Source organism: Chenopodium album, chromosome 27 (genome assembly GCF_948465745.1).
Source record: "Chenopodium album chromosome 27, dcCheAlbu1.1, whole genome shotgun sequence".
NCBI lineage: Eukaryota > Viridiplantae > Streptophyta > Magnoliopsida > Caryophyllales > Amaranthaceae > Chenopodium > Chenopodium album.
In genome coordinates this window covers 13,485,691-13,629,869 of record NC_137860.1, presented here as the reverse complement: position 1 = coordinate 13,629,869, position 144,179 = coordinate 13,485,691, and the positions used below count along the sequence as shown (strand labels likewise).

General features: G+C 38.6%; 2 protein-coding genes and 5 non-coding genes across 7 annotated transcripts; 4 read left to right on the top strand and 3 right to left on the bottom strand.

Moving 5' to 3' along the window:
* Positions 1-33,339: 33,339 nt before the first annotated feature.
* On the top strand, positions 33,340-33,445 carry LOC145621838 (small nucleolar RNA R71). The gene has a single exon (XR_014108632.1). It is a non-coding gene; the product is annotated as a small nucleolar RNA R71 (small nucleolar RNA).
* A 10,490-nt stretch (positions 33,446-43,935) lies between these two features.
* LOC145621835 (small nucleolar RNA R71) lies at positions 43,936-44,041 on the bottom strand. Its single transcript, XR_014108629.1, has one exon. It is a non-coding gene; the product is annotated as a small nucleolar RNA R71 (small nucleolar RNA).
* Positions 44,042-71,819: 27,778 nt separating this feature from the next.
* LOC145619703 (uncharacterized) lies at positions 71,820-97,350 on the top strand. The gene is made up of 10 exons (XM_081674407.1): positions 71,820-71,971; positions 78,066-78,168; positions 78,388-78,735; positions 78,835-79,092; positions 94,766-95,025; positions 95,192-95,387; positions 95,469-95,623; positions 95,777-96,029; positions 96,232-96,326; positions 96,783-97,350. The coding sequence occupies exons 1-10, from the start codon at positions 71,820-71,822 to the stop codon at positions 97,348-97,350; spliced, it is 2,388 nt and encodes a 795-aa protein (XP_081530533.1).
* LOC145621696 (small nucleolar RNA R71) lies at positions 74,895-75,000 on the top strand. Its single transcript, XR_014108507.1, has one exon. It is a non-coding gene; the product is annotated as a small nucleolar RNA R71 (small nucleolar RNA).
* Positions 97,351-106,653: 9,303 nt separating the features above from the next.
* On the bottom strand, positions 106,654-108,183 carry LOC145619702 (uncharacterized). Its single transcript, XM_081674405.1, has 5 exons — positions 108,070-108,183; positions 107,800-107,893; positions 107,572-107,693; positions 106,954-107,475; positions 106,654-106,836 (listed from the first exon to the last, which is right to left on the bottom strand). The coding sequence occupies exons 1-5, from the start codon at positions 108,181-108,183 to the stop codon at positions 106,654-106,656; spliced, it is 1,035 nt and encodes a 344-aa protein (XP_081530531.1).
* A 4,269-nt stretch (positions 108,184-112,452) lies between these two features.
* On the bottom strand, positions 112,453-112,557 carry LOC145621695 (small nucleolar RNA R71). The gene has a single exon (XR_014108506.1). It is a non-coding gene; the product is annotated as a small nucleolar RNA R71 (small nucleolar RNA).
* Positions 112,558-131,610: 19,053 nt separating this feature from the next.
* Positions 131,611-131,716, top strand: LOC145621673 (small nucleolar RNA R71). The gene has a single exon (XR_014108490.1). It is a non-coding gene; the product is annotated as a small nucleolar RNA R71 (small nucleolar RNA).
* The last annotated feature ends 12,463 nt before the right edge of the window (positions 131,717-144,179 follow it).

Genomic DNA, 144,179 nt, shown 5'->3' with positions numbered 1-144,179 from the left:
ATGCAGTTACAAATACATATATCTTACATGATTAAAGCCTTTATAAGTTCATTAGAAAGAGCATGTAGAAAATGGGAACGCTTCGTCCCATTTTGCCCGAATTTGCTTGATTTCGGTTCTACTAGACCTTTAAACCTTATAACTTGCTTTGTCTTAGTGATTTCTATGCTTAGTCAGTTTCTAATACACATATATTTGACATGATTCAAGCCTTTGTAAGTTCATTAGAAAGAGCATGTAGAAAGTGGGAACGCTTTTTACCATTTGGGCCGAATTTAGTTGATATTAGTTCTACAAGACCTTAAAAACTTATAAGATCCTTTGTTTTTATGATTTCTTATGTTAGGAAGTTATAAATACATGTATTTGACATGAATCAAGCCTTTTCACGTTCATTAGAAAGAGCATGTAAAAAATGGGTGCTTCTTCCTATTTTGCTCGAATTTGCTTGATTTCGGTTCTACCAGTCCTTAAAACCTTATAACTTGCTTTGTTTTTGTTATTTCTATGATTAGGAATTATAAATACATATATTTAACATTACTCAAGTTTTATTTAGTTCATTAGAAAGAGCATGTAGAAATGGGAATGCTTCCTACTATTTTGCCCGAATTGGCTTGATTTTGGTTCTACAAGACCTTAAAACCTTATAACTTGCTTTGTTATTATGAATTTTTTGTTAGGCAGTTATAAAAACATACAAATCTGACATGAATCAAGCCTTTTCAAGTTCATCAGAAAGAGCATATTGAAAATGGGTACGCCTTTTCCCATTTTGCCCGAATTCGCTTGATTTTGGTTCTACAACACCTTAAAACCTTATAACTTGCTTTGTTTTGGTGATTTATATATGCTTAGAAAATTATCAATACATATAGTTGATATGATTCAAGAATTTATAAGTTCATTAAAAAGAGCATGTAGAAAATGGAAAGGCTTCTTACTATTTTGCCCGAATTTTGCTTGATTTTGGTTCTACAAGACCTTAAAACCTTATAACTTGCTTTGTTTTTCTGATTTATTTTGTTACGAAGTTATAAATACATATATTTGACATGTATCAAGCCTTTTCAAGTTTTTAAAAAGAGCATGTAGAAAAAGGGAATGCTTCTTACTATTTTGCCCGAATTTGCTTGATTTTGGTTCTACAAGACCTTAAAACCTCATAACTTGCTTTGTTTTGTGATTTATTTTCTTATGGAGTTATAAATACATATATTTGACATGATCCAAGAATTTATAAGTTCATTAGAAAGAGCATGTTGAAAATGGGAACGTTTCTTCCCATGTTGCCCGAATTTGCTAGATTTTGTTTCTACAAGACCTTAAAACCTTATAACTTGCTTTTGCTTTGTTATTTATTTGCATAGGCAGTTATTAATATTTATATTTGATATGATTCAAGAATTTATAATTTCATTAGCAAGAGCATGTAGAAAATGGGAATGCTTCTTACGATTTTGCCCGAATTTGCTTGATTTTGGTTCTACAAGACCTTAAAACCTTATTAATTGCTTTGTTTTTTATGATTTCTCTTGTGAGGCAGTTATGAATACATATATTTGACATGACTCAAGCGTTTTCAAGTTCATTAGAAAGAGCATGTAGAAAATGGAAATGCTTCTTCCCATTTTGGCCGAATTTGCTTTATTTTGGCTCTACAAGACCTTAAAACCTTTTAACATGCTTTATTTTTGTGATTTATTTTCTTAGAAAGTTATAAATACATATATTTTACATAAATCAAGCCTTTTCAAGTTCATTAGAAAGAGCATGAAGAAAATGGGAACGCTTCATCTCATTTTGCCCGAATTTGCTTGATTTCAGTTCTACCAGACCTTAAAACCTTATAACTTGATTTTTTTTTGTGATTCTATGCTTAGGAAGTTACTAATAAATATATTTGACATGACTCAAGCATTTATAAGTTCATTAGAAAGAGCATGTAGAAAATGGGAACGCGTCTTACCATTTTGCCCAAAAATGCTTGATTTTGGTTCTACAAGACCTTAAAACCTTATAACATCCTTTTTTTTGGTGATTTATTTTGTTATGAAGTGATAAATACATATATTTGACGTGACTCAAGCCTTTTCATGTTGATTAGAAAGAGCATGTTGAAAATTGGAATGCTTCTTCCCATTTTGCTCGAATTTGCTTGACTTCGGTTCTACAAGACCTTAAAACCTTATAACTTGCTTTTTTTTTTTGTGATTTCTATGCTTAGGCAGTTATAAATACATATATTTGACATTATTCAAGCATTTATAAGTTCATTAGAAAGAGCATGTAGAAAATGGGAATGCTTCTTACTATTTTGCCCGAATATGCTTGATTTTGGTTCTACATGACCCTAAAACCTTATAACATCCTTTACTTGTGATTTTTTTTGTTAGGACGTTATAAATACCTTTATTTGACATGAGTCTAGCCTTTTTAAGTTCATTAGAAAGAGCATGTAGAAAATGGGAAAGCTTCTTCTTATTTTGCCTGAATTTGCTAGATTTCGGTTCTACCAAACCTTAAAACCTTATTACTTGCTTTTGTTTTGTTATTTATTTGCTTAGGCAGTTTTAAATATGTATATTTGACATGATTCAAGAATTTATAATTTCATTAGAAAGAGCATGTAGAAAATGGGAATGCTTTTTACTATTTTGCCCGAATTTGCTTGATATTGGTTCTACAAGACCTTAAAACCTTACTAAATTCTTTGTTTTTGTGATTTACTTTCTTAGGCAGTTATAAATACATATATTTTACATGAATCAATCCTTTTCAAGTTCATTAGAAAGAGCATGTAGAAAATGGGAACGCTTCTTCTCATTTTGCCTGAATTTGCTTGATTTCGGTTCTACCAGACCTTAAAACCTGATAAATTGCTTTCTCTTTGTTATTTATTTGCTTAGGCATTTACAAATACATATATTTGACATGATTCAAGCCTTTATAAGTTCATTAGAAGGAGCATGTAGAAAATGGGAACGCTTCTTCCCATTTAGGCCGAATATGCTTGATTTTGGTTCTACGAGACCTTAAAACCTTATAACATGCTTTTTTTTTGTGATTTATTTTCTTAGGAATTTATAAATACATATATTAGACATGAATCAAGCCTTTTCAAGTTCATTAGAAAGTGCATGTAGAAAATGGGAACGCTTCTTCTCATATGATGTTAATTGGTAACAATAATTTTCATTTTGATGACCTTAAATAGTTAAATGACCTAAAAGAATGTCATTCTTCTAAGTGCTTTACTTACTTTGTCTATGCTTTTTGTATCATTTATTTTTTAGTTAAATTGCTATATAATGAGGGAGGATCGAGCATGGATGTATAAACGGTTAGAAGGAAAATTCCTTAGTCCAACCTTTGCTGAAAAGATCAATGAATTTATTACATTTGCTACCACACAAGACAATGTCGTGATAGATGGTGTGATGAAATTTCCATGTGCACAGTGTCGAAATATTCCTTATCAAGATCTTGATACCATTTAGGAGCATCTCTATATGCATGGTTTTTTGCCTAAATACTATTTCCAATGGGTTTTTTCAAGGTGAACTGCACTTCCAAAGAGAATCCCAAAGTAGAAGCTCCATATCCACAGAGGATGCATTGAACCCATATAGAAACATGGTATTAGATTCCTTTAGACTAGAAGGTGGTTTAGAAAATATTGAAGAAGAGTCACATGCTAGATACAAGAAATTCTTTGACATGTTGAAGGCAGCGGAAGAGCCATAGTATGATGGCTGCAAGTTGTCTGTATTTTCTGCTGCTGCAAGGATGACAGACATCAAGTGCGAGTATAATATTCAACATAAAGCTATAGATGGTGTTGCTTCCTTAATGAAAGACATGTGCCCAGATGAAAACAAGATGACAGATTGTTTTTACAAGACTAAGAAATTGCTTGAAGGGCTAGAACTTCCGCACCAAAAGATTCATGTATGTCCAAATGGATGTATGTTATTTTGGAAGGAACACAAAGATCTCAAAGAATGTCTATATTGCAAAGGAAGTCGTTATAAGACACTTAGAGAAAGTGGCAACAATTCTCCTCATAGTGCTCTTATTTACTTTCCTGTAGGCCCGAGATTACAAAGATTGTATGCAACAAGATCTACTGCAGAGCAGATGAGGTGGCATAAAGATAATCCTCGAGTTCATGGCCTTATGTCTCATCCAAGTGATGCAGAGTCGTGGAAACACCTAGATGAAGAGTACCCTTCTTTTGCTGCGGAGCCTAGAAATGTCCGACTAGGTCTTTGTACCGATGAATTTTCACCATTTGGAAAGACCAGAAGGCAATATTCTTGTTGGCCCGTCATTTTAACTCCTTATAATCTTCCACCTGATTGTGCATGAAGAAACCTTTTATGTTTCTAAGTTTGATAATTCCAGGTCCGAAGAATCTTAAAGGGAATCTCGATGTGTACTTGCAACCTCTTATTGAAGAGTTAAAGCAATTATGGGAGGTTGGGTTACCGACTTACGACATCTCGCAAAAACAAAATTTTCAATTGAAGGCTGCATTGCTTTGGACTATTAGTGATTTTCCGGCATATGGCATGCTTTCAGGATGGACCACGTCGGGTAGATTAGCTTGCCCATATTGTATGGAAAACACTAAGGCTTTCACTCTGAAAAATGGTGGAAAACAAAGTTGGTTTGATTGTCACCGTTAGTTTTTACCCCATGATCATAATTTTCTAAAAAATAAGAGTGCTTTTTTTAAAGACAGAGTTGAGAATGATTCCCCACCACCACGAATGAGTGGTGAGGACATTTGGAATCGAGTATCTTTATTTCCAAAAACTGTTGAGCAAATAATAGGTGATGATAACGAGGCAGAATGATATGGAAAGTTCCACCATTGGACAAAGCAAAGCGTGTTTTGGGAGCATCCATATTGGAGCAAGCTTTTGATACGCCACAATCTTGATGTCATGCACATTGAAAAAAATGTATTTGATAATGTGTTTCACATTATAATGGATGTTAAGGGTAAAACTAAAGACAATGTGAAAGCAAGAAGAGACTTGGGGGAGTATTGTAAACGACGGAAATTGGAGGCGCAAGATGTTGTTAATAGTAAAGGGGAAAAACGAACATTAAAACCGAATGCTACTTTTGTGTAGCCTAAAGAGAAAAGGAAACTTATTTGTGAATGGGTTAAGAAATTAAAGTTTCCTGATGGACATGCTTCTAATTTAGGTAGTTGCATTGATTTAAAGGAGTGTAAGCTATTCGGTATGAAAAGTCATGATTGTCATGTTTTTATGCAACGATTGCTACCAGCGGTATTTAAAGACTTGTTACCATCAAAATGTGTGGAATGTTATTACTGAGTTAAGCCAATTTTTTAGAGATCTTTGCTCCACCACCTTAAAAATTACTGACATGGTGCGATTGGAAGTAAATATTCCTGAAATTAGTTGCAAAATAAAGAGAATATTTCCGCCTGGTTTTTTTAATAGTGTGGAGCATCTTCCTATTCATTCGCCATATGAGGCAAAAATTGGTGGGCCGATTCAATATAGGTGGATCTACCCTTTTGAGAGGTAATTATATAAAATTCATATTTTATTTCTTTTTTTAAAAATTAATTTGAAGATACTTGGCATTTTTTATTATAGGTTTTTATACCATTTGAAGAGGAGAGTGGGTAATAAAGCGTGAGTGGAAGCCTCAATTTGTAATGCCTACCTACTTGAGGAGGTAACAAATTTTTGCTCCCTTTATTTTGTAGATGAAGTTGACTCTAAGGTGAAGGATTTAGGATTGGGTGCACATGCTGAAAGTGAATTGAACAATAATTCTGACTTACCTGAGATGTTCTCTTCAACTTTTGGACATAGTTCGTCAGAAGGTCAACTTTGTTACCTTGTTGAAAAAGATTACAAAGTTGCTCACCGATATGTGCTAAGTAATTGTGAAACTCTACAGCAATATGAAAGGTAAATTTCTATAAAAGTAGCATAACATGTTGCTCGTAGCATATTTATATGTTTACATACTAATATAATTAACAGTTTGTTTGAAGAACAAATGATCAGTGAACATAGATGCCAAAGTTCAGATGAAGTTTGGATCAAATATGAAGACATATATCCTGATTGGTTCAAAGATTATGTAAGTCACTTAACTAATATAAAATACTAATTAAATATATGATTAACTAGTGTTTTTAGCATGTTATTATATGACCGTAATGACATTTTGAACCTTTGATTAATATAGGTATTGGAACAGGGCATCAAAAATGACATTGTTCGCTCGTTAGCATTTGGACCACTAACAAGAGTTCGAAAATTTAATCACTATCACATCAATGGCTATCATTTTCATACTCTTTCTCATGGAAAAAACAAGTCAACTATGAATTATGGTATATGTGTGAACAGTGTCCAAGGAAGTGATTACTATGGAATTCCACAAGAAATAATAGAGTTAACTTATGTTGGAGCAAGAAAGCGTTATACAACATTGTTGTTTAAGTGTGAGTGGTTTGATGTTGGACCTGACATTAGGATACGTGATAAGTATAATCTTGTTGAGGTGAACCATTCAAAGCGATATCCAAAGTATGATCCGTTCGTACTGGCATATCAAGCCGAACAAGTATATTATGCTCCTTGTCCTAGTAGTAGTAGTAGTAGTAGTAGTAGGAATGAAAGAAATCAGTGGTGGTTTGTTTTAAACATTAAGGTAAGAGGAGTTATTGATGCGCCTGTTGAGCCTAATGCATTCCAAGTTGCTTCAATTAAAAATCCTCCTTTGTTATCTGAATTTGAAGTAGGTGAGGAAGAAGCCCAAGAGCTTTCTTGTAATGAATATGAGGAAGTGGAAGAGGGAGAGGATGAGGAGGAGGAGGAGGAGGGATTAGAGGAAGATGATGATGAAGAGGAAGATGAAGAAAATAGTTCATTTTAGACTAGACATTTTACTTTTTACTTTGGATTATCTTAAGGATTTTTTGTCCAAAACTGCCTTATAAATTTTTTTTTGTCCACAACTACCTTTAAAATGAGTTTTTATTGTTGACCACTACCTAAATTTTTTTTTTCAGGCGTTGACCTTAATTTTCAGGTCACTTAAAGACATGTGCAGGGCACATGTTTCATTTATTTATGGTTTCGTTAATATTTCCACCATTTTTTTTCTCTCTCTTCCACAAACTTGATACTCCATCCCTCTCAAATCTCAATACTCCATTCTCCCTAAAAACCCACACTTCCTCAATTAATTTTGTTTGAATTTATTTATTTTTTGTCAATCACATGAAAACATCAGTGCTCCATACCCCAATTGTTGTAACTCATATTCAACGAAAATGAGCTTTATCATTCTTCAATTTGGTGGGTTTCCTTGATTTTGTCTTCCTTCAATTTGGTGGGTTTGCTTTTATTTTCTCTCTCTTAAATAATTTTTATTTATTTTCTTTTGTAGAGCATAAATGTCAATAGGAAGTAAGATGTTGTTAGTTAATGGTTTACGAACCTTAAACAAGCTAAGTTCCGCTTCTATGGCATCATCATTTTGTATATTTTTATTTGGTTGATGATGGTTGAAATTTGAAAAAAATTATGAACAAATAATGTATTAGATCTTTTGAGCTGTAAATAATGTGGTCTTTTGGTTGTAAGTTGTTACTAATAAATGGAGCTTGTTACTAACGAATTACCTTTTGTTTTTAATTTTTTATTTAATTGAAATAACTTACTGTACAAAACGATTATCATGAATATGCAAACCTGCATATCATTGAACATTTCTGTTTTTTAATCTGTTTTAACAAAATTTCTTAAACAAACCAAACCCAAATTAAAGTTGTAAAGACGATTACAAAAGAGCATACCAATATAGTTTGAAAGTAATACAACAAAAAACATGAACCACTGAATATAATTTCAATTACATCAGCAAGGCACTTGCAAAAAAAAAAAATGCAGCAATTACGACATCATGGTATTGTTATGCAGCTTGCTTGGGATGCTCGGCTCGAATGATTATGTTGTTGGCTGCTTTGTTCACTGGTTTCTCCATTGTTGTTCCCCTTTCTCTTTCTGTTTTTCCTCTTCTCTTGATTAATAGTTTCTGGATCAGTTGATTCCGGTCTCCCGCCTTTGGGTATAGGAGGATTTACCTTGGTAGGATTCTTGCATTTCTTGATGTTGTGGCCAACACCACAACAATTTGAGCATTTATTCTTCTTCTTTTCTCTTGCCACTTTCCCTTCCCCTGGTTGTTTTTTTCTTTTCTTTTGACTAGGCCTCCCTGGCATAATCCTAATAGCAGGAGGAAGTGGCTCCTCTTGTCCAGCTTTCTCCCATTGACTTTGATCTGGCATTGGGTGGAAAGCAGGTGCATATGTAGCCTTGTATGCCTCAACATGATATGCCTCATGGATATAATCTTCATAGGGCAACCTTTTTTTGTCTAAGCAAGCCAGAACATGTGTACATGGAATTCCCATCAACTCCCACCTATAACAACCACATTTCCTACTCACCAAGTCGACAACAAATGTATCCCCATCGCAGTCCACTTCAAACTCCCACAAATCAGCTTGAGTAACAATGCAATTTTTAACATATTCCCTTTGTTTTTCTACCATCTTTACTACGGAAGGCATTATGAGTCTCTCAAAGTTTTTTAAACCTTCCCTTTTCTGACAACATCTCTTCATGACCCATCTTCTTATCCACTCCATCATTGTCAAAACAGGTTTGGCTCTAGCTTCCCTAATAACACCGTTGAAACTTTCACAACAGTTGTTGAGGAGCATACCGGATTTGCTTTTGCTTGAAAAAGCATGTCTAGACCAACTGGAAGCAGGAATTGAACTTAGGTAATTGAATGCATCTGCACTCATCATCTTAATACATTCCATAGCCTGATTGAACTTCCACTAGTAATAATAAAAAAAAAAATCAGCAACTTGTATAAAAGATGTAGGAATATGCACATATTTAATGATACTAAAGTGCGATACATTTTTTCCTTTTTTTAAAAAAAAGATTGTTATACCTTTGTTGAAGCCCTTGCCGCCTTCCAAAATTCTTGTCTGTAAGCCTCACCGGGAAATTGCTTCCTGAAATTATCCCAAATGTGCCTACAACATAACCTAGTTTCTGCATTTGGGACGACAGATTTAAAAGCGTCTAAAAAAAGGAAAAAAAAAGTCAGATCACTTTGTTCATTCACATCACTAAATGAATGAAAATAGATAACATATATTTACCTTTTGCCTGTCACTCATGAATGTGACAGCTTCATCTCTTTCATGCATGAAAGTCATTGCATTAGCAACAGATCCAAGATCTATGACCAACAAGTCCAAGAACCATGTCCATGTCTCAGAATTCTCAACCTCTACAATGGCCCAAGCAACAGGAAATATATTGTTGTTGTCATCTTTGCCAACCGCAGTCAACAATATGCCCGGGTATGCACCCTTTAAATGACATCCATCAACACCCAAAATTGGCCGACAACCCGCCATAAAACCTTCTTTGCAAGGTTTTAAGAAAATATACATTCTTTGGCACAATGGAGGTGGTCTCTCTATAGAATCAACTTTCACAAAAGCACTACTACCGTGGTTGTACTTCCTCACCGTTGCTACATAGTCCCACACCTTCTTGTATTGCTCGGCTGCATCCCCATAGATCATGTACAAAGCTCTTTGTCTAGCATTGTAGGCCTTGTAATACTTAACCTCAACTCCAAGATCCCTTCTACACTTCAGCATGAAAGCAGATAACTTCCAGGTTGGATTGTCCCTCCAATCATCCAAATACTTCTCAGCCAAATACTCCGATGTCACCTTACTATTGTAACTCTGAAATCCACATACATGATTAAGGTTCATGGTTTTAATTTGAACCTCTTTTACACCACTTAGTTACTTACAATTAATTCTAAACCTACACTTTCTCTTTGAATTACAAGTGCACAAAACAAATCTGCCTTTCTTCCGGTCACATTCACACCTTTTTTTTGCAATATGCACTCAACCTCTTAACTCCATTATGAAGAAGATAAAAGTCATAACCCTCTTGAATAGCATGATATTGTAATGCTTTCATAAAAATCTTAGCCGAAGGAAATTTCATGCCAAGGGAGAGTTGGATCTTACCTTTGAAATCAACTAAGGGGTTAAACACCCTATATCCATCGTCTTCATCATCAGAGTTGTTTGGACTGTGAAGTTCTTCTTCTGACTCATCTAACACCTCATCACTATCTACAATGATGTCATTATCAGTTTCACTACCCCCATCGACATCGCTGTTCTCCCCTAAAAGCACCAAAGCTCCGTCCAAATTATCAGATCCAATGACACCCAAGCACCTAGTCACTCTCTCATTGATGTCTAAGTCAACATTTTCAGAAAAAAGGTCATCAGCACTCTTATCCTCATAGTCCTCATCACTGAGCTCTACATCATTATCAGTGCTACACTGTCCTCAGATGAACCAATGTCATTCAAATGAGTTTCACACAAGTTTTCAGTTGACTTTTTAGGGGAAGGTTTAGTAGCTGAAGGTGTTTTAGATTCAAATCTAGTTTCTTGGAAGGAGTATTTTTTATGAGCAGAAGTGATTTTTATGGGAGGTTGTGGTGACTGAAATTGAGCATCTTCGGCACTTAACCCTATAGTTGGATGTGGGTGAAGTGGTGGGCCCATATTTTTGTTTCCTAAGTCAGCATGCATATTAGATGTAGAAGAACCTAACACTCTTGTTTCACTCCCCTTTCTTTTAAAATGAGTATTTTCATGGACCACATAAATATTGAAAAACCCATCATCTTCTTGGGAACCTAGAAAATCAGCTAAGTCTTTATCATCCCTCATTTCTTTCCTACCAGCATACAAAGTATAACCACACTTCATGTACCAAATTCTACCAGGTTCACTATACCCCAATTCTTTAACCCATCCAACAATCTCAAAGTAACATACTTCATCTTTATTCAAATGCAAACTTAACCCCCCTCCTTCGTAAGTGGTCTTCCATCTCTTAGTTTGGAAGTGACCCCCATGATACAACCTAACATTAATTGCCATAAATCTGAAAATAAAGTAATACTTCAATCATCAACCAAACAACATGCAAAAAAAAATCAGTACAATACAACTTAAACCCATTGCCACAATTCAAACAATAAATTAAATTAAGCATACAAAAATAAAACAAAGTAGAATTTCCTACTTAATCATTCAATTTCAAACCAAAAAACTTTAATTGGTTCCAATTGCGTGAGCAAACATCTCACTTTGTAAATTAAATTACCTCAAAGTTTTTTTTTTTAAAAACGAGGCAAAACTAGGGATCTTTTGACTACCCATAAAATTTTCGAAAATTAACAAAATTCACAAAATTAAGTTCGAATTGTTACCTGAATTTCGTAAAGACGATGGACGAAGTGTTCGACAGTGGTGGAGGCTCTCACAACATACCACAACCACGGTGGAGGAGACGGAATTATAACGAGGGTTTGACGAGGACGAATCGAAGATACGTGAAATTGTTTTTTGCACTACTCTAATTTCGAATCCATCGTCAATGGCCCATTAGGGTAATTTCAACATAATCTAAATTTTAGGGTAGGAGTATGATACAACAGAGAAGAAAGTGAAAGTGATTATATGGGTTGAATACAAAGAGAGAGAAAATGGATGAAAATTGAGCAAAATCATTAAAAAATAAAACATGTGCCCTGCACATGTGTTTGGGTGATCTGAAAATTAAGGTCAACGCCTGAAAAAAATTAAGGTAGAGGTCAACAATGAAAATTCATTTTAAAGGTAGTTATGGACAAAAAAAATTTTATAAGGTAGTTTTGCACAAAAAGTTGTCAAATAAAGGTAGTTTTGGACAAAAAATCCTTATCTTAATTTTCAAATATTTTTAATGCCTTTAACTTCTTTTTATTGTAATTTTGATAATTAAATTTTATATTATATGAAATTTATATCATATAGTTAATATTACTTCTTTAGTATATTTAACTCTTATAGTGCCTATATTACCTTGTCTTTTCTCATTTTCTAGTGTGCAGATACACAAAAATGGTTCTAACTAGAGGTGACTTTAATGGGAGGGGTCCAATCATTAGGCGTCAACCTAATGTTTCATCACAAATTTCTAGTCAACAAACACCGTCACATGGTGAAATGAATTATAATTCTCATATGGAAGAACTATATAGGGATCAAGAGGAGATGGAAATTGATGATGCAGATGGTGTTGGCTATAACTAAAATGAAGAGGAAGTAGAGTTTCCTGATGACACGGGTAATCTAGATGCTTCTCAAGTATTGCACAAAACTGAGGGACTATGGTCAGTAACCTTAGTCAATACAATTGAATTGGTATATACATACATATATATATATATATATATATATATATATATATATATATATATATATATATATATATGTATGTATATATATATATGTATGTATATATATATATGTATGTATATATATATATGTATATATATATATATATGTATAGATACATATATATATATACATATATGTATCTATACATATATACATATATATATATACATATATACATATATATATATATATATATATATATATATATATATACATATATATATATATACATATATGTATATATATTTATTTATTTATTTATTGTTTCTAATTTCAGTGTTTATGAAACAGGTTTTGATTTGGGTAAAAATACCCTAGGCCAGTTGGCCCAATCAGAGTCCGCCACGTGTCATTGAAAGGGGCGCCACCTTGGACCTATCAGGGAACGACACGTGGCAGACAAATAAAAGAACCTGGGATTGGCGGCTTTCAGGCCCAAATCCTAAGGTCTGCAAAAGATGCGTGAATATTCCCTAGGGAACGAAACCCTAGGGAGTGCACATCTTTCGAGAAGCCTATAAATAGGAGATGACCTCCTCATTTATGGGGACCTCCTTTTTGACACTCTTTACGAGGAATATTCAGTGATTACTAATCATTGTCAGAACTGTCACTCTCAAGAGAACAATACACCCGAGCTCGGAATCTGAGCAGATAACCCCTTACATTCCGCACCTTATTCTTCGGACTTAGATTAACTTAAGCTTCGGAGGCGGACCACTGACCATTCGGTGCTCCGTTGTTTTGCAGGTACAGGTATCCAAGCGAGCATCCAGTCTTAGTGTTGTAACTTTCCCAAGGGACTCAAAAAACCCCGAAACATTTGGCGCCGTCTGTGGGGAGAGTACCTCTAAGATGGCTTCTTTGGAAACTGTACCAATTTCTGTAACTAATTAGCCTCCAGATACCAATCGGCCACTGGAGACTAATCAACAACCAGAGACCAATCGATCCCTGGACGACGTCTTGGTCCAGACGGACCATGATTCAGGTGACGACGGTAACGTCGAAACCTATACTGCTAAAGATGGGTCTCTCATCTCCAGGCGCGTCCGCAGCAAGGAAAAGCGGGAGCGCCCTCACTCTCAGAATGCTCCGAGCAAACCAGCTGGACATTCAAAGAAGGCGTCTGATTCTACCCCAGCGGAAGGGTCAGACCCAGTAACTAGAGATGACCTCATGAAGCTTGTGAGCACTCTCCGTGGTGAGATTAAACAACTCACCAACAAGAAGTCGGCTACTCCTGCCAAGGAACAGTCGGCCAAGAAGTCAGCCCAAATGGGCAAGAACAAATCGGTCAGGGACCGACAGCCGACTCCTCATCCCAAGGAAACGGCTCGGCCTCAGTTTGATCTCTCCAGACTCCGTTTCCTAGAAACGGTTGCAAGGAAAGCAATTCGGCATGTCCAGCCGGATGGTAACAAGAAAACATTCTCTGATGCTCGACATTACATCGAGCAGAGGAGGAATGAGCTTTCAGAGTCGGCCTCAACGTCGACTTACCATGACAGCTTCCAGCATACCTCGTTGAGGTATTCACAATCTGCGCATGAGACTCCAATAAGCAGCCCCCGGGTTCAAGCTGGACCTCATGTCATCCAGCAGGCTCAGTACATGGCCCAGCCGTTGTACCAAACGCCCGCTCAACCTTGCATCCAGCCTGTCTTCCTTGGAGGACAGGCGGCATGCGGCTATCAACCTATGGACTGGCAGCTTAGGCTGCAGCACCTTGGAGATCAACCCTCTGCTTTCTCTAAGGAAATAACCGACGCCGAACAGCCGGCCAAGGTTAAAAATGTGTTGGTAGGAGCCTATGATGGGACCACCAACCCAGAAGATCACTTGCTAGCATACACCCACCTCATGTATTTACAAGGGCTAGATGATGCCGCATGGTGTCGCTGCTTTCCAGCCACGCTGAAGGGCATAGCCCAACAGTGGTTCGGCAACTTGCCGGCTGGTTGCATTAACAGCTTCAAGACGCTTGCGTTCTTGTTTGCCTCCAACTTCTCTATGAACATCCCTGCCAAGAAGACAAGCCTTGATCTTGGCAATGTACAGCAGGGAGATAGAGAAGGCTTGTGTTCCTACGTCAGACGGTTCAATTAGGTACGAATCCAGATCCATGGGCTATCTGACGAGGTTGCCTTTACAGACTTTTTCAAAGGTCTAAAGGACGGTTCTACATTTAAGTACGAACTTGTCCGAAAGCAAATCTTCACTCTGCAGGGAGCGCTACGAGAGGCGAAAGCCTATATACAGGCGACCGAGCTCTGCTCCTCCAACAGACAGTCGGACTCTAAGAGGTCCGACCGACAGAAGGAGAGTCGGCCTGCTCAGCCCGCTCCCAAGCCAGAAGAGAGCAAAAAGAAAAAGCAAGTCTGGGCCGTTGATAACTCTGATCAGCCGGCCCAGAAGAAGAAGAAAGAGTGGAAACCGTACGTCCCAAGGTACGAATTCCACAAGGACTGCTGCTCCATCTTGATGGAAATAAAAGATCGGTTGACTCTTGAGAGGCCGACTCCAATGAGAGGTTCCATTGAAAATCGGAACAAAAATAAACATTGCCATTTCCATGAAGATGTCGGTCATGACACCAACGACTGTTTCAGTCTCAAACGGGAGCTGGACCGTCTGGCCGACAAAGGACAGCTAAAGTCCTATGTGAAGTCCAAAGTGACTTCAAAGGCGAATCAGGGGCAGTCCAAAAAGAAGGCTCCCCAGCCGACTGTTAGTACCGACACCGATGAAGATCCGGTATATACCATAGCAGGCGGATTCGCCGGGGGTGGCCCGACTATTCGGGGCACCAAGGATCATCTGAAAAAGATGATCCATTCTGTTGAAGAGGGAGAGGCGGCAAGCACATCTGCCTTCCCCGAGGTCATCATCACCGAAAAGGACAGAGGCAAAGTCCGTCGGCCGCATGATGACCTTGTTGTCATTGAGTGCAAAGTGGCCAACCAATTGGTTGGTCGAATCTTGATCGACACAGGCAGTTCCTCTAACCTCATCAGCCTCAAATGCTTGTCCAATCTCAAGTACAAGCCAGACATCATGATGGAGGTCTATCCCACCCTTGTAGGGTTTGGGGGAGGACTCGTGCACCCAGTCGGACGGATAGATTTGCCCATCCGGCTGGGGCAAAAGGGAAACGGCCGGCATATGACCATCCGTTTCCTCGTGGTTGAAGAGCTTACTGCCTATAACCTCATCTTTGGTCGACCCACTCTTAACGAGTGCAAGGCTGTCATCATTCCTGCCCTCATGCTCGTTAAGTATGAGAGGGATGATGGCACAGTCGGCTCCCTTAATGGAGATTAGAAGACAGCTCGGGAGTGCTACCTCTTGGATGTCAAACCCGCGGCCGCAGCATTCGTCCGGGGCAAACAAACAGTCGACCTTGATGATGACAAGGAAGACCAAGCGGCCCCACCAGCTGAGAAAAAGAGAAAAATTGATCAACTGGTGGTGGTCAAAAAAGAGAAAAAATAGCAATCACTGACCGGGGAACGGTCGGATGATCTACGTCCCCAGCCGACTGGTGAACACATTGATATCCCTCTGGACGACACTCGGCTAGAACGGACTGTTAAGGTGGGGACGGTTTCATTTGAAAAGCTAGGTGACAGTCTGCACTAGCTTCTGAAAGAATTCAAAGACATCTTTGCCTTTGAAGTGGAAGAGATGCTTGGCATAAGCCCGGATCTCGTTGTCCACAAACTCGTCATTGATCCTAAAAGGAAGCCCATTCGGCAAAAGAAAAGAAATCACGGTGAAGAAAGAAGTCAGGCGGCAGCAGCTGAAGTTAAGAAGCTGCTGGACGCCAAGTTCATTCGGCCATGTAACTTTCCTGACTGGGTAGCTAACGTTGTGTTAGTAAAAAAGCCGAACGGAACTTGGCGGATGTGTGTTGATTACACCGACCTGAACAAGGCATGTCCGAAGGACAGTTATCCATTGCCAAAGATCGACAGCCTGGTTGATTCGACAGCCGGCCATGCCTTGATGAGTTTTATGGACGCCTATTCAGGTTTCCATCAGATTCCCCTGTGGAAAAAAGATCAAGAAAAGACGGCATTCGTCACTGATCAGGGGTTGTTATGTTATACTGTGATGCCGTTTGGTTTGAAGAATGCGCCTACAACTTTCCAAAGAATGATTAACACAGTCTTCATTAATCAGATTGGAAGGAATGTAGAAGCATACATTGATGACATGATAGTGAAATCCAAACTATAGGCGGATCACCTTGCTGATCTCCGAGAAACATTCGCCACACTCAGGCGGCATAAGGTCATGCTAAATCCCAAAAAGTGTGTCTTTGGTGTTGAGTCTGGGAAGTTTCTCGGATTCCTGATTGATCAAAGGGGAATAAGAGCCAATCCTGAGAAAATACAGGCGGTCATCGACATGCAGTCGCCCCGAACTGTGAAAGAGGTTCAAAAGCTTACAGGTTGTCTGGCGGCCCTAGGGAGATTCCTCAGTCGGTCAGGCGATAAGTGTCTCTACTTTTTCCAGGCAATTAGGAAGAAGACTAATTTTGAATGGGGAGATGATGCAGAGGCGGCCTTTCAAAAGTTAAAAACTCATTTGCACTCTTTGCCGAGGCTTGTTAGCCCGTTGCCCAAAGAGACGCTCTTCATGTATCTGGCCGTCTCCGATCATGCCCTCAGCGTTGTCCTCTTAGCTGAAAGAGACGACACTCAGCTCCCGGTCTATTTCATCAGCCATGTTCTCAGGAACGCTGAGCTTCAGTATCCCATGGTTGAAAAGTTTGGTCTCGCCCTCTACATGGCCATCAAGAAATTGAAACCTTACTTCTTGGCACATGTGGTAGTGGTCTACACTGACCAGCCGATTAAACGACCTCTGACAACCTTGGAGTCTTCTGGACGAATGCTCAAATGGGCGATTGAAATGCAAGGATTGGAAATCACTTACGAACCCAGGAAAGCAATAAAGGGGCAAGCATTCGCCGATTTTATTGTGGAAATGACAAGGCCGATTGTTCCGGATGATACTAGTCAGGTTTGGAAAGTGTATGTAGACGGGAGCTCTACTACGAATGGCTGTGGTGCAGGGATTATCTGTCAGTCTCCTGAGGGGGACAAATTTGAATATGCACTACGGTTCAAGTTCCAAGTCTCCAATAACGAGGCCGAATATGAAGCCCTGCTTGCTGGCATTCGGTACTGTAAGGCAGCAGGGGCAAAGAAAATTGACGCCTGCTCAGACTCACAATTGGTCGTACTCCAAGTCAATGGAACGTACGAGGCCACTCATCCGGCCATGGTAAAATACCTGCAGGCGGTCAAGGCTGAAGTTGGGACACTTGAAGAATTTTCACTAAGTCAAGTGCCCAGGTCTTCCAACAACCAGACGGATGTTTTGTCCAAGCTGGCATCATCCGCCTCCTGTGAAACACCTCGGTCAGTCTTCTGGGAGGTCATGGAAAAAAGGAGTATCTCTGAGGAAGACCCCATTAGAATTCTTGACCGAAGCTTAACCTGGATGGACAGCATCCGGGCTTACCTTACAGACGACACGCTCCCTGACTCACCGCAGGAGGCGGCTGTTTTGAAAAAACGAGCGGCTAACTTCGAGTTGCGACAAGGGGAACTCTTCAGGGCTGGGTTTCGGAAACCTCTGTTGAAGTGTGTTACCCCCGAGAAGGGTAAGGAAGTCCTCGAAGAGTTGCATGCGGGATTCTGCGCCTCCCATATAGGGGGCAGATCCCTTGCTGCCAAAGCCAGGCGGCTTTATTTCTGGCCTACACTGGAGTCGGATGCAATGGAATTGGTGAGAAAATGTGACAAATGTCAAAAATTTGGCAAGCTCATTCATCGTCCGGCTACAGACCTGACGGCCATCCACAGACCAATACCCTTCGCCAAATGGGGCATGGACATTTTGGGGCCATATACAGCCGCACCAGGCGGCAAGCGCTACATATTGGTGGCTGTGGATTACTTTACTAAATGGGTAGAGGCGGAGGCAGTAAAAAACATTAAGACAAAAGATGTTATTTCCTTCATCTGGAGAAACATAATCACTCGTTTCGGGGTGCCCATGTCTATGGTTTTTGACAATGGCCCTCAATTTGAAACGCCTCAACTCAAGACTTGGCTGGGAGACCAAGGGATCTCTAGCTTCTTTGCATCAGTCGGCCGGCCTCAAGCAAACGGCCAGGTCGAGGCCTTTAACAAGTTAATCTCAAACGGGATTAAAAAGAAAATTGAACGGGCTGGTAGCCTTTGGGCGGATGAATTACCACACGTCCTCTGGTCCATCAAGACGACTGCTAAAGGGGCAACTGGAGAAACCCCATTCCTCATGGTGTATGGTGCAGAAGCTGTCTTGCCCATTGAACACTATGAGCCGACTCTTCGAATCATGTTGTATGATGAGGAGGCGAATTAGGAGGCCATGCGTCTAGCATTGGACTCACTACCAGAGCGCAGGGGCAATGCTGCCCTGCGCCATGAGATATACCGTCTGAGAATGACTCGGGCTTACAACAAAAGAGTACACAAGCGTCCTCTCAAAGTAGGGGACTTTGTGCTACGAAAAATGGAAGCAGTCGGTAGGGCGAATGAGCAGGGTAAGCTTACCCCAAATTGGGAAGGCCCCTACCGAATCTATGAGGAAATAAGAGACGGCACCTACCGCCTGGAAGAACCAGACGGCAGGCAGCTGCCTAGAACTTGGAATGTAGACAACTTAAAAAAGTACTACTTCTAAGTACGAATGTAAATACTTCAATTTTGCTATCTCAAAGTTTTGTTAATGAGAATATGCTTCCATGTTCCAATTTGTTCTATTATCTTAAAATTCTAGTACCGTCTGTACCAACTACAGACGACTCCTATGAAGGGTGTCTGTCCCAACAGCAGACGCCTCAAACCCTTTAAAGGAGTCGACTGTTCTAAACAGTCGTTCCTACGAAATTTTATTAAGTTTATACCGACACTTAATCAACTATGAGGCCCAAAGCCAGATAAAAACAAAAAGAGACCGAATGGTCACAGTCTGCTCCAACATGAGTATGACCGTCTGCTCCAACATGAGTCAGATAACCGGCGACGCCCATTCGGGTGAATTCGTTGAGGTGAAGCATCTCCCATTTGGGTGGCACATTGCTCTACGAAAATACAAACGGCCCAACCGAATGCTAAGGCAGCACTCGCAGTCGTTTGTTTCAATCGAAAGTGAAATCTAAAAGGACGAGTTTTCCATCTGTTCTAGCACAGTTCGGAAATGGTCACTGTTTCATAAGTAGAGGCTAACCGAGGCATAAAGCCGGATGCGTCTGTTTTAGCCTAGGGGCAAAACAGGCGGAATAACTTTATAAAAAGTATGTTAAGTTACTTATCATTTATGGGGCCTGATCCTTACCTATGGGGCAAGATAGGCGGATGAGTTACTTTTACGAAAATTAGTTAAGTCCTAGACTTAACACTTTAATCTCAATGAGGCCAATGGCCGGATGCGCCTGTTTTTGCCTTAGGGACAGAACAGGCGGAGATTTTTCCTTAGCAAAACAGCTAAGTTAGAAATTCGAGTTTGTTCGAGTCGATGGCCGAATGAACACTTACCTTCGCCAAAATCTGGATGGACGTCTGCCGCGTGGTTTGGGGCAATCACCATAGTGATTGATTGACTTAGAAACCATGAATACTCTTCTAAGTATCAATAATTTCCAAGTCAATAAATCCCATAAAGCATCCGTCCAGGGGCAAGAACATTCGCATGGTATACAGGTTATAATACTTAGCCAAAAACATGCAAAAATTTCAAAACAATTCAAAGGGAAGAATGAAAAAACTTCAGCCAAATGGCCGAATGATTCAAATTAAAAATGACCCCTCGGTCGGTAAAGATACACAGATACTCGGCACGCAGGCCGGAAAAACAAGTACATGGCCATTGGGCCGCAGAAACAACAAATAAAAGCTTAAGTGATCAGGGGAGAGCCTCTTCATTGGCAGCCGGCCTGTTGCCCTTCGGCTGCTCTTCATCATTTTTCTCCTGCTCCTCCGCCTGATCTTCCTCTTCTTCCCCAGAGGACGACTCCTCAGAAGAGTCGGACCCAGAGCCTTCGGCAGCCTCGGCCTCAGCCTCAGCATCAGCCTTGGAAGCCTCTTCCATCTCCTCAAGGAGGCGATCGTCGAGAGCTTTGCTGAGCTCGTCAAACTTGGACTTCCAAATTTGGTAGTCCGAGTCTGGCTGAACAGCCGCCCAAGTGTCCCGCATGATGGCCTCATTATCCCTGATCATTTGTTTGACCAGTTCAGCTCTCTCTTGTTCGGCCCGGGACTCGAACTTGGTCCTCAGCTGTTGCTCCTGGTTGGTGAGCTTATGCTGCAGGCGGCTCACCCTATTCTGGGCCCTCTCGACCTCATCCTTGGCATCTTGAAGGGGCTCGAGCTCTGCCTTAAGGGACTTGATCTCCTTCTTGAGGTTGGAGATTTGAAGGCGGGCCGAGTCCAGATCCTTCTTCACCTGCAGATTGGCCTCCGACTGCGAATACATCATATCAAGCGTCAGAAATTCATTCTGAGCAATATCAAATTGAGCCCTATCCAAGGCGGACTCGACCTGAGCCTTAGCAGCTTTTACCTCTTTAGTCTTTTCCTTAAGGGGTCTGCTGAGCCCTTGGATGGGCATGATGGGAAGGAGAACGGTAGGTCGTTGGGCTACCACCCCACCCAATCAAACAAAATTTGTAACTTAACTAACCCCTATTTAGTGTAGTGGTAAGTCAAGGTCGAACCCAAGGGAATGGATATCAAATGCACGATGCCTAAATCAATCTATTTCGGAGTCAAGAAGGGGTTGAGGTAGAACTTGGGCTAAACTAGGTAATGCAAAACTTATATGAAATCAATCTAGGACACTAGAGCAATGGATCCACATGCACTCATAATGGAAACGGTAATTTGGGAGGTTAAACCAACTAAGTCAAGCGATATGAAGGAAAATCATCATGTATCCAAAAGAGCATACTAAGATGGTTCACCTAGAGGTCTAACTAGCGTCAACTACGCTAAACACTACCTAGGGGACGTCACAAAGCACCTCAATCGTGAAATTGCAAGTTTACTAATCAATGGTCCGTATCATAGCAAGCTTACAATGCAATCTAGTGTGAATAACTAGGGTGATCAAGCCTAAATCAAACACACACATGCACATAATCAATCAACCAATTTAATCACATCATCAACTCAATCAATGTTCCCCCAAATTAACCTCAATTCATCATCAATACATGCTTCAGCACTACCCTAGCAAATAAACTACTCAGAATCCATAAAGAACAACAAAATCAAAGCTAAACTAATCATCATTCCCAAATTCATCAATTGAAATCAAATTGAAACAAACAAAATCAATCAACTATCAATTAATCAAATCAAACAACAATACTAATGAAATCAAACTTTGAATTGCATTAAAGAGTAAAGAACCCTTACAAACTTGATAGAAATCAAATCAAATGAAGCAATCTTCAATCACCAATCATCAAACCCACACTTTCTCTCTCTAAAAATGCTAAGAACTAATGTTTTCTCTCTCTAAAATCTAATCTAATCTCATTCTCTCCTCTTGAAGATCCAAACTTCTCTCTATAAATGGAATGAATTAACTAACAATCCCAAGAGGAAGTTGGGAAAGACGTCCAAAAATAGACCCACGTTGGTGCGGGCGCTCGAAGGAGTGTACCCAGGAATGTGCGCCCGCACACACCTGATGTGCGGCCGCACACGACAGATGTGCGGCCGCACACTCCTCAAGTGCGCCCGCACATAGCTGCAGCTTCCTCCTTTCTTCTTTGCCCTTGCTCACGAGGTGCACGCACCCTAGATGATGATGATGGAGGACAAGGTAGGCAGCAACTTCCTTTAATTTTCTTGAAGAAAATGAGCCATGAGGAAGGCATAAACAAGACTTTGAAGCATGCTCCTTGAACCTCTCATTGACTTGAAACTTCTTGCACAAGCTTTAGGCATGAAAATCAATGGAAAACTATAGAAAGGAAGCCCGGGAATCCTTGGACAATCAATCACAACCTACAATCAAAGGATAAAAAGCAAGTAAAAGGGAAAAATAGCAAGTAAACAAGAAAAAGCACGAAATAGAGAAACTAACTACAAAAAGCACGAAATGAAAAAAACAAGAATAAAACTAAGGGAAACTAAAGAAAAGAAAGATAAAAAGAAATAAAAATCATCCAAAAAGGAACCAAATGAGTGCCAAAAATGTCACTCATCAAATTCCCCCAAGCTAAACTTTTGCTCGTCCTCGAGCAAAACAAAGCAAGAAAAAGAGAGGATGAAAATTTTATTGAAAACGAAAAAGAAAGACTTAAGATAAGAATGTACACTAAGACTCATTGTCGTAGGAATCACGGTGGTTTTTAGCTACAACAAGCCCTTTAAACCCCAAAGTCGCCTATGAGGACGAGTGAGGTCTCGTAAGGGTATCCTAAGAGTTTGACCCATAACTCTCCACCAAACATCAATGAGGCAAACCATAGAAGAAAAAAAAAGAAAAACAAACCTTTACGAAATGAATCAACATAAAGACTATAAAGCAAATGAATGACAATCTTTCTCAAGTAGTTAAGGTATGCACGTTTCAAGATATCCAAGGTTGATTGAAACATAGGGTATGCTAGGCATAGGAACTAGTTATCACAATTCACTTTCATCCCAAACAATCTTACCGCGTTCTTCCCACTAGTCTCAAATCTCCCTTTAGTGAGTGTCCCAATGATTCCTCGAAGGAACCGGAAAAGATATATTTTAAGGCTACTCGACATCTTGACTATGCATCCCTTTTCCTTAGGCAATTACCCATGATGCCCTCCCTCGAATAGTGACTCAACTATCTAGGTCAAAAGGTCTTTCCCCAAGGTTGTAACGTAAGGCATAAAGGGTGAAGGTAGGCTAAAATTTAAAAATTTGGTGGTTTTCCTAATAGTGAAGCAAAGATTGCGCATATCTTTACACCAAGACTAAGTTGTCACCAAACAAAAACAACACCCCCAAGCTTACTCGAGGCTATACTCACAAAAATATATGCAAAAAGCGTGAGAACGCTTCCCCCCAAGCGTAAATGGAGCATTGTCCTCAATGCGCAAAAAGGGAGAAAACTCACAACAAAAGATTTTTGAATTTTTCATTTTTCACTGTTTTTTCTTGTTTTTTTTAAATAGATAGTGCGTTGTCCTCGCCTCTTGTAACTTTGGACGGCTTTTTCAACCTTTGCACTTATTATATGACCATGCCCTGTATAATGTAGGACGGCTTTTACGCATACTCATTTGCCATTATTCACCAAGAATTCAAAACACATATATGCTTTCATAAGAACCAAACATATCAACTTCTCCACCACAAACTCCATCAAGTATGATCAATTGCGTCACCAAAAACCAAGAAAAGAAAGAAAAATGAAACAAAAGGCCAAAGAACTAAAGATGTGGCTTGAAAAGAAGGTATAAGGCTTAAATGGTTGCAAGAAGGCAAATGTAAACCCAAAAATAGAGAAAATAACAAAGTATAACAAAAATGAAGATACCACCCCGAAAAATGTGCCTTTGTCCTTCCTAGATAGTTCGGTCTCGCGTTTGAGAATCATACATCAAGCTTTATTAGATTAGGTATGCATAGTCAAGGATCCACGCCGCTCAATCAAAGAATGTTGAAGGCCAGAAAAACAAGTAACCTCACAAGGATGTGGAGAAAAAAAAAAAAAAACTCACTAATGGTGTCAAATCAACTATGGGAAGCAACTACCAACGTGCCACAAACAAGTAGAATCCGGCTTCATGATCCCTCTAGTTCAAACCAACTACCCTAGCATACACTATCCTAGAGTCAACCAAACATAGTCTCAAACCGGGCATACCTTTACAACCTAGGAAGAAAATCATGCAAAAGACAAAGTCCAATGTACAAGGTCCAATTCAAAAGAAAAGTGAAAATTAAAGCCTCAAAATTATATCACAAAGAAAAAGAAAGGAAATAAAAGAAAGAGAAAATAAAAGAAAATAAAAGCGAAGCAATGGAACATAGAAAAGGAAAATAGGAGAGATAACATGAAAGCACTAGAATGCAAGTTAAACACATAAGAATCCCAATCGACAGACAAGTGATCGAATGACATCATTGTCATCGATCCCAAACACATTACGTGTTAACAAGCATTCATCCTCGAACCATTCAACATCCCCTAAACTAGACCTATTATATGCAACCAAGAAAAATAAAGAAAAAAATAAGAAAGGTCTCACCGGCTCCAAGCTTAGCAAAAATAAACGTAGTAAGTAGAAGCCACCTCGTTGCATTCCATAAACAAAAGCTTTGACCAAAGACCAAGTGAGAAAAAGAGAATAAAAGAATCTATATACAAAGAAAATTGTTAGTAACTTCCAAATGAAAACCGCCAAAAATTCGGCAGCATAACGACAGGAAATGAAAAATATATATCAGAGACAGTGAAACATCAGGAAACATCAACAGCAACAAGAATCATCAGAGTAATAGCAGAGCAGATAGATAAAGAACAGAGCGAGTCAACATCAAAGAAACAGCGGATAAAATATCACAGAGACATCAGAGCAGACAGAGGACATAGAGGCTAAGAAGGAAAAATGCGAAATAAACCACTAACAAGGAGGAGAACCATGCAAACCGTAACCAACCTAAACCAACTCCCCCAAGCTAGAAATGAGCCACCCCTCCCCCAAGGTAAACCCAACCATAGGGCAAACACAAAGCACAATCAGAAAGCATGCATACGGAGGGGGGTAGCCAAAATGGCTCACTCGGCATTAAAGTAGGGGGTAGAACTAGTACTCCCCCCACCTGACGAAACAACTTCCTTCCCTTTAGCCTTACCCAACCTCCTAAGGGCATCAGCAGCAAAATAGTCAGACCAGTCATCCAAGACAGGGGGCCCTGAACGACCCCATCTCCCCTCAGTCTCAGGGGAAGGGAAAGAAGCAGGGTTTGCTGGATCATAAGTCCAGTCACATCCTCCCGGCCTCCTGAAATCGTAATCCCCTTTAGAGGTCCCACGAATGGCACTATGCGCCATATGCGGGCCCTCCCAGTAGGGATAGCAAAGACGGGGCCCCACCGCCTTGTCAAAAGGCTCCCACTGTGGGACAGGGCCCTCTTGGACCGGGAGATATGGATAATTCACATAAGGCTCAATATCCCCTCTAGAAACATGAAAGTCATACACCCTCCTAGCATGATAATCATAACCACCCACAAAACAAGTATTCCCCATAGAAGAAGAAGACAATGCAATAGAAAGGGCATCAATCTTGGCATGCAAGCTAGATAAATCATGCAAGGGAGGGGATGAAGGAGGAAAAAGAGTAGGAGAAGAAGTTTGAGGGATACCTCCCTTAGATGAAGAGGCCTTAGACATTGGAAGAGCATTACCCGAAGAAGGCATGGAAACCCGACGAAAAGAAACCGGAATATCTCTCTTGGGCGGCTTCCAAGGATAGGGCGAACTCTTGTCTCTCACCATCGACCCTTTGTAGGAAATGAGGCACCAATCGGTTGTCCGAGACACCTTCCAAATAAACAAATCGTCCATGATAGTGCGCTCAATGAACTTTTGATTGATTAAGGCAAACGTGCCCAACAAACAAGACGGAGACTTCTCTCTAGGATCCTTAATCTCCACAAGATCTCCAATCATGGAAGCATATCTTTTGTTAAGCGATAGCACGATGAGGGTGATCATACCCCCAATTTGAATGCTTCCCGAGAGAAAGAAACCGTCACGAATATCGATGAAGCGGTCGAGCAAATGCCTAGCAAAATCAATTACATCAAAGTCCTCCAACATATCATCCCTTTATCGATGAGCCAACCATAGCCAACTTAATTGCTCTTGAGATATAGCTCCAAGAGATTCCTTGGAGAAAAATGCATAAGTAAGTATGCGGCTAAAATAGCGCATCGCTCCATGGACTATAGAGGCCGATTTGGAAGTTTGAGCACAATAAGTATCCTCAATAGAAATATCATCCCACCAATCATTCTCATCATACCTATGGTTGCGATGGAGAGCTTCATAGGCCGGATAAATCAAAGGCTTGCCATCAATAGGCTCCGGAAAGTTAAACATCTTGTTTAGGAATGAAAGGGGAATAGAATAGTCTTCATTGAATACTTGGAAGGTAAGTGTTGGACATTCATTATCGTCACCATCCTCTTGCACTTCGTGCGAAGATAGGAATTCATAGGTGAGCCTTGCATAGGTGGGAGCTTTAAGGTCAAAGAATAGCTCAAGACCCAAATTTCGAGCTAACATCCGCACATCGTCGTCTATCCCAAGAAGAGTAGTGGTGTCTCGATCATAGAATCTTGTAGAATACAATTTCCGTGAAGAAAGACTCTCAAATCTATCCCAATGCTCTTGAACCGTGAACTTGATGCCATAAGTTTCTTTGATGGAAGAAGGTGGATCAATTGTCTTCCTTGAATTTGTAACCTTTGCACGTTTAGCTTGTCTTGAAACACCCATCTATAAGATAAAGCACAAAGAAAATGATTTCAATAGTAGGAATGGTGTGCCAAAAATTAATCATGTACATGGGGAAAAATAAAAGGACAATATGACATGAGTTAAGCAAAAGTTCAATAGAGATGAACAATGCATAATCAAAGCATCACAATTGACACAAGTATTACCCCAATTCACAATTAACAAAAGCAACTATAAACCATACTACCAACAACCACTTTCTCCATTATCACCATCAACATCAACAAAACACCCTACAACTAAACATATGAAAATCCAACAAGGTTCATGCCAAAATTCATAAATGCTCAAGTAATATCATCATCATAATTAGAGTTCACAAAACCATCATCAACAATTCCATAATCATCATCATAAAAACAAGTGGTAGTAATGGTGGAGAGTAAGAGGGTAGCACTAGTCATGCTTAAATTCTCATGAGATATGAAAATTGAAACTTTATCACATAAAACATGCAATTATACTTTCAATTGATTGAAAATCACAACAATTAAGCAAGAAAAACACCACTACACATAAACATCTCCAACAATCATACCAACAAGTTTCAATTAAAAAGTACCCAAAATTTTCAAACTAGGAGTGAGAAAATTACCTTTAAGGATGTAGAATGAAGACTTGGGGAGCAAAGTAATGAGAATTATGGAAAACTTTGATGAGGAAAAATGAAAAATATTATGAGGAGAATGGAGAGCAACTATGAGCAACCACAATAGACTTAAAGAGGAAGTAGAATGAAATAGGAGAGAGAGAGAAGGAAAAATCGGGCTTAAGAGAGGAGGGAAAACCACCCCACGTACACCCAGCAATGTGCGGCCGCACAAGAGAGATGTGCGCCCGCACAGTGCTCGTGTGCGGCCGCACAGTGCTGGTGTGCGGGCGCACAAAAACTAGGCTCTTTTTTCCGATTTCTTCCTCCCTCATCATGTGCGCACACCCTATGATGGTCATGAGGAACCACATAGGCAGTAGCTACACTTCATATAGGAAAAAGAAAAACTTGAAATCATGAAAATAAACACAAGTATTTACCATTCTCCATTCTTACCCACCTTTCCAACTTAAGAATTGGGACAAGTTTACCTCAATGTTGGCATCAAAATTGTTGGAATTCGACTCAAACCATCCTACAACATCAAACACAACAAAATTAGATCACAAAAACATCATAAAAACCCAAAGAAAAACCAAAAGAAAAAGAAAGAAAAAGTTAGAAAGCACGGGTTGCCTCCCGAGAAGCGCTTAATTTAGAGTCTTAAGCTAGACATCCTCCACCTCTTTCAAGGCGGATCATAGAGAGCCATGTCATGAATGACCCCTACGAACACTCCATCATAATACCTCTTTAGTCTATGTCCGTTAACCTTAAAAGTTCTTGAAAAATCCAAGGGAGAAATTTCGATAGAACCATTTGAAAACACCTCTTGAACAACAAAAGGGCCGGTCCAACGAGACATCAATTTTCCGGGAAAAAGCCTCATTTTGGAATTGAAAAGAAGCACCTTATCCCCCGGAACAAACTTTTTCTTCTCAATGAGCTTATCATGCACCTCCTTAGTTCAAGCTTTATACATGCTAGCACAATCATAAGCATCCAACCGAAGCTCTTCCAACTCATGAAGATCTAACCAACGTTGCTCACCCGCACTAGCCAAATCAAAATTGATCTTTTTAATAGCCCAATGAGTGCGGTGCTCATGCTCAACCGGAAGGTGACAAGATTTCCCATAAACCAAGCGATAAGGAGTGGTACCGATAGGAGTTTTGAAAGCCGTTCTATATGCCCATAGAGCATCATCAAGCTTATTTGCCCAATCTTTCCTACTCCTTGCAACCGTCTTCTCAAGAATTAACTTAATTTGACGATTAGATACCTCAACTTGCCCATTAGTTTGAGGATGATAAGGAAGACCAAATCGTTGGTTCACTCCATGCTTCTTCAACATCTTCCGGAAAGCATAGTGCACAAAATGCGAGCCATTGTCACTTATAACCGCTTTGGGGATGCCAAACCTAGGGAATATTATGTTTTTGAACAATTTCATCACCGCTTTATGATCATTAGTGGGAGAAGCAATGGCTTCCACCCACTTTGACACATAATCAACGGTAACAAGGATATATTGATTCCCATAAGAAGAGGGAAAAGGACCCATAAAATCTATACCCCAAACATCAAATATCTCCAATTCAAGTATTGGTTGTTGGGGCATCTCATTCCTCCTCGAAATATTCCCGGTCCTTTGGCATTGATCACAACTTTTGACATATTCCCAAGCATTCTTAAAGAGGTTAGGCCACCATAATCCACATTGAAGCACCTTAGAGGCCGTTCTTGAAACACCCATATGACCACCACTAGGATCCGAGTGGCACGTCTTCAAAACATTTGGTATTTCCTCATTTGGCACACATCGGCGCAACAATCCATCCACACCTCTTTTGTACAAGATTGGTTCATCCCATACATAGTGCCTTGCTTCTCTCTTAAGCTTTCTCTTTTGATTGTTGGAAAAAGAAAGAGGGAACTCCCCACAAGCAAGAAAATTCACCAAATCGGCAAACCAAGGGAGCTCCTTCATATTGATAACATACAAAGAATCATCCAACATCTGGTCCTCTATAGGAGACCCATCGTCTTGAACTTGAAAATCTTCAAGTCTAGACAAATGATCCGCAACAACATTTTCAGCACCTTTTTTATCTCGGATCTCAAGATCAAAAGTTTGAAGCTCAAGGACCCAACGAATTAACCTCGGTTTGGATTCTTTTTTCCCAAAGAGATACTTCAAAGCCGCATGATCGGTGAAAACTATAGTCTTAGACCCCAACAAGTAACAACGGAATTTCTCAAAAGAATGAATAATAGCCAAGAATTCCTTTTCCGTTGTTGTGTAATTTCTTTGAGCACCATTGAGAGTCTTTGACATATAATAGATGACATGGAGCTTCTTGTCAATTCTTTGACCCAACACACCTCCTATAGCCGTATCACTTGCATCACACATGAGCTCAAATGGCAAATCCCATCTAGGGGCTTGGACAATAGGAGTAGAAGTCAAAGCTTTCTTCAATTTATTAAAAGCTTCCAAGCAAGCATCATTAAAGACAAAATCAACATCTTTTTGGAGAAGATCATTCAAGGGCTTAGCAATAAGAGAAAAATCTTTGATAAACCTTCTATAAAATCCGGCATGACCCAAAAATGATCTTACCCCTTTCACATTGACCGGGGGAGGCAACTTCTCTATTACCTCAATCTTAGCCTTGTCAACCTCGATGCCTTTATTGGAAATTTTATGGCCTAGAACAATCCCTTCTTCCACCATGAAGTGGCATTTTTCCCAATTAAGCACCAAGTTGACCTTTTCACATCTCTCTAGGCATCTTTCAAGATTTTTGAGGCAATCCTCAAATGAAACACCTCCCACGGAAAAATCATCCATGAAGACTTCCATTTCCTCTTCAAGCATGTCCCCAAAAATGCTCATCATACACCTTTGAAAGGTCGCTGGAGCGTTACACAATCCAAAGGGCATTCTTCTATATGCAAAGGTACCATAGGGGCATGTGAAGGTTGTCTTTTCTTGATCCTCGGGGTGAATAGGAATTTGAAAGAATCCCGAATATCCATCAAGAAAGCAGTAGAATTTGTGCCTAGTCAACCTTTCAAGCATTTGGTCAATAAAAGGGAGAGGGAAATGATCCTTTTTGGTTGATGTGTTTAGACGTCTATATTCTATACACATCCTCCAACCGGTGACCGTTCTAGTTGGAATGAGCTCACCTTTCTCATTCTCAACTACGGTCATACCCCCCTTTTTAGGAACGACATGCACGGGAGAGACCCACCTCGAGCTTGAAATGGGGAATATAATTCCCGCATCCAAAAGCTTGGTGATCTCTTTCTTGACTACTTCTCCCATTTGGGGATGTAGTTTCCTTTGTCGTTCAATAGAAGGAAGGGTGCCTTCCTCAAGTGTTATGTGGTGTGTACACAAGGCGGGGCTTATGCCTTTAAGATCATCAATTGTGTACCCCAAAGCACCTTGGTGCTTTCTCAAAACACCACATAACGCTTGAGCTTGGCTTTCACTCAAGGATGCACTAACAATAACGGATATGTAGAATTAGGGCCTAAGAATTCATACCTAAGGTGTGATGGTAGAGGTTTTAGCTCTACCATGGGAACACCTTTACCTTCTTTGGTTGAGGCCACTTGCAAAGCATCTTGACTTGATATCCCCATGCAAGTTTCTTCTCCACTCCCTATATCGCCTTCATTAAGCAAATTTTCATACAATTGCTCTTCCTTGGTTGAGATACCTATCTTTTCCTTGTTCAACAAGACACACTCAAGAGGATCGTTAGATGTGAGCAAGTGCTCATGCATGGAATTCACAATATTATCAAGCACTTCAACTCTCATGCAATTTTCTAAAGAAGAGGAAGGATATTTCATTCCTTCATTCAAGTCAAATTCAATTACTTCCTCTCCTATCTTAAGAGATATCTTAGCACTTTTCACATCTATCATAGCCCCCTATGTAGCAAGGAAAGGTCTACCTAAGATGATAGGTATTGTAGCATCTTCATCCATGTCCAACACTACAAAATTAACCGGAATAACAAATTTTCCAACCCTTAAAGGCACATCTTCTACCTTTCCCTTAGGAATCTTGTTTGACCTATCGGCTAATTGCAAGGTAATCTTTGAAGGTAGAAGTTCTCCTAGACCTAATCTTTGATAAACCGAATATGGCATAAGGCTAACACTAGCTCCTAAATCACATAAGGCATTATCAATTTGGGTCTTGTTGATAGCACAAGGGATGGAAAAATTTCCGGGATCCTTCAACTTAGGAGGCATCTTATTCATGATAATTGCACTACAATGCTCGGTAAGGCTAATGGTCTCCACCACATCACAAGTCCTTTTTCCACTCAAAATCTCCTTAAGGAACTTAGCATAATTTGGCATTTGTTCAACAACATCGGTGAAAGGAAGAGTTAAATGAAGTTGCTTAAGCATCTCTACAAATTTCCCAAATTTCTCATCCAACTTGTATCTATTATATATTTGAGGATAGGGGAGCTTTTGTTTGCAAACCTCTCTCTCTTTCTCTATCACCTTCTCTACTTGTTCCTCACCGACATTTTCGCTCAAGGGGCATTCATCACCTTCAATTTCAATGGAATTCTTACTAGTTCTCTCATTAGCAACACTCTTCTTAGGCACACCTCCCTTAAGGACCTTACCACTTCTAGTAACAATGGCATCCATAGGGTTCCTAGAATCTAAGCTAGGTGGAGTCAAAGAAGAAGAGTGTGCATATTCCTTGAATATACTAGTCAATTGAGAAAGTTTTTCACTCAAATCTTTGTTATAAGCCAACATGTAATTAAACTTCTCTTCATTCAAAACCATACACATTTCCAAAGTCTTGGCTTGTTTCTCAATGACACTTTCCAAAAATTCTCTAGAAGGAAATGATTGGTCATGGGAATTATCATTTAAACTTTGAGCATTTGGAACTAAATCAATTGGGGAACCATCTTGAAAACTTGCTTGAAAATATCCCCTAGCTTGATTATTCCAATTACCCCTAGTTTAATTTTGGCTCTTTTGTTGACCATAGTTATCATAACCTTGGTTATGATCCCCATGTCTATAGCCATGACCATGACCATTACAACCATGATGGTTATAGTTACCATGAATCTCTTGGCAATCATGATTTCTATAACCTCCATTTTGGTTATAATCATCATGATTCATATGATAATTCCTATTTCCAATATTCCTTTGAACATTATTTCTAGGTTCACAAGCATGATTATTGACATAATTCACGTGTTCCATTTCACTTCCATCACATTCACTACAAGAAACATTTGGGCACATAGAAGCATTATGATCATTCATTCCACATAATTGACATGGCCAACATTCCACAATCATGCAACAAGTTGAAAGATTGGAGTTAGAGTGAGAAGATGTACCTCTCCCCTTAATTTGGGAGGGAAGAATTGGAGCTTGGGAAGGAGGCTTCTCAAGCTTTTCCTTGAGAGACATAACTTCTTTCCCTAAATCCGCAATCAAAGTGGTCAAATCATTAATGACACTAAGTTGTTCGATCGAGTAACCCTTGCTTGTTGGTTCTCTTTCCACTTCTTGCCAATTCATATAATGACGAGCTACTTCATCAATAGCATCAACCACTTCTTCTTCCGTCTTGTTCATGATTGGGCCTCCGGCTCCGGCATCCAAACTTGCTCTCCCATGAGAACTCAACCCACCATAAAAGATATGTATGATTTGATAGGTAGGAATCCCATGGTGTGGACACTCCCTTTGATAATCCTTGAATCTTTCCCATGCTTCATAAAGGCTTTCATTAGGCTTTTGCTTGAACCCTTGAATCAAAGCTCTTGCCTCCGCCGTTTTCTTTTGAGGATAGAAACGGAACAAGAAAGCTTTGGTGACATCATCCCAAGTTTTCAATGAATTGGGCTTCATCTCTTTATCTAGCCATTCCAAAGATCTTCCTATGAGGGAGAAAGGGAACAACTTAAGGCGGATGAATTCTTGAGACACCCCATTAATCTTGATTGTGTTGCAATATTTTTCAAACTCCTTAAGATGGTTCAATGGGCTCTCGTTCTTCGCCCCACCATATTGTCTCCTCTCAATAAGAGTGATCATTGCCGGCTTTATTTCAAAGTCATTCTCCGGTGATATAGGTGGAGCTATGGCGCTCTCATACCTATAAGCCCCGGGCACTCCAAGCTCCTTCAAGGTAACTCTTGAACTACCTCCCATGACTTGGGATCTACACACACAAAACTCAAAGACAATATTAGTAGCACGGCTACAAGTGTAGCCTAAGTGTAAAATCTTTTTGTATTTTATCAAAATGAAATAGACACAAAAACAACATGCACTCAAGCACCATTCCCCGGCAACGGCGCCATTTTGATGGGAAGGAGAACGGTAGGTCGTTGGGCTACCACCCCACCCAATCAAACAAAATTTGTAACTTAACTAACCCCTATTTAGTGTAGTGGTAAGTCAAGGTCGAACCCAAGGGAATGGATATCAAATGCACGATGCCTAAATCAAGCTATTTCAGAGTCAAGAAAGGGTTGAGGTAGAACTTGGGCTAAACTAGGTAATGCAAAACTTATATGAAATCAATCTAGGACACTAGAGCAATGGATCCACATGCACTCATAATGGAAACGGTAATTTGGGAGGTTAAACCAACTAAGTCAAGCGATATGAAGGAAAATCATCATGTATCCAAAAGAGCATACTAAGATGGTTCACCTAGAGGTCTAACTAGCGTCAACTACGCTAAACACTACCTAGGGGACGTCACAAAGCACCTCAATCGTGAAATTGCAAGTTTACTAATCAATGGTCCGTATCATAGCAAGCTTACAATGCAATCTAGTGTGAATAACTACGGTGATCAAGCCTAAATCAAACACACACATGCACATAATCAATCAACCAATTTAATCACATCATCAACTCAATCAATGTTCCCCCAAATTAACCTCAATTCATCATCAATACATGCTTCAGCACTACCCTAGCAAATAAACTACTCACAATCCATAAAGAACAACAAAATCAAAGCTAAACTAATCATCATTCCCAAATTCATCAATTGAAATCAAATTGAAACAAACAAAATCAATCAACTATCAATTAATCAAATCAAACAACAATACTAATGAACTCAAACTTTGAATTGCATTAAAGAGTAAAGAATCCTTACAAACTTGATAGAAATCAAATCAAATGAAGCAATCTTCAATCACCAATCATCAAACCCACACTTTCTCTCTCTAAAAATGCTAAGAACTAATGTTTTCTCTCTCTAAAATCTAATCTAATCTCATTCTCTCCTCTTGAAGATCCAAACTTCTCTCTATAATTGGAATGAATTAACTAACAATCCCAAGAGGAAGTTGGGAAAGACGTCCAAAAATAGACCCACTTTGGTGCGGGCGCTCGAAGTACCCAGGAATGTGCGCCCGCACACACCTGATGTGCGGCCGCACACGACAGATGTGCGGCCGCACACTCCTCAAGTGCGCCCGCACAAAGCTGCAGCTTCCTCCTTTCTTCTTTGCCCTTGCTCACGAGGTGCACGCACCCTAGATGATGATGATGGAGGACAAGGTTGGCAGCAACTTCCTTTAATTTTCTTGAAGAAAATGAGCCATGAGGAAGGCATAAACAAGACTTTGAAGCATGCTCCTTGAACCTCTCATTGACTTAAAACTTCTTGCACAAGCTTTAGGCATGAAAATCAATGGAAAACTATAGAAAGGAAGCCCGGGAATCCTTGGACAATCAATCACAACCTACAATCAAAGGATAAAAAGCAAGTAAAAGGGAAAAATAGCAAGTAAACAAGAAAAAGCACGAAATAGAGAAACTAACTACAAAAAGCACGAAATGAAGAAAACAAGAATAAAACTAAGGGAAACTAAAGAAAAGAAAGATAAAAAGAAATAAAAATCATCCAAAAAGGAACCAAATGAGTGCCAAAAATGTCACTCATCAGGGCAGCATGGCCTGCAAAAAGAAGCCGGATGGTTAAGCACCAGGCAGACAAAAAAAAAAAAAAAAAAAAAAAAACCGAATGTTAAGGCAAGGTAAGTCTATACCTCACAAAGGTTCCTTAGAATACCATCAAGGTCTAGGGTGCCGACTCCTCTGACGGATGCTTTATCATCCGGATCAATCGCCCTCAGCATGGACTTGGCCATTTGAACTACAGTCGGCCTCTGTATGGGGACTGTAAGAAGAAAAATTTAGAAAAATATACAAGTATGGATAACTTGAAAAAAGGAAAAGGGGGACGAATGGTTCTTACCATCGTCCTCATCCATCTCCTCTTCCCCCAGAAGCCTCTTCGGACCGGATGAAGAGGCGGGCTTCTTCCCTAGAGACCTCTTCAGGTCGTATGAAGAGGGGGGCTTTCCCCCCAGAAACCTATTCGGACCGGTGGACGAGGGGGGCTTTTCCCCCAAAATCCTCGCCTCACTAGCAGGGGCGTCTGAGGGCCTCTTTGGCTTATGAGCAATGTGCTTCTGGCCGCCCTTGTCGGATTCGCTCACATCACCAGCCCTAGTCTTATGAGCAATGTCATTGAAGAGAGAACAAGATCAGTAAACATTCGGCAAAAGATCAGCATTAATCAGAAAAATGCCAAGTATAAAATCTCACCCCTGGGGTACCGGCTGGATGCTGCTCTTCCACCCTGGTGGTGGCTTCCGTCCTGTTAAGGACGTTTGATCTGTATCTGGCAGCAGATACAGCCGGCAACCTGGAGGCGGAGAGTTTTTCCATCGCTTTGTCTGCAAAAAAGAATCAAGTGTTAGTCACATTTAACCAGTGAAGACAAACAAAATAAAAAGGCATATTAAACAGACGGCCGACTACCTCTCAGCATCTCAGTACTTAGCCCACAAGCGGCCAAGAAGGTCCCTTCCTCAAACCATTCGTACAAAAGGAGATAGCTTTGAGGGGTGACTTCCTTGTCCCCTTCATCATTCGTCTTCACAGACATGGTGAACAAACCCGCGTCCATGATCTCCTCCTTTGATCGTCTAGGAAGAGCTGGCAATGCACTCCTGCCTGCTAGGAGAGGTGGATCCTTGTTCCACCTGTTATACTTTTGGTTCAGGTGGCTGTCGGTGGTTTTGACTATGTAGAACTTAGTTCTCCAGTCTTTCCACTTATTTTCTTTACCAACAACCATCATGTACCCCTTGCAAGTAGTCAACGTGTACCAGCCCTCGCCACCCCTAGCAGGCGCCCTGCTAAGATAATGCATGTGGGCGAAAGCTTCAAAACTCGCCTCCACCTGCAGCATCTCGCAGGCGGCAACGTACCCTAGAATGTTGATACAGGAATTGGGTACAAGTTGCCAGATACCAAGTTGGTATCCATCCAAAATCCTTTCCACAGCCGGATGGAGAGGGAAGCGCAAGCCAGCTTGAAAGGCCGCCTCATAACAACCGAACGCTCGGTCCTGGTAGCTGGCCATGCTCGGCCAAGTAATGGTGTCGTCCTTATTAGGGACGCACAAAGTAAAGTCATGACCCAACACGACCCTGCGCTTAAAACTTGCAAGGCCGTTTGCCATGGTGTTCCGCCTACTCTGCGGAACATGATGATAGTAAGGGGCTTTCTCCAAGCGCCTGGAAGCGCTCGGCTCGGCCCAGGATTCCCCCTTCTCAACTGCCAGGGACTCCCTGGCAGTGTCTATTCTTGCTCTTGCCTCCCCTGAAGAGGCGGAGGCATTATCTGAAGAAGATGACGAGGCCGACTCGTCATCAGAACTGTCATCAGAGCTAAGGGACTACCGACTGGTGCCAGCAGGGTCCTCCCTTAGACTCTCTACCGGCGCCTGTTCAGAAGGCCCGGCTGCATAGGTTTCATCTGCCTCCTCCAGTATCCTATCACTAGGAGTACCGCTTGAAGAGGGCGAATGGTAATAGGTGGGGGTAGGAGGAAGATAAGAAGGGCTATCAGGGTGTTCCGACACCTCACTTCGAGGCACCCTCATTGAGCCGTCAGAATAAAGAGTTGAAGCATCCGACGAGAAAAAAGATCCATCGGAGTTAGGTTTTCTTGTTGTTCTTTTTGTCTTGGCCATCGTGTCCTGCACAGACGCGAAACCAGTCGGATTCGGAGAAGTTCGCAAAGCACAGTCGCTGGCCAAGCAGTCGGCACTGCAAGTTCTAGATTCAGCCGTCCCCGGTGACCGGCTGATCACTATCCTATACTGTGCCGCATGCGATTGGGAAACCATTTTTTCGAAAATAAAGAAAAAATGAAAAGTAAAAGAAGAAACAGGCGTTACCTTTAGAAGAAGGGTGAGAGACGCTTGGTTGGCTGGGAACGGTCGGACAGCGGGCCGAGTGTCGGATGCTTGAGAACTAAGAAACACTTAGGGAATTTTTGAGATTCTTAAAGTCAAAATTCCAAGATTCTCCAAAGATTTGCAAAGGCGTAAAAAATCCGGGGGTGAAAACTTTTTATTTATAGAGGGGTTAAAAACCCTAAATTTTCCCTCCACAGTAACTTTTCAAAATTCGACTAACCGGATGCTGACACCTGTCACAGGTAACACGTGGCAAGCGCGTGTCACCTGTGTGGGGCAAATGATTTGGGTAAAAATACCCTAGGCCAGTTGGCCCAATCAGAGTCCGCCACGTGTCACTGAAAGGGGAGCCACCTTGGACCTCTTAAGGAACGACACGTGGCAGACAGATAAAAGAACCTGGGATTGGCGGCTTTCAGGCCCAAATCCCGAGGTCTGCAAAACCTGCGTGAATATTCCCTAGGGCACGAAACCCTAGGGAGTGCACATCTTTCGAGAAGCCCATAAATAGGAGATGACCTCCTCATTTATAGGGACCTCCTTTTTGACACTCTTTACGAGGAATATTCAGTGATTACTAATCATTGTCAAAACTGTCATTCTCAAGAGAACAGTACACCCGAGCTCGGAATCTAAGCAGATAACCCCTTACATTCCGCACCTTATTCTTCGGACTTGGACTAACTTAAGCTTCGGAGGCGGACCACCGACCATTCGGTGCTCCGTTGTTTTGCAGGTACAGGTATCCAAGCGAGCATCTAGTCTTAGTGTTGTAACTCTCCCAAGGGACTCAAAAAACCCCGAAACAGGTTTCATTCTCGTGAAGTTGTGGATGAAATTGTTGAAACTTCGTAAAAGACTTATTTTATGGGGCCATGGATTAACTGGGCTAAGGTTCCGAAAGAAGCAAAAGCAATTTGGTGGAAAGCCTTTAAGGTATTTTTCATTATGAAACATGATAATTTTTAACAATTCAAAATTAATTTTTCCTTTAATAAATTATATATCACTAACAAGTGGTGCATCATTGCTCATAAGGCTAAGTTCTCTTAGGATCCTTCAATGGCAAAAATGTTAAAGAAAGGATGGCAGCAAAAATGTTCTAGACGCCTTTCTATTGTGGTGAGTAAGATGTTCACAACAAAAGGTTATCGTGCTAACTGGTGTCACCCAAGCATTAGGAAACGACTTGCAGCTATCAGAGCGATTGATACCTTCAAAAAGAAGTCTGCCCAATATTCGTTAAATAGAAAGACGCTTGGGAAAGAAATGTCAATCCATTGCCAAGGATCTAAATCAACCAAACAAATTAAATTGAATTGTTATGTCATTTACAGAATGATTTATAACTTGATATTTGATATTTTATTAGTTATTCACAAAAGGATTGTGATCCCCAAACTAGTAGAAGTGTAATCTATCAATTGTTGGCATGAATGATCTAATTAGTGGAAAATAATGGATCAGTTTTTTTTTCCTTTATCACAAAGGGTTGCTGCTGCGGCGGTGCTGTGGCGGTAGTGCTGCTGCCCTGCTTCGGGAGTGCTGCTGCTGCTGTGCTGTGGTGGCAGTGCTGTTTCTCTGCTTCGGCAGTGCTGCTGCTGCTATGCTGTGGCAGCAGTGCTGCTACTCTGCTTCGGCAATGCTGCTGCCGTTGTGCTGCGGCGGCAGTGCTGCTTCAACTGTGCTGCGGCGGCAGTGCTGCTGCTGTGCTGTGGAAGTGCTGCGGTAGTGCAGCTGCTCTGTTGCGGCAGTGATACTGCAGCTGCTGCTGCTGCAGGGCTTCTGCAGTGAGCTGCTGTTGTAGTGTTGTGGCAGTGCTGCAATGTTGCGGCTGTGCTGCTGCTACGGTGTTGTTGTCGCTGTCGTTGCTACAGTGCTGCGGCAATAGTTAACTAATTCATCTAGTAGGCTGTTTCTGAATGATTTTTTCTTTTTTTTTTCCTTCTTGACACGAGTAGGAGAAACAACTACAACGTGTGCCTACTGCAACTGAGCTGTATTACAAATGTCATGTTAAAGAGAATAAAGGTTTTGTGGATGAGACGGCACAAAAAGTTTGGGTAAGTATTTAAGTTTGTAATAGAATGTAATTATGCTTCTGTAGAACATAAGACAATACTCATACTAACTTTATTTATTTATTTATTTTATAGGATGATTTTGAAAACAAGAAAGCCTATAATTTGGAGAGTGAAGATCCTAAAACAGAGGACGAGCTACTTTTGGAAACCTTAGGTGGATGGAAAAATGGAAGAATATATGGTCTCGGAAGTGCTATTGACAATTATTATGTGAAACTAAGGAATGAACCTAGTTCGAAGGCCCGAAATGAGTTGGTGACTAATTTGCAAAACCATGCCATAGAACTTGAAGAGACAAAGGCAAGTCTTGTTGAAGCTACTACAAAGCTAAATGAAACAATGGAAAAGCTTAATGAAGCAGCGGCTCTATGAAGGCTATTCAAGAACAAGTTCAATTCCTAACCCAAAATGCAGTTCTTCGCTAAACTATAGATTTTCATTATCTACAAACTATATAAATTTTCTAAGTAGTTAAACAAAGATATATTTGGTTGTTTATTCTTAGCGTTGCCTATTTGATCTATATAATCTTTTAGTTTAGCCTTTGATGTACAAGTATTTCAAAGATATGATTTTTGTTTTATTGGCTTTGAATTTTAATTTTGATATAATATTTGTTATTTACTTTAATTGTTTTACCAAAATATTTATTTATTTATTTATTTATTTATCATTATTATTATTATTATTATTATTATTATTATTATTATTTTGTTGCTAGATTTGGCAACCAATCAAATGTTTGGTTGCCAATATCGTTGTAATAGTTAGCAACCAAAGGAACTATTGGGATATTTTTGTTGCCATTTTCAGGTACCAATATCAACAATTTGTTGCCATTACTAGCAACCATTATTTATATTACGTCGTCATTGTTAGAAACTAACATTATAAATCTGTTACCAATATAAGCAACAATAATTAGAAATTTGTTGCCAATGTTAGCAACCAATATCACAAATCCGTTACCAACAATAGCAACAATACTGAGAAAATTGTTGCTAGAGTAAGCAACGAATGGGCAAGACATAGCAACAATTGTGGCAACCACATATAAATTGATGCAATATAGCAACGTTTTTTTTTTTTTTCTTTCTTTTTTTTTTAAAAAAAATTGGTAGCTAAAATCACAAGGGAACAAGCCTTTTAGCAACTAGTAATTTTTGTTTCCAATTTGTTGCCAAGTCAAGTTAGCAACAAAATTATTGTGCGAAACAAATTTTAATTGTTGCTAAAATGCTCTATTTTTGTAATTTCATTCAACAAAGCTAATTGAGTAAAATGAAAGTCAAACACATTCAAACAAAGCATTGTGAATCAAATGAAAGTTAAATGCATTCAACAAAGCTATTTGAGTCAAATGAAAGTCAAACACATTCAAAAAAAAGTTTTTGAATCAAATGAAAGTCAAATGCATTCAACAAAGATACTTTAGTCAAATAAAAGTCAAACACATTCAAACAAAGCTTTTTGAATCAAATGAAAGTCAAATGCATTCAACAAAGCTAATTGAATCAAATAAAAGTCAAACATATTCAAACAAAGCTTTTTGAATCAAATGAAAGTCAAATGCATTCAACAAAGCTAATTAAGTCAAATGAAAGTCAATCACATTCAAATAAAGCTTTTTGAATCAAATGAGGGTAAAATGCATTCAAAAAATCTAATTGAGTCAAATGAAAGTCAAACACATTCAAACAAAGCTTTTAGAATTAAATGAAAGTCAAACACTGATGAGTGACATTTATGGTACTCATTTGATCTCTTTTTGGATGAATTTCATTTCATTTTATTACTCTTTTCTTTAGTTTTCCTTAGTTTTATTCTTATTTTCTTCATTTTATATTTTTCTTAGTTAGTTTCTCTATTTTATGCATTTTCTAGTTTACTTGTTATTTTTCCCTTTTACTTGCTTTTTATCCTTTGTTTGTAGGTTGTGATTGATTGTCCAAGAATTCCCGAGCTTCCTCTCCATGGTCTTTCATTGTTTTTAATGCCTAATGCTTGTGCATAGAGTTTCAAGTCAAAGGGGGATCCAAGGAGCATGCTTCAAGGCCTTGTATATGCTCATTTCAAGGCTCATGTTCTTCAAGAATTCCAAGGAAGTTGCTGCCTACCTTGTCCTCCATCATCATCATCTAGGATGTGTGCACCACTTGAGCTAGGATGAAGAAAAGAAGAGGGCTATACCCAGTTTGGTGCGGGCGCACTCGGGGAGTGTGCGGCCACACATTAGTCGAGTGCGGCCGCACACCTGGTGCGTGCGGGCGCACCTTTCTGGGTGTGTCCCGTGCGCACTTCTCTTTCTCCTCCGAGCGCCCGCACCGGCGTGGGTCTATTTTTGGGCATCAATACCGACCTCCTCTTTGTATATATAGTTATTTCCATCTATTTTTGGATAAGTTGGACATTAGAATTCATATTGATAGATTTTTTATTAGAATTTTAGAGAGAGAAACTCAAGGATTGAGGATCTTCACCTTGATTTCAATACAAGTTTGATTTTAGTTGATTTTATTTGTTTTCCATATTATTAGTGATTGATAGAAGTTTGTTTGATGTTTGATTGAAGTTTTATTGAAGTTTGATTGATTGTTGATTTGATCTTTGATTTCCATGGCTAGTGAGTAGTCTCTAGCTAGGGAAATGTTGAAGCATGTTTGAGTGATGGATTAGAGTAATTTGGGTATAATTGATGGAGTTGATGATATGATTAAATTTGGTTGATAATTTATGTGCATGTGTGTGATTGATTGAAGCTTGGCCATCTTTAATTAATGCACTAGATTGCATTGTAAGCTTGCTATGATACGGACCATTGATTAGTAACTTACAATTTCTCGATTGAGGTGCCTTGTGACGTTTCCTAGTTAGTGTTTAGCGTAGTTGGCGCTAGTTAGACCTCTAGGAGAATTATCTTGGTATGCTCTTTTGGATACATGATTGATCTTCCTTCATATCACTTGACTTAGTTGGTTTGACATCCCAAATTACCATTCTCCATTACAATTACATGTGGATCCATTCCCCTAGTGTCTTTTATATTGATTTTACACAAGTTCTTTGCATCATTTAGCTCTAGCTCTAGTTTCTATCATAAACCCCGCATTTTACTTCGGAGTAGCTTGACTTAGGCAATATACATTCAACCTCCATTCCCTTGGGTTCGACCTTGACTTAAATTACCACTACACTTCAAAGGGGTTAGTTGAGTTATAAATTTTGTTTAATTTGGTGGGGTGGTAGCCCAACGACCTACCGTTCTACATCCCATCAAAATGGCGCCGTTGCCAGGGAATGGTGCTTTGAGTGCATATTGTTGTTGAGTCTATTCCACTTTATTTGAAAAATACAAAAAGATTTTACACTTTAGGCTACACTTGTAGCCGTGCTACTAATATTTTCTTTTAGTTTTGTATGCATAGGTCCCGAGATCGTTCAATTGGTCCCTTTGATCCGGAGATTGAAAGAACTTTCTCAAGGAGGGTAGCAAACAAGAAATTGGATTATAGTTCTTCAAGCGAAGAAGAGATTGAACAAGAACAAGTCATGGGAGAACATTTAAGAGTTGCCTTGAAAGAATTGGGAGTGCCCGGTGCATATAGGTTCGAGAGCGGCATAGCTCCACCTACAACACCGGCAAACGATTTTGAAATTTGGCCGGCAATGATCACCCTAATTGAGAGGAGACAATATAGTGGGGCTAAGAATGAGAGCCCATTGAACCATCTTAAGGAGTTTGAAAAATATTGCAACACAATCAAGGTTAATGGAGTGTCTCAAGAGTTTATCTGCCTTAAGTTGTTCCCTTTCTCCCTCATGAGAAGATCTTTGGAATGGCTAGACAAAGAGGTGAAGCCCAATTCATTGAGAACGTGGGATGATGTCACTAAAGCTTTCTTGTCCCGTTTCTATCCTCAAATGAAAACGGCGGAGGCAAGGGCTTTAATTCAAGGGTTCAAGCAAAAGACAAATGAGAGTCTTTATGAAGCATGGGAAAGATTCAAGGAGTATCAAAGAGAATGTCCTCACCACGGAATTCCAACATACCAAGTGATCTAAATCTTCTATGGTGGTTTAAGTCCTCAAGGCAAATCATGTCTTGATGGAGGGGCCGGTGGTCCTATCATGAACAAGACCGAAGAAGAAGTTGTGGACATAATAGAGGATGTGGTGACTTACTATAGAGATTGGCATGATGGGGAAAGAGATTCTTCAAGCAAGCAATCTTCGTTGTATTCGGTGGACCATCTCAATGCCATCAACAATCTTTCGTCTCAAATGACAAACTTGGGAAAGGAGGTGACCGCAATCAAAGCCAAGTTGGAGAGTGTTTCTTCCTCTTCTCAAGCTTCAAATCTTCCCTCCCAATTTAAGGGGAGAGGTACTTCTTCTAACTCTCAAACCCCTCCCACTTCACATAATATGCCTATGGGATGTTTGTTTTGTGATGCATGTGGATCATATGATCATGACACTAATAATGAATGTGTTGATGAGTTTGATAACAATGAGTGTGAGCATGTGAATTTTGTGTCAAACAACAATGTTTAAAGGTTTGATAATCAAAGAGGTCAATGGAATAGGAATTACCAAAACCAAGGCAATTTTGACAACTATAATCATGGTGGTGGTTATAGGAACCAAGGGAATCAAGGTTCTCGTGGTAACCATAATAACCAAGGTTATAGTGGCCAAAATCAAAGCCAAAATTATGGTAATAAAAACCAAGGCTATGGTAATCAAAACCAAGGTTATGGAAATCATAACCAAGGTAATGGTAACCATAATCAAGGTGGTGGTAACCATAATAAAGGTTATAGTCAAAATCAAAATAGGGGTACTTGGAACAATCAAGGAAGGGGAAATTTTCAAAACAATGCTCAAAGAGGTCCCCCACTCGGATTTGTTCCAAAGACTCAAGGTGAAAATTCCTATTCACAACCTTCTTCTCCTAGGACTAATTTGGAAGAATTGATTGATAATCAAACCAAGATCATTAACACCTATATGGCGGTTAGTGATAAGAAGTTCAATGAAATGATGACTCACAATAAGATGCTTGAGACTCAAATAACCCAACTAGTAAACACTCTTAAGGATTATGCTAGTCCTTCTTCTTTACCTTCCCAAGGCGTTGAACCAAAGAAACCCGTGTATTCTATTGCCACTAGTGGTGGGAATGAGCTTAGTGAGGGAGTTTCTTGTTCAATGGAGGGAAAAGATGAGAGTGGTGCTATGGAGAATGAAGTTGAGAGGGTTGAGTCTAGGGAAGTTTATTGTGAGGATGAGGAAAATGAAGAAAGTGTTGTTGAAAAGATGTGTGAGGAAGAGAGATTTCCCGATCTACCATACCCCCAAAAATTCTTGAGATTCAAAGTGGATGAGCAATTTGGGAAGTTCCTTGAAGTTCTTAAGGAAGTTCATGTTTCCACACCCTCTACTGAGCCAATTCCCGAAATGCCTAAGTACTCCAAGTTTCTTAGGGAGATACTAGAGGAGAAGGAAGATCGTAATGAGGGCAATTCGGTGGAAGGAGGGAAGTGTTTTAGTGCTCTTGTCCATGGTGAGCTTCCGGAGAAAATGGAGGATCCGGGAAACTTTTCAATTCCTTGCAAGATCAAGAAATTGATGTTTGAGAATGCTTTATGTGATCTAGGGGCTAGTGTGAGTATCATGCCCTATTCGGTTTTCAAAAGACTTGATCTAGGTGAGCTTCAACCATCTAATATAACCCTTCAATTGGTTGATCGCTCTATTAAGCTTCCTAAGGGGAGAGTTGATGATGTCCCTCTTAAGATTGGAAAGTTTGTTTTTCCCGTAGATTTTGTGGTTTTGGAGATTGAGGAAGATGAGCATATTCCAATCATTCTAGGGAGACCTTTCTTAGCTACCTAGGGAGTCTTGATAGATGTGAAAGGAGGCCGAATAACTTTGAGATGTGGAAAGCTAGAAGAGAGTTTTAAGTTGAAACCAATGCATGAGTCTTTATCTTGTGTGCAAGATATAGCATGTGCTTGTCTTTCTCGTTCTATTGATGATGTATGCATGGTTGATTCTTCTACTAACAATGCTCTTGAGAATGTTGATAATGTTTTTGCAAGTTTTGATAGCATGAAGGTTACTGAAGAAGAAATTGTGATTCCAAAGCTAAAGGATGAGAAGGAAATTGAGGTTCCAAATTGGTTTGAGCTTAGTTCTCAAGATGAAAAGAAAGCTTCCATGGTTAAGGATGTTGAAGTTAAGCCGAAGAAAAAGGCTCGTGATTTGAAGAAATTGAGAAAAAGAAAGAAGTTGAGAAAAGAGAAGAATGAATTTGAAAAGAATTTTGTGGGGGTTTCATCAAGCAACAATGAGAAGTTGCTCAAGATTGAAGAAGATTTTGCTCTTTCAACTACCTTCAAGAAGGTGGTGTTCTTTGACCCTCCATGATTTGGAGGAAGGTTTGAGCTTAGGACCTTAAGCAAGCGCTTCCCGGGAGGCAACTCGGAGATTCTAACTTTTCCTTTTGGATTTTGAATTTTCCTGATTTTGTTTCTTTTATTACTTTGTCTTTTCTTTCACTTTTCTACTTGTTCGGATTTTTTTTTTAGGATGAATTTTGCGGGATTGGATTTCTTCAAGAATGCATGGTGAATGCAAGGTGTTCGTGGCACATATCATATTTTGTTCGATTCTAATCGAAATTTGAGGTAAAAGGGGTAGGAATTTTAGAGAGGTAAGATAGGAAATTCGTGTTTTGAAAGTTGGAGGAAATTGATACTTAGTGAATTTTTGTGGTGAGCACATGAATTTTCAACTTTGAGATCTTTGAAAATGATTTTAGATACTGCCTATGGTGTTCCTCATCACCATCATGATTCATGTGCACACCCAAATAGGCAGTAAGTATCAAAAATAAGAGAAAAAGAAAAAAACGGAGACGCACAGCAAGGTGCGGCCGCACACGAGGTGTGTGCGGGTGCACACCTTGCGCGTGCGGGCACACCAGCAGCAGGTGCGGCCGCACATCCTGCTTCCGTGCCCCTTATCTTCTTTCCTCCTTCTTCTTCCCTTCATTTCATCATCCTTCATCTTCTTCCTCACGAACAACCCCCTCAAACCCTCCTCCTTGTGCGCACCTCAAACCTCCTCATTCACAATCTAAAATCCCTAAATTCTTCACTAAAATCACTCCATTTTCACTCAAAATCACTCACAAAACTTCCTACACTCAAAATTCCTCATAATTTGACCCAAATTTCACTCACTCTCTCTCCTACACTTAGTTACCGAAAATTGGGGCTTTTGTTTGGGATTTAAATTAGTGGCTCAAATTTGGTTAATGTTGCTTCTTTTATGGTATAATCACTAATCCTTGCTTTAATTTTGTCAATTATATCATAATTTTGCATAGATTGAAATTTTGTATGAGCATGAATAGTGTAGTATGGGTTTTGTGATTTTTGATGCTTGATCTTGATATTGGTTGTGATTTTGTGATGTTTATTGATTGATTTTGCATAACATTGTATTGTTTGTTGATTTTGTAGCGATTTTCATCATCTTTGGTTGATAAATTGTGAGTTGGATTTTTGGAATTTGGGTAGTATGTTGTGATTGTTGGTATTGGTCTCTTGGTTGCTCTTGAATTGTTTGAAAGGAGTTTTTCTAGGATTATTGGTGTTGTTGATTGGTTTGGTATTGGTTTTGTTGGAAGGAAGTGTGAAATTGAGAACTGGTGAATTTGGTAGTAAGTGGTGATTTTGGGTGTGGTGTTGTTGGTTCTTTGGTTTTGCTTTTTGATCATTGTTGGTGAACTTTCTCAAAGCCTCAAACATGTCTAAATACTTAAAGAAACTCACCAAGAAAAGAAAAACCGATGTTATCATCGATGAACCTCGCCCAAGTACTTCTTCAAGGCCAAGTACTTCCTCTAGGCCAAGTACTTCAAACCCCTCTTCCTCTCAAACACGACCACCAACCTCTCTTCCCAAAAAGAAAAATTTCACCAACGAGCAAAAGACCTTCTACCAACAGTTGAAGGAAGAGAGAACCGTCAAACAAACCCGCCATTATCTCCAACGTGACATGGTAAAATTGGGAATAGATGATTATGTGCGGTCTTTGCTTTTGAACCTTCGAATGGGTTCTTTCATCAACAATGCCTATCGCACCTACAAGGAGCTAACATTGGAGTTCTTGGCTACCTTGGAGCTTGTGCCCTTGGGAGGGCAATATCGGGTGCGATTCTAAATATTCAACCATGTCTTCGATCATTCCTTGGAAGAGTTCAACGCTGCTTTGGACTTTGATCCCCATTGGGATATCTTGAACGTTGAACACTATATCTTCCCGGAGTACGACCACAACTCTTGGAGAGAAGACATCTCGGGTGGTAATGAATTCATCACCAATAGGGCTAAGATTTCCTCGGTGTACCAACCTTGCCTTAGGGTTGTGCACCACCTTTTGGGCTATGTGGTATTTCCCAAGCAAGAGTTGGGGAAATTGAGCAAGCTTGGGCTCAAAGTCTTGTGGTTGTCTACTCGCCCGGAGTATGTGGGCCGGTTGAACTTGGGGTATATCTTTACCCAATATTGTGTGGATCTTCGTGGCCGGAGTTCGGGAGAGATCCTATGCGGGGGCATGGTGACTAGGCTCTTGACTCGCCTTCGCCTTGATGCATATCTTCCCTTTTGCAAGGAGATTGGAGATAGCACCTCTCTTTACCTTGACTTGCAACAATTGGGTCAAATTCAATTCATATCCAAGAGTTATAGGGATGGGAGATATGAGTGGGTAAGGGGCAATAAGCATTGGTGTTGTTTGCCTAACCCCGGCTTGACTTTTTTGGCCCGGATCGCCAACAATGTGTGGCATGTCCCTAAGTCCTTTCGGCGTCCCAACTTCGACTCCGATGAGGATGAGGAAGATGATGATGAAGAGAAACAACAACAACAACGACAACAAATTCCACAACAACAAGTTCCTCAGGAACAACAACAAGAAGGGCAACATGCTTTTGAGAATGCCGATTTTATGCCTCTTGGTGAGCAAATGAGTGGATTGAAAATCCACTTGGATGGCATGTGTAATCAAGATTTTGGGGCTATCTATGAACAATTAAGAGGTATTCAAGAAATGCAACAAGGTATGTTTTCTCAACAACAACAAATCTATGATGCGGAAGTTGACCGCAGGAACAATTCTCCCCCGGTTAACTATCCGTACTTCCCGCCCCAACAAGGTCCTCTACCTTCGTATGGGAATCCATATTGGTCGGGGCCTTCTAACCCCGATACCGAGCGTCGCTACTATCCGGATGAGCATGGTAACTACGATTACAAGGCTCCAGGTGGTAGTGACTATAGGGGTGATCCTAACTACCCCCATGTCCATGACAACCACCCCTACGAACTTATCTTGCCCGATAACTTCACCCCTCTTGCTCCTTGGCAACAAGATATTTTCAAGGGGCATTATGGGTGGCCCGAGGGGTACACCGGAGGATGGGAGCCTTACCCTCATCCCTTCGATGACCCCGAGCGCAACATTGACCCCAATGGGGCCGGGCCGAGTGGTAGTGGTAGTGGTGGTGGTGATGGTAGTAATCATTAGTTCCCTTTTGCTTTTTGTGCTTTTTACCTCCATCCCTTATATTTTTGATGCTTGTTTTGTATTGCTTGGGATGTTGAGATGTATTTTTATCTAGCTTGGGGGAACTAATGATTTGCTCGGTGACCAATATTTGTTGTTGTGTACATACCTTAGTTGTTTGCATGCTTATTTTTGTTCCTCTTGTTTAATTTCCTCTTTTTCTTGATCTCTAGGCTGCCTTCCTTGTAGCTAGCTTGCTTGCCCTATTTGTTTGGATACTTTTTGTTTGTGATGATGCTTTGCTTGAGACGTTGTTGTTGTTGTTGTTGTTGTTGATCCCTATCATCCAAATCCCTTTAATCCAAAACCCTTTGATCCAAATCCCTTGAATCCAAATATTGTAGTTTAGTTTAGTTCTTTAGTTAGTTTAGACTTTCTTGCTTTCTTAGTTTTCTTTCTTTTATTCTTTTATTCTTTGATTAGTTTAGCTTTTATTTCCTTTAGTTGTATATACTTTTTGCATAGTTTAGTGTCCTTTTATTTGTTTTCTTTGTTTTGAAGTTACTTACCATTTTCTTTGTTCATAGTTTCTTTTATTTCTTTTTCTCACTTGGTTTCTTGAAAAAGCTTTTGGATATGGATTGCAACGAGGTGGTTTCTACTTGCTTCGTTTATTTTTTCTAAGCTTGGAGCCCGGTGAGACCTTTCTTATTTTTCTATTTATTTTCCTTGGTTGCATAGAATAGGATTAGTTTAGGAGAACTTGAATGGTTCGAGGATGGATGCTTGTTAACACGTGTATAATGTGTTTGGGATCGATGATGATGATGTCGATCGATCACTTGTTTGTCGATTGGGATTCTTATGTGTTTAACTTGCTTTCTAGTCCATTACATACTATTTCTCCTTCTTTTCCTTTTCTATGTCTCCATTTCTTTTCTTTTATTTTCTTTTACTTTTCCTTTCTTTTATTTTCTTTTATTTTTCTTTTTATTTGTGGTATGATTTTGAGGCTTTATTTTTCATTTTTCTTATGAAATGAACTTTGTCTTTTGCTAGTGAGTAGTTTTCTAGCTATGGAAATGGTGAAGCATGTTTGAGATGGATTAGAGTAATTTGGGGATAATTGATGGAGTTGATGATATGATTAAAATTGGTTGATAATTCATGTGCATGTGTGTGATTGATTGAAGCTTGGTCATCTTTAATTGTTGCACTAGATTGCATTGTAAGCTTGCTATGATACGGACCATTGATTAGTAACTTGCAATTTCACGATTGAGGTGCCTTGTGACGTTTCCTAGTTAGTGTTTAGCGTAGTTGGCGCTAGTTAGACCTCTAGGAGAATTATCTTGGTATGCTCTTTTGGACACATGATTGATCTTCCTTCATATCACTTGACTTAGTTGGTTTGACCTCCCAAATTACCATTCTCCATTACAATTACATGTAGATCCATTCCCCTAGTGTCTTTTATAATGATTTTACACAAGTTCTTTCCATCATTTAGCTCTAGCTCTAGTTTCTATCATAAACCTCGCATTTGACTTCGGAGTTGCTTGACTTAGGCAATATACATTTAACCTCCATTCCCTTGGGTTCGACCTTGACTTACCACTACACTTCATAGGGGTTAGTTGAGGTATAAATTTTGTTTGATTAGGTGGGGTGGTAGCCCAACGACCTACCGTTCAACATCCCATCAAACACATTCATACAAAGCTAATTGAGACAAATGAAATTAAAATGCGTTCTACAAAGCTAACTGAGTCTAATGAAAGTCAAACACATTCAAACAATGTTTTTTGAATCAAATGAAAGTCAAATGCATTCAATAAAGATAATTAAGTCAAATGAAAGTGAAACACATTCATACAAAGCTTTTTGAATTAGATGAAAGTCAAATGCATTCAACAAAGTTAATTGAGTCAAATGAAAGTCAAAAACATTCAAACAAAGCTTTTTGAATCAAATGAAAGTAAAATGCATTCAACAAATCTATTTGAGTCAAATGAAAGTCAAACACATTCAAACAAAGCTTTTTGAATCAAATGAAAGTAAAATGCATTCAACAAATCTATTTGAGTCAAATGAAAGTCAAATACATTCAAACAAAGCTTTTTGAATTAAATGAAAGTAAACACATTCAAACAAAGCTTTTTGAATTAAATGAAAGTCAACTTACTTTTCAACGTATAAAATATTCTTAATAAACTGGGTACAAATGTCGAAAATTAATAAAAATATATATGAACATTGTTGAAATAATAACCTAGTAAGGTAAATTTGTCTAATATTTTTGATATATAGAAAGAATCTTTTCAAATAGAACAAATAAAAAACAACCAAAATGAAATACATAATTCAAAAAAAAAAAAATTTATATAAAAAGACAAAAAATTTATAGTATGAAGTAATAAATCAATAATTCTTCAAAAAAAAAGTAGTAAATAAATAAGACTAAAACGTAATAATTACAATAATAGATGAATAGTAAAAAAAAAGTAAAAATATTTTATCTATTTAAACACGAAGGGCGTAATAAAGAAGGTAAGTTATTATAATTAAGATAGAGTAATAGAAAGAATAAAAATGTAAGTTTGTAAAAAAAAAAAAAAAGTGATTAAGTAATATAGAAAGTATAAAAAGGTGTAATTATCGTTAGATTGAATGGGAACTAGTCTTAACTACTATTAACCTATAAGATCTAGCTTATTAGATTATCGTGAGAAAAATGTTATTAAGTAATAAAGAAAGTATGAAAAGGTGTAATTATCGTTAGATTTAATGGATACCTGTCTTAACTACTATTAACCTATAAGATCCGGCTTATTAGACTATCGTGAGATAAAGGTAATTACGTAATAAAGAAAGTATGAAAAGGTGTAATTATCGTTAGATTGAATGGATACCAGTCTTAACTACTATTAATCTATAAGATCCGGCTTATTAGACTATCGTGAGATAAAGGTAATTACGTAATAAAGAAAGTATGAAAAGGTGTAATTGTCGTTAGATTGAATGGATACCAGTCTTAACTACTATTAATCTATTCCATACTCCATTTTTCATAAAAGAAAATCCCTAAAAAGCAAGGGTAAATAATAAATATACAAAATAAAATAAAAACATATCACACTGTTTTAATAAATAAATATTATTTACATTTATTTTATTATATACTTTATGAAAAGGTGTAATTGTCGTTAGATTGAATGGATATCAGTCTTAACTACTATTAACCTATAAGATCCGGCTTATTAGACTATCATAAGATAAAGGAAATTACGTGATAAAGAAAGTAAGAATAGGTGTAATTATCGTTAGATTGAATGGATACCAGTCTTAACTACTGTTAACCTATAAGATCCAGCTTAGTAGATTATCGTGAGAAAAAGGTGATTAAGTAGTAAAGAAAGTATGAATTGGTGTAATTATCATTAGATTGAATGTGTACTAGTGTTAACTAATGTTAACCTATAAGATCCAGCTTATTAAACTATCGTGAGATAAAGGTAATCATCTAATAGTGACTATTATTAACTACTCTTAACTTCTTAACCTTTAAGAGATTATTAGATAATAGTTGATTAAACTTATTATAATAATAATAATAATAATAATAATAATAATAATAATAATAATAATAATATTAATAATAATAGTAGTAGTAATAATAATAATAGTAATAATAATAATAATAATAATAATAATAATAATAATAATAAACCCACATACTCATACGATGTAATTGTGGTAAGATGATTAGAATCTTCCCCCCTAACAACAATTACTAGGTTCTTCTTATAATATTATAATTCATTATACTTAGTGGAAGCAAACTAGCCTTAAGGTCTACAAGCCTAGCACTGTATTGCAATGATATCTTCAAAATTAACTTTTCCATGATTTAATCTCCACCGCTCATTTAATTACAACTAGCACCATTCCCTCCCAAAATTTCATTTTCCCTCTCAACACCATAGTTACAGAAACTATTTCTCACATTTTTCTCCAATTATTTAGAGAAGATCAAGATTAAGAAATCAGTACGAAATTAATCTAGATTAAAAAATCAGTACAAAATCAAACAAGATCAAGACCTTTATCACGTCTAATTACTAGGTAATTAGTCACATTCTTGCTAAATTGTTTCATTTGAGTTTTTAATTTTCACTTTAACAATTTATTATACAATCAGTAACAAAATGCTTAATTTGCAACCTTATTTATTTCTGTAATTTCACTATCAGGACCAAAACAAATGAAGCCCATCAATCGTCCAACAAAAAACATCGGATTCGATAATGCACCATTATGGAATCATGTTACTGTGTTGTCAACTATAGGAGGAGGTGGAAACTGAGTATGGACATGCAAGTATTGTGGCAAGAAGGTAACTGGTTCTTACTCAAGACTTAAAGGACATTTATTAAAAATTCCTAACCTAGGTGTTGAAGCTTGTAAAATAATTTCTGATGATGTTTATCGCCAAATTAAGAAAGAATATGATGAGGCAGAAGAACAAAAGGCAAAACATGCACTTAATGCAAAACAAAAAAGAGACTATGTATCACTTCCTAAAGGGTCTGACATTATACAACATAAGAAAAGGAAAGGAAGTTTAGAATACTCATTTAATGTCCTAGAGAGGGAGGAGGCTGATAAAGAATGTGCCATGGCATTTTACACAGGTGCTATTCCTTTTAATTTTGCAAGAAATCCCTATTTCAAGGCATTTTGTCAAAGACTTGCTAATGGTAATTTAACTGGATATGGACCTGCAACCCTTAGAAGAATTAGTACTACTTTCTTAGCCCAACTAAAAGCATGTGTAGGAGAGTTATTACAGCCTATAAAAGATTCATGGAAGAAGAGGGGGGCTTCAATTTGCTCTGATGGTTGGTCTGATGGCCAATCAAGACCATTAATCAACCTTATAGTCGCTTCTGGTGCAAGCCCGATATTCATGAAAGCTGTGGATGCTAGTGATGTTTTACAAAAAAGTGCAGACTATATTGCAGGTATTTTTTTCAGATCATTGAAGAGATTGGAGATGAGAAGGTTGTGCAAATTGTGACTAATAATGCTTTAAATTACAAGGCAGCGGGTGGTAAGATTGAAGAAAGATTCCCTCATATATTTTGGACTCCTTGTGCTGTCCATTGTGTGAATTTAGCCATTAAGGCAATCTGTGAGCCAAATGAAAAATCTTTTCACTATGAAGAGTACAAATGGATAAAAGACTTAGTTTCTCAAGTAAATGAGATCAATTAATGTGTTCATCACAAATTATGGTCTGTCAAAGACAATTTTCGATCGATATTCTGATGTCAAACTTCTGAAAGTAGCTGAAACCAGATTTGCCTCTAACATTGTGATGGCCAAGCGACTTCGAAAGGTCAAAGAAGCACTTGAGAAGATGGTTATGGATGTGGACTGTAAGAATATTAAGGTGACTGGAAAATCTTCCACTGTAATCCAAGCAAGGGTTATCAAAGACTTGATAGTCAGTGACGGATGGTGGGACAACGTAGATTATTTCTTGAGTTTCACCGAGCCTTTGATGAAGTTTTTAAGGGTAGCAGATATGAATTCCAATGTCCTACCGTATGTGTATGACATGTGGGACACAACCATAGAAGAAGTGAGAAGAGTTATATTTGAGCAAGAAGATAAAAACATACTAACCGATAGCTCAAACTTCTTCAATGCAATTCATCAAGTGTTGGTGACTCGATGGAATAAGAGCAACACTCCTTTTCATTGTTTGGCTCACTCATTGATGCGTGTCATCAATGGCACACATTTGATGAGCATTTAGGTCCTTTCTATTCTCTTTTCATGGCTTTCATGCTTTATAAATGCTTAGTTTTATGCTTTATTTCTTAGTTTTACCTTTCCTCTCTTATTTTGTAGCTTTTGTGCATTTCGTTGGTTTTCTAGACTTTTCTTCTTTATTTGCTCTATTTTCGTGGTTGTAGGTATTGAACTAGGTTTCGGTCTTGATTTTGGTGATCCACTATGGTGGAGGAAACTTTTAGATCAAGTTCATGGCAATCGGGAAGCTCAAGATGCAAAGAAGTGGAAGTTCCAAGTCTTGGCTCTTCTCTTGTGCTCGATTTCGGTGCTCCCTTCAAAGGGAGTGTGTGCCCACCAATATTAAGCCTCAGCTACTGCCACTCCTAGTGCCCATCACCATCATAAATCATGTGTGCCCCCTTGTGCTTGAAGAGTTGAAGAATCGAAGAAACTCAGCTGGGTGCGGCCGCACGCGCGGATGGTGCGACCGCACAAGAGGGATGTGCGGCCGCACACCATGGTGGTGCGGGCGCACATCTCTTGTAGTGCGGCCGCACCAGCGTGGGTCTTTTCCGATCGGATTTTGACGATTTTCTCTCTCTTTATATACCTTTTGGAACCCAATTTTTGTAAGCAAGTTTCATAATAGAATTAGATCATATTCTTAGTATAGTTGAGAGATTCTCTCTCTAGATCGAGGGGTTAGTTTTAGGAGTAGATTTTAGAGAGAGAAAGTGAAGAATTTCAATGGTGATTGAGAGATTGAAGATTCAATGGTGACAATTGTATTGGAGATCTACTCTATTATCAATGAGCATTTCTAAACTCTATCTCATTTATTGTTTTGTTTAGTATTTATATTTGGATTGTTTGATTTTGATTGTATTTTGATGATTTGATGATTGATGTTTGATTAGAGTAATTGTTCTTCTTTGATTGTTGATTCTTTTATTATTGATTACTTTAGTTGTTTGTTGAATTGATGATGTTGCTTGAGTAGTTGTTTGGTTAGGGATTTGGTGAAGCCTATATTATGTAATGGATTAATGTAGATTGGGGATTTTGATGGAGTTGATGATGTGATTAAATTGGTTAATTGATTATGTGCATGTGTGTGTTTGATTTAGGCTTGATCACCCTAGTTATTCACACTAGATTGCATTGTAAGTTCACATTTATTCGGACCATTGATTTGTGGCTTGCATTTACACGATTGAGGTGTCTTGTGATGTTTCCTAGCTAGAGTTTAACGTATTTGACGCTAGTTAGACCTCAAGGAGAATAGCTTGATATGCTCTTTTGGTTGCATAATTGATCTTTCCTCACATTTCTTGACTTAGTCAACTTCCTAAACCAATTTGCATTGTTCATTGCAATTATAAGTGAATCCTAATCCCTAGCACTTTATTTGTTTGGTTTCTTCGACTTAGTAGTTGTTAGTTTCCTCTTTCACCCTTCGTCTTCGACCTAGCTTAGGCACATAATTGAGAGCACTTAGACATAATCGTTCCTTTGTGTTCGACCCTTGACTTACCTCTATACTTGTATTTAGGTTTGTTGAGTGTTTATAAATTTTGTTTGGCTTAGGAAGATTAGTCCAACGACCTAATTTTCCCTCGTCAAAATGGCGCCGTTGCCGGGGAACGGTGTCTATGTTTGAGTGTTTTTGATTGCTTGAGTCTAGGTCATTGTTTATACTTTTCTCTTATTTGGTTTTTGTTTTCTTTATATATAATGGCATGTCTATCTTTTCCTCAATATGATAATGAGCCTTTTTGTGAATACTTATATAGACTAGCGAGATTTCTAGACTATCATTGTTGTAGTCTTTGGGAGGCTTGTGATATTTGCTATTTTGGTTTGAATGAACAAACTAGGAATGAAATAAAATACATGCATAATGGTAGATTTAGAGCATTGTCAATTAATGATGCTTGGGATTTCTATGTCAATTAATGATGCTTGGGATTTCTATATTTGGTTTTCTATTTCCCCTATCGTTCATGATAACAAGGTGCATGCTCAAGTTGACAAATCTCATATGTTTGATTGTGCCCCCATCCCCCAATGTGATGTACATGCTTATGATTTCAATGTTGATTCTTCCAACCTTGGTTGTACTTCTTCTTCTTTTGTTCAGCCTCAATCTTCTACACCTTTTGAATCTCTTATTGCTACCTTGGAAACTCAAATTAGGCATGTTGAGCTTAGTGATGATCTTGGGCCTAAAATGGAGTCAACTCTTAATTATTTGAGAAGTCAATTGGAGATGATGAAAAAGAGTGAGGAGCGTCTTGAAGAGGGAAGAAGGAGAAATGAAGAGCTAGAAAGCAAATTGTCATCTTTGATGCTTGTGTGTGAAAATAACAAATCCAATGTGTGTGTTGAGGATGATGATGGTGATTTTGAGAAACCAAGAGTGTGTGAGGATACCATTGGTGAGCATATGAGTGATGGTGAAGGCGTTGAGAGAGAAGAGAGTGTTGAAATTGTGAATCCCAACCCTCCCACCCATTGTAATGAGTCTCAAGTGTATGAATATGACTCTTCTATCCATGAGTATTTGGAGTCGTTTAATGTTATGTCAAATGTGTTTATTGAGTGCATAAGGAATAGCCATAGGCTTTTAAGCAAGTACATTGATAATTCTTCATGGGAGAGAGATGATTTTGAGTTATATTTGCATCCATTCATGCACGGTTTTGAGGACTTAGGTTTTGAGTTTGTGTAAGGAAAGGTTGTTTATTGTGGTGCAAAGAAGGATGAGGTTGATTCCTTTGGAGTATTTGAGCTTGAGGGAGATGTCGATTGTGAGAGAACTTCATTTGAGGACTCTATGATTGATTTTCATGCCCTCATTGGCGATGTGAGACCTTGTGTTGAAGGAGTCGCGAACCCTTTGCCTATTTCTCATACCCCTTTTTCTCAAAGGTTTAACCACATCCCCTATTGCCCTATTTTTCTCCCTTCCTTTGTCGGTAAGCCTATTGGAGACCCTTTTGTCTATGAGGATTTGCATGTGGCTCATTTGTCTCCAATTGGGGAAGAGGGTGATTTTGCCACCAAAAAGTATTCTAGTGAGCAGGATTTGCCTTTTTCTTTTTCTTTTCCCCCTTCTTCTTCTTATTTTCTTGTTTTTCCTTTTGATCCTTCTTCGTCTTTCTTTTGGCACTTCCCTTCTCACTTGCGTGCAATGATCTTGTTGCACGTTTTTCTTCCGTCATTTGTCTACATTCTCTCTTATGAAATGTGTAGTAGTGCATTTGACAAGCTCTTGCGTGCGTTGAATTATTATTTTACTAGGGCGGTCAAGCTTGGACTTTAAGCAAGCCTTTCTCGGGAAGTAACCCGTGTTTTAGATTAGATTTTCCTTTTCTTTTTAGAATAGATTTTCTCTCATGGAAATTTTTGTGTGCCTTTTGCTAGGTACATGACTTGATATACTTTGGTGCTTCGATTTGGATCATGAGTCAAGGAAGGTTGACTCCTATTTTTGCGAGCATATGGAGACAAGGTTCAATTCTTGAGAAATTGGCTTTGAAAGGTTTAATTTGGTCATTTGCGGGTATTTACACCCACCTCAAATTCGGTAATATCTTTCCTTGCTCTTTCCCTAGTGGATGATGACTTGTTGGACATATGTTGGTTTATTGGATTGATCTCCTTTTTTTGCCCTCCCATGGGTTATATGATTTATGTTTGAGTGTATTGTCTCATTCAAGCTTGGGGGAGGGTATTCTATCATGTTTGGTGGGATGTTGATTCATATATGCTATGCACCCTTGTATATGCTTTTCCATGTTTCTTCTATTTTGAAAATAATTCCAAAAAGATTTTTCTTTTGATAAAGGCAAATTTGGAATGTGTTTTGTTTTGTTCTTGCTTTGGACATAATAACATTTGGACTTGTATAATTGAATGCTTTTTTTCTTAAATGGTAACGGTGTGTACGGTTTGAGAGTACCCTTGGTTGATTCTAGGATAAAGCATGCTAAGATAGTTGGTTAGAACTAGTGGGAACATGAAGCCGAATTCTACTTGTTTGTGGCATGTTTGGTAGTTGCTTCCTGTAGTCGATTTGACGCCAATAGTGAGTTTTTGCTACAACCATGTGAGTTTTATGTTTTTCAAGCCTTCTATCTTACTTGTATGAGCGGTATGAAAGGACCAAACCATTTAGAAAGGACAAAGGCACCTTTTTCGGGGTGGTATTATTCATTTTTAGGATAGTTTTTTTCATTCTTTATTTTTGGGTTTACATTTGCCTTCTTGCAACCATTTGAGCTTTATACCTTCTTTTCAAGCCACATCTTTAGATCTTTGGCCTTTTGTTTCTTTTTCTTTCTTTTCTTGGTTTTTGTGAAGCAATTGATCATACTTGATGGAGTTTGTGGTGGAAAAGTTGAAATGTTTGGTTCTTATGAAAGCAAGATTGTATTATTTCTTCTTTGTGAATAATGGCAAATGAGTATGAGTAAAAGCCGTCCTACATTATAAAAGGCATGGACAAATAAGTGCAAAGTTGAAATAGCCGTCCAAAGTTAAAATAGGCGAGGACAAACCATTTTTTAAAATGAAAAAAAACAAGTGTAAAAATGAAAAAATTCAAAAATATTTTGATGTGAGTTTCCTCCCTTTTTGAGCATTGAGGACAATGCTCCATTTAAGATTGGGGGGAAGCGTTCTCACGCTTTTTGTGTATATGTTTGTGATTTATAGCTTTAAATGAGCTTGGGGGTGTTAGTTTGTTTTTGTTTGGTGACTACTTGATTGTGATTCTAAGAAAGGGCCCGTTCTTTGCTTCACTATTAGGAAAACAACCAAATTTTAAATTTTAGCCTACCTTAACCCTTTTGCCTTAACGTTACAACCTTGGGGAAAGACCTTTTGACCTAAATGGTTGAGTCATTCATCGGTGGAGAGGAATGTGAGTTTTAGGAATAGGGAGAGGGGATGCAAAAGTCAAGATGTCGAGTAGCTCAAAAATTCTTTTTTTCCGGTTCCTTCGTGGAATCATTGGGATGCTCATTAGAGGTTGATTTGAAGCTATTAGGAAGAACGTGGTAAGATCGTTTGGGATGAAAGTGGATTGTGGAAGCTAGTTCCTATGCTTAGCATATTTATGTTTCAATCAACCTTGGGTATCTTGGAACGTGCACTCCCTTACTTGTTTAGAAAGATTTGCATCCACTTGTGCTTGTACATTTTCAAAAGTCCTTTCATGAACATTTGTTTGCTTTTCTTGTATTTTGTTTTCTTTTTTATGCTTTGCCTTGTTTGTATTATTATGAGAGTTATGGGTAAACTCTTAGGATACCCTTACGAGAGCATCACTCGTCCTCTAGGGCGATCTAGGGGTTTAAATGGCTTGTCACTAGTTGCTAAAATTGACCGTGATTCCTACGAAAGTGAGTTAGTGTATATTCTTGTCTCCTTTTCTCTCTAGTTTGTTTTAATAAGCTAGTCATTTTCACTCCCTTGGTTTTGTTTTGCTCGAGGACGAGCTAAAGGTAAGCTTGGGGGTATTTGATGCGTGTCATAAATGGCACACATTTGATGAGCATTTAGGTCCTTTCTATTCTTTTTTCATGGCTTTCATACTTAATAAATGCTTAGTTTTGTACTTTATTGATTAGTTTTACCTTTCCTCTCTTATTTTGTAGCTTTTGTGCAATTCGTTGGTTTTCTAGCCTTTTCTTCTTTACTTGATCTATTTTCGTGGTTTTAGGTATAGAACGAGGTTCGGGTCTTGATTTTGGTGATCCACTATGGTGGAGGAAGCTTTTGGATCAAGTTCATGGCATTCGGGAAGCTCAAGATGCAAAGAAGTGGAAGTTCCAAGTCTTGGTATCTTGAGCCAAGATTTGGAACTTCCACTTCTTTGCATCTTGAGCTTCCCGAATGCCATGAACTTGATCCAAAAGCTTCCTCCACCATAGTGGATCATTAAAATCAAATCCCGAACCTTGTTCAATACCTACAACCACGAAAATAGAGCAAATAAAGAAGAAAAGGCTAGAAAACCAACGAAATGCACAAAAGCTACAAAATAAGAGAGGAAAGGTAAAACTAATCAACAAAGCATAAAACTAAGCATTTATTAAGCATGAAAGCCATGAAAAGAGGATAGAAAGGACCTAAATGCTCGTCAAATATGTGCCATTTATGACACACATCAGGAGCTGGTGGAATTATCTCTTAATGAACCTGAGATTAAAACCATGACGTTAGAGGTTTGAGTTGGATGAAAGGAGGCTAAGGATCCCTGGTGATATCTAACTAAATTCCTTTATTTTGGATTGCTTGAGCACTGTTAGTGACTAAGTGTTAGTATTTAGTAGCCTTTTTTGCTTTTGCATGGCCATGTTAGTTTGATAGATGTAAAGCTAATGTACATGGCTATATCTATGTATCTATGTTCTGATTGGTACCAATGTAAGAAAGTAGTTAGAAATTAAGAAATGTCATCCAATATGTAATATGGGTGCATAAAAATCAGAATATGTATTGAAAATTAGGAAAACAGAAAAGTTGCAAAACTGTAAATTTTTTGAATATTAATGAAATATTAAATATTTTGTAATGTATAATTTTATTGGAAAAAATGAAAGTGTTGTGTCCCCGCACCCGTGTCCAAATATAAGGCAGAGTCCCCGTGTCCTAAAATTTTGGAAATTGACAAATCGGACACTCGGACACGTGTCCATGTCCGAGTCACATACCCGAGTCCATGTAACATAGCATTTGACACAATTAGCTTTGTTAAATGCATTTTACTTTCATTTGATACAAAAAGCTTTGGTTGAATGTGTTTGACTTTCATTAGACTCAATTAGCTTTGTTAAATGCAATTGCCTTTCATTTGATTCAAAAAGCTTTGTTTGAATGTGTTTGACTTTCATTTGACTCAATTAGCTTTGTATGAATGTGTTTGAATTTTATTTGACTCAATTAGCATTGTTAATTGCATTTCACTTTCATTTAATTCAAAAAGCTTTGTTTGAATGTGTTTGACTATCATTTGATTAAAATAGTTTTGTTTGAATGCGTTTGACTTTCATTTGACTCAATTAGCTTTGTTGAATGCATTTGACTTTCATTTGATTCAAAAAGTATTGTTTGAATGTGTTTCACTTTCATTTGACTCAATTAGCTTTGTTGAAGGCATTTGACGTTAATTTGATTCAAAAAGTTTTGTTTGAATGTGTTTGACTTTCATTTGAGTCATAAAGCTTTGTTGAATGCATTTAACTTTTGTTTAATTCAAAAAGCTTTGTTTGAATGTGTTTGACTTTCGTTTGATTCAATTAGCTTTGTTGAATGCATTTGAATTTCACTTGATTTAAAAAGCTTTAATTGAATGTGTTTGACTTTCATTTGACTCAATTAACATTGTTGAATGAATTTAACTTTCATTTGATTCAAAAATCTTTGTTGTAATGTCTTTGACTTTCATTTGATAAAAAAAGCTTTGTTGAATGAGTTTTAATTTCATTTAACTCAATAAGCTTTATTGATTGCATTGGACTTTCAATTGATTCAAAAAGATTTTTTTGAATGTGTTTAACTTTCATTTGACTCAATTAGCTTCGTTGAATGCATTTGACTTTCATTTTATTTTAAAAACTATGTTTTAATGTCTTTGACTTTCAATAGATTCAAAAAGCTTTGTTGAATAAGTTTAACTTTCATTTGACTCAATTAGCTTTGTTGAATGCATTTTACCTTTATTTGATTAAAAAAGCATTGTTTGAATGTGTTTGACTTTCATTTGACTCTATTAACTTTGTTGAATGCATTTGACTTTTATTTGATTCAAAAAGCTTTGTTTGAATGTTAGACTTTCATTTGACTCAATTAGCTTTAATGCATGCATTTTATTTTCATTTGATTTAAAAAATTTGTTTGAATGTGTTTCCCTTTAATTTGACTCAATTAGCTTTGTTGAATGCATTTGACTTTCATTTGATTCAAAAAGCTTTGTTTAAATGTGTTTGACTTTCATTTGACTTAATTATCTTTGTAGAATGCATTTGACTTTCATTTGAATCAATTAGTTCTGTATGAATGTGTTTGACTTTCATTTGATTCAATTAGCTTTGTCGAATGCATTTGACTTTCATTTGATTCAAAAATCTTTGTATGAATGTGTTTCACATTCATTTTACTTAATTAGCTTTTTATGAATGTGTTTGACTTTCATTTGACTCAATTAGCTTTGTTAATGGCATTTCCCTTTCATTTAATTCAAAAAGCTTTGTTTGAATGTGTTTTACTTTCATTTGACTCTTAACTTTTTTGAATGCATTTTACTTTCATTTGATTCAAAAAGCTTCGTTTGAATGTGTTTTACTTTCATTTGACTCAATTAGCTTTGTATGATTGTGTTTGACTTTCATTTGACTCAATTAGCATTGTTAATTGCATTTCACTTTGATTTAATTCAAAAAGCTTTGTTTGAATGTCTTTGACTTTCATTTGACTCAATTAGCTTTGTTGAATGCATTTTACTTTCATTTGATTTAAAAAGCTTTGTTTGAATGTGTTTGACTATCATTTGACTCAATTATCTTTATTGAATGCATTTGACTTTCATTTGCTTTAAAAAGTATTGTTTGATTGTGTTTGACTTTCATTTGACTCAATTAGCTTTGTTTAATGCAATTGACTTTCATTTGATTCAAAAAGCTTTGTTTGAATGTGTTTGACTTTCATTTGACTCAATTAGCTTTGTAGAATGCATTTGATTTTCATTTGACTCAATTAGCTTTGTATGAATGTGTTGGAATTTTATTTGACTCAATTAGCATTGTTAATTGCATTTCACTTTCATTGAATTCAAAAAGCTTTGTTTGAATGTGTTTAACTTTCATTTGACTTAATTAGCTTTGTTGAATGAATTTGACTTTCATTTGATTCCAAAAGCTTTGTTTGAATGTGTTTGACATTCATTTCACTCAATTATTTTTGTTGAATGCAATCGACTTTTATTTGTTTCAAAAAGCTTTGTATGAATGTGTTTGAATTTCATTTGACTCAATTATCTTTATTGAATGCAATTGATTTTCATTTTATTCAAAAAGCTTTGTATGAATGTGTTTGACTTTCGTTTGACTCAATTATCATTATTAAATGCATTTGACTTTTATTTTATTCAAAAACCCTTGTTTGAATGTGTTTGACTTTCATTTGAGTCAAAAAGCTTTGTTAAATGCACTTTACTTTCATTTGACGCAAAAAGCTTTGTTTGAATGTGTTTGACTTTCATTTCTCTCAACTATCTTTAATTGAATGCATTTGACTTTTATTTGATTTAGAAAGCTTTGTATGAATATGTTGCCCGCCTTGATGTTTTCATGATAACAAAAGTCAAACAAGGGATCTAATGAATTTTGTGAGTCTTGTAGTTTGTCTATAAGTTACAGGAATCACTTAAGGCTAAGCAAAACAAGGAGCTAAAAGTTCAAGAGATCAGTTGAAGAGTTCCTGAGAAAGAACTGGAGCTTCAGAACAGAAGCTAAGGAAAGAAGACTTGGAGAAGAGTCTTCTTAGAGAAGTATAAAGTCTGAAGTATTTTTCTATTTTAGATTTTACGTAATTGAAAACTAATTAGGATTAATGCTAAGTGGAATGCATTTGAAAAAGAATAAATATTAACTTGCTAAAAAATAGGAGAAGTTGTTTAAGAAAATCTTTTATGATTTTATCTTTAAATACAGTTGAGTTATCTTTAAACTTGTGCTACTGAATGTTTGATTTAGTCTTCCCCACTCACGAACATACTGCTTCCTTAAGGATTAAACGTGCCCTGGTTTTTTGATGGGATGAAGAATGGTAAGTCGTTGGGCTACCACCCCACCCAATCAAACAAAATTTGTAACTCAACAAACCCCTATTAAGTGTAGTGGTAAGTCAAGGTCGAACCCAAGGGAATGGAGGTCGAATGCACAATGCCTAAGTCAAGCTATTTCGAAGTCAAGTAAAGGGGGTTTATGAAGGAAACTAGAGCTAGAGCTAAATGATTCAAGAACTTGTATGAAATCAATCTAAAAGACACTAGGGCAATGGATCCACATGTAATTGTGATGGAAAATAGTAATTTGGGAGATCAAACCGATTAAGTCAAGTGATATGAAGGAAGATCATCATGTATCCAAAAGAGCATACCAAGATAGTTCACCTAGAGGTCTAACTAGCGTCAACTACGCTAAAAACTACCTAGGGAACGTCACAAAGCACCTCAATCATGAAATTGCAAGTTACAAATCAATGGTCCGTATCATAGCAAGCTCACAATGCAATCTAGTGCAATAATCGAAGATGGCCAAACTTCAATCAATCACACACATGCACATGAATTATCAACCAAATTTAATCATATCATCAACTCCATCAATTATCCCCAAATTACTCTAATCCATCACTCAAACATGCTTCACCATTTCCCTAGCTAGAAAACTACTCTCTAGCCATTGGAATCAAGATCAAAACTACAACAATCATCAATTTCATCATCAACATAATTGAAATCAAAGATCAAATCAACAATCAATCAAAAATCAATAAAACTACAATCAATCATCAAACAAGCTTCAATCAATCAACAATAACATGGAAAACAATTGAAATTAACAAAATCAAACTTGTATTGAAATCAAGAAGAAAATCCTTACAAAACTTTGATCTAAAGATCAATAACAATGAAGAATTCTTGAGCAATCACCAAAAATCATGAGTTTCTCTCTCTTCAATCCTTGAGTTTCTCTCTCTAAAATTCTATCAAAAACTAACTATCAAATCCAATCTAAAGCTTACTACTAAAAATAGGAAGAAGTAACTATATATACAAAGAGGAGGTCGGTATTGACGCCCAAAAATAGACCCACGTCGGTGCGGGCGCTCGGAGGAGAGAGAGTGGTGCGCACGGGAAACACACCCAGATTGGTGCGCCCACACACACCAGTTGTAAGCCATGAGAAAGGCATATACAAAGCCTTGAAGCATGCCCCTTAGATCCACCTTTGACTTGAAGCTTCTTGCACAATCTTTAGGCATGAAAACAATGAAAGATCATAGAGAGGAAGCTCGGGAATTCTTGGACAATCAATTACCACCTACAAACAAATGATAAAAAGGAAGTCAAAGAGAAAAATAACAAGTAAACTAGACAATGCATAAAATAGAGAAACTAACTACAAAAAGCATAAAATGAAGAAAACAAGAATAAATCTAAGGAAAACTAAAGAAAAGAGAGATAAAATGATATAGAATTCATCCAAAAAGGGACCAAATGAGTGCCATAAATGTTACTCATCAAATTCCCCCTAGCTAAACTTTTGCTCGTCCTCGAGCAAAACAAAGCAAGAAAGATAAAGGATGAAAATTTTATTGAAAATGAAAAAGAAAGACTCAAGATAAGAATATACACTAAAACTCACTGTCGTAGGAATCACGGTTGCTTTTAGCTACAACAATCCCTTTAAACTCCAAAGTCGCCTATGAGGACTAGTGAGGTCTCGTAAGGGTATCCTAAGAGTTTGACCCATAACTTTCCACCAAACATCAATGAGGCAAACCATAAAAAGGAAGGAAAGAAAAATGAAAACAAACCTTTGCGAAATGAACTAACATAAAGACTATAATGCAAATGAATGACAATCTTTCTCAAGTAGTTAAGGTATGCACTTTTCAAGATATCTAAGGTTGATTGAAACATACGGTATGCTAGGCATAGGAACTAGTCATCACAATCCACGTTCATCCCAAACAATCTTACCGCGTTCTCCCCACTAGTCTCAAATCTCCCCTTAGTGAGTGTCCCAATGATTCCTCGAAGGAACCGAAAAAAGAATTATTTTTAGGCTACTCGACAATCTTGACTATGCATCCCCTTTCCTTAGGCAATGACCCATGATGCCCTCCCCCAAATAGTGACTCAACTATCTAGGTCGAAAGGTCTTTCCCAAAGGTTGTAACGTAAGGCAATAAGGGTGAAGGTAGGCTAAAATTTAAAAATTTGGTGATTTTCCTAAAAAGTAAAGCAAAAGGGTGATCAATCCTTAACACTACAATCAAGAAATTACCAAACAAAAACAGCACCCCCAAGCTTACTTGAAGCTATACTCACAAAAATATATACAGAAAGCGTACACGCTTCGCCCCCAAGCTAAAATGAAGCATTGTCCTTAATGCTTAGAAGGAGAAAAGAATACATCAAAATTTTTAAATTTTTCACTTTTTCAATTTTTTTTTTTGTTTTGTTGTTATTTTATTTATTGAATTTGCAATGTCCTTGCCTTTTACTTAATTCGGACGGCTTTTCCTAAATGCAACTTTATTAGTCCATGCCTTTTATGAAGTAGGACGGCTTTTTCACAAATATTTGCCATTATTCACAAAGAAAATGATCACAAACTTGTATACATAAAAACCAAAATTATAACTTATCCACCACAAACTTCATCCCAAATGATCATATTGCTTCACAAAAACCAAGAAAATGTAGAAAATGAAACAAGAGGTCAAATAACTAAAGATGTGGCTTGAAAAGAAGGGATAAGGCTCAAATGGTTGCAAGAAGGAAAATGTAAACCTAAAAACAAAGAAAATAACAAAATATAACAAAAATGAAAAATATCACCCCGAAAAATGTGCCTTTGTCCTTCCTAGAAAGTTCGGTCTCGGGTTTGAGAATCATACATCAAGCTTTATTAGATTAGGTTTGCATAGTCAAGGATCCACGCCGCTCATACAAGAAATGCTGAAGGCTAGAAAAACAAGTAACCTCACAAGGTTGTGGCAAAAACTCACTAGTGGTGTCAAATTGACTATAGGGAGCAACTACCAACATGCCACAAACAAGTAGAATCCGGCTTCATGATCCTCCTAGTTCAAACCAACTACCCTAGCATACACCTATCCTAGAGTCAACCGAACATAGTCTCAAACCGTGCATACCTTTACAACCTAGGAAGAAAATAATGCAAAAGACAAGTCTAATGTACAAAGTTCATTTCATAAGAAAAATGAAAAATAATACCTCAAAATCACATCAAAAATGAAAAAAAAAATAAAGGAAAGTAAAAGAAAAAGTAAAATAAAAGAAAGTAAAAGAAAAGAAATGGAGACATAGAAAAGGAAATATAGGAGAAATAGCATGCAATGGACTAGAAAGCAAGTTAAACACATAAAATTCCCAATCGACAAACAAGTGATCGATCGACATCAACGTCATCGATCCCAAACACATTACGTGTTAACAAGCATCCATCCTCGAACCATTCAAATTCTCCTAAACTAATCCTATTCTATGCAACTAAGGAAAAGAAAAAGAAAATAAGAAAGGTCTCACCGGGCTTCCTAGCTTAGCAAAAATAAACGAAGCAATTAGAAACCACCTCGTAGCATTCCATATCCAAAAGCCCTTCAAGGAACCAAGTGAGAAAAAGAAATAAAAGAAACTATGAACAAAGAAAATGGTTAGTAACTTCAAAACAAAGAAAAGAAAACAACAAATAAAATGAAACTAATCCAAGCAAAAAGTATATATAACAAAAGGAAATAAAAGCTAAACTAATCAAAGAATAGAAAGAATAAAAGAAATGAAACTAAGAAAGCAAGAAAGTCTAAACTAACTAAAGAACTACACTAAACTACAAGATTTGGATTCAAGGGATTTGGATCAAAGGGTTTGGATTAAGGGGATTTGGATATTAGGGATCAACAACAACAACATCTCAAGCGAAGCATCATCACAAACAACAAGCATCCAAGCAAATAGGGAAAACAAGCTAGCTACGAGGGAGGTAGCCTAGAGATCAAGAAAATGAGGAAATCAAACAAGAGGAATAAAATAAGCATGCAAACAACTAAGGTATGTACACAACAACAAAATCGGTCACCGAGCAAATTATTAGTTCCCCCAAGCTAGATAAAAATACATCTCAACATCCTAATCAAAACAAAACATGCATAAAAAATATAAGGGATGGAGGCAAAAAGCATGAGAAGCTAAACGGAACTAATAACTACTACCATCACCACCACCACTCCCACTCGGCCCAGCCCCATCGGGGTTCTTGTTGCGCTCGGGGTCATCGAAGGGATGAGGGTAAGGCTCCCATCCTCCGGTGTAGCCCTCGGGCCACCCATAATGCCCCTTGAAAAGATATTGTTGCCAAGGAGCAAGAGGGGTGAAGTTATCGGGCAAAGTGAGTTCGAAGGGGTGGTTGGGATGGACATGGGGGTAGTTAGGATCACCCCTATAGTCACTACCACCCGGAGCCTTGTAATCATAGTTAGCGTGCTCATCCGGATAGTAGCGACGCTCGGTGTCGGGGTTGGAAGGCCCCGACCAATAAGGATGCCCATACGAAGGTAGAGGACCTTGTTGGGGCGGGAAGTACGGATAGTTAACCGGGGGAGTAATGTTCCCACGATTAACTTCCGCCTCATAAATTTGTTGTAGTTGTGCAAACATACCTTGTTGCATCTCTTGAATACCTTTTAGTTGTTCATAGATGGCCCCAAAGTCTTGATCATATATGCCATCCACGTGGATTTTCAATCCACTCATTTACTCACTAAGAGCCCTCAAATCGGCATTGGCATAAGCATGTTGCCCTTGCTCTTGTTCCTGAGGAGCTTGTTGTTGTGGAAATTGTTGTTGTTGTTGTTGTTGATGATGATGTTGTTGTTCTTCTTCATCATCTTCTTCCTCATCCTCATCGGAGTCCAAGTTAGGACGCCGAAAGGAGTTGGGGACATGCCACACATTGTTGGCGATCCGGGCCAAAGAAGTCAAGCCAGGGTTAGGCAAATAGCACCAATGCTCATTGCCCCTAAGCCACTCATATCTCCCTTCGCTATAGCCCTTGGAGATGAATTGGATTTGACCCAATTGTTGCATATCAAGGTAGAGGGAGGTGTTATCCCCAATCTCCTTACAAAATGGGAGATAAGCATCAAGGCGAAGGTGTGTCAAGAGCCTAGTTACCATGCCCCCGCAAGGAATCTCTCCCGTACTCCGGCCGCGAAGGTCCACACAATATTGGGCAAAGATATACCCCAAGTTCAACCGGCCCACATACTCCGGGCGGGTGGACAGGCACAAGACCTAGAGCTCCAATTTGCTCAATTTCTCGAACTCTTGTTTAGGGAACACAACATAGCCCAAAAGACGGTGTACAACCCTAAGACAAGGTTGGTACACCGATAAGATCTTAGCCCTGTTAGTGATAAACTCGTTACCACTCGAGATGTCTTCCCACCATGAGTTGTGATCATACTCCGGGTAGATATAAGGTTCAACGTTCAAAATATCCCCGTGGGGATCAAAGTCAAAAGCGGCGTTGAACTCTTCCAAGGATTGGTCGAAGATGTGGTTGAACAATTGGAATCGCACCCTATATACCCCTCCTACGGGTACAAGCTCCAAGGTAGCCAAAAACTCCAATGTAGGCTCCTTGTAGGTGCGATAGACATCGGCGATGAAAGAACCCAACCGGAGGTTTAAGAGCAACGACCGCACATCATCATCTATCCCCAATTTCACCATGTTGGGTTGGAAATAGTGGCGGGTTTGTTTGAGGGTTCTTTCTTCCTTCAAATTTTGTTAGAAGGTCTTTTGTTTTTCGGTGAAGTTTTTCTTTTTGGGAAGAGAGGTTGGAGGTCGTGTTTGAGAGGAAGAGGGGTTGGAAGTACTAGGCCTAGAAGATGTACTCGGCCTAGAGGAGGTACTTGGGCGAGGTGGTTCATCGATGCTAACATCGGTTTTTCTTTTCTTGGTGAGTTTCTTGAAGTATTTAGACATATTTGAGAGGCTAAGAAAGATCACCAACAACGAACAAGAAGCAAAGCCAATGAAGCAAGAACACCACACCCAAATAAACCACTTACTACCAAAATCACCAAACTCCAAATTCACACTTCGTTTCAATCAAAACCAATTCCAAACCAATCAACAACACCAATAATCCAAGAAAAACTCCTTTCAACAATTCATGAACAACCACAAGACCAATACCACAATCACAATATACTACCCATATTCCAAAAATCCAACTCACAAGATATCAACCAAAAATGATGAGAATCACTACAAAATCAACAAACAATACAATGTTATGCAAAATCAATCAATAAACATCACCAAATCACAACCAATATCAAGATCAAGCATCAAAAATCACAAAATTATGATATAATTGGCAAAATTAAAGCTAGGATTAGTGATTATACCATCAAAGAAGCAAGATTAACCAACTTTGAGCAAGCAATTTCGACCCACAAAGAAAACCCCAATTTTCGGCCACGAAGAGTAGGAGAGAGAGTGAGTGAAATTTGGGTCAATTTGTGAGGAATTTTGAGTGTAGGAAGGTTTGTGAGTGATTTTGAGTGAAAATGGAGTGATTTTAGTGAGGATTTGAGTGATTTTTGATGGTGAATAAGGGAGGAAGAGGTGCGCACAAGAGGGTTTTGAAAGGGGAAGCCGTGAGGTTGAAGATGACTGGAAATGTTGAAATGAAGGGAGGAAAGAGGAGGAAGAAAGTTAAAATGCTCGACCAGCCAAGTGCGGCCGCACAAGACTGGTGTGCACCCGCACAAGCCTCGTGTGCGGCCGCACATCCCTGTGCGTGCCCACTTCTTCCTTTTTCTCATCAATTTGATACTTACTGCCTATTTTGGTGCGCACATGAATCATGATGGTGATGAGGAGCAACATAGGCAGTAGCTAAAATCATTTTCAAAGCCTTCAAAGTTGAAAATTCATGTGCTCACCAAAAAAATTCAATAAGTATCAATTTCCTCCAACTTTCAAAACATGAATTTCCTATCTTACCTCTCTAAAATTCTTACCCTTTTTACCTCAAATTTCGATTAGAATCGAACAAAATGTGATTTGTGCCACGAACACCTTCCATTCACTATGCATACTTGTAGAATTCCAATCCCGCAAAAGTCATCCTAAAAATCCAATCAAGTAGAAAAGTGAAAGGAAAGACAAAGTAATAAAAGAAACAAAAAATAAGAAAATTCAAAAATCAAAAGGAAAAGTTAGAAACTCCGGGTTGCCACCCGGGAAGCGCTTGCTTAAGGTCCTCAGCTCGACCCTTCCTCCAAATCATGGAGGGTGAAAGAACACCACCTTCTTCAAGGTAGTTGATGGAGCAAAATCTTCTTCAATTTTGAGCAACTTCTCATCGTTGCTTAATGAAACGTTCACAAAATTCCTTTCAAATTCTTCCTTCTCTTTTCTCAATTTCTTTCTTTTTCTTGATTTCTTCGAGTCACGGGCCTTTTTCTTCGGCTTGACTTCAACAACCTTAACCATGGAAGCTTTCTCTTCATCTTGAGAATTAAGCTTGAACCAATTTGGAATCTCAATTTCTTTCTCATCCCTTGGCTTTTGAATTACAAATTGTTCTTCACTAACATCATCAAGACTTGCACAAACATCATCAACAATCTCAAAAACATCGTTAGTAGAAGAATCAACCATGCACACATCATCAATGGAACGAGAAAGACTAGCACATGCTATATCTTGCACACAAGATAAGGGCTCATGCATTGGCTTCAACTTAAAACTCTCTTCTAATTTTCCACATCTCAAAGTGATTTGGCCTCCCTTCATATCTATTAAGGCACCTGAGGTGGCTAAGAAAGGCCTCCCTAGAATGATTGGAATATGCTCATCCTCCTCAATCTCCAAAACAACAAAATCTACGGGAAAGACAAACTCTCCAATCTTTAAAGGGACATCATTAATTCTTCCCTTAGGAAGCTTGATAGAGCGATCGGCCAATTTAAGTGTTATATTAGATGGTTGATGCTCACCTAGATCAAGCCTCTTGAAAACCGAAAAGGGTACAATACTCACACTAGCCCCTAGATCACATAAAGCATTCTCAAAAACCATCTTTCTAATTTGACAAGGGATTGAAAAATTCCCCGGATCTTCCAATTTCTCTGGAAGCTCACCATGGACAAGAGCACTAAAACACTTCCCTCCTTCCACCGAACTACCCTCATCAAAATTTTCCTTCTCCTCTAGTATATCCTTAAGAAACTTGGAGTACTTAGGCATATCGGGAATTGGCTCGGTAGACGGTGTGGAATCATGGACTTCCTTAAGAACTTCAAGGAACTTCCCAAATTGCTCATCCATTTTGAATCTCAAGTATTTTTGCGGGTATGGTAGATCGGGAAATCTCTCTACCTCACTCATCTTTTCAACAACACATTCTTCTTTTTCCTCCACCTCACAATAAATTTCCTTAGACTCAACCCTCTTTACTTCATTCTCCATAGCACCACTCTCATCTCTTCCCTCTTTTGAACAAGAAAGTCCCTCATTAAAGTCATTTCCACCACTAGTGGCAATAGAGTACACGGGTTTCTTTGGTTTAACACCTTGGGAAGGCAAAGATGAAGGACTAGCATAATCCTTAATAGTGCTTGATAATTGGGTTATTTGAGTCTCAAGCATCTTATTGTGAGTCATCATCTCATTGAATTTCTTATCACTAATCGCCATATAGGAGTTAATGATCTTGGTTTGATTATCAATCAATTCCTCCAAAGTAGTCCTAAGAGAAGAAGGTTGTGAATAGGAATTTTCACCTTGAGTCTTTGGAACAAATCCGGGTGGGGGACCTCTGAGCATTGTTTTGAAAATTTCCCCTTCCTTGATTGTTCCAATTACCCCTATTTTGATTTTGACCATAACCTTGATTATGGTTACCACCACCTTGATTATGGTTGCCATTACCTTGGTTATGATTTCCATAACCTTGGTTTTGATTACCATAGCCTTGGTTTTGAATACCATAATTTTGGCTTTGATTTTGGCCACAATAACCTTGGTTATGGTTACCACGAGAACCTTGATTCCCTTGGTTCCTATAGCCACCACCATGATTATAGTTGTCAAAATTGCCTTGGTTTTGGTAATTCCTATTCCATTGGCCTCTTTGATTATCAAACCTTTGGACATTGTTGTTTGACACAAAATTAACATGCTCACACTCATTGTTGTCAAACTCATCAACACATTCATTGTTGCAATTGCTAGAATCATGGTCATATGATCCACATACATCACAAAACAAACATCCCATAGGCATATTATGTGAAGTATAAGGATTTTGAGAGTTAGAAGAAGTACCTCTCCCCTTAATTTGGGAGGGAAGATTTGGAGCTTGAGAAGAGGAAGAAACACTCTCCAACTTGGCCTTGATTGCCGTCATCTCCTTTCCCAAGTTTGTCATTTGAGAGGAAAGATTGTTGATGGCATTGAGATGGTCCACCGAATACAACGAAGGTTGCTTGATTGAAGAATCTCTTTCCCCATCTTGCCAATCTCTATAGTAAGTCACCACATCCTATATTATGTCCACAACTTCTTCTTCGGTTTTGTTTATGATTGGACCACCGGCCCCTCCATCAAGACATGCCTTGCCTTGAGGACTCAAACCACCATAGAAGATTTGGATCAATTGATATGTTGGAATTCCGTGGTGAGGACATTCTCTTTGGTACTCCTTGAATTTGTCCCATGCTTCATAAAGACTCTCATTTGGCTTTTGCTTGAACCCTTGAATTAAAGTCCTTGCCTCCGCCGTTTTCTTTTGAGGATAGAAACGGGACAAGAAAGCTTTAGTGACATCATCCCAAGTTCTCAATGAATTGGGCTTCACCTCTTTGTCTAGCCATTCCAAAGACCTTCCTATGAGGGAGAAAGGGAACAACTTAAGGCGAATAAATTCTTGAGACACTCCATTAACCTTGATTGTGTTGCAATATTTTTCAAACTCCTTAAGATGGTTCAATAGGCTCTTGTTCTTTGCCCTACTATATTGTTTCCTCTCAATTAGGATGATCATTGCCGGCCTAATTTCAAAATCGTTTGCCGGTGTTGTAGGTGGAGCTATGCCGCTCTCGAACCTATATGCACCGGGCACTCCCAATTCTTTCAAGGCAACTTTTGGTTATTCTCCCATGAATTTCTCTTGTTCAATATCTTCTTCGCTTGAGGAACTATAATCCAATGTCTTGTTTGCTACTCTCCTCCTTGAGAGAGTTCTTTCAATCTCCGGATCAAAGGAACAATTGAACGATCTCGGGACCTATGCATACAAAACTCAAAGAAAATATAAGTAGCACGGATACAAGTGTAGCCTAAAGTGTAAAATCTTTTTGTATTTTGCAAATGAAATGAAATAGACTCAACAACAACATGCACTCAAAGCACCATTCCCCGGCAACGGCGCCATTTTGATGGGATGAAGAACGGTAGGTCGTTGGGCTACCACCCCACCCAATCAAACAAAATTTGTAACTCAACAAAACCCTTTTAAGTGTAGTGGTAAGTCAAGGTCGAACCCAAGGGAATGGAGGTCGAATGCACAATGCCTAAGTCAAGCTATTTCGAAGTCAAGTAAAGGGGGTTTATGAAGGAAACTAGAGCTAGAGCTAAATGATGTAAGAACTTGTATGAAATCAATCTAAAAGACACTAGGGCAATGGATACACATGTAATTGTGATGGAAAATGGTAATTTGGGAGATCAAACCGATTAAGTCAAGTGATATGAAGGAACATCATCATGTATCTAAAAGAGCATACCAAGATAGTTCACCTAGAGGTCTAACTTGCGTCAACTACGCTAAACACTACCTAGGAACGTCACAAAGCACCTCAATCGTGAAATTGCAAGTTACTAATCAATGGTCCGTATCATAGCAAGCTCACAATGGAATCTAGTGCAATAATTGAAGATGGCCAAACTTCAATCAATCACACACATGCACATGAATTATCAACCAAATTTAATCATATCATCAACTCCATCAATTATCCCCAAATTACTCTAATTTATCACTTAAACATGCTTCACCATTTCCCTAGCTAGAAAACTACTCTCTAGCCATAGGAATCAAGATCAAAACTACAACAATCATCAATTTCATCATCAACATAATTGAAATCAAAGATCAAATCAACAATCAATCAAAAATCAATAAAACTACAATCAATCATCAAACAAGCTTCAATCAATCAACAATAACATGGAAAACAATTGAAATCAACTAAAATCAAACTTGTATTGAAATCAAGAAGAAGATCCTTACAAAACTTTGATCTAAAGATCAATAACAATGAAGAATTCTTGAGCAATCACCTAAAATCATGAGTTTCTCTCTCTTCAATCCTTGAGTTTCTCTCTCTAAAATTCTATCAAAAACTAACTATCAAATCCTATCTAAAGCTTACTACTAAAAATAGAAATAAATAACTATATATACAAAGAGGAGGTCGGTATTGACGCCCAAAAATAGACCCACGTCGGTGCGGGCGCTCGGAGGAGAGAGAGTGGTGCGCACAGGAAACACACCCAGATTGGTGCGCCCGCACGCACCAGGTGTGCGGCCGAACCCGACTAATGTGCGGCCGCACACTCCCTGGGTGCGCCCGCACCTGGCTGGTTCTTTCCCCCTTCATCTCTTTGTCCTAGCTCAAGCGGTGCACACATCCGAGATGATGATGATGGAGGACAAAGTAGGCAAAAACTTTCTTGAATTTCTTGAAGAGTATAAGCCATCAGAAAGGCATATACAAAGCCTTGAAGCATGCCCCTTAGATCCAACTTTGACTTGAAGCTTCTTGCACAATCTTTAGGCATGAAAACAATGAAAGATCATAGAGAGGAAGCTCGGGAATTCTTGGACAATCAATTACCACCTACAAACAAATGATAAAAAGCATGTAAAAGAGAAAAATAACAAGTAAACTAGAAAATGCATAAAATAGAGAAACTAACTACAAAAAGCATAAAATGAAGAAAACAATAATAAATCTAAGGAAAACTAACGAAAAGAGAGATAAAGTGAAATAGAATTCATCCAAAAAGGGACCAAATGAGTGCCATAAATGTCACTCCTCATTTTTAGGACATGATTGAGAGTTTTGGAAGTGTTGTAGAGTAGTGGAGTTGATATGCAACAGTGGTGGTGCAAGTGGTGTAGATTATGGCGTTTTCTCCAAGCAACATTTTCCTATAAATATCGAAGTTATTTTCTGAATAACTTCACCTTGCTCAAATACTTTTATCTATCTTTATTGTTCATAAAAGAGTCAAGAGTTGCATTCCACTTAAGTGTTTTTCTTAATTACTATCACTAGAGTTTGTCATTGAGTTGTAATTTGGGAATTGGGAGTTGGGAATAGAGAAGAGAAGAGTAGCAAGTAGTGGGACTTGCTGCAGGGAACTTCAAGTTCATAGAGGAACTTGAAGATTGATTCTTTAGCTTGTGATAGGTTGTTTTCCCTGTTATAGTGGAGAATCTTTCCTAAAATCCCAAGCGGTCGTGGTTTTTCCTCTTTTTAGGGCCAAGAGGTTTTCCACGTAAAATCCCCCTGTGTTCACTTTAAGTTGCTGTAGCTTAATTGTTTTTAATTCTGCAAAAAGTTAGCTCAATTCTCTTAAAGTACAATTCACCCCCCCCCCCCCTCTTGTAGTATTCTTCTAAAGAAACAATTGGTATCAGAGCCTAATCCTCTTGAAATCAGGACACCCTGAAGAGGAGAATCTTGGCACAAGATGAACACTCATGAAAACCTAGAAGAAGGGTAATCTACGCAAGGACCTCCTATGTTCAATGGGAAATTCTATACCTATAGGAAGAACAGAATGGAGATCTTCATCAAAGTAGAGAATTACCAAGTCTGGAGAGTTATCGAAGTAGGAGACTTCGTGGTAACCAAAACCAATGCTCAAAATGAGGTAATCCCTAAACGAATGTCTGAATATGAGAAAGAAGACTTTGATAAAATGGAAATCAATGCAATGGCTGTGAAACTGCTTCACTGTGGACATGGACCACATGAGCACAATCGTGTTATGGGGTGCAAGAACGCAAAGGAAATTTAGGATCTCCTTCAAGTAACTCATGAAGGAACTAATGAAATGTAACGTTATAAAATCGATTTACTCATGTCTAAGTATGAACGTTTTGAGATGCAACCCAAAGAATCTATCCAAGAAATGCTTACTAGATTAACTAACATTATTAATGAACTAGTTTCTCTTGGTAGAAAAATTCCTACTGATGAGCAGGTTAGAAAGGTGTTGAGAAGTCTTCCTCAAGACGAGCGTTGGAGAGCCAAGGTGACAGCCCTTCAGGAAACAAAGGACTTCACAACGTTCAACATTGAACAACATGCTGCTTCCCTCATGACACATGAGCTTCATCTAGGAACTAGTACCAGTGAAAGAATCAAGAATAAAGGGCTGGTACTGAAAGCTGACCAGGAGGAATCAGAAGTAGATGAAGAAGACGCAGCAATGCTAGTCAGGAGATTCAAGAGAATGTTCAACAGGAACGGAAGGAACTCCAGGAATTTTTAAAAGAAGTCTTCTAACTCCAAACCAGACTATGGATGTCACAAGTGTGGATCAACTGACCACTTCATCAGAGAGTGTCCTCAATGGGATATTGAGAAAGTAAAATGGAAGTTCAAAGAACAAGGAAAAGAGAAATACAAGACTCCTTTCTCAAAAACCGATGTCAAGAAAGCAATGATTGCTGCTTGGGGAGACTCTGAAAGTGAGGAAGATGAAGATCAACCTCAAGAGGAAACTGCCATCCTCTGCTTGATGGTAAAGTCGGATGACAGGCGAGCATACCTCAAGGAACTTGAAAAGGAGGTAAGTGAAAGTAACTTTGATAATGCTAAACTTAGATCCTTATCTAAAGATGCTTTGATTGATCTTATTGTTGAAATGGAAATAAATCTAAGTGATGAGTGCATGCAAAGGAACGAATGTTAAAAGGTTCTTCAAATCTGGAAAGATCATAGAACCTGGCGTCAAACACAAAGGAACGGTAATGTCTAAGTGCTTTCAATTATGTGCCTAAGCTAGGTCGAAGACGAAGGGTAAAAGAGGACACTAACAACTACTAAGACAAAGAAACCAAACAAATAAAATGCTAGGGATTAGGATCCACTTATAATAGCAATGAACAATGCAAATTGGTTTAGGAAGTTGACTAAGTCAAGCAATGCGAAGGAAGATCGATTATGCAACCAAAGGAGCATATCAAGCTATTCTCCTAGAGGTCTAACTAGCGTCAACTACGATAAACTCTAGCTAGAAAACATCACAAGACACCTTAATTGTGTAAATGCAAGCCACAAATCAATGGTTCGTATCAATGTGAACTTACAGTGCAATCTAGTGTGAATAACTAGGGTGATCAAGCCTAAATCAAACACACACATGCAAATAATCAATTAACCAATTTAATCACATCATCAACTCCATCAAAATCCCCAATCTACATCAATCCATTACATAATACAAGCTTCACCAAATCCCTAACCAAACAACTACTCTAATAACATCATCAATTCAACAAACAACTAAGAAATCAACAATCTACAATCAAAGAATCTACAATTAAAGAAGAACAATTAGTCTAATCAAACATCAATCATTAAATCATCAAGATCCAATCAAAATCAAACAATCCAAACATGAATACTAAAATCAATCAAGATAGAGTTTAGAAATGCTCATTGATAATAGAGTAGATCTCCAATACAATTGTCGCCATTAGATCTTCAATCTCTCAATCACCATTGAAATTCTATTATGAATATGATCTAGAGAGAAGCTCTCAACTAAGCTATGAATATGATCTAATTCTATTATGAAACTTTGTCTTACAAAAATAGAAGAAAATAACTATATAGACAAAGGAGAAGGTCGGTTTTGACGCCCAAGAATAGACCCACATAGGTGCGGGCGCTCGGAGGAGAGAGAGAAGTGTGCATGGGACACACCCAGAAGGTGCGCCCGCACACACCCCATGTGCGGGCGCACACGACATATGTGCGGCCGCACACTCCCCGAGTGCGCCCGCACATATCTGGAAACCTGCTCTTCTTCTCTTCGTCCTAGCTCATGGGGTGCACACATCCTAGATGATGATGATGGAGGACAAGGTAGGCAGCAACTTCCTTGGAATTCTTGAAGAATATAAGCCATGAAAAGAGCATATACAAGGCCTTGAAGCATGCTCCTCGGATCCCCCTTTGACTTGAAACTCTATGCACAAGCACTAGGCATGAAAAACAATGAAAGACCATGGAGAGGAAGCTCGGGAATCCTTGGACAATCAATCACAACTTACAAATAAAGGATAAAAAGCAAGTAAAAGGGAAAAATAACAAGTAAACTAGAAAATACACAAAATAGAGAAACTAACCATGAAAAGTATAAAATGAAGAAATTAAGAATAAAACTAAGGAAAACTAAAGAAAAGAGTAATAAAATGAAATGATATTCATCCAAAAAGAGATCAAATGAGTGCCATAAATGTCACTCATCAAATTCTCCCAAGCTAAACTTTTGCTCGTCCTCGAGCAAAACAAAGCAAGGAAGATCAAGGATGAAAAATTTATTAAAAACGAAAAAGAAAAACTCAAGATAAGAATATACACTAAGACTCACTGTCGTAGGAATCACGGTTGTTTTTAGCTACAACAAGCCCTTTAAACCCCAAAGTCGCCTATGAGGACGAGTGAGGTCTCGTAAGGGTATCCTAAGAGTTTGACCTATAACTCTCATAATAATACAAACAAGGTGACAAGAGGAAAATGCATGTCGTTATCTACCCTTTCCCCAAGCCAAACTAAATTTGTAAACACCTTACCAACCTTATATGAATATAGGGCAAGTTAAGGGTCGATCCCAAGGGAATGCAATGATGAAAACTAAAGTCTAAGTCAAGCTACCTCGAAATCGAAAATGAGATTATGGTTGGTACTAAAGTGAACTAGATCAAATTAACAAGTAATCAAGGGTCTAAACACTAGGGATATGGGTTCCACATGCAAGATCAATGATAACGCTAGATTAAAGCTCAACCAATTAATTCAAGTATTGCAATGGACAAACAATAGTAGCAATCAAGAGAGTTTGATATGTGTCATAAATGGCACACATTTGACGAGCATTTAGGTCCTTTCTATTCTCTTTTCATAGCTTTCATGCTTAATAAGTGCTTAGTTTTATGCTTTGTTGCTTAGTTTTACGTTTCTTCTCTTATTTTGTAGCTTTTGTGCTTTTCATTGGTTTTCTAGCCTTTTCTTCTTTATTTTCTCTATTTTCGTGGTTGTAGGTATTGGACGAAGTTCGGGTCTTGATTTTGGTGATCCACTATGGTGGATGAAGCTTTTGGATCAAGTTTATGGAGTTTGGGAAACTCAAGATGCAAAGAAGTGGAAGTTCCAAGTCTTGGCTCTTCTCTTGTGCTCCCTTCAAAGGAAGTGTGTGCCCTCAATATTAAGCCTTAGCTACTGCCTACCTTGTCCTCCATCACCATCATAAATTATGTATGCACCCCTTGAGCTTGAAGAGTTGAAAATTCGAAGAAACCCAGTTGAGTACGGCCGCACGCGCAGAAGGTGCGGGCGCACACGAAGGATGTGCGGTCGCACACCATGGTGGTGCGGCCGCACATCATGGTGGTGCGGGCGCACATCCTCTAATGTGCAGCCGCACCGACGTGGGTCTTTTCCGATCGGATTTCGACGATTTTCTCTCTATTCTTATACCTATTTGAACCCAATTTTTGTAAGAGGTTTCATAATAGAATTAGATCATATTCTTAGCTTAGTTGAGAGATTCTCTCTCTAGATTTAGGGGTTAGTTTTAGGAGTAGATTTTAGAGAGAGAAAGTGAAGAATTTCAATGGTGATTGAGAGATTGAAGATCCAATGGTGACAATTGTATTGGAAATCTACTCTATTATCAATGAGCATTTCTAAACTCTATCTCATTTATTGTTTTGTTTAGTATTCATGATTAGACTGTTTGATTTTGATTAGATTTTGATGATTTGATGGTTGATGTTTGATTAGAGTTATTGTTCTTCTTTGATTGTAGATTGTTGATTTCTTAGTTGTTTGTTAAATTGATGATGTTTCTAGAGTAGTTGTTTGGTTAGGGATTTGGTGAAGCTTATATTATGTAATGGATTGATTTAGATTGGGGATTTTGATGGAGTTGATGATGTGATTAAATTGGTTAATTGATTATGTGCATGTGTGTGTTTGATTTAGGCCTGATCACCCTAGTTATTCACACTAGATTGCATTATAAGTTCACATTGATACGGACCATTTATTTGTGGCTTGCATTTACACGATTGAGGTGTCTTGTGAAGTTTCCTAGCTAGAGTTTATCGTAGTTGACGCTAGTTAGACCTCTAGGAGAATAACTTGATATGCTCTTTTGGTTGCATAATTAATCTTCCCTCACATTGCTTGACTTAGTCAACTTCCTAAACCAATTTGCTTTGTTCATTGCTAATATAAGTGAATCCTAATCCCTAGCATTTTATTTGTTTGATTTTTTTGTCTTAGTAGTTGTTAGTGTCCTCTTTTACCCTTTGTCTTCGACCTAGCTTAGCTTAGGCACATAATTGAAAGCACTTATACATTACCTCTATACTTGTATTTAGTTTTGTTGAGTGTTTATAAATTTTTTTTTGGCTTAGGAGGATTAGTCTAACGACCTAATTTTCCCACGTCAAAATGGCGCCATTGCCGGGGAACGGTGTCTATGTTTGAGTGTTTTTGATTGCTTGAGTCTAGGTCTTTGTGTATACTTTTCTTTTATTTTGTTTTTGTTTCCTTTGTAAAAATGGCATCTCTATCTTTTTCTCAACATGATGATGAGCCTTTTTGTGAATATTTCAATAGTCTTAAGGAATTTCTTGACTATAATTGTTGTAGTCTTTGGGATGCTTGTGAGATTTGTTATCATGGTTTGAATGAGCATACTAGGGATATAGTTGAAGGAATGCATAATGGTGATTTTAGAGCATTTTCTATTGAAGATGCTTGGAAATTTTATGTTTGGTTTGCTTGGGAAGTTTATAACAAGGGTAAACGTGCTTCCATTTTTTATGTGCAATGTGTTAATTCTTTCAATGCTAGCATGATTTACCATGATGTGTCACATGACCCCATAGTTGAACCTAGAACAAATGCTTCTAATTCTATTTCCTCATTTGTTCATGATAATGTGTTGCATGTTCAAGCTAACAAATCTCATACATTTGAAAATTCCCCCAACCCCCTATTTGATGAAAATGCTCATGTTTGTAATGATGATGATCCTACCTTTGGTTGTACTTCTTCTTCTCTCGTTGAGCCTCAATCTCCTGCCCCTTTTGAATCTCTTATTGCTACCTTGGAAACTCAAATTAGGCATGTTGAGCTTCGTGATGATCTTGGGCCTAATAAAGAGTCTACCCTTAATTGTTTAAGAAGACAATTGGAGATGATGAAAAAGAGTGAGGAGCGTCTTGAGGAGGGAAGAAGGAAAAATGAAGAGCTAGGAAGCCAATTGTCATCTTTGATGCTTATGTGTGAAAGTTACAAATCCAATGTGTGTGTTGAGGGTGATGATGGTAATTTCGAGCAACCAAGAATGTGTGAGGATCCTATTGTTGAGCATAAGAGTGAAGGAGAGTGAGTCGAGAGTGATGATGAGTTTGATGAAATTTTAAGTCTAGACATCTCTTCCTTTGTCGATTGTGATGAGTTTCAAGTGTACGAATGTGACTCTTCTATCCATGAGTATTTGGACTCGTTTAAGGTTATGACAAATGTGTTTGTTGAGCGCATAGGGAATAGCCATAGCCTTTTAAGCAAGTTCATTGATGATGCTTCATGGGAGAGAGATGATTTTAAAATTAATTTGCCTCCATTCATGCATGGTTTTGAGACTCTAGGCTTTAAGGAAGTTGAGGGAGCTATTGTTCATGAATGTAATGGAGGAGATTATGTGGTTCCTCTTAGGAGTTGGATGTTTGAGGGAGATGGTGATCATGAGCGTTCTTCTTTTGAGGATTCTATGATGGATTTTCATGCCCTCATTGGCGATGTGAGACCTTATGTTTAGGGAGTAGCTAACCCTTTGCCTATTTCTCATACCCCTTTCTCTCAAAAGTTTAATCACATCTCTTATTGCCCTATTTTTCTCCCTTCCTTTATTGGTAAGCCTATTGGGGATCCTTATGTCTATGAAGATTTGAATGTGGCTCATTTGTCTCCAATTTGGGAAAAGGGTGATGTTGCCACCCAAAAATATTTTGAGGAGAGTTTGCCTTCTTTTTCCTTTTCTTCTTCTTTTTCTTTTTCTTTTTCTCCTTATTTTGTTGAGTTTTCTTTTGATTCTTCTTCCTTCTCTTGGCATCTCTCTCCTCATAGGTGTGCAATATGCTTGTTGCATGCCTTATTTTTGTCATGTGCACACTAACTTTCTTATGAAATGTGTAGTAGTGCATTTGACAAGCTCCTGCGTGCGTTGAATTATTATTTTACTAGAGCGGTCAAGCTTGGACCTTAAGCAAGCCTTTCTCGGGAAGTATCCCGTGTTTTAGATTAGATTTTCCTTTTCTTTTTAGAATAGATTTTTCTCTCATGGAAATTTTTGTGTGCCTTTTGCTAGGTACATAACTTGATATACTTTGGTGCTTCGATTTGGATCAAGAATCAAGGAAGGTTGACTCCTATTTTTGCGAGCATACGGAGACAAGGTTTAATTCTTGAGAAATTAGCTTTGAAAGGTTTAAATTGGGTCATTTGCGGGTATTTACACCCACCTCAAATCCGGTAATATCTTTCCTTGCTCTTTCTGTATTGGCTGGAGACTTGTTGGACATATGTTGGTTTGTTGGATTAATCTCCTTGTTTTCCCCTCCCTTGGATTATATGATTTATGTTTGAGTGTATTGTCTCATTCAAGCTTGGGGGAGGGTATTCTATCATGCTTGGTGGGATGTTGATCCTTATATGTTATGCACCTTTGTATATGCTTTTCCATGTTTCTTATATTTTGAGAAACTCCAAAAAGATTTTTGTTTCTATCAAGGCAAATTTGCAATGTGTTTTGTTTTGTTCTTGCTTTGGACATAATAACATTTGGACTTGTATAATTGAATGCATTTCCTCCTAAATGGTAACGGTGTGCAAGGTTTGAGAGTACGCTTGGTTGATTCTAGGATAAAGCATGCTAAGGTAGTTGGTTAGAACTAGTGGGAACTTGAAGCCGGATTCTACTTGTTTGTGGCACGTTTGGTAGTTGCTTCCTATAGTCGAATTGACACCAATAGTGAGTTTTTGCTACAACCATGTGAGTTCTATGTTTTTCAAGCCTTCTACCTTACTTGTATGAGCGGCATGGATCCTTGACTTTTTGCAAACCTAATCTTGAAACTTGACTCATAGATCTTGAATACGAGACCGAACCATTTAGGGAGGACAAAGGCACCTTTTTCGGGGTGGTATTTTTCATTTTAAGGATAGTTCGTTTCTTTCTTTATTTTTGGGTTTACATTTGCCTTCTTGCAACCATTTGAGCCTTATACCTTCTTTTCAAGCCACATCTTTAGATCTTTTGGCCTTTTGTTTCATTTTCTTTCTTTTCTTGGTTTTTGTGAAGCAATTGATCATTCTTGATGGAGTTTGTGGTGGAGAAGTTGAAATGTTTAGTTCTTATGAAAGCAAGATTGTGTTATGATTTCTTTGTGAATAATGACAAATGAGTATGAGTAAAAGCCGTCCAATATTATAAAAGGCATGGACAAATAAGTGCAAAAGTTGTAAAAGCCGTCCAAAGTTAAAAGAGGCCAGGACAAAGCACTATTAAAATAAAAAAAAAAAAAAGAAAAAAAAAGTGTGAAAAATGAAAAATTCAAAAAAATATTTTGATGTGAGTTTTCTCCCTTTTTGAGCATTAAGGACAATGCTCCATTTAAGCTTGGGGGGAAGCGTTCTCACGCTTTTTGTGTATATGTTTTTGATTTATAGCTTTGAATAAGCTTGAAGGTGTTAGTTTGTTTTTGTTTGGTGACTACTTGATTGTGATTCTAAGAATTGGTCGTTCTTTATTTCACTTTTAGGAAAACCACCAAATTTTAAATTTTTAGCCTACCTTCACCCTTATTACCTTACGTTACAACCTTGGGGAAGGACCTTTTGACCTAAATGGTTGAGTCACTCATCGGTGGAGAGGAATGTGAGTTTTAGGAATAGGGAGAGGGAATGCAAAAGTCAAGATGTCGAGTAGCCTAAAAATTCTCTTTTTCCGGTTCCTTCGTGGAATCATTGGGATGCTCATTAGAGGTCGATTTGCAGCTATTAGGAAGAACGCGGTAAGATTGTTTGGGATGAAAGTGGATTGTGAAAGCTAGTTCCTACGCTTAGCATATTTATGTTTCAATCAACCTTGGGTATCTTGGAACGTGCACTCCCTTACTTGTTTAGAAAGATTTGCATCCACTTGTGCTTGTACATTTGCAAAAGTCCTTTCATGAACATTTGTTTGCTTTTCTTGTATTTTGTTTTCTTGTCCATGCTTTGCCTTGTTTGTATTATTATCAGAGTTATGGGTCAAACTCTTAGGATACCCTTACGAGACCTCACTCGTCCTCATAGGCGACTTTGGGGTTTAAAGGGCTTGTTGTAGCTAAAAACAACCGTGATTCCTACGAAAGTGTGTTAGTGTATATTGTCATCTCGTCTCTTCTTTAGTTTGTTTTAATAAGCTCGTCATTTCCACTCCCTTGGTTTTGTTTTACTCGAGGACGAGCAAAAGGTAAGCTTGGGGATATTTGATGTGTGTCATATATGGCACACATTTGACGAGCATTTAGGTCCTTTCTATTCTCTTTTCATAGCTTTCATGCTTAATAAGTGCTTAGTTTTATGCTTTGTTGCTTAGTTTTACCTTTCTTCTCTTATTTTGTAGCTTTTATGCTTTTTGTTGGTTTTCTAGCCTTTTCTTCTTGATTTTCTCTATTTTCGTGGTTGTAGGTATTGGACAAGGTTCGGGTCTTGATTTTGGTGATCCACTATGGTGGAAGAAGCTTTCGGATCAAGTTCATGGAGTTTGGGAAGCTCAAGATGGAAATAAGTGGAAGTTCCAAGTCTTGGCTCTTCTCTTGTGCTCCCTTTAAAGGAAGTGTGTGCCCTCAATATTAAGCCTTAGCTACTGCCTACCTTGTCCTCCATCACCATCATAAATCATGTGTGCACCCCTTGAGCTTGAAGAGTTGAAGATTCGAAGAAACCCAGTTGAGTGCGGCCGCACGCGCAGAAGGTGCGGGCGCACACGAAGGATGTGCGGCCGCACACCATGGTGGTGCGGGCGCACATCCTATGTTGTGCGGCCGCACCGACGTGGGTCTTTTCCGATCGGATTTCGACGATTTTCTCTCTATTCTTATACCTATTTGAACCCAATTTTTGTAAGAGGTTTCATAATAGAATTAGATCATATTTTTAGCTTAGTTGAGAGCTTCTCTCTCTAGATTTAGGGGTTAGTTTTAGGAGTAGATTTTAGAGAGAGAAAGTGAAGAATTTCAATGGTGATTGAGAGATTGAAGATCCAATGGTGACAATTGTATTGGAAATCTACTCTATTATCAATGAGAATTTCTAAACTCTATCTCATTTATTGTTTTGTTTAGTATTCATGATTAGATTGTTTGATTTTGATTAGATTTTGATGATTTGATGGTTGATGTTTTATTAGAGTTATTGTTCTTCTTTGATTGTAGATTGTTGATTTCTTAGTTGTTTGTTGAATTGATGATGTTTCTAGAGTAGTTGTTTGGTTAGGGATTTGGTGAAGCTTATATTATGTAATGGATTGATTTAGATTGGGGATTTTGATGGAGTTGATGATGTGATTAAATTGGTTTATTGATTATGTGCATGTGTGTGTTTGATTTAGGCTTGATCACCCTAGTTATTCACACTAGATTGCATTGTAAGTTCACATTGATACGGACCATTGATTTGTGGCTTGCATTTACACGATTGAGGTGTCTTGTGATGTTTCCTGGATAGAGTTTATCGTAGTTGATGCTAGTTAGACCTCTAGGAGAATAACTTGATATGCTCTTTTGGTTGCATAATTAATCTTCCCTCACATTGCTTGACTTAGTCAACTTCCTAAACCAATTTGCTTTGTTCATTGCTAATATAAGTGAATCCTAATCCCTAGCATTTTCTTTGTTTGATTTCTTTGTCTTAGTAGTTGTTAGTGTCCTCTTTTACCCTTTGTCTTCGACCTAGCTTAGGCACATAATTGAAAGCACTTAGACATTACCGTTCCTTTGGGTTCGACCCTTGACTTACCTCTATACTTGTATTTAGGTTTGTTGAGTGTTTATAAATTTTTTTTGGCTTAGGAGGATTAGTCCAACGACCTAATTTTCCCACGTCAGAGTTCAAATGCTATCTCCTATAGGCCAATCTAGTGGTCACTATGAAAGGCAAACCAAGAAGAATCACAAGCAAACTCAATCAATTAGAGCAACCTTCAAATCAATTGGTAATGTCATTAAGAGTTGTAATGCAATCTAGATTAATCTTATAGGGTGATCAATCCTAACCTAATCAATCTCATGCAAAACTATGTCAACCAATTTAATTGCAACAAATCAACCAATCAAAGAGCATCAACTAGCATTTCCATCAATCAAACATGCTTCCCCCTTTCCCTAGCAACTAATCTACTCACTAATCATGGTGAGATTCAAAACCAAATAACTAGAAATTGCATTGATCATCATTCTATATCAAAATCTAATAGAAATCAAAGTATTCAATAATATCAAACTCAAATCTAAGAAAAACTAGCATCAAGCAAAAAAAATCAAAGAGCAAGTAAGTAAGAGATGAAAGAAGGAAGAGATTCTCGCTAATATTGATGATTGAAAATGAAGAAATCCATACTTGATTGATCAAATGTTGAGTTACAAATCCAAAACCAAGAACTTCTCTCTAACTTCTCTCTAACTTCTCTCTCTAAAACTAAGCTAATGAAATATTATCAAAAAGTTAGATTCAAAAAGGAAATACAATTCTATTTATAAGCTAAGAAGAAAACGGCATCTCCCGCGCCCTCTCCCGATAGACCCGCGCCCGCGGAAAAATGGGTACGGAACCCTCCGCGGGCTGTCTGGGCAGCACCCGCGCCCGCAGCACCAAGGGCCCGCGCCCGCGGGGAAATGACCCGCGCCCGCGGCAAGATCCCCTGCTCCCAAAGGCTGATCATGGGGCCGCGGTCTCTCTGAGGGGAGAGACCTCTCCATTTGACCCGCGCCCGCGGGAATCCCTCGGGGCAACCGCGGGGAGTTCCTGCCCCATTTTGACACTTTTGCTCGTTTTAGGCCCGCGCCCGCGGCAAGATGGCCCGCGCCCGCAGCCTGCTGGAAATACCTTGGAGACCTCTCCGAGCCCTCTCTAGCCAAATGCTTCTTCCTTGCTTGATCATTGAGGTCCCGAATTTACACTAGGACTCACTGTCGTAGGAATCACGGTTGTTTTTAGCTACAACAAGCCATTTTGAACCCCTAGATCGCCCTAGAGGACGAGTGATGCTCTCGTAAGGGTATCCTAAGAGTTTACCCATAACTCTCCACCAAAACCCCCAAGAGACAAACCAAAGAAAGAAAAGAAAAAGGAAAAAGGAAACAAAATCTTTACGAAATGGACTTTACAAAGAGACTATAATTCAAATGAATAACAACCTTTCTAAAGTGAATTATGGTATGCACGTTATAAGATACCTAAGGTTGATTGAAACATAAATATGCTAAGCATAGGAACTAGTTATCACACTCCACCTTCATCCCAAACAGTCTTACCAATCTCATATCTCCCCTTAGTGAGCATCTCATAGATTCCGCGAAGGAACCGGAAAAAGATCAAAGTTTTTAGGCTACTCGACATCTTGATTTCGCATCCCCTTTCCTTAGTCCACAACCTATGATTCCCTCCACCGATGAAAGACTCAACTCCTAGGTCCAAAGGTCTTTCCCAAGGTTGTAACGTAAGGCAAGAAGGGTTAAGGTAGGCTAAAAATTTAAAATTTGGTGGTTATCCTAAAATGTGAAGCAAAGACCGGCCAAATCTCAACACCAAACTTAAAGTAATCACCAAACAAAAATGTATTAACACCCCCAAGCTTATTCAAAGAAAAACTCTACTAAAATAAGCAAAACTTTACCATTATTCACAAAAACGACTCAAATATGTGTACCAAATCGAACCAAACCCCAACTTCATACACCACAATCACCAAACATTGACCCTTGCTTCACAAAAACCAAAAAGAAAGAGAATGAAACAAAAGGCTCAAAATATCTAATTATGCGGCTTGAAAAGATGGAAGAAGGCTCAAAGGGGTAACAAGTAGGTAAATGTATCCCAAACCCAAAAAAAAATAAAAAAAAAAACATAAAAGGTACTATCCTAGAAAAAAGAAAAATACCTCCCCGAAAAAGCTGCCTTTGTCCTTCCTAGGTAGTTCGGTCACGGTCTTAGGAATCATATGCTAAGATTCTAGATTAGGTTTGCGAAAATCAAGGATCCATGGCGCTCATGCAAGAATTTGATGAAAGGTTGAACAATTATACATCTCACATGGTTGTAGCAAAAACTCACTAAGGTTGTCAAATCAAAGATAGGGAGCAACTACCTACATGCCACAAACGAGTAGAATCTGGTTTCATGATTCCCCTAGTTCTAGACAACTATCTTAGCATGCTTTATCTTAGAATCAACCAAACATAATTTCAAACCGTGCATACCATAATTACCTAGGAAGACTATTATTCAAAAGCAAGAGTCCATTGCATACAAGTCCGACATTCAAAAAGAGAAATAATAAAAAGAAAGCCTCAAAAAGATATGCACACCAACAAGAACAAAAGATAAGAAAAGAAAAGAAAAGATGAAAAACTAAGATAAAGAAAAGAAAGGGAAAGAGGAAGGGGCAAAGATGCAATCATAACACGTTTATCCCAATCGACATACAAGTGGTCTAATGGCCACATCGCCAAAGACCCCAAACACACTAGGTGCTAAATTCATACATCCTCGAACCGTTCAACTTCCCCTAAATCTAATCCTTATCTAAGCAACCAAGAAAACAAAGAAGTGAAAATAAAAAGGTGTAAAATAAGAAAGGCCTCACCAAGCGTCCGTGCTAGACTAAAGTACCCAAAGAGTAAGAACGAGCTTCTCCAAAGGGTTCCGCAATCCAAAGCATGAGCTACGAACAAGGTGAGTAAAAGAAAAGAAAGCTATATATATACAAAATGAAATTGTTAATAACTTCCAAACAAAAGCAAACAATAAAAACACTTAAACACTAACTATATACAAAAACCTAGAAGAACCCATCATCATCAAAACCAAAAATTAATTTTTTGTTTTTTTTTTCAAGAAGTTCCCAAAAACCATCATCCGAAGAAATAATCAACAACAAGCAACACAACATCGAGACCAATAGCCAAGATCCACCAAAAACCTTATCAAAAACTTCCTACCGAGCCCAAGGTGCCGCCCCCATGCTAACACATCTTTTTTGACCCTCCCCCCCTCACAAAATGAAAGCATCGACCCCGATGCCGACAAACATGCAAAAATAAGGAAAAGGGGAGAACAAAAAGAGAAACAAACATGCGAAAAGGGGACTATTGGCCACTGGGGCCGGCACCATCATCACCTCCAAAACCATCACCCTCATCCTAACCTCCGGTGAAACCGGGAGGAAATCCATAATGACCCTTAAATAGGTCTTGTTGGGATGGGGTCAATTGGTCAAAGGGCTCTTGTTGAACAAGGGGCTCGGGGTAACGGGGGTCAACATAATAATAAGCGGGGTCACCCCTGTAATCACTCCCCCCCGAGACCCTATAATCATAGGGCGGGAAGTTGCGCCTTGGCACATCGGGAGTCTCAACCCCTTGCCAATAAGGGTACGTAGGGAGGCCGTCACCACCCCGGGAAGGTACCGGCCCTTGTTGGGGTGGCACATAAGGATAGTTGACCGAGGGTGCGAACTCCCCCCTACGTACACTAGCGTCATACAAGGCGCTAGATGATAAGATAAAGTCTGGTGGTCAGAAAACATACCTTGCATGCTCAATTGCATGCGTTCCATGTGGGCTCTCATGGCCTCCATTTCCCAGAGATAAGCATCTCCTTGGAAGTCTTGTTGTTGTTATTGATGTTGATGTTGTTGTTGTCGTTGTTGTCTTCTCTCTCTTCTTCTTCCTTGAGCATCCTCTTGGAAATGCTCATGTTGTTGATGAAACGGTTGTTGTTGTTGTTGCTCCTCTTGTTCTTCTCCTCTTCCTTCCTCCTCTTCCTCATGCACTCCCTCAAACCCGGCTCCCTCAACAAAATTTGCATCCTCCTCCATCTCATCCTCATCTATCCTATTATTGTCCCTAGGGACCATCCAAACGTTCCTAGCTTGGCGAAAGATGGAGGTAGCGGCCGGGTTAGGGAGAAGGCAATGGTGGGTATTCCTCACTAGCCAAGAGTAAGTACCGGCTCTCCTAGTACTAGTTATGAAACGGAGGGTGTTAACCTGCCTCAAACTAATCCAAAGGTCTTCACTCCCTCCAACCGGAGTGGAAGACTCTAAGAACCGTACTTGGTTAAAATACCGCACTTAACGGGTCACCATGCCCCCACAATGAATCTCCCCCGTCTTAACCCCATGCATGATCTCCTTGCAACACTCCATGAAAATGTAGCCAAAGTTTATCTTAGATCCCAACTCCGGCTTAGTAGCCATCCACAAAACCAAGATCTCCTCTCGAGACAACTTTCCCAAATCTTGCTTATTATAAACCGAGTACCCGAGAATTCTATGTAGGATCCTAAAGGCCGGATGGATGATCTCACTAGCAAGGGATATCTTGGAGTCAAACTGTTTTTTATGGGCTATGGTTCTCCACCAAGCAACCTCATTGTACTCACTTTGGGCAAGGGAGATAAGGGGCTCGAAGATATCACCATTTGGGTTGAAACTTAGGGCAACATTAAACTCGGCTAGGTTCATGGTGTGCTTTACATTGAAGAGTTGGAAGGAGATGATGTAGTCGGTTTCCCCTACCCTATTGAATTCAAAGGTGGAGTAAAACTCAATTGAAGGCTCCAAGTAGGTTCGGGGGCTAGATTTCAAAAACTCACCCAAGCTTAGGTTTTTGAGGAGTACATCAAGGTCATTATCTATGCCTAGCTTGGCCATGTCATTCCGAAAATAATGGCGGGTGGGTCCAAACTCTCGGTCTTTCATTTTGTTATAGATGGGCAATTGTTTAGACCGGTTCCACAATTTTAGAGGTGGTAGAGGAGGAGGGGCGTCATCTTGGGTTGAGGAATGTGCTTGGGGTTGAGGGTTTGAGGATTGGCCTTGAGAAGTTTGGCCGGGAGATTGGTTCGAGCTGTTTTTGCTACTCTTAACTTTTCTCAACAAATTCATTTTTATCACACAAATTCACAAAAATGCACAAGAAAGACTCCAACCTCCTCAAACAAACACCAAACACCTCAAACACTCACAATCCTCCTTTCAAATCCAACCGAACCCCCAAAAACTACAAGGTACCTGTTTCAATCAACACAACAACCAAAATTCCAACAACAAATACCAATATCAACAATCATCCATCAAATATATGCAAGATTTATCAAGAAAAATCAATCATCACTCAAAATTACCAAATTTCACAAAAATAACCATGAAACACAAAAATCATGCTCAAAATCAAGATAAACCAACCAATGTAAAGAAATCAAGTGAAATTGACAAGAATAATACAAAGGTTAGAAGTATACCAATATTGAAGACTCAAATCAAGCTTAGAGCACCACACACTACCGAAAATTGCCGAAAAACCACGAGAAACACGAGTAGGGGTGATGAAATTTGAGAATTAAGGTAGATTAAGTGAAGATTTGATGGAAAATGTGAAGAGAAGTTAGAGAGATTGATGATTTGGGGTTAGGGTTCAGAGGTTTGTAGAGAGAGAAAGGGGAAAAGTATAGAGGAGGTGAGAAAATAAGAGAGGAGAGAGAGAGGAGTGGGCGTCCGGGTTTATGAAACCTAGATACCCGCGCCCTCTCCCGAAAGAGCCGCGGTCTTAGGAACTCTCCCGCGCCCGCGGAGAGACCGCGGGGCAACCGCGGGGAGTTCCTGTCAAAAATTGAAGAAATTATACCTGATGTTTGTCGCGCCCTCTCCAAGGATGCCGCGCCCTATCCAAAACTTCTCGCGCCCGCGGAGAGACCGCGGGGCAACCGCGGCAAGTTCCCAATCCAAAACTGAGAAATTTGCTTAAATAGGGGCCGCGCCCTCTCCAATTTTCCGTGACCTCTCTAAACTCCCCCGCGCCCACAAAGTATGGGTAAAGAAAACTGATATTGCGTCAACATCAAAGGAACCCAAGGATCTCGAGGTTCCTGAAACTAACGCCTAAGTTTTCTTGCAGGTCCTAGTGAGGGGGAACAACCTATGGTACATCGATAGTGGTTGTTCAAAGCATATGACTGGAGACGAATCAAAATTTCTTTCACTAGAGACCTATCTAGGGGGAACTGTGACTTTCGGAGACAACAAGAAAGGAGAAATCATTGCTAAAGGCAAATATGGAAAGTCATCCTCCTATGCAATTGAAAATGTGTTCCTGGGTTTGATGCAAAATCTACTCGGCATATCACAATTTTGTGATAGAGGAAATTCGGGAACAAGGTATGAATCATAATTTCTCTACTCCTAGGATTCCTCAACAAAACGGAGTGGTTGAAAGGAAGAATCGAACGCTGAAAGATATGGCAAGAACAATGTTGATAGCAAGCTCCCTGCAAAGTAACTTCTGAGCTGAAGCTGTCAACACAGCATGCTACATAGTTAACAGAGTAACTATCAGAGCCATAACTAACAAGACTCCCTATGAACTGTTCAAAGGGAGGAAGCCAAATATCTCTCATCTCAGGCCTTTGGGATGCAAGTGTTTTGTTCACAATAATGGGAAGAGGAACTTGGGAAAGTTCGATGAGAGAAGTGAAGAGGCCATATTCCTTGGCTATGCCTCAAACATCAAAGCTTACAGAGTTTATAACAAGAACTCCTTGTGTGTCGAAGAAAGCATTCATATCATATTTGATGAAACCAATTCTCTTATGAATGTGTAGGAACATGATAACGATGATTTTGAAATTGGATTGGTCAAGAACAGGGATGAAGATGAAGAAATCCACAAGCAAACCAGAGAAGAGCAAAGAGATCCAAATGAATGGATTGTTGAAGATCCTCAGGAAGAAAATCAAGAAGCCCAAGCTGATGAAGGGTAGAATAATAAAGAACAGATTCTTGAAGGACATGAAGCAGAAGAAGATGGAAATGCAGATCATGAAACTCCTCAAATCGGAGTCCCATCAAGAGAATTCCATCCTAAACCCTTCAAATATCAAGGATCTTATCCCACTGATCTAATAATCAGTGATATAGGCAGTGGAACTCAGACCAGATCACAGATGAGGAACTTTTGCGCATTTAATACATTTCTCTCCATAATGGAACCTCGAAATCATCAGGAAGCCTTAGAAGATGCTGATTGGATTGTAGCCATGCAAGAAGAACTGAACAAGTTCGAAAGGAACAAGGTCTGGCATCTTGAAGTCAAACCCAAAGAGAAGAAAGTGATTGGTGTCAAATGGGTATTCAGGAACAATCTTGATGAGTATGGAACTATCGTGAGGAACAAAGCTCGTTTGGTTGTAAAAGGCTACAATCAACAAGAAGGTATTGATTTCGAAGAAACCTTTGCTCCTGTAGCTAGGTTAGAAGCTATTAGAATTCTAATTGCTTTTGCTTCTTACCTGGGTTTCAAACTTTACCAAATGGATGTGAAATGTGCTTTTCTTAATGGTCACTTGATGGAGGATGTATATGTAGAACAACCTCCTGGTTTTGAAAATCCCAAAATTTCCAAATCATATGTTTAAGCTTGACAAAGCCCTTTATGGTCTTAAGCAAGCCCCAAGAGTCTGGTATGAAAGGCTCTCCAAGTTCCTTTTGCAAAATGATTTTAAACGAGCAAAAGTTGATAAAACTTTATTTTTGAAATCAAAAGGAACTGATCTTTTAGTTGTACAAATATATGTGGATGATATTATTTTTGGTGCAATTAACGATGTCTTGTGCAAGTACTTCGCTGATCTTATGAGTGGTGAATTTGAAATGAGCATGATGGGAGAATTGAACTTCTTCCTAGGTCTACAAATCAAGCAGACATAGAAAGGAATCTCAATTCATCAACAAAAGTATATCAAGGAACTCCTAAAAAAGTACAACCTTGATCAAGCAAAAATAAATCACACACCCATGGGAATAGACACAAGGCTGGATGATGATCCAACAGGAACTAGTGTGGATCAAAAGATGTACAGAGGTATGATAGGTTCCTGATTGTACTTAACTGCTAGTGGACCTGACATTGCATTCAGTGTTGGACTATGTGTCAGGTTTCAGTCGAATCCTAAGGAATCTCACCTAACTGTTGTAAAGAGGATACTTAGATACTTGAAAGGAACTGACGAGTTATGTATCTTTTATCCTAGAAGTGATTCTTTTGAACTGAAAGGTTTTGCAGATACAGATTATGCAGGAGACTTAGTCAATCGAAAAAGTACATCTGGTATGGTCCAATTCCTAGGGCCATGCTTAGTCTCATGGGGATCTAAGAAACTGAACACTGTAGCTTTATCTACTGCTGAAGCAGAATATGTAGCTGTTGCTACTTGCTGCTCTCAAGTGTTGTGGATAAAACAACAACTCAGAGATTTTGGTATGAAATTTGATTGCATTCCCATTTTCTGTGATAACACAAGTTCAATCTGTATCTCTAAAGATCCAGTACATCACTCTCGTGTTAAGCATATTCATATTAGACACCACTTCCTAAAGGATAATGCTGAGAAAGGCTTAATTAAATTAGAATTTTGTGAAATAACTAATCAAATTGCTGATATTTTGACTAAGCCTTTAAATAGAGAAAGACAGTACATGAGATGATGAGGATGGAGCTTGGAATGATTAAGTTGTGTTAAGGAAAAAGCCTTGATGTTCCCTCAGGTAAAATCTCCAAACTGATGTACATTTTATCTCACACAAATATGATGTGTTTAATTACATTGATATGGAAGATGAATTAAGCATGTATGTTCAAAGTTGTGCATAAAAGTATGATAATTCTTGAAATCCTTGACTGATGGCATGAGCTATGTTGACTTGTTCCGTGCATTAATTTGTATATTCACAAGTTTATCCATTCACCAAATTTAATCGTTTTTATAATTTTCTTTAATTCTTTTTTATCTTTATTTATCAAACACGGTTTATCTAATGAATACATTTAATATTCATCCTCTTTTGTTGAATTAATCCTTTTACATGTAAAATACATTTCATCTTCTAGAATTATTATCCTTTTATTTACCCAAGGCTATAAATGCAAGTGACGCATCATCATAATTCACCTCACCTAACCTATACCCTGAAGTGACACCTCACAATTACTCCAGTATATAATGGTGATGAGAAATTCAGAAAAATTTACACCGGTTAAATCAGTTATACCTCTCCCTTACAAAGAACCTCACTCATATTCACCCATGAACATCTCACAAAAAGACCAAACCCTAACCCTAGAAAAGTCCTCTGCAGTCAAAATCCAAGAAATTACCACAGATAAAACCTCAGAAACTCTTCACCAACTTCTTCTTGAGTATCCTCCGTCACCAAACACTACAAAAATGGAAGCAGAACCAAGTCAGCAGTCCAAAGAAGAAGAAATCAAAGAATTGGGGGTTTCCTACAAGAACAAGACAGCAGCGATCAAGCGGGTTGAAGACAATGCAAACCACTTCATATCAGTTCTGAGCTTGAACCTACCTTGGTTTAAAGCTAGTAAGTTCAATGAATTTCTTGAGTTAATTGATTTTTAAAATTGGACTTTTCTGTTGAGTGAATGCGTTAATAAGCCTCTGTTGACGTGGGAAAATTAGGTCGTTAAACTAATCCTCTTAAGCCAAACAAGATTTATAAACACTCAACAAACCTAAATACAAGTATAGAGGTAAGTCAAGGGTCGAACCCAAAGGAACGGTAATGTCTAAGTGCTTCCAATTATGTGCCTAAGCTAGGTCGAAAACGAAGGGTAAAAGAGGAAACTAACAACTACTAAGAAAAAGAAATCAAACAAATAAAATGCTAGGGATTAGAATCCGCAAATAATAGCACTGAACATAGCAAATTGGAATGGAAAGTCGACTAAGTCAAGCAATGTGAGGGAAAATCAAACATGCAACCAAAAGAGCATATCAAGCTATTCTCCTAGAGGTCTAACTAGCGTCAACTACGATAAACTCTACCTAGGAAACATCACAAGACACCTCAATCGTGTAACTGCAAGCCACAAATCAATGGTCCGTATCAATGTGAACTTACAATGCAATCTAGTGCAATAATCAAAGTTAGCTACTCTTTAATTAATCACACACATGCACATGATCAATCAACCAAGTTTAATCACATTATGAACTCCATCAATTATCCCCAAATTACATCAATCCAGTACAGCATAAGCTTCAACAAATCCCTAACCAAACAACTACTCTAACATCATCATCAAATCAACCAAAAACTAAAGAGATCAACAATCAACAATCAAAGAATCAACAATCAAAGAAGAACAATTACTCTAATCAAACATCAATCATCAATCATCAATCATCAATTCATCAAAATCCAATCAAAATCAACAATCCAAACATGAATACGAAGCAAAGCAATAAATGAGATAGAGTTTAGAAATGCTCATTGATAATAGAGTAGATCTCCAATACAATTGTCACCATTGAATCTTCAATCTCTCAATCACCATTGAAATTCTTCACTTTCTCTCTCTAAAATCTATTTTTAAAACTAACCCCTAAATCTAGAGAGAGAAGCTCTCAACTAAGCAAAGAACATGATCTAATTTTATTACGAAACTTGCTTACAAAAATTGGGTTCCAAAAGGTATATATAGAGGCGGAAAATCGTCAAAATCCGATCGAAAAAGACCGATGCCGGTGCGGCCGCACAAAAGAGATGTGCGCCCGCACCACCACCATGGTGTGCGCCCGCACACACATGGTGTGCGACCACACAGCCCCCTTGTGCGTCCGCACCATCCGCGCGTGCGGTTGCAGCCAGATGGGTTTTATTCTACTCTTCAAATCTTCAAGCACAAGCGATGCACACATGATTTATGATGGTGATTAACACTAGAAGTGGCAGTAGCTAAGACTTAATATTGGTGGGCACACAACCTCTTTGATGGGAGCACTACAAGCGAGCGCAAGAGAAGAGCCAAGACTTGGAACTTCCACTTCTTTGCATCTTGAGCTTCCCGAATGCCATAAACTTGATCCAAAAGCTTCCTCAACCATAGTGGATAACCAAAATCAAGACCCGAACCTCGTTTAATACCTAAAACCACGAAAATAGAGCAAATAAAGTAGAAAAGACTAGAAAACCAACGAAATGCACAAAAACTACAAAATAAGAGAGGAAAGGTAAAACTAAGCAAGAAAGCATAAAACTAAGCATTTATTAAGCATTAAAGCTATGAAAAGAGGATAGAAAGGACCTAAATGCTCGTCAAATGTATGCCATTTATGACACACATCATCTGTATGATGATGCTTTGAAAGATTTTCATCGGTCTTTTTCTTGTGATAAAGGAAAAATTACATGCACTGTGTTAAGAAAGTGTATTGCGTTTGATGCTAAGTATTTAGGGGAGTTGTTTGAAGTTCCTAATGCTGGTTGTGAGTTGTATTTCAAAGGTTCTGTGCAGAAAACTCTTCCTAACACCTCAATTGAGTCAATTGTTGAGCACTTCCATGGAAACCCTAAAACCACCAGAAACTTTACCCCTCTCCAAAAATTGCTGTTTGAAATAGTACACAATGACATTGTCCCCAGAACCCAGAAAAGAGATTCAGCCAATAAGCTTGATTGTATCTTCATGTATTGTCTCGAACACAAAATTCCCGTCAACTTTCCTTCAATCATGATTCAGCACTTAGCCCATTGTGTACCCAGAAACTGGAAGATTGGTATGGTAACCTCCTCACCACCATATTTGAAAGCTTCAAAATCAACCTCACTGACTGTGAACCCCTGTACCTACAGAATAACCAGTACATTCAAAGAACCTTTCTTGAAAATAGGGGTCTGCATGTAGTGTATGGTTGTTTAGAAGTACTGCCTGTAGTTTCTGAAGAAGAAGAAGAAGAGGCACAAATTGAGGGGGAAGTGGCTGAATCAAAAGATGTTGAGGGAAGTAAGCAAAAGGGAGGAGAGAAGAAATAGAGAGAGAGAGGGAGAAGGGTCAGAAATCTGGTGTACAGGAAGAAGAGGGCTTGGAAACAGGGGGAAGGAAGAGAAAGAGTCTGAGGCTGTCAAAGAAATAGGCTCCTAAGGAAGTAAAATATGTTCTCATTGATTTAGGGGAACAGGACATTGTGAAAGAGTCTACAGTTCCTACCTCTCAAGAATCACCCAAACCAGGTCCTAAGGAAACTGGGTTTCCTGAGACGAGTTCCCCAGCCATGCTGAATGAAGCTGTCACTCTTGAACTTCAAGAGATTAAGAAGATGCTGAAGGAAGTTGTCTCAAAAGTGAAGATAAATTCTGAAAAAGTGGAGACTTTGGAAAGGGATGTTTCAAGCTGTGCAGGTGATGCTAAGGCTCTACTCCTTCAGGTGGCTCAAGCTAGAGATGATGCAATCGAGCTGGTGGTGGACAAGATTGCAGCAATGCTTGATGATCTGACAGCAGAGGAAGTTTGATCTTGTTTCCTGTCCCTCCCGCCTATTATGATGATCATGTTTCTGTTTTTATTTTGCTATTACTGAACAATTTCTTTTATTTTGGGTCTGTAAATTAAAACAGGGATTATGCTTTCTTTTGTGAACTTGTGGATTTGATGCACTTTTGGCCGATGTTTTCATTGGTCTTGGATGATGGTTTATCTATATATTTTGTGTATATTCTCTGCTTTGAATTGCTTATATGATCTCTGCCTTATCATTAGACCATGTTATGGTGTTGTGTTTGAGATAATTTGCTATATACATTGTGTTTTTGATAATGCCAAAAGGGGGAAAGTATAACGGAAAACTACTTACACACTTATCATCCATCTCTGCTTCAAAGTTTTGTGTCTCTCTGCTCCTAAGTAAATTATAAAACTTGTATAAAACTTGTCTCTAAAAAGTTCATTTTATTCTTTATTTTGTTTACAGTAGTTTATTTGATCTCTTGGTTTATTTTTGCTCTAATATGTTTGCCTTGTTTGTCATCATCAAAAAGGGGGAATATTTTTGCCCTTGATGATAACACAAGTCAAACAAGTGAACTAATGAATTTTGTGAGTCTTGTAGTTTGTCTATAACTTACAGGAATCACTTAAGGCTAAGGAAAACAAGGAGCTAAAAGTTCAAGAGATCAACTAAAGAGTTCCTGAGAAGGAACTAGAGCTTCGGAGCAGAAGCTAAGGAAAGAAGGCTCGGAGAAGAGACTTCTTAGAGAAGCATAAAGTCTGAAGTATTTCTCTATTTTAGATTTTATGTAAGTGAAAGTTAATTAGGATTAATGCTAAGTGGAATGCATTTGAAAAAGGATAAATATTGACTTGCTAAAACATAGGAGAAGTTGTTTAAGAAAATCTTTTATGATTTTATCTTTAAACACAGTTGAGTTATTTTCTAGAAAAATATCTTTACAAAACTGATTTCCTAAACTTGCGCTACTGAATGTTTGATTTAGTCTTCCCCACTCACGAGCATACTGTTTCCTTAAGGATTAAATGTGCCCTGGTTTTTAAGACACAATTGCGAGTTTTGGAAGTGGTGTAGAGTAGTGGAGTTGATATGCAATAGGGGTGGTGCAAGTGGCGGAGATTATGGCGTTTTTTCCAAGCAACATTTTCCTATAAATATCGAAGTTATTTTCTGAATAACTTCACCTTGCTCAAATACTTTTATCTATCTTTCTTGTTCATAAAAGAGTCAAGAGTCGCATTCCACTTAAGTGTTTTTCTTAATTACTTTCACTAGAGTTTGTCATTGAGTTGTAATTTGGGAATTGGGAGTTTGAGTGAACTCTTAGAGAAGTTAGAAGATAAAGAGAGAGAACAGAATAGAGAAGAGAAGAGTAGCAAGTAGTGGGACTTGCTGCTGGGAACTTCAAGTTCATAGAGGAACTTGAAGATTGATTCTTTAGCTTGTGATAGGTTGTTTGCCCTGTTATAGTGGAGAATCTTTCCTAAAATCCCAAGCGGTCGTGGTTTTTCCTCTTGTTAGGGCCAAGAGGTTTTCCACGTAAAATCTCTCTGTGTTCACTCTAAGTTCCTGTAGCTTAATTGTTTTCTTAGCTCAATTCTCTTAAATTACAATTCACCCCCCTCTTGTAGTATTCTTCTAAAGTAACAATGGGTATCAGAGCGTAATCCTCTCGATATCAGGATACCCTGAAGAGGAGAATCTTGGCACAAGATGAACACTCATGAAAACCTAGAAGAAGGGTACTCTACGCAACGAACTCCTATGTTCAATGGGAAATTCTATACCTATTGGAAGAACAGAATGGAGATCTTCATCAAAGTAAAGAATTACTAAGTTTGGAGAGTTATCGAAGTAGGAGATTTCGAGGTAACCAAAACTAAAGCTCAAAATGAGGTAATCCCTAAACCAATGTCTGAATATGAGAAAGAAGACTTTGATAAAATGGAAATCAATGCAATGGTTGTGAAACTGCTTCACTGTGGACTTCGACCACATGAACACAATCGTGTTATGGGGTGCAAGAACGCAAAGGAAATTTGGGATCTCCTTCAAGTATCTCATGAAGGAACTAATGAAGTGAAACGTTCTAAAATCAATTTACTCATGTCTAAGTATGAAGATTTTGAGATGCAACCCAAAGAATCTTTTTGAATGCATTTGACTTTCATTTGATACAAAAAGCTTTGTTTGAATGTGTTTGACTTTCGTTTAACTCAATTATCTTTGTAGATTGCATTTGACTTTCATTTGACTTAATTAGCTTTGTATGAATGTGTTTGAATGTCATTTGACTCAATTAGCTTTGTTAATTGCATTTCACTTTCATTTTATTCAAAAAGCTTTGTTTAAATGTGTTTGACTTTCATTTACTCAATTAGCTTTGTTGAATGCATTTGACATTCATTTGATTCAAAAAGCCTTGTTTGAATGTGTTTGACTTTCATTTGAGTCAAAAAGCTTTGTTAAATACATTTGGCTTTCATTTGACTCAAAAAGTTTTGTTTGAATGTATTCGACTTTCATTTCTCTCAATTATCTTTGTAGAATGCATTCGACTTCTATTAGATTCAAAAAGCTTTGTATGAATGTGTTTGAATTACATTTGACTCAATTATCTTTATTGAATACATTTGACTTTCATTTTATTCAAAAAGCGTTGTATAAATGTGTTTGACTTTCATTTGACTCAATTATTTTTATTGAATGCATTGGACTTTCATTTAATTCAAAAACACTTGTTTGAATGTGTTTGACTTTCATTTGACTCAATTATCTTTATTGAATGCATTTCACTTTCATTTTATTAAATAAGCTTTGTTTGAATGTGTTTGACTTTCATTTGAGTCATAAATCTTTGTTGAATGCATTAGACTTTCATTTGATTCAAAAAGCTTTGTTTGAATTTGTTTGACTTTCATTTGACTCTTTTTTTTTTTATTTTGGTAAGTAAGTAAGTACATTAGAAAGAAAGTGAACTGTACAAGAGAATTACAAATATAACAGCCTAGGATAGGCTACCCAAACTACACAAGAGCCTAAGGCCCACACCATCTCCAAGATGCCATGAAAAACCCCAGCCACCTTCCAAGAAGGGTGCAAGGGAAAAACTGGCAACTCATCTGAGAGCTAGACAATTCTGCTACCTTCTAGGAAGGGCTTAGAAAAGCAAACCCCAGGCAACCACAAGAAACAAGACCTAAATATCAGAAAATAAGACAAAAAGCAAAAGCCACAATTACTGAACATGTCTAAGCTTAAACAGCCATTTACAGTCTTCAGTCTTCCATCTAGCATCAATCAAATGTTGAGCTCTTCCACCAACTTCTCTTTGAATTGCCTTTACCAACCCCTCAGGATGAATTACAGCATGCTGCCAGAAAACATGATTTCTGGCTAACCAAATATGGTAGATAACTGCAGCCAAAGTGGCCAAGAAAAATTTACTCTGAATTTTATTCTTACCACATTTCTTCCAATGCTTCCAAACCTCACCAATATTATCTTGCAGCACGCCAATACCTAGCCAACTGCAGACACCAGTTAAGCATAATTTGCTGTACTTACAGTCAAAAAACAAGTGATCAATAGTCTCAGTCTCTTCACCACATAACAGGGATAAACTATCAGAATAGACCCCAAACTGTAAGAGCTTGTCCCTAGTTCTGAGTCTGCCTGGCACTGCTAGCCAAACTACAAAAGAATGTTTAGGCACATTAAATTTGTTCCAAACCCATTTGCACCACGGAACTTTAGTCAAACTGCCCTGTAACCATTTATAACAGTCAACAATCTTATATTTTTTGCTGAGCCAATTATTGATTTCAAAACCTTCCTTGAGCTCAACCTTGACTTTACACATCAATTTCCAGCCCCACCCAGCACTCCTCTTTGGCTTATACTACCACCAATCTTGCTCTTTTAGGTAAACTGAATGAACCCATTTTACCCACAAGGAATTAGTTTTTTTAGCTATTTTCCACACATAGCTACCAAGAGCTGCCCTATTCCATAGCAAACAATTCCTAACACCCAAGCCACCTGCATCCTTAGCACTACAAACCCAGTCCCAAGCCAAGGGAGGAGCTCTACCCCCATCCCAAAGAAAAGCTCTGCAGATCTGAACAATTCTGAGCATTACAGTCTTAGGAATTAATAAGCATTGAGCCCAATAAGTGTGAAAACTCATAAGCAGTACATTCACCAGAGTAGCTCTAGCAATATAAGACAGGTTTCTACTACTCCAACAATGTATTTTGCTCAACATTTTGTCAACTATTGCATCATAGTCAGTAACCCTCAGATATTTATCATTCAAAGGGATCCCAAGATACCTAAAAGGCATATCATCCACAACAAAACCAGATAGCTGCAAAATATCATCCCTGACCTGGTTTGGCACATTACCAAAATAAACAGCTGTCTTGTCTGTATTAACCTGCAGACTAGATCGTCATTCAAAAGACTTCAAAGCTCTAAAAAGCAGATTAATAGACTTCATATTCCCATAAGAGAATAACATCAGATCATCAGCAAAGATCAGATGGTTCAAAGCTAAGCATTTACACCTTTGGTGGTATCTAAAACCCTTTTTCTTCCCAATTTTCTTTAGCATTCTGGTTAAGTATTCCATGAGCAATACAAACAATAAAGGTGACATAGGATCACCCTGTCTTATCCCTTTCTTCCCAGCAAAAAAACCATGTAAGCCACCATTTAACATCAAAGAGAAAGAAGGAGTACACACACATTCCAATAATCCAACCAACAAAACTTTACAGGAAAACCCAGGGCCCCAAGCATATTTTTTATAAAGCTTCAGCTTATAGAATCATAAGCTTTCCTCAAATCCACCTTAACTGTACATCTAGGAGGCAATCTCTTATTGCTATAACTTTTCAGCATATCTTGACACACCAAAATGTTATCCAAGATGGATCTTCCAGCAACAAAAGCACCCTGGCAACCATCAACTAGATCAGGTAAAACTTCCTTAAGCCTATTGCAAATGAGCTTTGAAATGATCTTGTATACAACATTACAGCAAGCAATTGGCCTAAATTGAGTCACCCTGTTAGCATTATCAACTTTAGGCACCAAGGTCAAAGTAGTAGCATTAACTTGTTTCAGCAACTTCCCCTTATGAAAGAAATTCAGCACAGCTTTAGTGATAGAGTGACCAGGGACAGCCCAAGTACTCTTGAAAAATTTGCTAGAAAAACCATCAAGACCTGGGGCTTTATCATCCTCAATACTCCAAAGGGCCTCCTTCACATCTTTTTCACTAAAATTCTTGCCATAGACTGTCAGACTGATCAGCACCCAAACACTTTCCTTCCTGAATACTCCCAGCATGCACCTCACCAGTAGCAACAGCACTGCTACCCAATAAAGCTTTATAATAGTCCAGAAAAGCCTCACAAACTTTCCTAGGCTCAGCCAAAACAGTCCCATCCTCACAAACAATAGAGTATACACTATTCTAAATTCTTGTTTTCCTCATAATTGCATGAAAGAATGCAGAATTCATGTCCCCATCTTTTAACCAATGAGCCTTGGCTTTTTGCTTCAAGAAGCTATATCTAGCATTATGAGCTTGAGTATACTCCTCCCTTGCTATCCTTTCTTGCACTATTAAATCTTCATCCCTAGGGTTATTCTGCAACTAAGACTGAATATCCAGCAGTTTCTTTTCAGCAATAGCATCAGCTGTCTCAACACAAGTAATTTAAGTCAAGTTAATGCACTTCTGTTTCTTTTTAGTTTCAGTTAACTTCCTAACCAATTGAAACATATCAGTTCCTTGAAACTCAATGGCCCAAGCTTCCTTTACAGCATCCAAGAAACCAGGAGCATTAATCCACATATTAAAGAACCGAAAAGGCTTTTTCAGCTGCATTCCACCATCAAACAACTGAATAACACAATGATAATGATCCATAAGGCCCTCAGGGAAGAAAGTAGCTTGTAGATTAGGAAACTTGTCCAAACAAGCATTATTTACCAAAACTCTATCAATTCTAGTGCACACTTTATCAATTCCACCTTGCTTATTGTTCCAAGTATAGAACATACCTCCAGTTTGCCAATCAAACAACTGAGTATCACCCAACCATTGTATAAAAGGTTCTACTTCAGCAAGAGTTACAGTAGAACCCACCCTATCACTAAGATTATGGACATTATTAAAATCCCCACCAGTAAACCAACGATTCTGAACAGCACCAGCAAGCACTCTTAGATGATCCCATAGCTCCTCCCTTTGCACGGCTTCATTCATACCATACACAAAAGTAACCTCAAACTAAACACCAGTACCCTTACGAACTACTTTACAGTGAACTAGCTGCACCTCAACTTTAAGCACCATCACATCAAAAATTTGTGACAGCCAAATTACCCAATTCCTTCCATTTTTATGCTTACTGTAATTAGAGCAGACAGACCAATCACTCCCAACTCTATCAAACACCTTACCAAAATTCCTATCCTTCACTTTTGTTTCAAGGAGCCCAAAAAACCCTATATTGTGTTGTCTTATGAACTATAACACATCACATAACTTCTTAGGCATGTTAAGGCCCCTAACATAAAAAAATCCCACACTATCCATTAAAGAGTTCAGAACACTCCCTTTCCTTTAACACCCTAAACCTGTTACTGCTACCACCAACCAAGACAACCTTTGGCTGAAGCAACTTGGGAGCCTCCCCCACAACATCCTGTCCACCATCATCAGTCAGATCAACTATTCTGCTCCCCCTCACAACACTAGTTTGCTGCTGAGTAAAGCTTGGACTGGTCTCCACACATTCTTAGGTGGCTGCCTATGTTGGTTCCTTGCTTGCACTTTATGATTTGGACATTTAACATCCTCATGCCCCATACCATGACATACCTTGCAGATTTTAGGCTTCCACTCATACTCCACCTTTTGAGTGATGCACACACCCTTCTCATCAAGAAATTCAACATTTTCTAGGAATGAGTCATTAATCTCAACCTTTACCATTACACGAGCATAGTTCAGCTTCTATTTAGAGGCAGTAGCTCTGTCAGTCTTTATAGGATTGCCAATCAAGGAAGCAATCTTCATCAAAGCACTCTGACCCCAGAATTTAAGATCAAGCCCTAAAAGCTTAACCGAAACAGGAACCTTAGTCACTGTCTCCTTAGACAAATCCAAACAAGGCTCCCATGCCTTCATGATAACAGGCTTCTTGTCAAAAATAATGGGTCCAGCATTAAGGGCCTTATCTCTATTCTTAACAGATCTAAACCGAACCAAGAACGCCCCATTATCCATCAAAGAGACCTTGTCTATCCCATACTTGCCCCAAACCCTTCTTATGAAACCATTAATCACATTCAAAGGAGGTTTGGCACACACAATATAGCAAACAATCGCAGACTTCCAAAATTCAATTTCTGGTTTCACATCATCAATGGTAATCTGCATCAAATGACTTTCATTTGACTCAATTATCTTTGTTGAACACATTTGACTTTCATTTGATTCAAAAAGCTTTGTATGAATGAGTTTGACTTTTATTTGACTTAATTATCTTTATTGAATGCATTTGACTTTCATTTGATTCAAAAAGCTTTGTTTGAATGTGTTTGACTTTCATTTGACTCGATTATCTTTATTGAATGCATTTTATAACACCCCGTATCTTCGAACCATTACTTTATGTGTGTTTCAACCTATAAAGCCTAATTTTTAATTTAAATATCAATTTCTAAATTAAAATGCTAATTTAATTATTTAAACCGTTCTTTGTTTTAAAGGTCATCCCAACCTTTTTAGACTCTAATTATAGTATTTTGACATAAGGTTTGAAAGTTATTATTTAAAAAGGTTATATATTTGAGTTTTAATCATTTCAAATTGATATTAGCCTTACAGGGTGATTCTTTAAGCTTAAGCATCAATTTAGTAGTGCTACTAAATTATGTAATTTTAATATTATCCTATTGCGATTGATGCGGGTTATCATGGGTGATTCCTTAATTGAAGTACCTATCGAATAGGTATAAAATGATTTTGGAGTTTAAAAAAGTTTTACGTGCAATCGTATCAATATCGATAATTAAAGTTGTATTGGGTGATTCCGCCAACTCGTTTATCAAATTGGTATTATTTATAAAGTATTCTTTTTTTCTTTTATATATAAAACTCATTGTCATGCCTTTTTTTAACTAGGTCATTATAAATGAATAATATTATTAGTTTCGCATTTCATCTTTTATGTCGCTTTCGTTACATATGAATTATATATATCTATATATATTCTGTATTGTAATTTAAATTATTATTTTCACTATTATTATTGATATTATAATTGAGATATCAATAATATAATCTATATTGTTGTTTTTTAACGCGTTTTAAAATGCCTTCCGTTACTTTCCTTTCCTGGTCTAGTTTTGGGTCAACTAGCATTTATATATTGGTCGGGTTTTTGCTCAAAAATTCCATTACTAAATATATTAAGATAGGCTTGTTTATTAGCTTTCCTAATTCCATTCTTAAGCCTATATTAATCATTCAATCAAGCCCATAAGTGTAGCTTAAGTTAGAGTTATTTGAAGCTCATTTGAAGCCCAATTTCTCTCCCAAAAGATGCAGCAACTCACTTGTCTTCTCCCCATCTTTTTCGTGGTATTCAAGGTGGGAATCAAAGGGAAATAAAAACTTTGGAATTGACATGGAAATGACATAATCTCTGCAAAAATCGTGCTCCATTTCCCCTATAAAAACGACATGGAAACGAAGCAAGGCAAAAGACCACTTGGGAGGGTGTTGTTCGTATTGGTTGCTGCTGTTTGTGCGTGGTTTGCCCCTTTATTTGAGTTTTGATTGCCTATACATCAAGAGGTAACTAGCACTATTCCATGATTTAGAAATCATAGCTAGGATGGTGATGAGTGGCATTTATGCCACAATTTAGTGCTCATTTTACGGGTTTTTCCTCCCATTTGTAGCTTGTTTGCCCGCTTTTTCTTCCCTTTTAGTTCTTCTTTTCTTTGTTTTCCTTTCTCTTTGTTTTCTTTGTTTTTGTTTTGTAGGAATCAAGGCTTTGGAAGAAGAGCAATTCACCCTTAAATCCCCTATGTGCGGGCGCGCAACACTGTGAGAACCCGCGCAGGACTGCTTGAAGAACAGAACAGAAACAAAAGGTTTTGTGCGCCTTGTGCGCGCCTTGTGTGCGGTCGTGCGTCTTTGATTTGTGGGGGAGCGTGGCCCTGGGAGAACCCGCACGAGATAGCAGTAGAAGCAAAGCCAAAATAAGGAGTTGTGCGCGCCTCATGTGCGACATGTGTGCGGGCGCACACTCCTCACGCGCGAGCGCGCAGTATGCTGGGAGAAGGTGCGCATCCATGGGTGTAATCCCTCCATACCCACAGATCTGCGGGCGCACGATATCTGAGAGGGCGCACGCACATCATCCGCGCGGGTGCGCATTGTATATGCGCGGGCGCGCACCGCTGGGTTTCAGTTTTTTTTATTTCGAATTTTTGTATCTTTTTAGTGGACCTATATATATAGGCCGTAGGGTGGATTAGTGGATCATCTAGCCTTATCTTAGAAACAATTAAACCCTAAGCTTAGAGAGAGAAAGTGTAGTATTACTCAAGCTATCTTCATGTATGCAACTTTGGCTCAAGTTTCATTTCAATCCATCAAGCAACTTTGCAAGTTTTAATCTTTCTACTATTGCTTAGTTAGGAATCTCTAATCCTTTCTCTTAGCTTTGTTTATTTGCACTTTAGTTGTTTATTTCTATCTATTTTGTGGATTAGTATAGTTTGTCTCATTGTTTTTTATCATGTTTGCTTTCATGTTTATTTTGTTTTCATTTAGTTTTGTTATCATGTCTAATCCCCCTTTTCTAGGCTAGTTTCTTAGCTAGGGGAAAGGGGTGTATAATCTGTAGTGAATGATGGATGAATGATGATAGTGGATTGATTACATGCCTTAAATCAATGAAAGATATGATTTTTATTAACTTGAGATTATTGTAGCACCTTATTTGATTGCCTTCTAGTTTAAATGCATGAAAATGATTTGAACTAGATTTAGATCACCTCTATTTTAATGATTGCATGAGAATGAGTTGTTGAAATGGAGTTCCATGTATTGTGCCTCTTTATTCTTGGGTTAGCTTGTGCCTAATGGGATGCATGAAAATGATCCTAATTAGTTTAGACCTCTGTCATTGGTTTGCCTAAACTATTGCATGAAAATGAATTGTTTAGGTAGAATTTTATATTCTTTGGCATGTTAATCATGATCCTTATCATTGTTTTCCTTCATTTTAATCATGTTTGAAACCCCCTATTCCCTAGTGTTGTTTTATCTTGATTTAATCACTCTTTTTACTTGTTTATTTATAGTTCTAGTGTCTACATTCCAATTTCCAACAAAATATTCCCCTTTCTTACTCTTGCATGGTGATTTTGATATTAAATGAGAAAGCTTCCTCAGTTGATCGACCCTTGCTTGCCACTAACTAATTTAGTGTAAAGTCTAGGTTTTATAGATAAGTAATTTGATTAGGGTTAATAGTTTAACGACCTATCCTAGCCCGATCAAATTTCGGCGCCGTTGCCGGGGAAGCGGCTTGTTTGGTGTCTAATTTGCTTTTGTTACAGTGATTTTAATTGCTTTCTTTTTGTTTTGTTTTGTTTTATCATACTTGTCATTGCTAATTGTTTACTTAGCTTTGGTGAATGCTTAGAAGATCTCAAGGACCACCCACACATCAAATTAACCAAGAAATCAACTGAACTTTAAGACAAATTCGTAGACTTTTTCAAGAAGAGGGAAGAGGACTTGGTGCTATAATTGATAGTGGGAGTGATTCTTACTCTTCTAGTTCGCAAAGTGAATCAATGGCGGGACAAGAAGATGATGTTTTATTTCGTGAGTTCGGAAATCCGGAGGATTATGAGCTCACGGGAGGGATTTTGTTACCCGTCACAGAGACTAACTTCACAATTCATCCCCAATATACAAGAATGGTTCAATCGGAGCAATTTTCGGGTTCAACAAGTGAAGACCCCACAGAGCACCTTGATAGATTCCTTGAGCTATGTCCCATGATTCAAACCAACCAAGTTTCTCAAGAGTACCTCCGGATGCATTTATTTTGACAATCTCTTTCGGGTAGAGCAAAGAAGTGGTTGAAGCAATTGAAGCCTAACTCACTCACATCTTGGAGGGAGGTAGTAAAGGAATTCTTGAAGAGGTTCATTTCCGAGGAGAAGACCGCCGAGATGAGAAGGAAGATTGCATCATTTAAGCAAGAAGCGGATGAGAGCCTTAATGAAGCTTGGGAGAGGTTCAAAGAGTTGGTACAAGCGTGTCCTCACCACGAATACAATCAAAGTTTGCTCATGAGATTTTTCTACGATGGTTTGGAGATCATGTCTAGAGCCAACTTGGATGCGGGGGCGGGTGGATAATTAATCAAGATCCCTCAAAATCAAGTGGAAGCAACAATCGAGGAGGTAGCAAAGAACTACTCTTGGGGAGGTAGAAGAAGGAGTGCACCGAAGAAAGGTGGGATGTATGAATTGGAGAAGGTCGATCAATTACAACATCAAATTTAGCAACTCACAAAAAGGCTCTCAAAGTTGAACACAAGTGTTAATGCAAGCTCAAGTGGTGGAGCAAGCTCTTCTCAAGTCAAATCTTTTTCATGTCGAAATTGTGGAGGATCGAACCATGATACATCTTATTGTAGAGGTTTGAACCCCGAACATGTGGCGGCTTACAACACAAGACAAGACGGCTTTAGAGGAGGTGGTGGTGGTGGAGTAGCTTGGAGACAACCACCACCCGGGTTTGCATCTGAACCTCAACAATATAATGGGGCCAACAAGCTCAACCCTCTTACAATTCCAACCCCCAATACCAAAATCCACCTCTATCTCAAAACCAAAACCCAAGAGGAAGCTACCTGAGGAACAACCAATACAACAACCAAAACCAATACAACAATCAAACCTAAGGGCCCCAAAGAAATCAAGAATAAGCACCTCAAGAGGAGCCAACACCCACACAACTCCTCCAAGCTATGCATTCACAAATGCAAACTTTTGGGCAACAAATGCAAGAAATAAGGGCACACAACAAGATGGTTGATTCACAACTAGCTTAATTGGCCGAGAGGACTCCTTTCAATTCACCATCAACTCTACCCGGACAACCACAACCTAAGCCTTCTCATAACCAAAAATCCGATACATGCAAGGCGATCACTTTGAGGTCGGGAACTTCCTATGATGGTCCAAATAAGGGGGATAGTGAGGGAAAGAAGGGAGGAGAAGAGAGTGTGAATGAGGATAAGAGAGGTGAGGAAGAAAAGGTTGATGAGGTAGAAGGAAGTTCGAAGAAGAAGAAGCTCAACAACGAGAAGGCAATTACAATTCCTAGTGAGACTAGGAACCTTGATGGACCGGTTCCTTTTTCAAGTAGGCTTGCGGAGAGGAAGTTGAATGACAAGTTTGCAAAAATTCTAAGTGTGATTAAGAATTTGCACATCAATCTCCCTTTTCTCGAAGTAGTGACACAAATGCCATCTTACTCCAAATTTCTCAAGGACATCCTCACCAACAAAAGGAAGCTCAATGATAAGCTTATCACCCTTCCACACCAAGTGAGTGCTCTTGTTCAACATAAAATTCCCAAGAAGGAGAAAGACCCGGGGAGTTTCACTTTGCCGGTGAAAATTGGAAACATGGAAGCTAGGGGTGCATTGGCCGATCTTGGAGCAAGTGTTAGTCTAATTCCCTTATCCATTGCTCAAAAACTCAATATTGAGATGATCCCTACAAGGAAGACCATTCAACTAGCCGACCGCTCGATGAAGTTACCTTGTGGAGAACTTGAGGATGTTCCAATCCAAGTTGGGCACATCTATGTGCCTTGTGACTTTATAGTGATGGATATGGAGGAAGATGTGGACACACCCTTGATTTTGGGTCGGGAAGCTCTTAAGACTTTGAGGGCGGTCATCAATTGCAAAAACAACACCATCACATGTGAAGTGGCCGATGAGAAGATAGTATTTGAGTTCTCAAAGTTGCTAAAGACCTCTATGGTTGAAAAGTGCTATCGAGTTGATGTTCTGAATGAGGAGTTAGACCGTTTGGGAAGGGTTATGATGAAGCCTCAAGATCCAATTGTGAAAGCTCTCACATGCAAAGAGGAGTTCCACTCTCAAGAAGCCAAAGAATTTGTCATGGTAATGGAGGAATCCTCAAAGGAGGAAGTTGATCAACAAAGCAAGATAGAGCTTGAATCAATGGAGGAAAAATCAAAGGAGAGTTCCAAGCCTCCTCCCAAGGTAGAACTCAAGCCCCTCCCCCCTTCTTTGAAATATGCTTATCTTGATGAGGAGGAAAAATACCCTATTATTGTCAATGCTACCCTTGATGAACTTAATTTGAAAAAATTGCTTGATGTTTTGAGAAAATATAAAGATGTGATAGGGTATAGCATTGATGATATCAAGGGAATTAGTCCTTCTCTTTGCATGCATCGTATTCATCTTGAGGATGATCATTCCACTTCCATTGAACCTCAAAGGAGGTTGAACCCCAACCTTCAAGAGGTTGTCAAGAAAGAAATTTAGAAGCTACGTGAGGCAGGCATCATTTATGCTATCTCCGATAGCAAGTGGGTGAGCCCGGTTCATGTAGTTCCCAAAAAGGGTGGAATGACCATTGTCAAGGATGAAAAGGGAGAGGAAATCTCCACCCGGACGGTGACCGGGTGGAGAATGTGTATTGATTATAGAAGATTGAACAAGAACACCAAGAAAGATCATTTTCCTCTTCCTTTCATGGACCAAATGCTTGAAAGGCTTTCTCACTACGCTTTCTTTTGTTTCTTGGATGGGTACTCCGGATTTTTCCAAATCCCAATCCATCTAAGCGATCAAGAGAAAACTACTTTCACATGTCCATATGGAACATTTGCATACCGAAGAATGCCATTGGGATTATGCAATGCTCTCTCTACTTTTCAAAGATGCATGACTTCCATTTTCTCCGAAATGCTTGAAAAAGTGATGTGTGTCATAAATGGCACACATTAGAAGAGCATTTAGGTCCTTTTTATCCTCTTTTTATAGTTTTCATGCTCAATAAATGTTCGGTTTTATGCTTTCTCTCTCTTTTCTACCTTTCTATGGTTTTCTAGTATTTTCTCCTTTATTTCTTTTATTTTCGTTATTTTAGTTGTTTTCTCTTTATTTTAGATTTTATAGATTTAGTTTTATTTTATTTTAGTTTATTTGATTTTATTTTCATTTCATTTCCTTTACTTTATTTTCATTTCATTTTTATTATTTTTCCTTCCTTTATTATTTTCATTTTCATTTTATTTCTTTTACTTTTTTTTGTCGGTTTTAGTTTTATTTTACTTTAATTTATATCTCGGTTTTATGTGTGTTTTCTAGGTGTTTTGTTCCAAGTCCAAGTTGAGGTGCTTGCAAGAGTAGCTACTGCACACTTGGGTCTTCGTCACCATCATGGTGATGATGATGATGGTGAGCTTAGTAACCACAAACTACAGCAACAATTCCCCTGTTCCCGCACTCCACGCAACATCATCAACTCCTCACAAAGCATCCCAACATCAGCCTTCACCACTTCCCCTGCTCCTTAATTCTGCCAGCCACCACACACGCAACACACAACACACACGCAGCCACCAACCAACAGCAGCAACACCACCGCAAACACCAGCAATTAACCGCCACCGCAACGCCACCAATTCAACCACCAACTAGCCCCTGCTCTGCTGCACCACCCTCCAGCAGCAGCAGCAAACTCCAGCCGCACTCCTCACAGCCTCCACCCCACGTAACCACGCAACAGCAGCCACTAACAACCACCTCACGCAACCCCCTGCTGCCTCTTTATTTCTGCCATCAAGACAGCCACCATCCTCCACGCAAACACCAACAACAACCCTAATTATCACTCTAATTCTGCCACCAATTGCAATCACACAAAGCAGCCCCTGCTGCCCTTCACTTAACACCAAATCAGCCACCAACATACCACCAATTGCGCCTCCCTCTCCTTCGCAAACTGCCGCTGCTCCTCCTTCGTTCATACCTCAGCAGGTGCGGGCGCACATTCAACGAATGCAGCCGCACCAAGTTGGGTTTTACTTGAGCCGTTGATTGATGTTGATGCGTGGCTGTGATGGTGTATGATTTGAGATGATGAGCTACGTGCTTGAGGATGGTGCGAAGTAGGAGATCATTCCCTTGATGAGTTGAAGCAGCATTTCCGTTTTCCTTTCATTTCTTTTTATTTTTGATTTCTTTTTGTTTTAAGTTTTCTTTTATTTTCCTTTTAATTTTATTAATTATTTTACATTCTTTTCTTTTCTTTTCTTTCCTTTTCTTTTCCTTTTCTTTTATTTTCTTTTCCCTTTTATTTTCTTTTACTCTTGTATTTATAAATACCCATTTTTGGGTAGAGAGAGAAACAAGTAGAAGTAGTATTACAATTAGATCATTTTCCTAGCTTAGTTGAGAGCTTCTCTCTCTAGTTTAGGGTTAATTTTAGGAGTTGATTTTAGAGAGAGAAAGTGAGGAATTTCAATGGTGATTGAGAGATTGAAGATCCAATGGTGACAATTGTATTGGAGATCTATTCTATTATCAAAAAGCATTTCTAAACTCTATCTCATTTATTGTTTTGTTTAATATTCATTGTTTTGATTGATTGATTTGATTGGAATTTTATGATTTGATGATTGATTTTGGATATTCATGTTTGTATTGGTAGAATTGACGATAATGCTTGAGTAGTTGTTTGGTTAGGGATTTGATGAAGCTTATGATGTAATGAATTCATGTAAATTGGGGATAATTGATGGAGTTAATGATGTGATTAAACTTGGTTGATTGATTATGTGCATGTGTGATTAATTAAAGAGTAGCTAACTTTGATTATTGCACTAGATTGCATTGTAAGTTCACATTGATACGGACCATTGATTTGTGGCTTGCAGTTACACGATTGAGGTGTCTTGTGATGTTTCCTAGCTAGAGTTTATCGTAGTTGACGCTAGTTAGACCTCTAGGAGAATAGCTTGATATGCTCTTTTGGTTGCATGATTGATTTTCCCTCACATTGCTTGACTTATTCGACTTTCCATTCCAATTTGCATTGTTCATTGCTATCATAAGTGAATCCTAATCCCTAGCTCTTATATTTGTTTGGTTTCTTCGTTTTAGTAGTTGTTAGAGTCATCTTTTACCCCTTGTCTTCGACCTAGCTTAGGCACATAATTGAAAGCATTTAGACATTACCGTTCCTTTGGGTTCGACCCTTGACTTACCTCTATACTTGTATTTAGGTTTGTTGAGTGTTTATAAATTTTGTTTGGCTTAGGGAGAATTAGCCCAACGACCTAGTTTTCCCCACGTCAAAAAGAAATTGAGGTTTTCATGGATGATTTCAGTGTTGGTGGCTTGTCTTTTGACACTTGTCTTTTTAACCTTGAAAGAGTTTTGCAAAGGTGTCAAGAGACGAGTTTGGTTTTGAATTGGGAGAAGTGCCATTTTATGGTCGAGGAAGGCATTGTCCTCGGTCATAAAGTATCAAAAAATGGCATTTAGGTTGATCTGGCCAAAGTTTCGGTGACTGAGAGATTGCCCCCTCCTACTTCCGTCACGGGAGTACGAGCTTTTCTTGGGCATGCCGGTTTCTACCGATGGTTTATAAAAGATTTCTCCTCAATCGCCAAACCTTTGATTGAATTACTCAAGAAAGATGTTGTTTTTACCTTTGATGAGGCTTACCTTGAGGCATTTTGTAAGCTCAAGGAAGCTCTCATTTCTTCTCCTGTTATGCAAGCTCCGGATTGGAGCTTGCCTTTTGAGCCAATGTGCGATGCGAGTGATTTTGCAGTAGGTGTCGTCCTTGGTCAAAAGAATGAAGGGAAATCATGTGTCATCTACTATGCAAGTAGGACTCTAGATGAATCTCAAAAGAACTATACAATAACGGAGAAGGAAATGCTAGCGGAGGTGTTTGCATTTGATAAGTTCCGGTTCTATCTCATGTGTTCCAAAGTCATTGTGTACACGGATCACATCGCGGTGCGATAACTCATGACCAAGAAGGAAGCGAAGCCTCGCTTGATTCTTTGGGTTCTCTTTCTTCAAGACTTTCACATGAAAATGAGGGACAAAAAGGGAGCGGAGAATTATGAGGCGGATCACTTTTCTAGGCTTCCCTTTGAGAACAAGGAGGATGTTCAGATCAATGATGAGATAGGTATCGAGGTTGTAATGGCTATGGTGGCGACTTCTACACCTTGGTATGCGGATATTGCCAACTATCTTGCTTGTGGGTTAGTGCTTCCGGAATTCTCCTCTCAACAAAAGAAAGAGTTCTTCAAAGAAGTGAGAAGGTATTTTTGGAATGAACCGTACCTATTCATGCAATGTGGTGACGGTCTTTTTAGGAAGTGTGTCCTTGAGATTGAGGTGTGTCCTTGAGCATTGTCACTCACTACCATGTGGGGGACATGGTGGTGTTGACAAGACGGTAGCAAAAATTTCCCAATCTTTACATTGGTGGCCTTCTATGCACAAGGATACTCACAAATTCATCATGCAATGTGATCGATGCCAAAGGAGTGGCGGCATTACTAAAAGGGACGAGATGCCCCAACAAAGTATTCTAGAGGTGGAGCCCTTCGATGTTTGGGGGGTGGATTTCATGGGACCGTTCGTTTCTTCATGTGGGAACCTATACATCTTGGTGGCGGTTGACTATGTGACGAAATGGATCGAAGCTATACCCTCTGCTACCAATGACCACAAAGTGGTGCTCAAGCTTCTCAAGAAGATAATTTTACCTAGATTTGGGGTGCCAAGGGTTCTAATCTTTGACGGAGAGTCTCATTTTGCCAAAAAGAAATTGGAAGCTCTTCTCACGAAATATGGTGTTCATCACAAGGTTGGTCTACCCTACCATCCTCAAACTCAAGGTCAAGTGGAAGTGTCAAATCGCGAAATCAGGAATATCCTTGAGAGGATGGTAAACAAATCAAGGAAAGATTGGTCTCTAAAGCTTGATGATACACTTTGGGCTCTTCGAACGGCATAAAAGACTCCCATTGGTACAACCCCCAATAGGTTGGTCTATGGGAAGGCTTGTCACTTGCTGATGGGAAGGAGAACGGTAGGTCGTTGGGCTACCACCCCACCCAATCAAACAAAATTTGTAACTCAACTAACCCCTATGAAGTGTAGTGGTAAGTCAAGTTCGAACCCAAAGGAATGGAGGTCGAATGCACGATGCCTAAATTAAGCTATTCCGAAATCTAGTAGGGGTTTATGGTAGAAACTAGGGCTAAGCTAGGCGATGCAAAAGGCTAGTACTAATTGAATGCTAAGGCACTAGGGGAATGGATACACATGCATCAACGATGAAGTTCAATCAACTTGGGGAATTAACCAATCAAGTCAAGCAATGTGAGGGAAAACCGAAATTGCAACCAAGAGAGTACATCAAGCTATTCTCCTAGAGGTCTAATTAGCGTCAACTACATCAAACACTAGCTAGGAAACAACACAAGATATCTCAATCGAGTAAATGTATGCCACAAATCAATGGTCCGTATCAATGTGAACTCACAATGCAATCTAGTGTGAATAACAAGGGCGATCAAGCCTAATCAAGCACACACATGCACAAAATCAATCAACCAATTTTATCACATTATCAACTCAATCAATTTCCCCCAAATTAATCTCAATTCATCATTAATACATGCTTCACCACTACCCTAGCAAATAAACTACTCACAATCCATGAAGAACATCAAAATCAAAGCTAAACTAATCATCATTCCCAAATTCATCAATTGAAATCAAATTGAAACCAACAAATTCAATCAAAATAAATCAAACTATCAATTAACCAAATCAAACAACAATACTAATGAAATCAAACATTGAATTGCATTAAAGAGTAAAGAATTCTTACAAACTTGATAGAAATCAAATTAAATGAAGCAATCTTCAATCATCAATCATCAAACCCACACTTTCTCTCTCTAAAAATGCTAAGAACTAGTGTTTTCTCTCTCTAAAATCTAATCTAATCTAATTCTAACTAATGAAGATCTAATCCTCTCTCTATAAATGGAAAGAAATAACTAACAATCCCAAGAGGAAGTTGGGAAAGACGTCCAAAAATAGACCCACGCCGGTGCGGGCGCTCGAAGGAGAGAGAATGGTGCGCACGGGAGCACACCCAGACAGGTGCGCCCGCACGCACCTGATGTGCGACCGCACACGACAGATGTGCGGCCGCACACTCCTCTAGTGCGCCCGCACAACTCTGCTGCTTCCTTCTCTTCTTCTTTGTCCTAGCTCACGCGGTGCACACATCCTAGATGATGGTGATGGAGGACAAGGTAGGCAGGAACTTCCTTGAATTTCTTGAAGGGTAGAAGCCATGAGGAAGGCATAAACAAGACCTTGAAGCATGCTCCTTGAACCTCCCTTTGACTTGAAACTTCTTGCACAAGCTTTAGGCATGAAAATCAATGGAAAACTATGGAGAGGAAGCTCGGGAATCCTTGGACAATCAAAGGATAAAAAGCAAGTAAAAGGGAAAAATAGCAAGTAAATTAAACTAGAAAATTGCATAAAATAGAGAAACTAACTACAAAAGCATAAAATGAAGAAAACAAGAATAAAACTAAGGAGAACTAAAGAAAAGAGAGATAAAATGAAATAGAAATCATCCAAAAAGGGATCAAATGAGTGCCATAAATGTCACTCATCAAATTCCCCCAAGCTAAACTTTTGCTCGTCCTCGAGCAAAAACCAAGCAAGAAAGATAAAGGATGAAAATTTTATTGAAAACGAAAAAGAAAGACTCAAGATAAGAATATACACTAAAACTCACTGTCATAGGGATCACGGTTGTTTTTAGCTACAACAAGCCCTTTAAACCCCAAAGTCGCCTATGAGGACGAGTGAGGTCTCGTAAGGGTATCCTAAGAGTTTGACCCATAACTCTCCACCAAAGATCAATGAGGCAAAGCATAAAAAAGGAAGGAAAATGAAATAAAAACAAACCTTTGCGAAATGAACCAACATAATGACCATAATGCAAATGAATGACAATCTTTCTCAAGTAGTTAAGGTATGCACGTTTCAAGATATCCAAGGTTGATTGAAACATAGGGTATGCTAGGCATAGGAACTAGTCATCACAATCCACGATCATCCTAAACAATCTGACCGCGTTCTCCCCACTAGTCTCAAATCTCCCCTTAGTGAGTGTCCCAATGATTCCCCGAAGGAACCGGAAAAAGAAATATTTTTAGGCTACTCGACAATATTGACTATGCATCCCCTTTCCTTAGGCAATGACCCATGATGCCCTCCCCCGAATAGTGACTCAACTATCTAGTTCGAAAGGTCTTTCCCCAAGGTTGTAACGTAAGGCAATAAGGGTGAAGGTAGGCTAAAAATTTGGAATTTGGTCGTTTTCCTAAAAGTGAAGCAAAGAACAGGCCCTTTCTTTAGAAACACAATCAAGTAATCACCAATCCAAACAAAAATACTTACACCCCCAAGCTTATTCAAAGCTTTAAACCACAAACATATACACAAAAAGCGTGAGAGCGCTTCCCCCCAAGCTTAAATGGAGCATTGTCCTCAATGCTCAAAAAGGGAGAAAACTCACATCAAAATATTTTTGAATTTTTCATTTTTCACTTTTTTTTTTCTTTTTTTTTTTATTTTGCAATAATGCCTTGTCCTTGCCTCCTTCTACTTTGGACGGCTTTTACTCATACTCATTTTCCATTATTCACAAAGAAATCATAACACAATCTTGCTTTCATAAGAACCAAACATTTCAACTTCTCCACCACAAACTCCATCAAGTATGATCAATTGCTTCACAAAAACCAAGAAAAGAAAGAAAAATGAAACAAAAGGCCAAAAATCTAAAGATGTGGCTTGAAAAGAAGGTATAAGGCTTAAATGGTTGCAAGAAGGCAAAAGTAAACCCAAAAATAAAGAAAATAACAAATTATAACAAAAATGAAAAATACCACCCCGAAAAATGTGCCTTAGTCCTCCCTAGATAGTTCGGTCTCGTGTTTGAGAATCATACATCAAGCTTTATTAGATTAGGTTTGCATAGTCAAGGATCCACGCCGCTCATTCAAAGAATGTTAAAGGCTAGAAAAACAAGTAACCTCACAAGGATGTGGCAAAAACTCACTAATGGTGTCAAATCAACTATAGGAAGCAACTACCAACGTACCACAAACAAGTAGAATTCGGCTTCATGATCCCCCTAGTTCAAACCAACTACCCTAGCATACACCTATCCTAGAGTCAACCGAACATAGTCTCAAACCGTGCATACCTTTACAACCTAGGAAGAAAATCATGCAAAAGACAAAGTCCAATGTACAAGGTCCAATTCAAAAGAAAAGTGAAAAATAAGGCCTCAAAATCATACCACAAAGAAAAATGAAAGAAAATAAAAGAAAAGGAAAATAAAAGAAAATAAAAGCAAAGTAATGGAACATAGAAAAGGAAAATAGGAGAGGTAATATGAAATGGACTAGAAGGCAAGTTAAACACATAAGAATCCCAATCGACAAACAAGTGATCGATCGACATCATCGTCATCGATCCCAAACACATTACGTGTTAACAAGCATCCGTCTTCGAACCATTCAAGATCCCCTAAACTAATCCTATTCTATGCAACCAAGAAAAAGAAAGAGAAAAATAAGAAAGATCTCACCGGCTCCAAGCTTAGCAAAAATAAACGAAGTAAGTAGAAGCCACCTCGTTGCATTCCATAAACAAAGGCTTCGACCAAAAACCAAGTGAGAAAAAGAGAATAAAAGAATCCATATACAAAGAAAATTGTTAGTAACTTACAAATGAAATCGGCCGAAAATTCGGCAGCATAACGACAGGAAATGAAAAATATATATCAGAGACAGTGAAACATCAGGAAGCATCATCAGCAACAAGAATCGTCAGAGTAATAGCAGAGCAGATAGATAAAGAACAGAGCAAGTCATCATCAAAGAAACAGCAGAAAAAACATCACAGAGACATCAGAGCAGACAGAGGACATAGAGGCTAAGAAGGAAAATGCGAAATGAACCACTAACAAGGAGGAGAATCATGCAGACCACAACCAACCTAAACTAACTCCCCCAAGCTAGAAATGAGCTACCCCTCCCCTAAGCTAAACCCAACCATAGGGCAAACATGAAACACAATCATAAAACATGCATACGGAGAGGAGAAGCTAACATGGCTCACTCGGCACTAAAGTAGGGGGTAGAACTAGTACTCCCCCACCCAATGAAACAACCTCCTTCCCTTTAGCCCTACCTAACCTCCGAAGGGCATCAACAGCAAAATATTCAGACCAATCATCCAAGACAGGGGGGCCTGAACGACCCCACATCCCCTCAGTCTCAAGGGAAGGGAAAGGAGCAGGGTTCGCTGGATCATAAGTCCAGTCACACCCTCCCGACCTCCTGTAATCATAATCCCCTCTAGAGGTCCCACGAATGGAACTATGCGCCAAATGTGGGCCCTCCCAATAGGGATAGCAGAGACGGGGCCCCACCGCCTTGTCAAAAGGCTCCCACTATGGGATAGGGCCCTCTTGGACCGGGAGGTATGGGTAGTTCACATAAGGCTCAATATCCCCCCTATAAACACGATAGTCATACACCCTCCTAGCATGATAATCATAGCTACCCTCAAAACAAGCATTCCCCATAGAAGAAGAAGACAAGGCAAAAGTAAGGGCATCAATCTTTTCATGAAAGCTAGATAAATCATGCAAAGGAGGGGATAAAGGAGAAAGAGGAGTAGGAGAAGAAGTACGAGGGATACCTCCCTTAGATGAAGAGGCCTTAGACCTTGGAAGAGCATTACCCGAAGAAGGCATGGAAACCCGACGAAAAGAACTCGGAATATCTCTCTTGGGCTGCTTCCAAGGGTAGGATGAATTTTTGTCTCTCACCATCAACCCTTAGTAGGGAATAAGGCAACAATCGGTAGTCCTCGACATTTTCCAAATAAACAAATCGTCCATGATAGTGCGCTCAATGAACTTTTGGTTGATCAAGGCAAACGTGCCCAACAAACAAGATGAAGACTTCTCTCTAGGGTCCTTAATCTCCTTAAGATCCCCAATCATGGATGCATACTTCTTGTTAAGCGACAGCACGATGATGGTAATCATACCCCCTATTTGTATGCTTCCCGAGAGAAAGAAGCCGTCCCGAATGTCGATGAAACGGTCGAGCAAGTGCCTTGCAAAATCGATCACCTCCACCATATCATCCCTATATCGATTAGCCAACCATAGCAAACTTAATTGTTCTTGAGATATGGCTCCAAGAGATTCCTTGCAGAAAAATGCATAAGTAAGGATGCGGCTAAAATAGCGCATCGCTCCATGGACTATAGAGGTCGATTTGGAAGATTGAGCACAATAAGCGTCTTCAATAGAAATATCATCCCACCAATCATTCTCATCATACCTATGGTTGCGATGAAGAGCTTCATAGGCCGGATAAATCAAAGGCATGCCTTCAATGGGCTCCGGAAAATTGAACATCTTGTTTAGGAATGAAAGGGGAATAGAATAGTCTTCATTGAATACTTGGAAAGATAGTGTTGGACATTCATTGTCGTTGCCATCCTTTTGCACATCGAGCGATGATAGAAATTCATAAGTGCGCCTTGCATAGGTGGGAGCACTAAGGTCAATGAATTGCTCAAGGCCCAAATTCCGAGCTAACATCCGTACATCATCGTCGATCCCTAGAAGAGTAGTGGTGTCACGATCATATAATCTTGTAGAATACAATTTCCTTGATGAAAGACTCTCGAATCGGTCCCAATGCTCTTGAACCGTGAACTTGATGCCATATGTTTCTTCGATGGTGGAAGGTGGATCAATAGTTTTCCTTGAATTTGTAACCTTGGTGCGCTTAGCTTGTCTTGAACCACCCATCTATAAAGTAATGGACAAAGGAAATGGTTTCAAAAATAGGAATAGTGTGCCAAACATTAATCATGAGTATGGGGAAAAATAAAGTGCACAATATTACATGAGTTAAGCAAAAATTCAATAGAGTTGAATTATGCATAATCAAGGCATCACAATTGACACAAATATTACCCCAAATCACAATTAAGAAAAGCAACTATATACCATACTACCAACAACCACTTTCTCCATTATCACCATCAACATCAACAAAATACCGTAAAACTAAACATATGAAAATCCAACAAGATTCATGCCAAAATTCATAAATGCTCAAGTAATATTATCATCATAATTAAATTTTACAAAACCAACATCAACATTTCCATAGTCATCAACATAAAAACAAGTGGTAGTAATGGTGGGGAGTGTGAGGGTAGTACTAGTCATGCTCAAATTCTCATGAGGTATGAAAATTGAAACTATATCACATAAAACATGCAATTATACTCTCAATTGATAGAAAATCACAAGATTTAAGCAAGAAAAACACTACTACACATAAACATCTCCAACAATCATACCAACAAGTTTCAATTAAAAGGTACTCAAAATTTTCAAACTAGGAGTGAGAAAATTACCTTTAAAGATGTAGAATGAAGACTTGGGTAGCAAAGTAGTGAGAATTATGGAGATTTTGATGAGGAAAGATGAAAAATAATATGATGAAAATGGAGGATAACTATGAGCAACCACAATAGACCTAAGAAGGAAGTAGAATGAAGAAGGAGAGAGGGAGAGAAGGAAAATCGGGCTTAAAAGAGGAGGGAAAACTAGTCCTCGTATACCCAGCAAGGTGCGGCCGTACATGAGAGATGTGCGCTTGCACAGTGCTCGTGTGCGGCCGCATATTACTGATGTGCGGCCGCACAAAAACTGGGGATAATTTCCGAGTTTCTTCCTCCCTCATCATGTGCGCACACCCCTATGATGGTCATGGGGAACCATATAGGCAGTAGCTACACTTCATATTGGAGAATGAAAAACATGAAAATCATGAAAATAAACACAAGTATTCACCATTCTCCATACTTACCCACTCTTCCAACTTAAGAATTGGGATAAGTTTACCTCAAAATTGGCATCAAAATTGTTGGAAATCAACTCAAACCATCCTACAACATCAAACACAACAAAATTAGATCACAAAAACACCATCAAAACACAAAGAAAAACCAAAAGAAAAAGGAAGAAAAAGTTAGAAAACACGGGTTGCCTCCCGTGAAGCGCTTAATTTAGAGTCTTAAGCTAGACATCCTCCACCTCTTTCAAGGCGGATCATAGAGAGTCATGTCATGAATGACCCCCACAAACACTCCATCATAATAACGCTTGAGTCTATGTCCGTTGACCTTAAAAGTTCTCGTAAAATCCAAAGGAGAAATTTCGATAGAGCCATCTGAGAACACCTCTTGAACAACAAAAGGGCCGGTCCAACGAGACATCAATTTTCCGGGAAAAAGCCTCATTTTGGAATTGAAAAGAAGCACCTTATCCCCCGGAACAAACTCTTTCTTCTCAATGAGCTTATCATGCACCTCTTTAGTTCTAGCTTTATACAAGCTAGCACAATCATACGCATCCAACCGAAGCTCTTCTAACTCATGAAGGTCTAACCAACGTTGCTCAACCGCACTAGCCAAATCAAAATTGATCTTTTTAATAGCCCAATGAGTGCGGTGCTCAAGCTCAACCGGAAGGTGACAAGACTTTCCATAAACTAAGCGATAAGGAGTGGTACCAATAGGAGTCTTGAAAGCCGTTCTATATGCCCACAAGGCATCATCAAGCTTATTTGCCCAATATTTCCTACTCCTTGCAACCGTCTTCTCAAGAATCAACTTAATTTGACGATTAGATACCTCAACTTTCCCATTGGTTTGAGGATGATAAGGAAGACCAAATCTTTGGTTCCCTCCATGCTTCTTCAACATCTTCCGGAAAGCATAGTGCACAAAATGGGTGCCATTATCACTTATAACTGCTTTGGGGATGCCAAACCTAGGGAATATTATCTTTTTGAACAATTTCATCACCACTTTATGGTCATTAGATGGAGAAGCAATGGCTTCCACCCACTTTGACACATAATCAACGGCAACAAGAATATATTGATTCCCATAAGAAGATGGAAAAGGACCCATGAAATCTATACCCCAAACATCAAATATTTCCAATTCAAGTATTGGTTGTTGGGGCATCTCATTCCTCCTCGAAATATTCCCGGTCCTTTGGCATTGATCACAACTTTTGACATACTCCCAAGTATTCTTGAAGAGGTTAGGCCACCATAATCCACATTGAAGCACCTTAGAGGCCGTTCTTGAAACACCCATATGACCGCCACTAGGGTCCGAGTGGCACATCTTCAAAACATTTGGTATTTCCTCATTTGGCACACACCGGCGCAACAATCCATCCACACCTCTTTTGTACAAGATTGGTTCATCCCAAACATAGTGCCTAGCTTCTCCCTTGAGCTTCCTCCTTTGATTGTTGGAAAAACAAGGAGGGAACTCCCCACAAGCAAGAATGTTCACCAAATCGGCAAACCAAGGGAGCTCCTTCACATTGATAACATATAATGAATCATCCAACATCCGGTCCTCTATAGGAGAACCATCATCTTGAACTTGAAAATCCTCAAGTCTAGACAAATGATCCGTAACAACATTTTCCGCACCTTTTTTATCCCGGATCTCAAGATCAAAAGATTGAAGCTCAAGGACCCAAGGAATCAACCTCGGTTTAGATTCCTTTTTTCCAAAGAGATACTTCAAAGCTGCATGATCGGTGAAAACTATAGTCTTAGACCCCAACAAATAACAACGGAATTTCTCAAAAGAATGAACAATAGCCAAGAATTCCTTTTCCGTTGTTGTGTAATTTCTTTGAGCACCATTGAGAGTCTTTGACATATAATAGATGACTTGGAGCTTTTTGTCGATTCTTTGACCCAACACACCTCCTATGGCCGTATCACTTGCATCACACATGAGCTCAAATGGCAAATCTTATCTAGGGGCTTAGACAATAGGAGTAGAAGTCAAACTTTCTTCAATCTATTAAAAGCTTCCAAACAAGCATCATTAAAGACAAAATAAACATCTTTTTGGAGAAGATCATTTAAGGGCTTAGCAATGAGAGAAAAGTCTTTGCTAAACCTTCTATAAAATCCGGCATGACCCAAAAACGATCTTACCCCTTTCACATTGACCGGGGGGGGGGGGGAACTTCTCTATCACCTCAATCTTAGCCTTGTCAACTTCAATGCCTTTATTGGAAATTTTATGGCCTAGAACAATCCCTTCTTCCACCATGAAGTAGCATTTTTCCCAATTAAGCACCAAATTGACCTTTTCACATCTCTCAAGGCATTTTTCAAGATTTTTGAGGCAATCCTCAAATGAAACACCTCCCACGGAAAAATCATCCATGAAGACTTCCATTTCCTCTTCAAGCATGTCCCCAAAAATGCTCATCATACACCTTTGAAAGGTCGCCGGAGCATTACACAATCCAAAGGGCATTCTTCTATATGCAAAAGTACCATAGGGGCATGTGAAGGTTGTCTTTTCTTGATCCTCGGGATGAATAGGAATTTGAAAGAATCCCGAATATCCATCAAGGAAGCAATAGAAGTTGTGCCTAGTCAACCTTTCAAGAATTTGGTCAATAAAAGGGAGAGGGAAGTGATCCTTTTTGGTTGACGTGTTTAGACGTCTATAGTCTATACATATCCTCCAACCGATGACCGAACTAGTTGGAATGAGCTCACCTTTCTCATTCTGAACTACGGTCATACCCCCCTTTTTAGGAACGACATGCACGGGGGAGACCCACCTTGAGCTTGAGATGGGGAATATGATTCCCGCATCCAAAAGCTTGGTGATCTCTTTCTTGACTACTTCTCCCATTTGGGGATGTAGTTTCATTTGTCGTTCAATAGAAGGTAGGGTGCCTTCCTCAAGTGTTATGTTGTGTGTACACAAGGCGGGGCTTATGCCTTTAAGATCATCAATTGTGTACCCCAAAGCACCTTGGTGCTTTCTCAAAACACCACATAACGCTTGAGCTTGGCTCTCACTCAAGGATGCACTAACAATAACGGGATATGTAGAATTAGGGCCTATGAATTCATACCTAAGGTGTGATGGTAGAGGTTTTAGCTCTACCATGGGAACACCTTTATCTTCTTTGGTCGAGGCCACTTGCAAAGCATCTTGACTTGATATCCCCATACAAGTTTCTTCTCCACTCCCTATATCGCCTCCATTAAGCAAATCTTCGTAGAATTGCTCTTCCTATTGGTTGGGATACCTATCTTTTCCTTATTCAACAAGACACACTCAAGAGGATCATTGGATGTGAGCAAGTGCTCATGCATGGAATTCACAATATTATCAAGCACTTCAACTCTCATGCAATTTTCTAAAGAAGAAGAGGGATATTTCATTCCTTCATTCAAGTCAAATTCAACTACTTTCTCTCCAATCTTAAGAGAAATCTTAGCACTTTTAACATCTATCATTGCCCCCGATGTAGCAAGGAAAGGTCTACCTAAGATGATAGGTATTGTAGCATCTTCATCCATATCCAACACTACAAAATCAACCGGGATAACAAATTTCCCAACCCTTAAAGGCACATCTTCTATCTTTCCCTTAGGAATCTTGATCGACCTATCGGCTAATTGCAATGTAATCTTTGAAGGTAGAAGTTCTCCTAGACCTAATCTTTGATAAACCGAATATGGCATAAGGCTAACACTAGCTCCTAAGTCACATAAGGCATTATCAATTTGGGTCTTGTTGATGGCACAAGGGATGGAAAAATTTCCGGGATCCTTCAACTTAGGAGGCATCTTGTTCATGATGATTGCACTACAATGCTCGGTAAGGCTAATGGTCTCCACCACATCACAAGTCCTTTTTCCACTCAAAATCTCCTTAAGGAACTTAGCATAGTTTGGCATTTGTTAACAACATCGGTGAAAGGAAGAGTTAAATGAAGTTGCTTAAGCATCTCTACAATTTTCCCAAATTGCTCATCCAACTTATATCTATTATATCTTTGGGGATAGGGAAGCCTTGGTTTGCAAACCTCTTTCTCTTTCTCTATCACCTTCTCTACTTGTTCCTCATCAACATTTTCGCTCAAGGGACATTCACCACCTTCAACTTCAATGGAATTCTTACTAGTTCTCTCATTAGCAACACTCTTCTTAGGCACACCTCCCTCAAGGACCTTACCACTTCTAGTAACAATGGCATCCATAAGGTTCCTAGAATCTAGGCTAGGTGGAGTCAAAGAAGAAGAGTTTGCATATTCCTTGAATACACTAGTCAATTGAGAAAGTTTTTCACTCAAATCCTTGTTATAAGCCAACATGTAATTAAACTTCTCATCATTCAAAACCATACACATTTCCAAAGTTTTGGCTTGTTTCTCAATGACACTTTCCAAAAATTCCCTCGAAAAAAATGATTGATCATGGGAATTATCATTTGAACTTTGAGCATTTGGAACTAAATCAATTGGGGAACCATCTTGAAAACTTGCTTGAAAATATCCCCTAGTTTGATTATTCCAATTACCCCTAATTTCATTTTGGCTCCTTTGTTGACCATGGTTATCATAACCTTGATTATGATCCCCATGTCTATAGCCATGACCATGACCATTACAACCATGATGGTTATAGTTACCATGAATCCCTTGGTATCCATGATTTCTACAACCTCCATTTTGGTTATAATCATCATGATTAATATGATAATTCCTATTTCCAACATTCCTTTGAACATCAATTCTAGGTTCACAAGCATGATTATTGACATAATTCACATGTTCCATTTCACTTCCATCACATTCACTACAAGGAACATTTGGGCACATAGAAGCATTATGATCATTCATTCCACACAATTCACATGGCCAACATTCCACAATCATTCAACAAGAAGAAAGATTGGAGTTAGAGTGAGAAGATGTACCTCTCCCCTTAATTTGGGAGGGAAGAATTGGAGCTTGGGAAGGGGGCTTCTCAAGCTTTTCTTTGAGAGACATAACTTCTTTCCCTAAGTCCGCAATCAAAGTAGTCAAATCATTGATGGCACTAAGTTGTTCGATCAAGTAACCCTTGCTTGTTGGTTCTCTCTCCACTTCTTGCCAATTCATATAATGACGAGCTACTTCATCAATTGCATCAACCACTTCTTCTTCCGTTTTGTTCATGATTGGGCCTCCGGCTCCTGCATCCAAACTTGCTCTCCCATGAGAACTCAACCCACCATAAAAGATATGTATGATTTGATAGGTAGGAATCCCATGGTGTGGACACTCCCATTGATAATCCTTAAATCTTTCCCATGCTTCATAAAGACTTTCATTTGGCTTTTGCTTGAACCCTTGAATCAAAGCTCTTGCCTCCGCCGTTTTCTTTTGAGGATAGAAACGGAACAAGAAAGCTTTGGTGACATCATCCCAAGTTCTCAATGAATTGAGCTTCACCTCTTTGTCTAGCCATTCCAAAGACCTTCCTATGAGGGAGAAAGGGAACAACTTAAGGCGGATGAATTCTTGAGGCACTCCATTAACCTTGATCGTGTTGCAATATTTTTCAAACTCCTTAAGATGGTTCAATGGGCTCTCGTTCTTTTCCCCACTATATTGTCTCCTCTCAATTAGGGTGATCATTGCCGGCCGAATTTCAAAGTCGTTTGCCGGTGTTGTAGGTGGAGCTATGCCGCTCTCATACATATATGCACCGGGTACTCCCAATTCTTCCAAGGCAACTCTTGAATTACCTCCCATGGCTTGGGATCTATGCACACAAAACTCAAAGACAATATTAGTAGCACGGCTACAAGTGTAGCCTAAAGTGTAAAATCTTTTGTATTTTGCAAATAAAGTGGAATATACTCAACAACAACATGCATTCAAAGTACCATTCCCCGGCAACGGCGCCATTTTAATGGGAAGGAGAACGGTAGGTCGTTGGGCTACCACCCCACCCAATCAAACAAAATTTGTAACTCAACTAACCCCTATGAAGTGTAGTGGTAAGTCAAGGTCGAACCCAAAGGAATGGAGGTCGAATGCACGATGCCTAAATTGAGCTATTCCGAAATCTAGTACGGGTTTATGGTAGAAACTAGGGCTAAGCTAGGCGATGCAAAAGGCTAGTACTAATTGAATGCTAAGGAACTAGTGGAATGGATCCACATGCATCAACAATGAAGTTCAATCAACTTAGGGAATTAACCAATCAAGTCAAGCAATGTGAGGGAAAACCGAAATTGCAACCAAGAGATTACATCAAGCTATTCTCCTAGAGGTCTAATTAGCGTCAACTACATCAAACACTAGCTAGGAAACATCACAAGATATCTCAATCGAGTAAATGTAAGCCACAAATCAATGGTCCGTATCAACGTGAACTCACAATGCAATCTAGTGTGAATAACAAGGGCGATCAAGCCTAATCAAGCACACACATGCACAAAATCAATCAACCAATTTAATCACATTATCAACTCAATCAATTTCCCCCAAATTAATTTCAATTCATCATCAATACATGCTTCACCACTACCCTAGCAAATAAACTACTCACAATCCATGAAGAACATCAAAATCAAAGCTAAACTAATCATCATTCCCAAATTCATCAATTGAAATCAAATTGAAACCAACAAATTCAATCAAAATAAATCAAACTATCAATTAACCAAATCAAACAACAATACTAATGAAATCAAACATTGAATTGCATTAAAGAGTAAAGAATTCTTACAAACTTGATAGAAATCAAATTAAATGAAGCAATCTTCAATCATCAATCATCAAACCCACACTTTCTCTCTCTAAAAATGCTGAGAACTAGTGTTTTCTCTCTCTAAAATCTAATCTAATCTAATTCTAACTAATGAAGATCTAATCCTCTCTCTATAAATGGAAAGAAATAACTAACAATCCCAAGAGGAAGTTGGGAAAGACGTCCAAAAATAGACCCACGCCGGTGCGGGCGCTCGAAGGAGAGAGAATGGTGCGCACGGGAGCACACCCAGACAGGTGCGCCCGCACGCACCTGATGTGCGACCGCACACGACAGATGTGCGGCCGCACACTCCTCTAGTGCGCCCGCACAACTCTGCTGCTTCCTTCTCTTCTTCTTTGTCCTAGCTCACGCGGTGCACACATCCTAGATGATGGTGATGGAGGACAAGGTAGGCAGGAACTTCCTTGAATTTCTTGAAGGGTAGAAGCCATGAGGAAGGCATAAACAAGACCTTGAAGCATGCTCCTTGAACCTCCCTTTGACTTGAAAATTCTTGCACAAGCTTTAGGCATGAAAATCAATGGAAAACTATGGAGAGGAAGCTCGGGAATCCTAGGACAATCAATCACAACCTACAATCAAAGGATAAAAAGCAAGTAAAAGGGAAAATTAGCAAGTAAACTAGAAAAATGCATAAAATAGAGAAACTAACTACAAAAGCATAAAATGAAGAAAACAAAAATAAAACTAAGGAGAACTAAAGAAAAGAGAGATAAAATGAAATAGAAATCATCCAAAAAGGGACCAAATGAGTGCCATAAATGTCACTCATCAATTGCCTTTCGAGCTAGAATACAAAGCTTGGTGGGCCATAAAAGAGCTAAACATGGATTTGTCGTTAGCGGGTGAAAAGAGGTTGTTGAAACTCAACGAGCTCGAAGAGCTTAGAGATGATTCCTATGAAAACTCAAGAGTCTACAAGGAGAAGACAAAAAAGTGGCACGACCAACATATCCGGAATAAGAGCTTCAAAGTTGGGGATAAAGTCTTACTCTTCAACTCAAGGCTTCGCTTGTTCCCGGGCAAGTTCAAATCCAAGTGGTCGGGGCCTTTCGTTGTATCAAAGACCACTCCCTATGGTTCTTTTGAGTTAGATGCCGACGGAAACAAATTCATGGTGAACGGCTCTCGTTTGAAGCACTATTTTTGCAAGGAGGAAGTTGGTGTGATTGAGTATTTGAGGCTAGACCCTTTGGGTACTAAGCCACCCTTTTGAATGGATTTTCATCATGGTCAAGCTAATGAACTTATAAACAAGCGCTCCCGGGAGGCAACCCGGCTTTTAAACCATTTTCTTCTCTATTTTCCATATTTATGGTAGGTTGTTTGTTTGATTTTTGTCTTATGGCTTTCGTTTTTCCTCTATCTTTTTAGGCACTTGCTTCTCTAGTGCGTGTTTGGAGGGAATTTGGAGGCCGTTTGGTGTTATATATGGAGCTAATTTGGGGTTTGGAAACTTGGAACTCAGAGAGGCCTGGGAGAACCCTGTGCGCGGGCGCGCAGGCCTGGGAGAACCCGCGCACAGGGAAGCTCAGCAAACATAAACTAGCAGAAAGATATGCGCGCCCTGTGCGCGACATCTGCGCAGGCGCGCAAGAGAAGGGTGTGCGGGCGCGTAGGCCTAGGAGAACCCGCACAGATTTAAGCCAAAATTTCAGATTCTGGCAGAAGGTTTTGCGTGCTGTGTGTGCGACATCTGCGCGGGCGCGCAATATACCTGCGCGGGCGTGCAGATCTGGGTTTATCGGGGTCCAACTCTTCTTTTTCCCCGATTCTATCATCATTCTCACACCTCTCCATACGTTTCTCACTCTCTCTCCTCATGAATTCTAACCCTAACCTCTCAAATCTCCTCCAATCTCATTAATTTCCTTGAAATTTCATCAAATCCCCTACATTCCCTCATTTTTCTCACAAATTCATCACTTTCCCCTCTCAAAATCATCCATTTTTCACCAAATTTGTGGTTCTTCCTAGGTGGTGCGTGAGAGGTCATGGTGGTCTTCAAAGCTCTTCAATTGTGGTATAATCCTAAACCTTGACTACTTTGTGGCTTTAATTCATTAGATAATATAATGTTTTAGGATTGTTAAGCAAAATTTGAGCTTGTATGAATTTTGTGTGATTTAGGGTAGTTTTGCTTATAATTGTGGAATTTGATATGAATTTCTTGGTGATTTGTTGAGTACTGTTGATGAATATTGTTGTTTTTATGCAATTTTCCTAGCAATTACTTTATTTGGATATTGATAATCGTGTGAGTAATTACTAGCTTGATATTGAGCATTGAAAATTGTTAATGCATGTGGAATTGAAAATGTATGATGTTGAGAGTTTTTTATGCTTGATATGGAAATTCGCTTAGTTATTGTCTCTTTAGTGATTAATTATTGCAAATTTTGGCATTGAATATTGTTGGTGATACTTGTGTTCCTCTTGTGCTATTTGTATATTGGAAAGTTGTTGCTCCTAACCCCTTTTCAGATAACAAAATCAAAGCTTCAATTGTTGTTGTTGTTGTGGGAAGGATTTGGTGCTCTTGAGTGTTGGATCACTCTTTGGTGTTCTCGGTATTTTTGGGGTTGTTGAGTAAAATTGGTGAAGATGAGTAGTAGGAGGAGTAGGAAAGAGCCTAGAATAACAATCGATGAACCCCAACCCTCCTCTCAAAATCTAAACCAAGAACAAACCTCTCTACCCACTTTGAAATTTGTGAACCGACACCACGCTCCCATCCATCAAACCCTCATCAAACGCAAACTAAACCCCACCCGACAGATTTACCAACGCTCAATGCGTGATCTGGGTATAGATGAGGACCTTCGGTCCCTTCTTGATAACCTTGGGATGAGTGAGTTCATCCAACACCAATACCCAACCTTCAAGGAACCCACCTATGAGTTCTTAGCTTCCATTGAGAAGGAACCCGTTGGAAACAACGAGTTCCAAATCTCCTTCCAACTCTTCAATGCCCGCCATGTGATCTCCCTTAGGCGTGTAAATGAACTCTTGGATTTTAACCCCGACGCCGATCTTCTTGCCCCATCCATCGAGCTCTTCCCCGAGTACGATGCCTTCAGTTGGTGGCGGACAATTATCGACATGGAAGAGTTTAGTACTCGGTACTCGGTGGCAAGCCAAATTATCCATCCAGTTTTCCGCATCCTACACCGCATCTTGGGGTTTACGGTGTTTAGCAAACAAGACTTGAGCAAGCTCTGTCATGAAGAGCTCTTCACTCTTTGGGTCGCTACAAAGGAGGAGTTGAGTGGGGGGCTCAACAAACATGTGGTACTGGTTTGTGCTGTGTTATGAGGCAATCAAGAATGGGAACAAGACGGGAGAGATTGCCCTTAGTGGGATGATTACAAGGATTGCCGCAAAGTTAGGGGGTGAGGTTCTTTTCCCTTTTTGCACAAGGGTGGGAATAGACAAGGATATGTTCGTGGACATCTCATACATGAGGAAGTCGGTCTTCATCCAACCGACCAACGATGTGAACAACTTCCACGATTGGTGCGTTGAGCGGGTGCACCATTGCATTCTTCTGTTTCCTAGCCGCACTTCCTTGGAGCGGAACTCAAGGAATGTGTGCAAGATTCCTATCGACAATGGTGTCCTACCCAACGCTCTTGGAGGTGAGAGTAATATGATTATCCGCGAGCGTCATCAACAACAACAACAACAACAAGAACAACAAGAAGAACATCAAGAAGAACAACAACAACAATTTCAACAACAACAGCAATTTAAACAACAATTTCATCAACAACAAGGGTTTCAGCTACAAGGTTTCCAATAAGGAGAAGTATCCCAAGGTTTACACTTCCCCTCCTTTAGCGAGGGTGGTATGGCCTCTTCCTCTTCTTCTTTTAATCTCGAGCGTGCTTTCCAAAACTTATCTATGCAAGTTAACCGGTTGACGGAGGCCCCCGATGGGTACTCGGTTTACAATGCCAACATTTATGATTGGCATGTAAACCAAGGGCATTTTGACCCACCGGTAAACTCTTCGTATTTTCCGCCCCAACAAGGGCCGATTCCTTGTCACGAGGAACCGCATGCTGACGGCATACCCCGTCAACCGATTTGGCCCTATCTCAAGGGGCCCCCCGTGTCAACTACCCCACCTCTGAGGGGTACGATTACAAGGCACTGGGGGGATGTGATTACCGTGCGGACCCCAAATACCCCATGTACACATTCGAGCCTCTTGAGATGCCCCGTCCCTTTGACCCTCTTCCGGACTACCAACAAGAGTTGTACCGGAACCGTGGTTTTCTACCGGGTTACACCGGTGGTTGGGACCCCCATGGCCCTCCTATCGACGTCGATTACGAGTGGCGTCCATATGAAGAGGGCTCTAGTTCTCACATGGAGGACTAGGGCCCTCGGGCCGAGTTTAGCCCTTCCTCCCACCCCATTTTCCACTTTGTTCAAACCGAGGACGGTTTTCCGTTCAAGTGTGGGGGGGTGGTTATTCATTGTTTCATTTAAGGGCTTTGTTCTTATGGGGCGCATTTTTGGGCCAGTAGGTGTCTTTTTGGAAGGTTCCTTCCCCTCTTCTCAAAAAATGATGATGATGATGTTTTTAATGAAACCTTGTGTTGTTTTGGCTCCCGTTTTTCGAAAATTCAAATTCCCCTTTAATCCAAACATTTTCCTCTTTTCTTTGTTCTTTTTCTTTAGTAGTTTCTTTTCTCTATTTTGCTTTCTTTTTATTTCTTTGTATATATTTCTCTTGCTACTAACCAAATATTTTCCGAGTTGTTTTGGATTTTGACATTTTGTAGGGCTTATTGGCGCATTCCCCAAATTTTTCCGAGCAATGGAGTTTCAATGATTGTGGATTTGCGTTTTCTAAGCATTATTGGGTGACAAATTCTCCTTCTCAACTCTTTAAATATTTGATTGGTTGCATAGTGTAGGTTAGATTAGGAAGGAGTTGAATGGTTCGAGGTTGTTCGATTTGGTTCTAAGGAACCTGGGATGGTTGATGTTGTATTTAACGATCATTGTATGTCGATTGGGATTTATATGACTTACATGCCTCTTTTATGAACCTTTTTGATTTCTTCCTTTTTCTTTGTGTGTTGCTTTTCTTCTTTCTTTTGTTTGACATTCATGATCATGACAAGTGAAAAATTTTAAAAGTTGAGAATTTGCTCGTTCATTTTGACATGTGGACCTATATGCTTTCATGATGACATATTTTTGAATGCTTACCTTTCTAGTTGAAGAGGGTCTTCACGGTTTGAGAGTGCTAAGGTTGAGCAAGACACATTTTAAGCTAAGGTAGCCCGATTTAGAACTCTTGAGGACGTTTGAACCCCTAGTTCACGGGAAAGTGGTAAGATGGTGTCCTCTTCGTAGTGAATAGGATTCCCTTGGTTGGTATTTGCTTATTTTCGTGTCCCATGTGAGCGTCAATTGTTCAAGCCTCCATCACTTTTGTTGAGCGGCATATTGGATCCTTAACTATGCGTGTCTTAATCCTTGTGTTGGTATCTAGCTCCCAAGATCGTGATCATATAACGCTAGAGGAGGAAGAGGGCATTTCTTCTCATTTTTCTTTGTTTTCCTTATTTTTTGTTACAAATTTGGTTTGTATTTTACATTTGCCTTCTTGCTAGCCATGTTGAGCCTTATTTCCCCTTTCTTTGTTAAACCACATTACCAACCTAGCGGCCTGTGTTCTACCAACCCTTGTAGTTAGCGAAGTATCGGCTTGTGAGGTTTGAGTTTGAGAGTTTTGATTTTAAGAAGTTGTGTAATTTGGTTCAAATAAGGTCTTCAAAGTTTATTCATGAAAAAGTGTGCAAAAGGTTTGGCAAGGAAGTTGTAAATCATGAAAACCAAACACCAATATAAAAAAAAAATGATGAGGAAAGAAAGAAAGGAAAAAGAGAAGGAAAAATTGAGTTGAATGAAAAACATGCAAAAAAAAAGGAGTAGTATTGTCATGTAATTTTTATTGAAGGTTGTGATTTGAAATTAGGTTAGATTCCTATGTTGTTATTGACAGATGGCCACTCTTATGCTTCACTTAGGAGTTTCCACCAAATTTTTCAAATTGACTCCCAACCTTAACCTTTAGCCATGACATTACAACCCTAACTAAGACCCTTGGACTTTAGAGGGGAGTGGTCAAAGAACGGTGGAGGGAGATAGATTACAACCCTATGGAGAGAGTATGCATAGTTAGGATGTCGGGATAGCCACATTGTTCCACATAGTATTAATTTTTTTCCGGTTCCTTCGCGGAATCATGAGGAGCCAACTAGGAGATGAATTGAAGCTAGCGGAGAGAATGTGGACCGTCTTGGATGGGGCTAGGGTGGAGGATGAAATCATTAGTTCTCTATGCTTCGCTTAGGTTTGTCTCTTTCAACCTTGAGCATCTTAAAACGTGTTTTCCCTCTTGAATTGAGAAAGATAAGTATTCTTAGATGAATGTCCCTACGTTTGAGTCCGAATGGAGCACTTCCCATCGTGACACTTGATTGATTTTCTTAAACCATGTCATGTTATGTTTGTTGTGTTTGCTCGTTGTTTTAGTTCTTCTTGCTTGAGGACAAGCAAAAGGCAAGTGTGGGGGATTTTGATGAGTGGTATTTATACCACTCTTGTATCCTTTTCTTTAAGGATTTTTCCCCTCGTTTGGCACTTTTTTGAGCCTTTTTTAAGCACTTTGTTTTAGTTTGCTTTGCCTTGTTCCTTTTTGTGTTTTTCCCTCCTTTTCCTTTGTTTTTGGCCTTATTTTGTCACTTTCCCTCTTTTCAATACTTATGTTTTTGTATGAGTGTTTGAGTAGGTTGAATGGAGTGCTTGTGTGATCTTGTTTGAGGCTTAATCAACCTTTTCGAGTGCATTGGAATAGCGGAAGAGAGGAGTATGGATTGGGAGAAGAGTCCGGAGCTTTCATGAGGAGCGGCCGCTCACCAGAGAGGAGCGCCCGCTCCATTTTCTCATCAGATCCCCTGTTTTCCAAACTTATGGAGCGTCCGCTCCACCCGAGAGGAGCGCCCGCTACACCTGGAGCGCCCGCTCCTGGCTGGGAGAGCGCCCGCCGCTCCAGTAAGGCGGCTCTTTTAATTAATACCCTCTAGAGCGTCTGCTCACCCTCGATGGAGCGGCCGCTCTCGTGGGTATTTCCGTGCATTTTTAGTCTTTGTTTAGGGTAATGTGAGGGGCTTATAAATACCCCTAGGATTGTAATGAGAGGATTATGTACATTTTAACCCTAATCTTAGAGAGAGAAAGTGTAGTATTACTCAAGTTATTTCCATGTATGCAACCTTGGTTCAAGTTTCATTTCAATCCATCAAGCAACTTTGCAAATTTTAATCTTTCTACTATTGCCTACTTAGTAATCTCTAATCCTTTCTCTTAGCTTTGTTTATTTGCACTCTAGTTGTTTATTTCTATCTATTTTGTGGATTAATATATTTTGGTATTTTCAATATTTTTGATCATGTTTACTTTCTTGTTTATTTTGTTTTCATTTAGTTTTGTTATCATGTCTAATCCCCCTTTTCTAGGCTAGTTTCTTAGCTAGGGGAAGGGGGGTGTAAAATATGTATTGAATATTGGATGAATGATGATAGTGGATTGATTACATGCCTTAAATTATTGAAAGATATGATTTTTATTGACTTGAGATTATTGTAGCACTTTATTTGATTGCCTTCTAGTTTAAATGCATGAAAATGATTTGAACTAGATTTAGATCACCTCTACTTTAATGTTTGCATGAGATTGAGTTGTTAAAATAGAGTTCCATGTATTGTGCCTCTTTATTCTTGGGTTAGCTTGTGCCTAATGGGATGCATGAAAATGATCCTAATTAGCTTAGACCACTTTCATTGGTTTGCCTAAACTATTGGATGAAAATGAATTGTTTAGGTAGGATTTTATAATCTTTGGCATGTTAATCATGATGTTTAACATTGTTTTCCTTCATTCTAATCATGTTTGAAACCCCCTAATCCCTAGCGTTGTTTTATCTTGATTTAATCATCCTTTTTACTTTTTTATTTATAGTTCTAGTGTCTACATTCTAACAAAGCTTTTTGAATCAAATGAAAGTAAAATGCATTCAACAAAGCTAATTGAGTCAAACGAAAGTCAAACACATTCATACAAAGCTTTTTGAATTAAATGAATGTCAAACACATGCAAACAAAGCTTTTTGAACCAAATGAAATTCAATTGCATTCAACAAAGATAATTGAGCTAAATGAAAGTCGAACACATTCAAACAAAGCTTTTTGAGTCAAATGAAAGTCAAATGCATTCAACAAAGTTTTTTTACTCGAATGAAAGTCAAACACATTGAAACAAAGCTTTTTGAATCAAATTAAAGTCAAATGCATTCATTAAAGATAATTGAGTCAAATGAAAGTCTAACACATTCATAGCTTTTTGAATCAAATGAAAATCAAATGCATTTAATAAAGAAAATGTAGTCAAATGAAATTCAAACAAAGCTTTTAAATTCAAATGAAAGTCAAATGCATTCAACAAAGATGATTGAGTCAAATGAAAGTCAAACACATTCAAACAAAGCTTTTTGATTTAAATGAATGTGAAATGCAATTAACAAAGCTAATTGAGTCAAATGAAAATAAAACACGTTCAAACAATGCTTTTTTAATCAAATGAAATTCAAATGCATTCAATAAAGCTAATTGGGTCAAATGAAAGTGAAACTCATGCAACAAAGTTTTTTGAATCAACTGAAAGTAATATGCATTCAATGAACCTAATTGAGTCAAATTAAAGTCAAACACATTCAAACAAAACTTTTTGAATCAAATGAAAGTCAAATGCATTCAACAAAGCTTTTTGACTCAAATAAAAGTCAAACACATTAAAACAACGCTTTTTTAATTAAATGAAAGTTAAATGCATTGTCAAATGAAAGTTAAATGCATTTAACAAAGCTTTTTGACTCAAATAAAAGTCATACACATTCAAACAAAGCTTTTGGAATCAAATAAAAGTCAAAGGCATTCAACAAAGATAATTGAGTCAAATAAAATTCAAACTCATCAAACCAAATTTTTTTAAATCAAATGAAAGTCAAATGTATTCAAAAAAGCTTTTCGACACAAATGAAAGTCAATCACATTCAAACAAAGCTTTTTGAATCAAATAAAAGTCAAATGCATTCAATAAAGATAATTGAGTCAAATGAAAGTCAAACACATTCATACAAAGCTTTTTGAATCAAATGAAAGTCAAATACATTCAACAAAGTTAATTGAGTCAAATTAAAGTCAAACACATTCATACAAAGCTTTTTGAATCAAATGAAAGTCAAATACAATCAACAAAGTTAATTAAGTCAAATGAAAGTCAAACATATTCAAACAAGCTTTTTAAATTAAATAAAAATCAAATGCATTCAATAAAGATAATTGAGTCAAATGAAAGTGAAACACATTCATACAAAGCATTTTAAATCAAATGAAATTGAAATGCATTCAACAAAGATAATTAAGTCAAATGAAAGACAAACACATTCAAACCAAGCTTTTTGAATCAAATTAAAGTCAAATGCATACAAAAAAGTTAATTAAGTCAAATGAAAGTTAAACACATTCAAACAAAGCTTTTTGAATCAAATGAAAGTCAAATGCATTTAACAAAGCTAATTATGTCAAATGAAAGTCAAACACATTCAAACAAAGCTTTTTGAATCAAATGAAAGACAAATGCATTCAATAAAGGTAACTGAGTCAAAGAAAGTCAAACACATTCATACAAAGCTTTTTGAATTAAATTAATGTCAAACACATTCAAACAAAGCTTTTTGAACCAAATGAAAGCCAAATGCATTCAATAAAGATAATTGATTCAAATGAAATTCAAACACATTCAAACAAAGCTTTTTGTGTCAATTGAAAATAAAATTCTTTCAACAAAGCTTTTTGACACAAATAAAAGTCAAACACATTCAAACAAACCTTTTTGAAACAAATGAAAGTAAAATGCATTCAACAAATATTATTGAGTCAGATGAAAGTTAAACACATTCAAACAAAGCTTTTTTAATCAAATGAAAGTCAAATCCATTCAACAAAGCTAATTGAGTCAAATGAAAGTCAAACACATTCAAACAAAGCTTTTTGAATCAAATGAAAGTCAAAGGCATTCAACAAAGCTAATTGAGTCAAATGAAAGTCAAACATATTCAAACAAAGCTTTTTCAATCAAATGAATGTCAAATGCATTCAAACAAAGGTTTTTGATTCAAATGAAATTCAAACTCATTCAAACAAAGCTTTTAAATCAAATGAATGTCAAATGCATTCAACAAAGATAATGTAGTCAAATGAAAAGCAAACACATTCAAACAAAGCTTTTTCAATCAAACGAAAGTCAAATACATTCAACAAAGCTTTTTGACTCAAATAAAAGTTAAACACATTCAAATAAAGCTTTTTGAACGAAATGAAGGTCAAATGCATTCAACCAAGTTAATTGAATCAAATGAAAGTCAAACACATTCAAACAAAGCTTTTTGAATCAAATGAAAGTCAAATTTATTCAACAAAACTTTTTGACTCAAATGAAAGTTAAACACATTCAAACAAAGCTTTTTGAATCAAGCGAAAGTCAAATGCATTCAATAAAGATAACCGAGTCAAATGAAAGTCAATTACATTCATACAAAGCTTTTTAAATCAAATGAAAGTCAAACGCATTCAACAAAGATAATTGAGTCAAGTAAAAGTCAAACTCATTAAAACAAAGCTTTTTGAATCAAATGTAAGTCAAATGTATTCAACAAAGCTTTTTGACACAAATGAAAGACAATCACATTTAAACAAAGCTTTTTGAATCAAATGAAAGTCAAACACATTCATACAAAGCTTTTTGAATCAAATGAAAGTCAAATGCATTCAACAAAGATAATTGAGTTGAATGAAAGTCAAACACATTCTAACAAAGCTTTTTGAATCATATGAAAGTCAAATGCATTGAACAAAGCTTTTTAACTCAAATGAAAGTTAAACACATTTAAACAAAGCTTTTTAAATTAA

Excerpts from the sequence above, each read along its gene's own strand:
- LOC145619703 (XM_081674407.1), top strand. The coding sequence starts at position 71,820 with ATGGTGAATAAGGGAGGAAGAGGTGCGCACAAGAGGGTTTTGAAAGGG. Across the intron at positions 71,972-78,065 it reads AGTGCGGCCGCACAAGACTG|GAAGAACAGAATGGAGATCT; the intron begins GTGTGCACCCGC and ends CTATACCTATAG. Across the intron at positions 79,093-94,765 it reads TCAAGGAACTTGAAAAGGAG|GTCCTAGTGAGGGGGAACAA; the intron begins GTAAGTGAAAGT and ends GTTTTCTTGCAG.
- LOC145619702 (XM_081674405.1), bottom strand. The coding sequence starts at position 108,183 with ATGGTAAAGGTTGAGATTAATGACTCATTCCTAGAAAATGTTGAATTT. Across the intron at positions 107,894-108,069 it reads GGAAGCCTAAAATCTGCAAG|GATGTTGTGGGGGAGGCTCC; the intron begins GTATGTCATGGT and ends GATGGTGGACAG. Across the intron at positions 107,694-107,799 it reads GGTGTTAAAGGAAAGGGAGT|GGTTTTTTGGGCTCCTTGAA; the intron begins GTTCTGAACTCT and ends AACACAATATAG.